This window comes from Rhopalosiphum maidis, chromosome 3 (assembly GCF_003676215.2).
Source record: "Rhopalosiphum maidis isolate BTI-1 chromosome 3, ASM367621v3, whole genome shotgun sequence".
Taxonomy (NCBI): Eukaryota; Metazoa; Arthropoda; class Insecta; order Hemiptera; family Aphididae; genus Rhopalosiphum; species Rhopalosiphum maidis.
Window position 1 is genome coordinate 49,252,821 of NC_040879.1, and position 133,844 is coordinate 49,386,664.

Consider the following 133,844-nt stretch of genomic DNA (forward strand, 5'->3'; position numbering starts at 1 on the left):
TATTTCTCTAGTACCTACGTAATTATTATGATGTTCAAATTCACATGAATAATTTAATAAATTTAAAAAATAAGTATTCAATTTTTAATTTACTTCAAAATTGAAAATAACATTAAATTTGTATGACAGTAAACACAAATAATACAATACTATGTGATAATATGGTACAATCAATGATAAAATTGATAATAAACGACGACATGTTCCATAGACGGTAATATAATATTAAATTGTTTTAGCGATAGAAGCAAAAACTATTACTCTATAGTTGGGTTTATAGTTACGCCTTTGGGTATAGGTAGTAATTACCTATACTTACGTACCTACAGTATAATTAAAAGATTGGATGTGTAATAATTGTAATTTATTATTATTGTACTAAATTCGGCCCACTAAACTTATAGCCTTATAGGTACCACGGTCCGCGGACGTTCATTGAAACTCGTGCCGCTTTTACCGACAACCGATTGGCAACCACAAGACACTAGTCAAGTGATTATTTACGATTAAATACCAATATATGATTCGTAAAGTTGTAAAGAACAACAATTGACAAATGTGAGTCGTGTGGGACTATAATAAGAATGTCAAGAACAGATAATGAGATAGGTAGATCATTTAGGGATTTCAAGTTTTCGATAGGTAATTGACAAAATATTATATTATATTTAGGTACTTGGTATTTTTGCTATAAAATGTTAGTACCTTGTTATGCTGTGTTCTCGACTGTTCTATAATTTTACCAGCATCATTGCATCAATGGAAATAATTAAATCTAACAAAAAAAATGACAAAATTTGTCTTAACGGTCATATGTACACATTATACTACGAAACTAGCGAATCAATCAAATGTCGATGTTCAAAAAGTCTTCATTAAATTGTCCAGCAGTGTTAAGTACAGATAAACAAATTACAGAGTATGAAATTTGGTCATAATCATTTATCGAATTACAAGGAAATCGAGGTAACCAAAGCATTGATGAATATGAAAGAAAAATCATGTAAGTATAGGTATTATTATTCATTATTATTGCCAAATCGCGAACGAAAAGTCCTTTTTAAAAAAAGTTGATCAAAAAGTCCGAAAATACAAAATATTTTATATAATTAATATTTATTTTAAATACATTATAGTTAGGTGTCTATAGTAATGATAAAATTATATATTTTTATTATACATACTATTTTTTTTTGTTTTAGTTAAGTTGATGTGCTTATAAATAAAATAAAATTCATTGCTTGTTTAAATGTAGTTTCAAATAAATTTTGATATTGTTGTTCCTAAGATATCGTGTGATTGTATGTTAATATTTTTAAATACATGTATCTACGTACATATTAAAATTAATTAAAAATAATAATAAATTATTTAATTATAAATGAAAATAAGAAAATAGAAAAAAAATATAATAATATATTAATACAACGTGTAATGTGTATAATATATAAAAACTGAATCCGGATTTTTAGTCCAACTTTTTTTAAAACGGACTTTTTGACTAATTACCATTGTCGCCACACCTAAAAATTAATTTTGGTTATTTGCGTCACAAACTCACGACTTAAAATAAAAAGGAGTGTGTAATCTACGCCACATTTTCAATTTCAATTGTTAAAATATACCTACTACGAACAGTTAAATTTATTTAGTTATTTTGAAGTGGCGTAAATTACAGTTTTTGTAGGTAAAAGATGAATTACCTAAATTAATTTTTAGATATGTTACAAATTACGTATATATACCTAATTTGGGTTGTTTTTGGCGCAAATCACATACGCTCTAAATAATATGTAGATTAAAAAATAAAATATTTTTATATAATTACATATAGCCACAACAACTACAAATCTTGTTGAAATAATTGTCGATGGTTTATCAAAATTAGATATGTTTTTTAATTTGATTACACAATACAAAAAGTTTAATATATTGTATATTATATTTCATGTTATATATACATCGAAAATTATTAAAACCTATATACATTTTTATTTATTATCTATTTACATTATTAGGTACTATTATACTTAATAATTATTGATAACAATTGTATATTATTATATATTTTTTTTTATATAATAATATTTTATTTTAAACATTTTATGCAATTTGTTTACGTATATTATATAAATTGTTGTTTGGGCCGGAAAGGGAAGGGTACAATTTATTTTGGTCCATTATAAGTAGTTTAGATAATTTTTAATGATTTAAATAGTTTTGATAGCCACCTGAACGCTGAATTGTAATGGACATCACTTTTTATTCGTAATGTTTTGAGGAAACAAACAAAAATTAAAGGTTGTTAATACCATTTAACTCAAAACACGCATAGGAAAATCCAGCAGCTTGGTTAGGAAAGTTTTTACCGAAAAAATGAAGAGTTCATGTTATTTTGTGGGAAAATCGATAGTTTGAATTTTTTGTTAATATCTGATGTATTTGAAGGAATGTCTTATTTACGTAAAATCATGCCTGAAGATCACATGACTTGGTCGACTATTTTGATCAGACATACGTAAATGGAACATACAGACGTATAAGCCAAGGAAATAAATTAAATTGGCGAAAGGTACCACATCTTTTTCCACCTGAAACTTGGAATGTATACGAAAGTACATTATTGAACATCGAGCGTACAAAATACAAATAATCAAACTGAAGGTTTCAATAATAGATTTCCAAAGTTGGAAAATGGTAAGCCATAAGCACCCTTCTATTTGGAATCTCATTAAAAAAATGACACTATAAGTTGCAGCTGATGAGACGAAACTTCAACAGCGGTTATTAGGCACTGTTCAACCAAAAAAAAAAAAAAACTTAAAAAGTACAAAAAAATGCAATTTAATTTAAAAGTTTAAAGATAAGCAACGTGATCTACCAAATTTTTTATTAGCTATATATATCTCATACCATAAGGCTTACATTATAAATTTATGTTTTATATTGACGTAATATTGATGCTGAGCAATATGCAATATGCATTTAATATTATAATTCTAAATTATTTGATTTTTGAATTATATTATTTTAAGTTTATAGTTTTACGAAAAAAAATAATTATATTACATATTGATTTTTGCTACACCTACCTATATGTATTTTTTTCCATTTGTTTTTTCCCCCTAGATTCTTCATTGGCCACACCGTAGACTAATAATACATATTATTATTTATTTTGCATTTATGTGTATATAATATATAATAGACATTGATCATCTGTGATAGGTTATAACTAGGGTCTAGAACTAGGATTATGTAGTATTTGTATTTTCTTTCATAGTACTTCAGGACATAACTAATAAACAACAAAATTCGATTCATACATCACAGAGTCCAGTAGTTCAAATATACAATTTTGTTTTTGCTTTTTCTTATGATATTCGTAAATAAATGCTTTTTTGGTACTTTCGTGTCAGTTTATTAGCTTTTTATTTAGTTTTTGTTAATTATATGCATATTCGACATTTTTAGAACATTTACGTACATATTTATCTAAATTATTATTTATTTATTTATTTTAATCTAATTGCTATGTGTATTTCGTGATTTTGTACAGATTTTTTTTTAAAATATTACAAAATATCAAAGAAAATTATATTATCTTACAGGGTCGGACTGGCGTCAAAAGGATCAGTCTGCAATTTAATCAAGGGGCCCTTAGGTTATACTAAAAATTGTTAGCTCCGCTCTTTACTTGTTAATTTTAGTATTTAATTAAGATAAAAATTAAATGTAATGAAAAAAATGTAATACTTTACATAGGTACACCGTGCACTTAAAATAATACATATAGGTTGAATAAAATTATTATTTATAAATAAAACAATTTATAAAAATTTGTTCGACCTTAATAAACATGAAACAATTAAAACAAACGACGTAAATAAATAGCTAATTACAATTTTAAATTATTTTTTTTTTCATTATTCAAATTTAAAACAATTAGCATTAAGATAATTCACTAGAATTCTTTCCAACACAGTATCAATTACATTTTCTTTATCAATTTTAAAATTTCTTTCAATATTCATCAATAAAAATGTTTCTATTGTTTCTTGGAAAATAGCTGATCTTAATTATGTTTTATTATTTTTTAATTTCGAAAATATTCTTTCACAAGTAATTTGGGTACATGGTAATGTTAATACAAATTTATATGCATAATACATATTGTTAAAACAACCCGAATGTTGAACTATTTTATATAATACATTGAAGGCACACCGTAAACATGTAGTTATTACATGTTTTACAATTAATAATTATTGGATGAATCAACAAATGATGCTTGGTCTTGGATTAAATCTAGTTCATCTTCATAAATAGGAGGTTGGGACTCTTCAGTTAAAAATATGAATGTGTCTTTTAAAGTTTTAGTAATAGAATAAAACTGTAAAGCGAATCGTTGTACCTAATTCATATATCATATGCTAGTGTATTTCTATCAATAGTTGTTAAAAGTGTAACTAGTGTAAGTTCTAGTAATGCATTTGTACTTTGCGGGTACTTCATTTTTTATACAACTAAAATTTTTGGATCCAAGCAAATGCAATCACTAATTAACTTTGGATTACTTATAAATCTTTTTTTTTAATCTACTAGGGGATAGTGAAACTCGATTCCGGTGTGTAGAAACCACCTTCAAAGTGGTTGAGTGAATCGGTAGGGAATGGTGATCGGGTGTTTAGAAATTGGTTACTAAAAATGTAATAAAATCGATTACCGTATTTGCGAGCTTACAGTTTTTCTATAACTTATCAGTTATCATTTATCATTCGGTGTAAAAGTTTGAAAATTGTAATTGAATGTCTAGCTATCAGTCATCAATCGGTGTGATACCATACCCAGTTTATTTTTGATATGATTTAATTATTATATAATTTATTATTTGATATGATTTTTACAATTTCAATTAGAGACAATAAAACAATTTGCGACGACGCCGATCATTTACATCGGTCGCGCGCACACTACTGAACTGAACTAACTATATATTAAAAATAATAATAGTGGGGAATGCAGGCTAGCTCTTGCTGGAATATTACTACATTACTAAATCAATGTTACCTAATATATTTAATTTTAAAATATGAACGTGAAGTCTGAGGGCCTAAACTAGCCAGAGGCCTAGTCCGACCCTGTTATCTTATTGTCTAATTGAATATTTATTTAATAAACAGGTACCTAAAATTAATAAAACAGTTTTTAATTTACTTTTTTCATTTTTTATTAAATTGTATTTAGTTGTTCTAAGAATTAATTTGTTTGAACATATAAAAATGTGTTCAAAAAATTATTTTTTGATATTAAAAATGTTTTTCGATTAAACTTTTACTTTGTCAAGTCTTTGTTGGTTGCATTTTCCTGGTTAAAAATGTTAGAATGCATTTTTTTATAGCATTATCGGCAATTTTTTAATGCCTTTATTGTAGGTTTTTAGTGCATTATTTTCCTAGTTATAACTTACCTATAATGTTTTTTTTTGGTAGTTCATGGTATTTGTCTATCGTGTAATATGAGTATGATAAAATAATCTAAGGTACCTTATTTATAAGCTGTCTACAAAATATATCTCGCCTTTATTGGAAATAATTAAATAAATTATATATAAATAATATTTCATTTAAAAAATGCTTGTTAAGAATAATCATTTTAAACATGGGTTTTTTTTGTTAAATATGACGGGGAGAATGGTATATTCAATATTGATATTCACGTAGGTATTGTAAAATCTTATGATATTTTGTTTATCTCACCACTTTAGTTATTGTCATCTACTCCTCTGAATCTGATTTGAACTGTCGATTTTCTTACCAATTACTAGAGATGTTAAAATACAGTATTTATTATTATTGATTTTTTTTTTTGTATAATACCGTATTATATTAATTCTAGTATTATTCCGCATAGTGTATAGAACCTTGCAGTACCTTAAATTATCGTAAATTTAACACAGGTTATGAAACCATAGTTAATTATGAAATATGAATCATTTTAAAATGGATTAATCGAATAAATGGCTAATTCAATATCATTATTTCATTTAGAATTAATATCTACATTTATTTTCGATGAGTAATTTAATGTCTAATTTAGTTACGCTAATACAAATACCCATAAAAATGAACTAATATATAAGTATCAGGTAACTAAGTAATAAAGATTTGACGTGTAGTTAGGTACTAGCTAAATTACCAGATAGACATTTAAGTTGAATTTAAATTTTGTATTAATTCATTTTAAATAACTTCGGGATTTTCAAATAGGCACACCGTATACGAGTATACCATCATGGTTATATTATAATATATCAAAAGTTATTAAAATTAACCCATTTGATAAAATGTTTTATTCTTACTATTTCTATTTACTACAAACAGTAATATTTTGCATGTGTTATATTGAGCATCCAAGAACAAATATGTAAAGTTTAATTATATAAAAAAAAATAAAAATTAATTAATTTACAACAATTTTTATATCAGAAAAATTGCAATTAGGAATATCATGAGTTAAAAAAAGCTTGTGTAATGGAAAAATTATTACAACTAAGTACAAAATAACTAGTTTTAAGGAAAATAAAATAAAATAATGTTTCACAAGATTTAAATAATATAATATGACAAAGATGAAGATATTACCTATATTTTTACTATTTAAAATACATGAGACCTAAAAATAAATTTATAATTTTTTTATTGTATTGGAATTTTTAAACTATATTGTATTATATCATTATTTTTAAGAAATTAATACAAATAATTCAATTTTAACTTAACATAATAGAAATAGTGATAACTGATAACATTGAATATGTATTTATATTATTGTCATTAAATATTAAATTGCTGATTTACTCGTTAAAAATAAATGTTCTTGTTAAAATTGTTAGTGAAATAATGAATTTCAATAAACTTAGAATTAATAACGAATCCCGGAAAAAGGCTAAGGTAAAAAAGAACAGTGGAAAAAAAAGAACAATTTTTATAAATATTAAATATTATAATTATTAATTGATTATGAAAATTAAAAAATGATCACTTACTATACACACATTTATATGATACGTGTACACACACAATTGCCTATATTTAACTCCTTAAAAACGGTTGGTATTTAATGTATAATATTTAATATAATTTTTAAAAATATTTAAATATAAAAATACATTTCTTTTGAAAATGTTGTTTTCTTATTGCATAAAATTATGTGATAAAATATAAAAATAAATCTTTCATTTTTCATCTTTATATAGGCACCTAGTATATTTGTTACTGTGAATGTCCGAAATAGGTGAGTGCTGACAATCACCTAGAGAATGTCGACATACACCTACTAAATTGGTGAATGTTGAAAAATTAAAATAATATAGACATATACTAGTGGATATTGACGTTTGTACTAGGATTTTGGTCAATGTTGACATACACAACACGGTTTTGGTTAATGTTGACATAGGTTACGCATTCGTACATAATATTATAGTATAGAACTATAGACTATGGAGTATATAACTATAGACAATAATATAAAATAGAAATGATATGTTTAGTTATAAATATTAACAATTACTTTTATTAATTATGATTATTATTTTTGAACAATATTATATCTGTATTATTAATTTAAATTATGATTATTTTGCCATACAAAAATTATTATTTTAAAACTGGTGAAAATTGTTCTACTTATTGTAACATGACAAACTGTCATGACATTTTGAACTGCATAAAATGCCAACATTTCTACAACCACACTTTTATGTTTTGCACTTTGTTTTGCAATTACATCTTGTACAGGTAGGTACTAGAATTTTAGATAAGATCAGATTAAATAATATCGGCATAACCAACATTCACCAATATCGTTATATAAATGTTGACATTCGCTAGTAAATATTTACAAATAGTACACATTTAATCAATATTCCAACATTCACCAATGACTTTGGTGTATGACGACATTAACTGGTGACTGTCAGCACTCACCAATTGCGGACATTCGCAGTAACATATTTTTATATGTGTGTAAGTATTTATTTTAGATTCTGAACGGAGTGATAAATTTATTGATTTTACAATGATGTGTGTGTGTATTTTTTTAATTTTTTTTTTTTGTGTCTGCAATCACGTATTGGAGTACCTAGTAATAGTGCTTTAATTTTTGACTTCAGCCCCTTTTTGAAAAGGAAAATGAATCTAGTTGGTACGTTGGGGGGGTCATAAGTAAATAATGTCCAGTAGTTTTCAAAAGCGCCTGGAAAAATCCTAAAAAAGTAACGGAAAAACGAAATTTTTACACATAACTAGTTTTCGACAAAATCGATTTTTTTTTATATCGCGGTAACTCAAAAATGAATCATTGTAAATACTTGACATTTTCACCAAATTATTAGTGTACGTTTATAAACATTATTTATTTACGATTAAATTTTCAAAATATTTTGAATATATTTTTTTGAAAGGCTTATAAAAAAGATTTGATACTTCAAAAACTGTTTAAAATTTAATACAAGGTTCTCCATAACTTTTTCTTCAAATAACTGTAGATAAAAAATTCTAGCGTCAATATAGAAAACATTTTATGAGCGTATGAATTTTAATTTCTTATGAAATCGCGTAAAATAACGATATATTACAATTTAAATATAGGTAAAAACATAATATATCCTATCTACTAAGATAATTATTATCCTAGACCGACAAATCATTTCTGTTCAAAATTGTTTTTCGTATACAATGATACCTGTCATTGCATTCAAATTTACACAACTATTATAATAGTGAGCTACTCTCCATCTCTACTATACAGCATAGTGATACCCACTTGCCCGCCCTTTTTTAAATTTTCATAGTCAAATTTTTCCTTTTTGCTGCTTACCATTATAACAGTAAATAACATTAAAACTTATGTGTTATAATTATCAAACATAATTACCTACATTTTTAATTTTAAATTAAATCTTGTTTTTATAAATATTGATAAAATAAAACTTATAAGTAATAACACTAATAAACTATATTGACATGTTATTAGTTTTTCATTGTTAATTTTTATAAAAAAAAAACAATGTACAAATATGTTGGATCTCTCAAAATATTATAAAATAATAAAAAAGCAAAACTAGTTTAAAAAAATATATATATGGTTACTGTGGTTATAAAATAGTAGTTTATATTTATAAACTAGGTATTATTATTATGTAAAGTTAATGAAATACAATAAACAAATTAAATTAGGTTTACACAATGAGTATATTATTATTATTATTATACATATAATCCTGTGATTTGATTTAAGCTTTCGTGATGGGCGTTAAAGTGAGTGTAATCAAATATATATAAGATTATTACGAAAATAATAACTATGAGTCTATGGATTTATTTGATTATTTCATTTAATTTACTGCGTTATAAAAAATAAAAATCGATAAATTTAATTTCTCGCACAAATAGGATTGACTTAAATTTACAAAATAAATAAACTATTTAATGTTTTACTATTAGGTAGTTTAAATAAATTTAATACAAAATACTTCACAAATAATAATTTATTTGTATTTGTGTTTTAAATTTCTTTGGCAAGACCAAATTGTCGTGTACATTGCCCATAGAATATTAGTTTACCTAAATATATAATAGCATTGATTATATTATATAGTATTATACCAGCAGTTCTTAACCTTAAGTAGAACACCGACCCCGGATGAAATATTTTTAGAAATCACGAACCTCCTACCGATTTTTTGTCAAATACCTTTTTTTTTTTTACAAAACATCTGATGTTATCGTAACCGAAGTTATAATAATTATTTTATATTACAAATTATAGAAGTAAACATAACAATACACATACACATTTATAATTATTTTTATTAAACTTAATTTTTCATAAAACTGTCATATAAATTATTTTATTTTTAATATTCTTAAAGCTGCTGTGGACCCCCAGGGGGCCGCGAACCACTGCAGGTTAAGAACTGTTGGCTTATACTATAATATATAATCAATGATAATATTATAGTTACCTAAAAATGTAATTAAATCATGATAATTTTTGATTTTTTTTAAATTATACAATATTATAAACGTGTTTTTAATCTATATTCGTTGACTCCAAAAACCGGTAGGTTAAAACAGCACACATTTAATAGGTTATAACCGAACAGTTTTAAAAATAGTCGTATCCAATAACCGCACAGTTATGATTTCGACCCCAAAAAGATCGATGAACAAAAAATGCACAATCAATTATTTATTCTCATATTTCATCAAAAAAAATTTAAAACTTTCTAAGTTTGATTTGCTGAAACCGACTGCCGACGTTATTTAAAAACTTTAGACGATATCCGTCACGTAAAAATTCTTCCCAAAATATAATGTGTACAAACATTTTTAAATTTTTAAAATAAATATTAAATATATAAAATGTTTTGTATTTTTGGACTTTTTGTCCGACTATAAAAACTGAATCGGGACTTTTTGTCCCCGAACTTTTCGTCCGGGATTCAAAGTGCGGTTTTAACTCACTCTAAATGTGTGGTTATTTGTTATAAAATGACCGATAAGCTGTGCGATTTTTGTCTATCAACTTTTTAGGGTCAAAATTAAAATTGAGCGGTTTTTGGATGCAACCATCTATATTATCTACAATTTGAATAACAGAATAATTTTTTTTTTCAGAAAGAAACTAAAATCAACATGTCCGAGCAGTTGTATTCGTTTACCGACGAGTTGACGCCGCAGGATCAACAGTTTTTTGAGTTAGTGAAGAGCTGCAACTTACCAGAAATCGAAAAGCATTTAAAAACTAATAGCGTAAATATCAATATGAAGTTTCAGGGAGACACACCGTTGAATCTGGCCATACAGAACCAATGCGAACCACTAGTAGATTTGATTCTTCAACAAAAAGGCAAGTACCTAAACCTACACTAATTAAGTAGGTATGCAACAAGTTGACTTACTAAGACCGTATATCCATAGGCGCAAATAGAGTGGGCTTGGGGGGCTAAGCCCCCCAAATACTAATGACATAATACATTAGAAATCCAGTATAGAACTGAGCTACAGCTCCCTAAAACTCTTCCAAATTTCAAACACTATTTGCGCCTATGCGTATATCTAAAAAAAAGAATTTCTTTGTCTATACGACTATACTAATAGTAAATCGTATACTGATAATTGAAATACGTAAAAGTGTAGTCGCAATAAAATATGATAATATTGTGGACGTGAATAGATATTTGAGACAAGACAGATGTCAACAAATGGATTAAACAATTAGTGTTGAAGTACTACAATCTGGCTGTCATTTTCATAATTATTTATTATTAAATAAATACAATAATCAATTCAATCGTCGTTATCGTATATTCATATATTTTATCGATAATTAAACCACACAAATAAGACCATACGTTACAGAAATCTATAGTTTTATCTTACGACTTCTTATTTAGGTACATAATATAACTAAAAAATCACGGAGAATTTGAAATATCTATTTTTATTTATCGTCTTAATTTGAATAGTGTATTAAGTACTTCAATGTATTTTCATAAAATAACACCATTTAATACTTTAACACTAATATTGAATATATTTATTAGTCTATATATCTATAATAAATAATGTTATAAATCTGAAGAGCTTGTATGTTTTAACGCGTGTATCTCATAAACTAACGAACAGTTTTCCGTATAAAGTATATAAATATACTAATAAATCAATAGATTCCTCGAGACTTAAGAGATTATTTTTAGCTTATTTTCAACCTATATATTATATTGATGTAGGCTGGATTAATTTTGTTTAAAAAAAAAAAAATCGTTGTTCATTTAAATGGTTGTCGCGTTATTTGCATAATATTTAATTTGGTGGGTACCATAATTATAATTAATAAAAATTTGGCATTTACAATTTTTTACAAATATGTTTTTTTAAAAAAAACAAATACTTATGAATACAATTACAATGATTATGTACTCAAATGGATTAAGATTTATCAATTCTGGCCATATTCTTGATGTAAACAACACTAAAAGACAAATACCAATCTGAACGATGTTGGACTTGAATTGGCTTTTATAAGCATTCGTCGAATTTGTCTTCAGTTTTTTTGTGTTTGCATCAAATACAAATATCGATGATATTAAGAAGTGAAAAATCATAAAAGTCATCATTATATAATAATTGTGTTCATAAAGTTTTGGATTGTATACATATTTCTATTAAAGCAAAACGTAAATCGATTGATTAGGAACACAAATTGATTTTAACCCGCGGGGCAAAGTAGGGCACCTAATAAACAGCTAGGTAAAATATTACCAATACATAAATTGTAAACTTTAGACGTGAAAATCGGCGATTCGATGCTGTTGGCGATCACGTACGACAACCTAAAGCTGCTGGACCGTCTGCTGGAATTCCAGGAGGCCAACGGCAGAGGCAAAAGCCGGGGCAATGCGGGCGGCCGGAAAAGAATAGCGTCGGACACCAACGGAAGCGATGCGGCGGACGGCGACGACGACGACAACAGCGATTCGGAAGAATTCCCGCGGTTCATGACGCCACTGCTATTGGCCACGCAATGCGGCTTGTACGAGACGGTCGAGTACTTGCTGAACCGCGGCCACACGCTGGACAAGCCGCACCCGCCGCGATGCACGTGCGACGAGCGGTGCGCGGCTGCGGCCATCCGCGGCGAGGTGGTCACCGACGGCTGCGAGCGGTTGAACGCGTACTGGGCCATCAGCAACCCGACGTTCATATGCACCACGTCCACCAGCGCCGACCCGGTGCTCAGGTGTTTCCAGTTGCACGACGAACTGTTGCAGTGCGGGTCCGAGGAACAGGTGTACAAGGCCGCGTACACGTCCATGGCCGAACAGGTGCGTATCAAACGTCACGCGGGACTTGGGACGGTGAGCCGTCGGCTGATAACCGACAACCGAAGAGCCGACGTCGGGTATTAATACTACGATAAAACAACGGGTACCTACGATATTATATATATATGTATATATATGTGTGTATTGTATTGTATGATATCAAACATTCCGAATAATATCGATATTTATCAAGGCAATTATATTATCTAAAATAAAATATATCGAAATATTATTATAACATATTATGTTGCTTGTAAGAAACGTTTAAATAATATTACATTATTACGAGTAGGTATAAATGAAAATTTAATGCGACCTTTGGATCTAATATAAGAATATAACATAACATTAAAGTAATGTTTGATTAGTTTTAGTTGATACCTACAATATACAATATACATATACATACATATATATACAATATATATATAAATATATCGATTGTTTTTGTATTTATAACATGTTGATAGAATACATTAGATTTATTGTTTAATAAAAATTACGTGTCAGTCTAAAATCCTGTTGCCCGCTGGTTGTCGGATCACCGTCGGCGTCACGGGCATGTTCTAAGGTGTATGAGTTAATACAAATAATTAACTTAAGTTGAGTTATATTAAGTGAACACATCATCGTTAGGTTATAAGTCATACGATTTAACAACCAATATATTTAATTAATTATAATAGGTAGGAAAAGAAATAATTTTTTGGAAAATATTTCAAATGTTTTTCTGATAATTTCTGTATTCCCCCCTATTTCATGCTCTATTTATGTAATGTAGCCAAGTAGATAAACAAGTCTTCCTTAACTATGACAATTTTCATATCTACATACGTATGTATCTTAGAATCTACATAGGTACTTCCAATATACTTGATGTCGCCATAGTTATTTGTCCCTCATTCCATTTCCATATAAATCAGTAACAATTTTTACATGACATTTTTATGTAATACGATTTGTTGTCTTATATTTTTAATTTGTATAAGCCACATTTTTACTAATAATTATAATAGACTTTAAATGTATAATAATATGTAACCAATAGGGTAGCCTTTCGAATATATGCCCATTATTTATAAGTACCCATATCTTATATAACGGAAATGTCAGACGTCAGTATTGGTATAGGTACCTACCTCACTCTGTGGACAAATCCAATCTAAATGGGCAATCCGTTAGCTATGGATTGGCTACAGCGTTTGATTTACATGTACTTATATTTACTTAGGTTTAAACTTATAATTTATTTTTATGGGTTTCGGGAAATGATGCATTTAAAATTAATTAATTATCTTTTAAGTAATACTATAATTACTCATGACTTATTCAGCCAGTCGATAAAACTAGTTTGCTTTTACAATGTAATGTTTGTAAATTAATTGATTAAAATAATTAACTTTAATTTTTTGATTAGAGCATCCATTTTTAATTTTATAAACCAACGTAAAATATTTAAAAAAGTATAAAACTTAAACGATGATAATGATGAAAATATTAAAAGTTTAATTTTTTCAAATATACACATTTATAAAAAATTATCGCAAAAAAAAAATAAATACAATTTCTAAAAAAGATATATTTAAAATGATCCCCTTGCACATTGTTGCATAATTGTTAATAAAATTAATTATTTTGAACTAAAATTCAGTTTTGTTTAAATTGTATATATCGTTAAAAAAATTAAGTGTGAACCCTTAAATACCAATTTCTAGTGCGTTTATGACTATAGAGACTTAATTTTTTTTGTTACCATGTAGTATATACGTAAAGGTATTTGAATAGATGGTGGATGGTGAGAGAACGGAATCCTTTTCCTTTTTAAAAAATATTTATGCGTACCTTATAATTATATCTTAATCAATAAGATATTTAAATACACACATTTTTTTATACTTCTACTTTTTCTAAAAACACTGTATATGCCAGTTACGTATCACAATTAGATAATTAGAATAAATTGTAATTTAATTGTACCGGTTTTTATTTATCAAAAATGTATATCTATCGTTCTATTTTTTTGTTTGTGGCGTAATTACAGTAGACAAAAATAATATTGTTGCTATGTTATAACTTTAGACACATATGTGAATTACATATTTTTATAATTGAAAATAATATTTATATACGAATACCTATAGTTTTTTGGGACAATGGGCGTAAATATAAATATTCTGTATATTTTTAAAATTCTTTACAATGCGAGTCGTTAATAATTATCAGAATTGAGATCAATCGTATAACACAACACTTTATATTTGCTTTTTCTCTATAAGTCAAGTATATTATTCTTAATTAATGTTTTATTATTTTTGTTAATTATTCATTTTTTTTTTATCATATTATATAGTCGTATTATGATCAGAGTGAAATATTTTGTAATGAAAAATGAGCATACCGTATCGTACAATTTATACTTATAGTATGACAACCATAAAAATAAGTATTTAATAATATCTAATACTCTAATGCTTTGTAGCTGCTATTATTAATTGATAATAGTTTAATGTCGTATATTTAGGCCATAAAATGTGAAAAACAAACGCTATAAAATTGTATAATTAAATCTACGTCGACTGTGGTATAAATTGTATACATACTTTTCTACATTTTTGATTGACTACAAATATTAACCATATAAAATTCATTATCGTAATCAAAAAATGTTCGTTTCGATGATCTAAAAAAAAAAATCAACTTCAATTATTACTTCCAGCTAAAACAGTTTGCGGTGGATATATTAGTAAACTGTAGGACATCGGACGAAGTAAAAATCATGTTGCGAAATCGGGATGGATGCAAGTTCAGAGGACAGTTTCCGTACCCGAGACTGATCACAGCCATGGACCACAAACAAAAAAAGTTCGTGGCGCACACCAACATCCAACAGGTGTTGGAGATGGCGTGGCTGGGCGATTGGATCGAGTGGAAGTCGTATTCGGTGGCACGGAAATTGGCATACTTGCTATGGCGGTTCTGCATGCTGCCGGTTATGGTGATTCTGGGAATGTTTGCGCCCGACTCGAAACTAAACCAGGCCAACCGGTTGCCGATCAACCGGATGTTTAATAGTCTGGTCGCATACCTAGTGTTTTTGGTTCTGCTTTTCGTCCACTCGAACGCCGACAAGTTATTGGCGCGGAGGGGTGCGCCTAGGTTCCACACGTGGTTCCCAATCGTCGTATTTGTGCTCGGCCACGTGGTCGAGAAGTTGAAGCTGCGGCTTCAGCAGGGTTCGGAGCGTTTTTTCAGGAACCTGTGGAACGTGTTCGACACGGTCAAGCTTATGCTGTTTACGGTGTCGTTCATGTGCTGGGCGCTGACTGGCGCCCTGGTCGGCCGAGTGTCCGAAAACCTGGACCGCAAGTACTGGCACTGGGCCGACCCACAGCTGGTGGCTGAGGCTTTGTTCGCCGTGGCCACAGTCATGGCGTACATGCGACTATTGTTCTTGTGCCAGCTAAACTATGACATCGGGCCCATGCAGGTGTCCTTGGGCAAAGTGCTGTACGACTTCGCCAAGTTCGCCACGTTCCTGGTCATCATTATGGCGGCGTTCACGTGCGGCCTGGGCACGTACTACGCCTACTACACGGGCATGGTATATAAGAACCCGGAAACGGGTGAGACAGCCCGGCAAGAGGACTCGTTCGTCACCGTCGCTGACACGTTCAAGACGTTGTTCTGGGGCATATTCTGTATGACGTCGCTGGACGCGCCTAACGTGGTGGTCGGAAACACGGTGGCGGCCACCGGCGGCGTCGACGCGGCCACGCAGTCGCACCAATTCACTCAGCTGATGGGTTACGGTTTGTTCGCCGTTTTCGAGGTGCTCATGGTTATCGTCATGATGAACATGCTGATAGCCGCCATGTCGGACACGTTCCAGCGGGTGGCCGACAACGCCGAGTACGAGTGGCTGTTCGGCCGGACCCAGGTGTACGTTAGTTACATGTTGCAGGATGACATGCCGCCACCATTCAACCTGTTGCCCACCGCCGGCTGGCTAATCGGTGCCAAGCGGTTCGTATCCAAGTCCGATGGCTATGCCCACTTGTTGAGCGACGGGTGGAGAGGTGACAGCCGCCAATCAAAACAAGACGCTACCGAGTTTCGGGAACTCATGGCCGAAATCATCAAGCGGTATTTCATGTACAGAACACACGTCAACTGACCGCACACATAGTGCAGCTGTTGCTTCTACCGATGTTTTTGATTTGAAACATCCTCTTTGTTTTCTATTTTTTTTTTCATATTTTTGTGTTTGCCGTACAATATACTAATTGTACACTATATTATTTCTCTTCACTTTCCAAATTAATTTATTATTTAGTTACTATTTTAATTGGTATACAATTTGAAAATGTTAACACAATATTTTAATTTCGAGATTTTAAAAGTCTTTTAAAAAAATGTCATCAATATTATATGTACAGTATACATATTCTAGTATTTAATATGTTTGAGTATGCACACAGGTAATTTTTGTAGTATGATTTAAAACGTTTATTTTGATTGAAAATAAATCGCTCTGAGTGATTTTAGAATAAAAACACCTATTACGAAAATGAAAGAGGAAATTGTTTTAAAAGGAAACCTCAGGGCTTTTTCCAATAAAATAAATTCTTATAAAATTATAGTCATTTGAAAATTTTGAAAATATCAATATATTTGTAAACAATATATGGTAAGTTATATAGGTAGTAACTTTTTGGAGTAATAAAAAAAAACTCCGAGGTGCACTCGAATTATCGTTAATTTAACAAATATTATGCAAATAGTTACTAATTGGTTTTCAGAATTTGCAAATCATTTCCCACTTTTATAAAAAAAATATAAGATGTTGGATCGTGTGAGGGGAATTGGCTCCTAGATTCCTAGACTTTGTTGGATCGTTTAAAAAATATGTTTGGTTTAACTTGTCATTTGTTTTATATTATGAAAATAAAATATTACAATATTACGAAAAATAAAAATAAATGATTACATTAGAAATTACTTAATAAAATCTAAAAATTAATTTGCAATTTATTTTCGAAATATTGCTGTATTTTTCAAATATGTTTGACATTAGAAGGATTTGAAAAAAACTTAAAAAGTTGCCAAAAACATTATAGGTATTGTTATATACTCTTTCGGTTAAGGCCAAAAGGTATATATGTGTTGTAAAAGAGTTCGTTCACTTACGGGTTGTATTCAAAACACCACACAAAATCTGTTTAACTTTAAGAAAATATTTTATTAATTATTTTATTATAAGAATATTTTAACAACACAGTATTATTAGAATCGGTTACTTATTCACGACTAACTGTTGCTTATTCTACGTTCTCGTCTTGGCGACGCAGTCGCAAAAAAAAAAATACACATTTTGCTTACACTACTATATTATTGTATAATATGCTTACTCATCTAAAATGTGTGCAAGGGTTCCTAACACCCCCGGGGTTAAATGAAAGTTCATTGCCTATTGCAAACTATATTATTCTAGGCAATGGATTTTCATTCATTTTGGATTGTCTACGGTTTCATATATTATCTTACCTTCTATTGGGTTTTTTACGGAATTAGATGTTTTACAATGTTTCTTATTGATTATTAAATATAAAATTATTATTATTACTAAACCTATACTGATGATACTTATTGTTATAATTATGTATAATTCATTACCTATTGTGCCCATAACATTACTACTTGTTTTTGTGTATTTTAATTCTTCTAGTGATTTGGAGTATTCTATTAGTTTGAATAATTTTTTTTTACTATAGAATTACCTTTATCTGGAATATTTGAATTTTTTAAAATTGTATTTGTAATGTTTAATTTAGTTTTCCAGTTAATTGAAACGTCTATTTGTGGAATGAAGTCTTTATACATTTTTGTAGTTATTTTTCTTTTAGAGCTATCATTACATAGTCGTTATCGTATATGTTAACAGGTAAAGGTATGTTTTTATATAATATAAATTCATAATTGTTAACTAAAGGTATTTCTATGACGAAAATTAATTCATTTTCTATATATACTATGTTAGTTGTAATTAGTCGTAACAATTCTGATATTCCTGAATTATCTAAATCTATTGGTATGCTTCTCCTATGGGTAATTGTGTTTTAATATCTTTTAACTGGTTTTTAAGGGTATTTATATCTAATATACTGGAGTGATCGAAACCTTGTAGGGCCATATTTATTATATTTAGTAAATTTTTTGTTTCAAATGCGTATTGTGTTAAAATTATATTTAATAATGATATTTTTTCTTCTAGTGCTGTTTTAAAATTTAAGATACCTATTGCAGCTTTCTCTGCTTGCATTTCATGAAGTAGATAACTGTATTTGTCGGCTAAATTAATTTCATTTTTATTTATTTCAAATAGTGATGAGTTTACGTTTGATATAATTGATTGCATAATTTGTATTTGTGCATCAGATAATTTAGAAACGCGCGAATTTGAAATTTCAAGATCTCTTATTTTACTGTAAAAATATTCTGCGTCAGTGTCGTCACATACACCGAATAGGACGTTAGATACTCTCCCAACTAAATTGATTAGACCTCTCTTGGTACGGTAATTGTTTTTTGGTTGATCTATAATTTTCATTACATGTTCTTTATTACTACTAATTTCTGATAAAAAGTTATATGCTTGATAATTATATTGGGAACTAAGTTGTTGTAAAGAATCTATCTCAAGGGATTTATTCATTTCACAGGACTCTTCAAAATCTTTTATCATGTTACCGATTTTATTGTATTTTTCATTATAGTTTGTAATATTAATATAGGTTAAGAAGCGCCAGTGAGAGTTGTATATGCGTAAATTGTTTATTGTGTGAAAATAGATTCCTGATGGGTTGTATATTGGAATTAGATTGAATGAATTTGCCATCGTTTTTCCAAAAACAATTCTGATAATGAGAAGAAAAAAAAATGTAAGAAGATTGGAAAAACAAAATGATATAATACGGCTTTGAATATTTTAATAAACAAATTTATGAGTAATTATTATATTTGCATTGTGTGTTATAAATTATTGAATTTTAATTTGCAAGTTTTATTTTATTTTTGTGTAATTTTATTTCCTTTCTGCCTCGTTGAATTGTTATATTTTCGTTGTTATTTAATTGTATTACATTGTAAGGGCCCACCCATTTTGGTCCTAACTTTCCCTTTTGTTGGTGGTTTTTTACCCATACTTGGTCTCCGACTTTTACATTTACTTGTAGTTCTTTTTGATCGTACTTTTTCTTTGTTTTCTCTTTGTTTTTTAGTATATTATTTCTGGCTGATTTACATGTTTCCTGAAGTTTTTGTTTTAATTAATATGTATAATCATCGTAGTTATATCTTGCTTGCGGTGTTCGACTTAATGTGTGAGGGACTGTAGCAGGAAAACCGTAAACAAGTTCATATGGTTGATGGTTAGTTGTTGTGTGAATTGTTGTATTGTATACAAATATAGCAAAAGCTACATAATCATCCCAATCTGTTTGGTTTTTATTGACATAGTGTCTAAGATATTCTGCCAAAGTTCGGTGAGATCTTTCTAAACCATCATTGGATTGTGGGTGGTATGGTGTAGTATTCATTTTTTCTATTTTAAGTAGCTTGCAGCATTCTTTGAATATTTTACTCATAAATTCAGTGCCGCAATCAGTTACAATCGATTCAGGTATGCCATGTTGACATATAAATTTTTCAACAAATGTTTTTGCTAACGAGTTAGCATCATGAGTTACAAATGAAAATGCCGCTGAAAATTTGGTTAGATTATCTTGAATGGTAAGTATATATGAATGACCTTCATTTGTTGTTGTTAACGGTCCCACAATGTCAAGAAATATTTTTTCGAACGGTTTTTTGGCCGTTGTTGTAATTACCATGGGTTGTTTGATAGTCTTGTTTATGCTTTTGTTTTGCTGACACGATTGACAAGAAGCTATGAATTTTTTAACATAACTTTTAAGTCCTTTCCATTGGTGATGTAATTTGATTCGCTTGATTGTCCTTGACACGTCTTGATGATCGCCAAGTGGAGCATTATGAAATTCTTCAATTATCTTGAGCTTTTCTTCTTCAGAATATTCGATGTCGACATAAATAATGATTTTTATTTTTGAATTTTTGAAAATGTACCTAATAATGGCTCGAAATTTTTCCCAGTTTAGTTTATCAAGTTCATTGTCGACTCTAGATAATCCGATTTTTGTAAAAAGTTCGTAGATTTATGATGCATTTATAAAATGTTTCAAAAGTAGTTGTTTGTTGGCATAATTCTTTGGTGATTATAAATGCTAGAGATTTTTCATTATGTTGAATATGTGCGACTTCTGTGATTTCTTTGTTTTGTTCTTTTAATGTTTCAATTTGACCGAATCTTCTTCTAAATTCTAAGGCTAATCCTTGTGACATCTCAAAATTTTTTGATACACAAACTACAAGAGTTATGTCTTCAGGTGCCTCGAATATATCACCCTGGATTTCGATTACATTTGAATTTGTTATTAATGTTTTTTGTATATCTTCTTCGAATTTTTCGTATGTTTTTGTTCTGTAGTCATCTACATTTGATAACTTGTCGATTTTTGCTATTCGACTTAGAGCATTTGCGTTTGTGTTTTGCGTTCCTGTCTTATATATGATATTATAGTCATACTCTTCTAATTATAGTCGCCACCTGGTCAAACGAGCTCCAGAGTCTTTGACTCCAAATAACCATGATAATGGTTTGTGATCTGTCACAATGTTGAATTTGCACCCGTACACGTAGTGTCTAAATTGTTTAACTGCCCAAAGTATCGCCAGTAATTCTTTTTCTGTCGTATTATAATTGGTTTCCGCCTTATTGAGTGTACGTGACGCGTATGCATTCGGCAGATCCGAGCCAATTTTCCCTTGCGATAAAATAGCTCCGATTGCAATATTACTTGCATCTGTGGTGATATTAAATGGTTGATTGAAATCGGGGTATTGTAAGATTGGTTCATTTATTAAAATGTTTTTAAAGTAATTAAACGATTCTTGACAAAGATCTGACCAGATGAATTGTTGATTTTGTTTTAATAAATTAGTAAGTGGCTTAGCTTTCTTACTAAAATCTTTGATAAATCTTCGATAATATCCGACTAGACCTAGGAAAGATTTTACGTCTTTTACATTCGTTGGTGTGGGGTAGTTTACCATACATTGTATTTTTTTCGGGTCTGGTTTTACGCCTTGCTCTGTGATTATATGTCCAAGGTAGATTACTTCTCGTCGAAGGAATTCACATTTTGTCGGTTGTAATTGTAGTCCATGTTTCTTGAATCTTTCAAATATTTGACGTAAATTTTGTTCATGCTCTTTGATTATTGCTCCTATCACAATCACGTCGTATAAATATACGAATGATTTCACACCATTTAAACCAATTAGGATTCGGTTCATCAACCTTTGGAAAGTTGCTGGTGCATCTTTTAGACCAAAACACATCCTATTGAATTCGAAATGACCTTTTTCCGTGCTGAAAGCGGTTTTGTGCTTATCTTCTGGCTTTAGAGCTATTTGATGATACCCACTTGCCATTTCTAAGCATGAGAAATGCATCTCCCACAGTGATTTCGTTAAGTTTACGAAAATCGATTACTACCCTATATTTTTGGATACCTGATGCGTCTGTTTTCTTTGGTACTACTTATAATGGAGCGTTCCATGGACTGTCACTAGGGCTAATTATTCCATCTTGTTCAAGTTGTTCAATTTGTTTATCTATTTATTTTTTTTGAGAATAAGGGAGACGATATGGTCTCTGAAATATGGGTTGGTTTGTTTCTGACGTTTTGATTTCATGTTGTATTGTTTCTATGCAGGATAATGTATCTCCTTCAAGAAAAAAAAATGTCTGAATATTCACTGCATAATATTTCAATGGATTCTTTTTCTTCATTGTTCATGTGATCGCATCTAAGATTTTCTTTTAATAGTTGAATACGATTATTTGCATTTTTTGGAACTTCTTTACTTTGTGTGAATTTTATAGGTACTATTTCAAAAGTTTCATGAGATAATTCGTTTAGATTTGGAATTTTCACAGTTTGTGGGTTTTCTGTTGGATTTATTACAGCAATGAGTATTTGATTTTGTTTTATTTCGTTTAAGACATTTCCACAAATTATATGTTCATTAATATTTTGGGCATGAATAAGAATATTTTGTGAATCAGTTATAGGTTCGTTTAATATTCGTATAGGAATTATCGCTTCGCTTCTGACTGGTATAGTTGTTGTGGCATTGTCAGGATAAGTTATTTCCTCCTGATCTACGTTGATGATGATTTTGTTTTCCTTTAGAAAAGGTTTACCCAAAATTCCATCCCCATCAATTGGAAATGACGATGGTACCACATGAAATTCGGTTTCAAAAGTTTGGTTCCTATCTGAAATCATAAGTACAACACTACCCATAGTGTTGACTAAGCGGTCGTTTATTCCTTGTAACTGATAAATATTAGTATCCGAAACTAGAACTTCGTCGTGCAATACGTCAAGTCGGATAAGGTTTAGTTTTGCGCCGGTATCTATTAGGAGTTTTGCACTTCCTGACGTACATTGTGAGGCTTGAAATATTGCATGGTCGTTATGTAATTTTATTGTAAATGGTAAGGTTCTTATTGTGTTTGGGCTATTATTTTATAATATAACTTTAAGAAAATATTTTATTAATTATTTTATTATAAGAATATTTTAACAACACAGTATTATTAGAATCGGTTACTTATTCACGACTAACTGTTGCTTATTGTACGTTCTCGTCTTGGCGACGCAGTCACAAAAAAAAAATACACATATTGCTTACACTACTATATTATTGTATAATATGCTTACTCATCTAAAATGTGTGCAAGGGTTCCTAACAGTATATTTTGCAATTTTTGAAGTTACCTAATTTATTTATCAAATATAATATTTCAAACTTTTGAATAACAAAAATTACATCGGCTTGTTAGTTTAATTGTCTAGCTTGTAATAATGTAATACTCTAATGCCTTGAAATTTGTATTACAAATAATTATAAATATAATATAAAATAAAAATTATATTACTAGTAGCTAATGAATTTAAGTATTGCAATTTACAAAGTGTTGTAATCAATTAGTTTATTAATATATACATTACACTTATACTACAAGGCCTACCCAGAATTTTTTTTCGGTGGGTGGGGGTTATACAAATCTTAATAAGTAGTGTAATAAATTATGATGAAATAATTTTTAAGTTTGAGTAATGTGAGAACATTTCAAGCAGAGTTTGACACCCTTAGATGGTCTTTTTTATACATATGTATCAAGTCAAGTATAATTCTTTATGGCATGAAATAAATGCACTAGTATATTAGATACTATATTATTTATATAGTTCAAACACTTGTATCAAGAAATAATACATTTTTTAATTTCTATCAAATTTTTAGACTCAAATGTATACACATTTTATAAATATTTAATTTTGAAAAATTATGCAAATCTATAATATACTTTATTGTCACTCAGAATTCAGATTATGTCTTTTAAAAGTGCAACAATCTACTTTTAAATTTAATCTTCCATTGTTACATCTTAATCTTAATGGCTTGCTCATTATTTTATATTAAAATTTACTAAATGGCAATGACATTATTTCATATTACCCGGTGAAAGATATAAATATAAAGATATTTTATATCACTATATATTTTCCACAATTCATAATCTTCTCATTTATTAAAATAAAAAAAAAATCTAAATTTTTAAAACTGCCTAGTCCTTAAATAATTTATTACTCAAAGTATATTATGTTAATAGTTTACTGATACAATGAATATAAGTAGAATCTACTTATTTGGGACACCACATAAAGGGGACAACCACTTAATAGGGACAGATTGGCATAGTCCTGAACGAATGTATCGATTTATTAGTTATTCAGTTAATCAGAACAGTTGGATAATGGTGACAAATGGGTCACCGCCAAATGGGTCCCGATTAAGTCAATTCTACTGTATTAAATTTTAATAATATTTAATGACGGGGCTTTTGATGTTTTTTTCAACTAAATAACAAAATTGATATTCTAATTTAAGTTACTTCTGTTTTCTTTAAATATATTTTATTTTATTGGTTACATTATGTGACCACTGCATTATTTTAATGAAAAACATATACAACATATGTTACTAATATAATTAGACATTTAGTATATTCATACTATATTAATATTGTGCTTACTTTTAACAGTTATTACTTATTAGCTTGAAGTTATTTTGTTGTAACGCAATGTCTTCTAAAGACTTAAAAACAAAATTGATAATTGTAATTGTATAACTATTGTGCATTTTATACACATACTAGATTTATCATTTGTTTCATGGTTAGTAGGGTTGTAGTCCAAGTTAAATAGCTCAATTTTCATACTATAAAAAGGAAAACATTAGTTGTGTGATATTGTTTTTAAATTTTTGATATTATGAAAAAAGTTCTTATCGTTTCATATTTTTAATTCATTATTTTTGTGTTTTTCTTACTTGAATAATTTTTTTTTGTGGTTTTGATATCAAAGAAAAAAAAACAAATGGAATTTTACGTGAAACAGTTTTACTATGCTGTACCTGTTTATAAGACGGAGACAACACATGTAATGCAGATGAAGCATTCTCTTAAAAATTAATGATTACAATACATGACTTGACACTGGCTTTTTGGATTTTATATTTCAAGAATATTGGTTGTATTAATTATTATTAGTTATAGATATGGTAAAAAAAAAAAATTGCTATTTAATAAATAATAAATATTTATTAATCAATATTCATGCAAATTAATTATACAAAGAAACAATAGATATAATTTATATATAATACTATTTTATGATTGAGAATATACCTTAATTTTTAATAAGCAAAATTATATTAAATAGAAGTAAAAAACAAGCGTTAATATATTAATTATTTCAAGAACCGATTATAAATAAAAAAATTATATTATACAAAATATAAATATAAGTACAGTGGCATTAATTTAAAACCTTAATTATTAATAAGTAAATATTTTATTGAATAGAAGTAAAAAACAAGCGTTAATATATAAACTATTTCAAGAACCGATTATGGATAAAAAATTACATTATACAAAATACAAATATAAATACAGTGGCATTAACTTAAAACCTTAATTTTTAGTAAGCAAATATTTTATTAAATAGAAGTAAAAAACAAGCGTTAATATATCAATTATTTCAAGTACCGATTATAAATAAAAAATTACATTTAACAAAATATAAATGGAAATACAGTGGCATTGACTTAAACACCTTAATTTTTAATAAGCAAATATTTTATTAAATAGAAGTGAAAAAGAATTTTTATTCTATTCTTAATTTCAAGAATTAATAAAAACTTACATTATAAAAAACATGAATGGAAATACAGTGATATTAACGTGCTTTGAACCCATATTTCTTGCGTTCGTAAAATAGATCTGTTTTAGCACTTCCCAAATTTACAATTTTCGGGCATCCGTCTCTCTAAAATAATAGTAACTTCATGAACCTGAATTATTCATAAAAATTATAATACAATTTATATTATGACTTACATCTTTTTCTTGAATTGTGCATTCCTTACAATAATATGCATCTGATATTCCAGGCCCACCACATGTAACACATCGTCCCTGGTATGAGCCATAATTGCACTCATCACAAATGCGTACCAATGTACATGGTCTGACATATGAATCACAGATAACACATTTACCATCACATTTTTCACATAACCGACCTATAGCTATAACAAACGTAATAATATGTGTTAAATTAAATAAAAAGTATATAATAAATAAACATTGTATTAATATAATAGACTATGAATTTAACATGAAAATATTATGAATATTACACATACCGACGCCGGGTTGCTTACGACAAAAAATCAAGTCTGGATGATGTTTAGCCATCTTTTAGGGTTACTGTTTAAATAAGATAGTTAGATAGGTAACTAATAATTAATACTAAATTAAATTATAAAATTTTAACCGGCTAGACTCCAAGTACATCACAAGTGAATTGATTACTTATCATAATATTCATAGTCAACATCGGGTATATTATGAATCATTTAATCAATAATATTTCCAAACATCAGTGTCGCCAAAGTGAAACTAAAACTAAAAGGTGGTCAAGTGGGTGCCGCTCGGCTGTAAAGTAGGTTGTTAGTGGGTTGTAATGAAAGGTATTCAATTTCAAATCAATGATCTGATATCATTGTACAGGAAATACGATTCGGAGTAGACGGTTCGTCAGCCTAGAATATTTTTTTTAAAAGGCCCCCTAGAAAAGCTGTTTTTAATAAAAAAATCAATATTTTTTTTCACAACCAAAATAAAAATTGAATAAAAATAGAACTACAGTTCCTTTAATTTATTAGTTTTTATCTATCTTATATTATATTATTACATAAAACTATATATTTAAAAATATTTTTTCTTGCTTTTAGGAAAGCTAATTTTTTTATAGTCTCATCAAAGTCAATAGATTAAAAATATCTTTTCTGATGATAAAATTATTAAATAGTTTGAATTTTCTTTTGTTGAAGTACTTCAATAGTTGTTTTTATACGCGTCAGTTTAGAATACGCCCTTTCATCAATGAATTGTCATACATAACTTTTAGTACATAAAAAAAGTATAATTCAGGGTCAAAGAATATTTTGTATAAAATAATACGGTTTATTAATATATTGCCATAACTATTAGGGTTTAATTTAAATATTTAATAAAAAAAATAATGTTGTTTCCACTATTAACAAAAAATTAGTTTTATTTTTACTTTTTAAAACATATTATTATTGATTTTTGAATTCATAAATCTGAATTTTAAGTATGTAACTATGTGCTACAATCATAAATGTAAAATATAATATTAAACAATATACACCAGTATAACTAGGTATAGTAAAATAGATTAAAATATATGACTGTTTGAATAGTTTTTTAAAGATTAAGATTGACTAGCTTATAATTTTTTTGACTTGTACTTTTATTTGTTTAATTGGTATTTAATACAATTTTATAAAAAATCATATCTTAACAAAAAAGAATATTTATGCACATGGGCGTAACTAGGATTTCAATCAGGGGGGGCAGTAACGTAGCCAACTTTAAATCATTAAAACCCAATATTTATCTATCAAGTATAAGAAATATAATTTAGTTTGAAATGCAAGGGAAGGGCACTTGCCTTCCCCCTTCCTCCCGCCCCAACCTCGCTATGCCCATGATTATAGTTTATTTAAATAAAAAAAATATTCTGCAATCTAAGGTCATTTTGTAGTAAAATGCATTTTAGCTATTTTTTACAGCATATTTTTATGGTTTAAAGTGCATTTAAATCCAGGCCCTATTTATAAGCAATCTAACCCGACATTCCAGGCAACACTCATCCGAATTGGTTACCGATATATCTAAACATTCTAAACTAATGTAATATGAAGTATTAACTTTTATTATACTATAATTTAGTAGTTTTATTGACATAAATTACATATATTATTAATAATTTTATAATACAATTGTCAATTTGTGAAATAGTTAAAACATTTATATGTGACCATAACGGGCAGCTTTACAAGAATGTTTTGTCGAAAGGGCCCGTATGAAATTTCAGCTCCGGTGCCAAATAGGTCCTTAATCTGGTCTTGAATATAACTATCACGATTATTTCTTGACGTATATCAACTGCAGGTTTCCGTGTTTTAGTGCGTTGCTAGGTAACAAAACAATCAACATAACAGTGTTTTAAATTTTTTAAAAAAACGGACTTCGCATTTCAGTTTTAAGATTTTTTGATATATTTTCGGTAATAATATTCAAGTACGGTGATCCCCAGGTTTTTCGTTTTCGCGCCGCCACCGTCGACGTCTCAATTTATCAGCTGGCAATGACTGTACTACTCTTACCTACTAAATTTCCGTATGGTCAGCATAAACATTACGAATACAAATATAAGGCTGAAGATACCGTTCCTTATCATACCCTATTTCCAGTTTGTCCTTCAAAATCACGGTCAACACGCCACTGATAGAGGGTGAAGATATTTTCATATCTTCCAATCGGAAGATTTGAGAGGTACGAATAGAAATATCACGAAGATTCAATACTGCCATATACAACACAATTTCCAAATGGCAAATTTACACCAATAAAAATAGTTAAAAGTAGACCAGTGACGTGTCAAAGGAAAAAAATTAAAGACTTTGAAGAAAGACTATCAAATATTTTAACAAGCCGCTTGATTAAGCGTAATTAGGTTTATATAAAATATGTCAACATTAAATATACAACTAGGCTAATATTAATTGCCAAAATTTATATTTCCAATATTCGTATTTAATGCTTAGGACATATAACTTTTGGCCTGCTAGACATCGTTGTTGTAGGTAGGACTCGTGAAATAGAGTTCTTGGCGATACCACGTTAAAAAAAACGTGCCGTAGCTTTACTCAATGGTGGCGAGGAAATAAGCTATACAGATGATACGGGAGCGTTCGTGAGTACTTATTCTATCGTGCTGTCGTGTTTTAAAGGGGGGGGAGTATTAAGAACATTCTTATTTTTTGTATATCCGCTTTGAAAATTCACCAAAAATCCAATTTTTCGACCATCGTTATAAAATACATATTGATAGGTTGGTATACATGTTGGCTACTTGGTGTATAAGTTTCAAAAATAAGAACTAAAAATTACGGCGCCCAGTACTTATAACTCAAAATATTATTTGTTAATTAGAAAATGTTATTTGGACTTGTTGTTTCTAAAGACACTATAGAACGATAGTAAATGCTCCGAGGAACTGGTGCACAGCCGATTTGCCGCCAGATTCTCAATGCATTCTAGTTCTAGTGGAATACGACGAGGTGTATTGCAATTCAATGTAATTTTTAGTGACGCAGATTTGTCCATATCATATACAAAGATGCGGTTGGAAGGTCTTGTTGACCGCTGAAATATTTACACCATCAGAAGAGACGCTTGGTGATATAGTCATATAGATAATGTTTTTTTGATATACAATAATCCAATATTCCCCACATCGAATTGTAATACACCTCGTCGTATTCAACTAGAACCAGAATGTATTGAGAATCTGGTGATAAGTCGGCTCTAAAAATCGACCCTTTGACCTAGCGTTTTGGAACTTTCACAACTCGTAGCAAGTACCCTGAGCTATCATCCCTGCGAGTTTGTTGAGCCTACTATAAAAATCCCGGTGTCAGTGACCTCATTGTGCATTTTTGATATACCGCGGGACTCGCCCGGCAAAAGCTAAACTCAATAAATATCAATGTTAAATAATAATGTTTTAATAAATATTTAAAAACCATTCATTACAGCCATTTTATTAGCTTACAAATAAATTACAGGCAAAGTCTATTGACTTATGCTAAGTCCAAAACAATATTCAAGATGTATTAAGTATATTTAATAATAATAAAGAATGATCAGCTTTAAAATAAAAACTAAGAAAAAACCACATTAAAACCGTACGTATTTGTCAAACTCGACACACTCAGTTTTTCGTATTTATATACGTATACCACATCAAAAATCTTCAACCATATATTATGGGTCAGTGTAAGTCCAAAATCTAGTTTTCATATTATCTTCAACTTTAACTCTTCACGTTTTTAAGTCGGCAGCTACTCTTGACTTTTTTAGTTTTAGTCGGTTAGGTTAGTTATTATTATACTATTATTATCCCTTTATTGGGCGTCCTATACATATAATATATATATATATATATATATATATATATATTATCGACAAGAGTGCTGACCAAACTACGTTAGCACCACGTGCCGTTCGAATACTGAAAAAATTTATACGACCTGACCAACAGTGAGTTGTCTCGGTGAACCATGTAATTGAACTTCATAATAATATGAGCAAGGTGTTTAGTAATAAGTTAACACATTAAACTAAATGTTTAAAATTAAAAAAACTTTAATAAAAGTGAAAGTGTGAACATTTCCGATTGACCATCAGAAATTGACTAAACAAAAATTGAAAAATTGCATTTTGTTTATAATATTATTTTAATGATCGACGATGTTTATCGTTTTGTAGTTACACAATTTTGTGGCCACATTAAAAAAAAGAAATATTAAATTTTATAATTAATTGGGTCAAGATTTCTTATATTTTTATTTCAATAAATTAAATTATTGATATCGGCTCCTTACGCAACGGACGTTGACGAAATTAAAATGTTTGATTAAATTGAATGTTTAAATGAAAAACATTGATAGAAACTTTTTAATATATTAATAGATATTTAATAAACAATCATATAAATAGATATGAACACCCCGAGGGGTAAGAGTAAGTTAATAAGTGAAATAACATTATCGGTAAATTAACATTTAAAGAGAATAACAGAGTATTCAAATAAAAATTATACATCAAGTCAGTGGTGGATTTAGCGTCAGGCAAAGTAGTCAGTTGCCTAGGGCGGCAAATTTTTAGGGGCGGCAATTTTAGGCCAATATCTTATTGAGAATACTAGGTTTTTTTTTTGATTTTCTTATGTAAGGTGATTACTCTGAAGGATGGCAAATAAAAATGTTTAATATTTAAATATAACATATTATTCTTGTTAATATAATTAACATTTCTTCTTTATTTTATAATACATAAAAATAAACTATAACCGTCCAAGTAAATTATCGAACGACTGACAGAAAGTATGTATATTATTTAAATACTTACTATAAATAACATATTTCGTTATTTTGTTTTTTTTACTAATTCATAAAAATTATTAATAATCGGTCGTGATTCGTTCGATCGCGTGGCGTACTCACTACATGCACAATACATACATATATGTATATTTTATACGAATACAGGTGAGACGATCGGTTAATCGTATTGGAACTATAATCTAATATTATAAACCAGTCACTGTGGATATTTTTGTATAATATATTCGTACGCACTAAAAGCAAGACGCAAAAAAATTAAATAGTTTATTTTTTCTCATTATTTGTATGTTGTATAATAAAAAGTATGAATTTTTAAGTTTGGTTATTTGCTATTGTTTTTTATAATAATATAATTTAAATTTGATTGAACACGTTAATTTGTTGAAGGAACTTAATTATATCTATATAATAATTATATTTAATTGGTAGAGCAAATTTATTCAAAAACATGTTGATATATTATATTTTAATAAAAGTATTGTATTGATTAGAACAGTTTATTAACACAACCAATAGTTATTGTTTAGTATCAGTATTTATGATTTATTTTTTTAGTAGTTATGTTAAATAAGTACTTAAAAATATGTTTTCTCGTTAATAAGTTTAATGGGGCGGCAAAATAAAATTTGCCTAGGCGTGGTGATTGTGTAAATCCGTCTCTGGTCAAGTATTTAAATTATAAATATAAAATAAGAATAACTGTACAAGTTTTTAGTTTGGAACAGGAATCAAAAAAAAAAAAAAAATCAAAGTTTTGAATTTGTTTGCACATTATTGGCATGCAACACATTGGACTATTAGTAAATATATTAGTTTTTGAATTACTTATGTTATAACGAAATATGTAAATCTACAGGGCCGGCCCTAGTTTTTGTGGGGCCTGGGACAAAATCATTTTCCGTGTATTTTTTTAAAATATATACCTATACTCGATGATATTCTAATATATGCTTTCATTATATATATTATCAGGGGCGTATACAAGGGGGGACGTGGGAGTCAGATCCCCCCCATCAGAATTTTATTATTTTTTTGTTTTTGCTTACATTGTGCAGTATGCACTAAAATGCAATATTTTATGATATTATGATCTATCGAGCTATTGAATTATGAACATTTTCTCAATACTAAATACCATTATAATTTTATTTTATTTTATTTGTAGCAAAGCAATGTTTATTTAGTCGAAATGTTCAATAACGACTATGTTTATACTTTATTATAGCATATCTTATTATTTATAAAGACAATACTTTACATATAATAACATGTATGTATGCTCGACTAAAAGGGCTATGCTTCCACTGTGAGCCTGTGTTTAAAATGTTATCCGAAATTATCGTTGTTATTGCATTATGAGAAATAACTAATAAGATCATTATCGCTATGGGTTTAGTTCACCGCGTATACGTAGTACACTAGTACATAGTACGTACTACGTACCTACCATTTATTTATCTGAAATCTAAAAAAAGGCACTCACGGCATTGTTGAAAATGTGTGAAAATGTATTTGTTATAGGAACGGCTAAATGGCCATAACAATTATGCCAGTTTATAGGAATATTTAATTACAGCAGAAGTTTTAGACTAATTAGCAAAAAAAAAAAAAAAAAATAGAAAACTAGATTTGTTAATTTAATTATTATTTATTTTATTTATACATTTAATGATGTAGCATTTTATAATACAGAAATTTTGACTTTATGGAATATTGGAGTGAATAATCTACTATATTGTGTTTATTGTGAATTTTGAATCAATTCAAATTATATTCATTCAAATTTCATTATTCATCATTTGTTTTTATATTTTATTACCAAAGTAAAAAGTTTTGGGAGGGCGGGGGATTTTTCAATTTCCCCCTCCCATTTAGCTTTTTTTTCGACCCCCCTTTCAGAAATCATGTCTACGCCACTGTGTATTATTATACTACCCCCTTTCCAGTTATTTTAATATGTATCGCAGTCTAATTAATAATTTTTATATATTTTTGAGTCTCCACTCAAGTTTTCTCAGTGAGACCCAGTGATCTCTAGACATAAAAAAAAAATAAATAAATAAACAATATTAGATATATTATTCTATTAGAGGAGTTAAGACATTATAAATAATAATTAAAATGAAAAATACTATAATATAGCTTAGCTTAAAAAGTAATATGTTATTTCAAATAATTGTATTTCAGTTGTTTTCTTCCGACCGGCAATTTCGTTGCCCAAAATGTATGTTTAAGAGGGCGTTAAGACGCATTTTAAAAATCGTTATTTTTGCACATTTTAAACAAATGCTCATAACAGTTAATTCACTTAAAAATGCAATAGACGCAAATGAACAATACTGATCCCGCCTACATGACTGCGACGGTCTGCGATTGTTATAATAAGTTTTTCTATAGATACTATCGATAATAATACAAATAAAAATAACTGTCGCTGTACGTCTGACTCTATACTCGTAGGCAGTCGTCAACTGCGTACATTAAAATTAAATAGTAATAGACATGGTAAGTAATTTTAACTATTGAAAATAGTTAAAATGTTAAAAGTATTTTGACTCATTTTGATAGAAAATATCGAGGGATGTGCACCTTAATATAATAATGTAGTGTTTAGAAATCAATTTGAAGAACAATCAATTTAATAACAATAATAAAATAAATTAAAATATTATTCATACCTTTATAATATAATATTATATATTATATAAACAGTAAAATTAAAAAAAAAAAATGAATTTCCCCGTGAGACTTCTTTCGTTGGCGACGTCTAAATGTGAAATAAAATTATTAAAGTAAAAAGTGAAATGATCGGTATTGTCGATTCGTATTGTTTTCAAATTGTATGTACAACAAATAAAAATAATCCACAGACTAATTGCTAACATATACACCACAGAATAATGCGATAGCCGATAAATCACTTTTAACATCGATTAGCTATTTTTATAACTTACAAGTTACAACTATTATTGAACACGACCACAACGATATTTATAAATATCATTATGCAAATAATAACAATAATAATGTCAATTTTATACAAAATACAATAAATACTATTTCTCTCATCAACATAGTATGCTACTTGAGCTCTACGATATATTTTTTTTTATTTAATTATTTACCTATTTAGTTTTCATGACGTAAGCGCGGGGCCTAGGAAAAGTGTCCCAGTTGACCTATCCTAAGGCCATTTCTGGAAATCTAGTGAACTGCAGTTGAATGAAGGTTTACCTATTAAAGCCAATTTTTTGCAATAATTCATCTTACATAATTTAATTAAAATAAAACTTAGACTTTAGTCATTTGTGTATGATATGATCAAAAATTTATTATAATTAATAAATGTTATAAGATATTATAATTTATAACTAGAGACCGGATTTATATGCACCTAAAATCTTAAAACTAAGATGTTTTTATACTTTCTAATTATTTTATCAAAATAATCTTTTATATGCATAAAGCCTATAATTAATATTTATTATTTTATTATTTTTATAATTATATTTAAAATTTGAAATGATGACGATGCTGACACGAGTGACACGCTTATGTTTTGACCGTTTTGGGGAAATATTGTTCATTCTAAACATAAACAAAATACATATAAAAATGTAAGTAAAATTAAAATTCTAAGTAAGCCTATTGTACTTACTAAATGTTGAGCATTTTTGTACGATTTATTTTTAGATAATATTTCGAATCGGTTAAATACTAATTTTAAATCGTATATTGAACAAATATGCATAAAAAACCAATAAAATGATCCAATAATGATAAAAATGCTCTAAATATTATAAAACGTCAAAATATGCAAAAAATGCAAAATAAAATTTGTAGGTTTGAAACCCTCGTTACATGAAACGAATTATGTACTTAGAAAGCATTGTGTAAGATCAACCAATAAAATATGCACTTTGCATTGAAATCCGGGTCCTACGTCCTACTTATAAGTTATAACTGTAAGGATAGGAATTTGTAGTACTTGCATTTATTTTCATAGTACTTTAGTACATTCAAACCATTTCAGAGTTTAAGTATTAATATTTTTAATATATCTTTTACATGTTCTTAAAAACTAAGTCTTTATAAGATTTATTTATTCCATTTAGTTTCATTCAAACATTATAACAGATTCGTTACATGCCCTGATTTCATGATAGGGTTAAATAAAAATGGTAGATAAAACTTAATTTTCGTTTTGGATCCGACGGTGCTACAGAAAAATTTTTTGCATTACTTCCGTGACGCGAAACTAAGTTAACGCAGTCTAGCATAGGTTAACCTAATTACCCAGTATATTAGTATGTTTACAGCTCATTCGCTTTTTTCACTATATTGAAGTACCCCACAAAACAGTCTTAATTGTACCAAATACACATTACAGAGAGACTACACAGTCTAAGACCGTCAATTTAAAAGTCTTACTTTTAAGTTTTTATACTTATATCAGAATATTAATTTGGTTCCTAGTTTTTTTTTTAGTTTATAAAACAAATTTTCGTGATTACCTATTTCTGTAATTATAGGTAATAAATAATTCATATTTTTTTTAGCTACATCATAATAATATTAAGCAAATAATAATAATAATAATAATAATAATAAAAATTATAAGCTATGTTTGTCACGTTTATGTTTTTTATATATCTTTATATATATATACATATATATATAATTGTATTTAAATATAAAAAAAAAATATTTAAAAAATGTTATACTACGCTTGTAATTGGTAAAATAGAAAAAAAATAATTTTGTATTGACTAATAAGCTTATGGAGACAGTATTCATCTTGCCAAATGTTTCTCATACATATATTTATTCTATATTATAGAAAAAGTACGTTGTAGCATTTTTGTTAAGTTTAGTCAATTCAAATTATTCATCCGTATACAGATTGCAAATGATATACATCAATGAGTTTTAAAAAAATCCAAAACCTAAAAATAAAAAAACACTACGTTACAGTAAAAGTTATCTTCTATATGGTGTGACAATTTGGTAAATTTACTATTAATAATTGTCTACTCATTAATTTATTCCACGCAAAACCATGTTTCTATATTATAATGTCAGTATTATACTATTATGCCAAAACCATTATTGTTGGTATTGCATATTTCAAAATAGTATGAATTAGTATTTAAATGATATGTTAACATTTAACTTTTAATTATCTTAAAAATTGCATCTAAATTGCCTATATTAAACCCCTTAAATAGCCTATATGTAGAGTGCTACCTATATATTTTAGATCTTAAAAATATGTTGCTATTTCAGAAATAAATATCTAATTGATTTGGGGACGTGGAGATAAAAATCTCTAAACGTGCTTCACCAGTACTGTAGAAAATATTTAAAATCGAATAATGTTTTGAAACACGTTCGTTTGATTTAAGAATGGTTGTTTGTCATGATGTCACTGTCGACGGACGACGATGGAAGGTCGTTAAGGTCTTAATGGGTCTAGAAGTAATAAAACAGTTTAATTTTACAGATAGAAATAAAGAAAAAAATCTGATATTTAATAATATAAATTTTAATATTATAAAATAAATAAACGTTTAAGTTTCAATCTATGAAAATTTCATTTTTAACTTATACAAGATGATGATTGTTTTAACATGAACCACTCATTATTTCAAAATCTATTAACATTTTTGAAAACATTTCTTTTATCTAATTTACAGTCGAAATAAAACAATTTTTTTTGAACATAATATACATAAGTACCTTACCTTACCTATATTATCGTTACATTTTTTTAAAAAGATTTTTACTTATTCGAATGACAACATATTTTTTTAATTTTATAGCCCGAAGCAGAATATTTAGATTTATAAAAATCAAAATTCGGATGAATAGTTATGAGTTATAACTTTATAAGTATTAAAAGTTTGGGCGAACGGAATAGTAGACCGGAGTATCCACGTACCATTCCACTTAATTCACTAAAACGTATTTTAATAACACTTAAAACTCTTAAAAAATTAAAGTATTAACTACTCTCGTCCTAATTTCGATTGTATGTATTGAAATATTCCCAAAAATATTTTGCTTCAGAATATTAAATTAAAAATGTGTGTCGTTATTCAAAAGAATAAATAATTTAAATAATTTTAACGATAAAAATATTTTTAAGTGTTGTTTTATTTTGACTAAATTGTGTAAAAAAATACCTCAAAAATGTTAAAGTTTTAAAATAATAAGTGGTTTATGATATAAAAATTATATTGTTTATTTTTTATGATAAACATACGATTATATAATATATAATAATACTGTTTTTCCATTCATATTTTTACTGATTTTATAAACAATTAATATTCATATTACATGTAAATATGAAATAAATAAAGTATTTTCATACAACCTACGCTTATAAGTATTTTTTTTTTTATGTACAAAATTTTATAACAAAAAAAAAATTTGTTTTGCTAGACACTGATGTACAGCAATTAAATAATAATTATCTAACATATTAATACAATATGATATAATTTCATCAGAATGAATTATGTTTTTTATACATATTATATTATTATTATTATATTATATTATAAATATAAATAAAAATATCGTTTACAACGTTACAGATATTACACATGGCTTATGTATTATAAATAAATATAATATATTAATTTATTTATAGTTTATAGGTACGATCGTGGTCTATTGGTGGTTTTCAACAAAAACAAAAACAATGAAATACGATATACCTAATTATTTGGTAGGTATTTTTTTAAATTTTAATATTATTATGTGAATCACGTGCCCATTAACTTTTCGTCCACACGTCACGTTTGAGTTTCAGCATTATGAACGACACTAGTGTGAAGACGAGTATCCAAGAGAAGATCGACATGAATCCAAGATACACGGAAGGATGCTGGAGGCCCAGGCCTTTGGCGGTCAGCGACCGCAGACTTTCGGTGGACATCGTCAGCGGCATGTAGACGCTAACGCTGCGCAACAGGTAGTGGATACCCTCAGTGGGCCACATAAGTCCTAAAACGGATTCCAATAAGGAGGAGCGTTAGTGTGTGACAAAAGTTTGGTGAGTTGAGTTAATCACAAAAAAATTATATAAGTACATGAGTTATTTTAGTCAAATTTACGTTAATAACGTTAAAGAGAGAGCAAAATACAACTAATATTTTTTACCCGCCGTGTTTATGAATAATTTTGAAGGGGAGGTGATGATGCCCTTCTACCCATTAAATGTATACCTTTGCACTGTGCAGTATTATCGTATACTGAATGATACATTTAACGCAAAACATTCATTACTTCAAAAACTATTAAATTTTTTGAACATTTTTTTGTTGTATAATTTTTAGTCTAATTTATGGAATATCGATGTTTGAAAATGTGTATTTGCAATATCTATTCATATTTTATACGTATTTATAAAGTATGTTCCTGAACTTTAAAAATCATCTGTATCAATATCTACCTAGTGATTCCAATACCAAAGAACACTCATTATCATTCATATATTTCTTACATCATTTCAAATTATGACAAAATAACGCGAGAAAAAATAATATTTTTTTTTCGTTATAACTGTTATAAGTTTTTAAGATTTTTACTATTGTTTAATGACAATGTACTTATATAAAGTATTGAAATCGAATTTTGAACAAAGCAATTACAAGTATTTCAGATATTGATAATCAGAGTAGAGTGGAACAAGGGTACCTACCTACATCATAAAATGTTAATCTAGACTACATATTAATATTATTTTAATTGCTCTCCTAAAATTAAATTTTTGGTTATCAATAATCGGAAATATTCTCTATTTTGAATTATCAAATTACAATTAATATGTGTTATTGACACGTAAAAAAGTAAAAAACTTAAGAACCGATAACAATAAAAAATGTTTCAAAAAATATTGTTTTGTAACAACTTATGATTCCGTAAAAATATTTTTAAAAACTTTGCAATGATTAATGTTTTGCGTTAAATTTATCACTTGCTATTTATATTAAAATGTTACCCACTACAGATTAATGCAACAGACAAGCATCGTACAGACGTCATAAACGATGTCTACGTGCATTTTTAATTTCTTGCCAAACCAAAATTTAATGCGAAGCAGAAGTACTATTTTTATTTACTCACGATAAATATGTATTATGCGCACTCGTACAATGCAAAGTAAAATTAAAATATATATGAATGTATGTCTGCGACAAAAAAAAGTCTCTTTTATTGCGTCTCTCAAAAAGTTTTCGTAGATGAAATCGTACGTTTAATCGTAGATGTCGGATCGTTGACAAATCCTATTTTCCCTCTTAATCCCTCATCACCTCCCTTCCCTCCGATATATACTCTTTCTCACCATATACACTATTATAATTAAAACATATTTTATAACACGGTTGTGTGTTGGAGATATTTGCGTTTTTTTTCTTTTTAAATAATAATTACCGCATAAAAATTTCAATAGGAAATTCGTTCCGATTCCTAAAAACGCTGCTTCCGTCGTCGTCCTACAAATAATGGCCGTGAAAAAACCTGTGGACAAAAACATCGTTATATATTAAAATAATATGTGACCAATAAATTTCTCGTTGCGCCGGTGAATCGGGGGCGCGCACATCCCATTATCCACGAATGTGTATAATATGATAATATGTGTACATTGACCTATAACTTGAAAAACCTGTTACACTGTTGGCCATAAGGTAGTTATTTTTCACCACATTAGAAATATCATCATTTTAATTATAATTATTTTGGATGTGAATAATACACGTTATTTTAATTTGACTTAACGAAAACAATATTTACTGGAGAGCATTACAAGCTATTACGTTTTTGAAGAAAATAAAAACAATAATATTCGAATGCTACGTATTATACATTGTTATAATAATGTAGGCGATATTATGTAGATGTTGTACATTGTACAATGCGCATATTATACAATATACAGTAAAAGCGATGCGACTTTGCATGTATAAATACACAGTTTAAAAAGTAATAAACTGATGGTCATCTACTTGCTATTAAAATATAACATATAGGCGTATCTACTCAAATAAGTCGAATGCCATGTTTACGTGTTAAAATGTATCTGATCTGTGTATATAAAGTAACCTATTTGTTATTTAGAGTGAGAAAACACTGGATCAACGAATACAAAATAATTATATAGGTCCGTGAAGTTAGCTGACTAAAACTTCTTAAAAAAACCTCGAGTAAACATTAAAATATATACGAGTTAGTATTATTTATTCGATATACATACGGGACTCTAGTTTTGGCTGGTTCATAATCCATATTTTGATTGTAATTTTTTTTATTGATTAAATGTATTAATTTTAAATATGAAAAAACTACTTTACTATTTAATATTATATTTTACTCCACTGAATATTTCATTATTAACAAACTTTTTGAATTTACATAGATATTTTTATGAATATTGAAATGATGATTTTTACTAAGTTCCACTTAGTATGATTTTGAACTAATAATTCATGCATATCTATATGTAGGTAATATAATAATAACTATACATGACACTTGTGGACTTGTAGTGTATATTCTAAGGCCAAAATGATTATTTTAATTTTATTGTTAATAAGAACATACGTACCGAAACACATTCCACCGCATCCAATCATCGTTAATAGCAAAAATGACGGAAATATGTCGCCGACGAATGGGTTGTCGAATATAACAAACATGACGAGCATCACCAGGGTAGTTTGAATGAAAATAAATACCGTCTGCACCAGTACTTGGGCCAAGGCGATTTCAATGAAGTTCATTCCTACAGAATTATTGTTTGACAATTTATAATATTACAGTAGGTGTAAAAATATCAAAATTGAAAAAAAAAAAATCACAACATTGACTTATTACTTAGAAAGGGGGAATGTCTAATTACACTAATACTACACTAACGCCGCAGTGGACGTGTACTATAATAGCAGTATAGCCTATTATAGGCACTATACGTTATGGTAATAAATAATAATGCAAAACAGTTTCAAACTGTTAAATCTGAAAGCTTAAAATCGATTGCTTATTTGACATTGTATCAATATCGTGATATTATTTGTTCTACATCTGTTATGTAATTTAATCCAAACATAATGTTTACAGAACTATATAATTACCAAAAATACCACGTAGTGTTTTGAATAAATTGTCTATCATTATGTCCTTCGGTTATTTATGAGTATATGCGTAGAAATTAAAAAAAAAACATAATAAACCAATGATCAATATATATAATATATTATAATTTATAACGACACATTGACAACAAGTCTGAGATTCACGTGGAATTAAGAATAAGGCAACTACAATCGGAATACATCAATACATTTATTACATTGACGACTTGAAGATTCGCAATGGAAACAAAGAAAATACTGTGAAGCTGGCCAAGTTAAAAAAAAGTTTAAGTTGAATTGGCTAAAAAGAAGTTTACTATGTTGATACAAATTGTATTAATTTTTATTTATTAATACGGTAAAAACGTAAAATTATATATAAATTAACATGTTTGTTACTTATACAAAACTATTTACTATTGACGTTTTTTATTCTTTTAATATCGTAATACCTATTCATTATCAACCACAATTAGTTATGTAACTAAATATTTTTACCAATTATTAAAAATTATAAGTTTTAATTAAAACATTTACCAAAAGATTAAGATTGTTGTAAAACATTCATTGCAAAGGAACCTATCGTAGTGTAGAAAAATAATTCATTAGGTATATTATAATATTGTAATGTAAATAATTTGAAAAAATAATCAGCCGCCTATCTCAAAAATAACTAACAAAAACATTTTTTTGTGGCGTAACATTATTGCCACGCATAATTTTAGAATTATTCGATTATTTTTGGGAGACTTTTGGGGACTTCAATTTCAAAAAATTGAAATTTTTATTCAATGTGATGAGGTATATGAAATTCGTTTCAGAGACTTGGGTTTACTCCGCCTTCATCAATCAATAGCACTTATTATAAGTTATAATACAAAGTTATAAAATACCTGATAAGACTACTCTTTCGATGACACCTCCTTCTTTTTCAGAAATAATCGTAGATCCTGTGTATATCGCAGGAAGATAAAATGCACATCTTTAAAATAAAAAAAGTATAATTAATAATTATTATATTTCTTAAAACAAATTAAACTCAAGTTAACAAATAATAGGCGTGCACGAGGTTTCTGTTCAGGTGCATCAAATCAAGTGTTTCAATGTTTACAAATTTATATTAAAATCTTTTTAATAATTGCTCAAAGAAAAACAATGTATTATAATTTATAATTTTTGTATTATCAATTATCATGAATTGTCATTATAATATGCGTTTCATAGTTTTCACCTTTTAAAATATATAATGAATGCTACCTTATAATAGTACAATATTTTTATGTTTTAGTTACTACAGTAAAATCCCGTTACAACGAACTCCAGGGGACCGAATATTTTTTTGTTATAACGGAAATTTCGTTGTAACGAATATTCGAATAAGCTCTTTATAAGCCCTGCTTTTTGGCAGGAGAATTCTATGACTTTCGTTATAACGGGATTTTTCGTTGTATTGGTATTCGTTGTAACGGGAATTTACTGTGTATAAATTCAATTTTTATCATTCATTTTATGTACCTAGTATAGGTAATATGTATATTATATATACAGATGTTAATTTAACTATGCATTATTTAAACATCAGTACGACAAAAAAATATTTCATTTTTACTTATAAAAAAAGCCAGAAACACAATAATATAATGTGCTATGCTATAGATAGCCAAAAATATTGTATTTCTATAAAATACTTATTTTTTTTAATACTTTAATTTGAAGTAATCGCTATTAATATCTATTGTATTAGGAATTCCGAATGTTAGTATAATCGATTGGACAGAATAGATTAAACTATTCTACGGCATATAATTGTTATTAGCCTATTAAACCTCATCACTGTAGGCCGTAGGGTAGAGTGGAATTATGCAGTGGTTCGGAACGGGCTTGACAAGCTCATTAAAAATATGGAGCCTGATTGACCTAAGACAGAAAAACACACGCCTGATGCTTTCCCTTGTGTGCACGCCAATGGTTATACTTACAGTGCTATTATTGCAGGCGACGCGTAATGTATGAAACTTGGATTTTTGTTTCCGTAAACAGGGTCGAGGATCTACAAAAAACACATCAATAAAAAATATTATTATATATACCTAGGTAATAGTGTAGTACGCATGATTATGGCTGTTGACGGACCAAAATATAGCTGTATAGTTCATCGAATCCTTCGAAGTAATGACGCGCGTGAAAAAAGAGACATGCTGCAAGTAACCGTTATACCTCGAGGGTGATAATATGTAAGTTAACTTTTAAATCGAAACGAAAAATTGTTGGAGTAGAAAGTCGGTGTTAAATAAAATGCATTTTAAAACTAGCGAAGAATAAGGCAATAGCGGTTCAATAAATTTAAACATTTTATGTTTTTATTGTATTTTTGTTTTTTTATGTAAAAACGAATCAACCTCCTATTGGCAATGTGCCCACATTTCAGGTTGCCGACATAAACGCACAGCGTACTAATCATTTGGTACACCACGAAGATAATAAAAAACAAACTGGTCGAGGACAATATGTAAAATAAAAATATGTATATAAATTATTAGAAACTATATATTATTATCATTATATATTTTGCCCTCGAAAATCATACGACAAATAATAGGTATAATGTATATTAGTATATTATCTACAACACTTAACTACCTACATAACAATATCGTCAACGTTATCGATTATTTTATTTGTCCATCAAATTAATGCAACTATGAAATTAATACCGTCGTCTGTTGATTTGTGTGGAGCATATTTTTAGGGAGTAGTAATTTTTACACATTATTCGTAAACCGTAAGAAATCTTAGGAAAATATCACGAAATCAAAAGTGTTTATTTCTAATCGTCCACTTACCCGGACTGGCGAGTTGCCGATTCTTTCTGATATATTACATTTGCCGAAAAGACCATCAATTACGTCCGTGTAACTGTCGTAAATATCTCTTTTAATCATGTCGTACATATATTTATCTGAAAAATAAAATGTATTATTATTGGTATAGAACATTCTATATTGTACTTAGTGGTTTCGCCGTATAAGTGTTGATACCAAATGGTAAGGATCGAATTTGAAATTTACTCGCGGGTACCATCACTATAAACCTTTATAGTGATGATAAAAAGTAAAATACATACGTCAGATGATTTTATTCGGAACGAAAGTAAAAGTATGACAATATTATTTTTCATCGTTTTTATTATTTTTTCATGTTGCCTTTTGGCCTTATACCTCGTTCAAAAATCTCAGAACGGTTATGGTTTTGAATAAATGGTTAAAATTTGAATAATGTATTATTATGATATGTACTTGATTACAAAAACTCGAATTACCAATTATAAATTATTAATTTTTGTTAATCGTATAATATATATTATTACAGTTTGTCTATTCAATATAGTATTTGTTTACGTTTATATAGTTGTAATATTTAAATTCTCGTTATTTAATTTAAATAATAAATAATTATTTGTTCCGGGTACAATTCCACCGGACATATTAACTAATACCATTTTATTTTTTTAATCATATTGTTGCATTGAATATAGCTATTACAGTGTAGGTAAACAGTAGAATTTTGAAACCATATGCGAAAGCGCCTGACCATGCTAAACCATTTTATCGCTGCGATCGACAATATTTTCTCTTCATTGAATTATGTAATAATAAAATATATAATATAATAATCTATCAATTATTAATTTATTATTTTATATTATAAAATATCGATTAAGGACCAATATAGAGTATAAAATACCTTAAAAAGAAGACCAGATTTTGACAGCTGGTTCTTATGTCAGGTATACATAATACATATAAATAAACAGTCTATATGATGGTATAGGGCAGGGGTCCCCAATTAATATTTTTGAAGGGCCACATTAGGGGTATGAAAATTTTTCACGGGCAATCAAAATTCTAAGTACATATTTACGTTATTTAAAAACCAATAATATTTAACAAAAAAAAAAATAATTTACAATAATAACACATATAATGTTGTCGTAATAATGTGTTATTTATTATTTGTCTGCGGGCCGGATAATAATGTGTTCGGGGGCCTTTGCGGCCCGCGTGCCGGCATTTGGTGACCGTGGTTTAGGACATAAAAACGATAAAACATCATGGACCTATTAACCTATAAAGGTTATATAATATTAGACTAGGGTCCTGGACTTATAGTGATAGTTAAGTACGATTACTATGATATGATTGGTGAAGAGGTGAAATGCCTCTTATTAGATCTAATATTTTCATTTTTTTCACTATCACTAGTATAGCCGTATAGGTGTAGTCATAACGTGTTGATTAAATAAATATATCTACTAGCTAATTTTTCAAAAAATTATTAACAATGGCTCCTTCTTCTTCTTTTTGTGTGGGTATTAACAAAAGCTATCAGAGTATATTGGAAACTTACAAGCTACACAGTCGTTAGCACGAATGAATATATATATATTAAAATAAATCAGTAAATCACTATAATAGCCTGTATAGTACATTGATTGTATAATATACATGTGCTTGTTTGTGACAACTAAAATATCACAGTTTATACTCACTCCCTTTATATCTAAGTATAGAGCATCGCGCAGTTCCATTATTTGGTGCCTAACCCGTTAGCCGGTTACTGCAATAACAATGTATTAATTGCACGCATTCTTACTTGTATTGTCGATCCAAGCTTGGACCGATCCCATGTCGAATATATTGTCGTCGGAGATATCTCCCCCTTCGTTAAAACGGGTTGCTAAATTAGTGCTGAAGTTTTTCGAAAAATGAAGAAATCCCCAGACCTTGTTTTCCGACACTGCATACAGGCCGTCTTCCGCACTGGGATATTCAACCTGCAACACGACAAAATATAATAAATGGGTCATAATTAAAGTGAATTTGACATGCAAATCGCTATAAACTTAATACTATGCTTTTTTTTTTCAAACTAGTAACGATTACTCGTTTAAAACACGAGTTACACGTGTACAAGAAAACAAAAATATTCATATTAAACTCGGCGCAAATTTGACGTAAGACAGTTGTTAATTTGAGAGCAAACGATTCACATGCACATCTGATACGCCATGTGGGGTACATCAGTTCAAAATATTAAAATGTCACGCATTCAAACGTCCCATGAAATGTTGTTGAAAACACCAAACGTATATAGATGGTATAGACCTATTACATTAATAATATATTGCGACGTTGAACTGTGATAATATGCGGTTGTAATTATTTATAGTGTTACTTTGCCGTTTACCGTGTCGATATTATATTTTATCTCGAATATACGTGCACAGAATTTCCGAGACGCGACGTTGACATTTTTATTCGCCAAAATATGACTAATATCTATACGTATTATTTTTTTTTTTATTACGACGTATCGTAGTTCGTCAACAACAAAACATCTCGCATTGCTGCAATTTGATATGTATAATGTTTTAGTAATACCTATACATTTATCCACGCGTTATGGTAATAATAACAATATATTAGTATGCATGTTGCCAGAAAAAAGTTTTAAAAAATACTTTAAATTATTATTACCCTACTTTATACTCATTGGTTATTAGTAATAACTCATTACTTTCCAATCAGATATGTATTTAGTTATGTACCTATTCAGACATACAGTTATTGAATAATAATAACTATCAGAGAGACGACGACATGATAATGATGATCGATATAGATATTGTGAGACAAGATCTATGAACAATTTTCTTTATAGATTTTGTCGATTGCGGCGGCGTCGTTATCGTGATTAATATAATTAAAAAAACGTAGGCAAATAAAAATTATTTATCTGAAATTTATGAAAACCCGTTTAAAATAAAATACCTATTGGTAAAAATTTACTAATCGATGTCGAAAAATGTTCGGAAAAATTGTTATCTGTCAAATAGCTCAGAAAATATCAAGAAAAAATTAAAGAAATAATAAAATACTAAGTTTCAAAATTAATTAAAGTTTTTGGAAAATTAAAAAATATTATTTACGCGTAAAATAATTTAGAAATGAAAAAATCACAACTAAAAAAATAGAAAAAATTAAAATAAAACGTTATTTTAAATCAAAACAATCTTAAGTTATAAACTAAGCTATACAAATAAAATGATCTACCAAGTACGGATTAACTTTTAGCTTCAAAACTAAAGCCCAGCATTTAATTCTGATTGTATTGTCGTTTTTAGTATATTTAAGTATACAAGTTAGAAAACAAATATTGAAAACAAACATGGTGTCAAGAAAAGTTAAGTATAAAACTCATCATTATATAACTTTTAATACTTTTCCTAAATTTTTTAGGGCGGAAAAATGTTAAAATATTTTATACCATGAAAACATTTTTCAGTAAATTCTTTCTTAATCAAGATTTCCCAATTTTCGAACTTTAATGATATTTGTTAATTAATTATTTTTCTTAAAGATGACTTTTTACATATTTGCAATTCAAATAAAGAAATTTTGATATAGATACCAGTCATTTGAACTGCAGACGACTCGCACTCCCTTTAAATCGATGCAAAAAAGAATATAGTAAAAAGCGTTCAAATGAAAAAGACGTGTTAACGCATTAAGAGTAATAAAAAATATGTTTGTAAATATTACCAATTCGAAAGTCTTTTCTTTTAATCTTTCCAGTAATAAACAACTGACCGGCACGCCTCCATCCAAAAAACAATTTTCCGTTTGCATCAACGAACATGTACCAATTTTGTTCACAGACTCTTCATTTAATACACCCAAAGTCAAATGTTTTGGATCATGGCCACATGCAATATTGAATAATACTGTTTGTATCAGCGGTAAGAAGATCACAAATAGAGTAAACCTTTAAAAATAGTATAACAAAAGACAACAGATAAAAAAGTGTACGTCTAATAATAATACATGTAGATACACAGGGTGATTCTCCAAGCAAGCTCATCCCATTTTTTTTTTTTTTATCAATGAAGTTTTTAAAATTCTAATTTTTAAAGTTTTCAAATATTTATTTTAATTTCTTAAAATGTACTGTAGGTACTACTTACTAAGAGGATTTTGTACTCGCGTGTATTGTCTATAACAATGCATAACATACTAAAACGAACGTCTAAAAGTTCCAATTTTATGTTGTTAGCTTAAACGTTAGTGTGATAATATTGACATATTATCAAATTTAAAGGTAAGAATATCATCTGTGTTCTCTCGTCAGTTTTTCACTATATTTTAATTTTTAAACGTATAAACATTTTTAAATATTTATATTTTACATACTCATACTCGCTTAAAAATTAAAATACCACAAAACTTCAACGAGAGAACAGCGATTATTTTCTTACCTATAGATTTGATGATAAGTCATTTCACTAATATTTAAGCTAAATACTTCTGTTTTTTTGTATGAGAATCGACCTTTTATTTTAATAGATAACTTTTCCGTAAATTTTTACATGTTAAAAACAAATTTCGAACGAATAATTTGAATGTTAATAAAGTTAATGCATCTACAATTTCAATAATTAATACTAATCTATCAATATCTGTAATTTGTAAAAATGGTCTAATTAGTATAATAATTAATAATAGATCCAATAATACGTCCATCATATATTTGTAAGAAAGTTGTTAAGGGTTATTATCTTTAATATAAATATTTTAATAACTGAGAAACTACTATTTTAAATTTTAAATTACGTCCATAAAAATTTTCAAAATAATTATTTACTAAATAATTTATAGTAAAAAAAAAAGATTATCATTTTAAAAACAGAAGTTTGTACATCATTACAGAAAATTCAAAGGGTTAGCTATAAATAAATTAATTATTATATGAAAAATTGGGGTTATCATGCTCGATGAATCACTTTACGTCTACATATATTAATAATTTAAAATTATGAATATTATTATATTGTACTCACGGTATGTTTCTTCTCAGCAGGTAAATGTTTTTACACACCTGAGCTTTGAAACGACCAACCGTAAATAATGTGTTGTTTAACAGCGGCGGGGGAGGCAAATCTCGGGCGTAAGAAAACCTTCTCGTAGGCTGTAGGATAAACACGAAATATTAAATCGTCACAATTGTATAGGTACCAATTATTGGTAGTTTATAATTATTATTATTATACCTACGGTGCTGAATATTTAAATATTACATTAAATTAAAATATAATAAGGTGTTTAGGGAAAATTAAGCTTTAAAAACTATAATATTATGTTATAGCATATAATATAATATGCAACAGTAGCTATTAACGTTATATAATAATGACTTATTTAATTATATTTGATATATACTGACAATTACGTATGTAATATCTGTAATACTGCAGCCAGTTGTCATTAAAAGATTAGGAATAATATTTTAAAAAATGCTTTGGTATGTGAAAATAAAACAAACAAATTATGTTGGTATTCAAGTATTAAACGTTAATTATTATTCCCTTATGATGGCCATATTTACTTATCACACAGGGAAAATCGTTATACTTAGTAAATATTAAAAAAAAAAAAAAAAAAAAAAAAAAAAACAATATTCCTCCTTACTTGTTTTACTGGTATTTTGAAACTGTTTGTCTTAGCTACTTGGTTTTGGCAAATCTTTAAAAACGCTTCCTCCAAATATGAACAATTGCACGAAGTCAATAGTTCTGTTGGCGTTGCTTCGGAAAGTAGTGTGCCTTTCCTCATCAGACCAATCTATAAACAAATACTTGTTAGCATATTATATTTCGATAAAGAAAGTCGATGAAAACTTTTCTCACCATTTGTGACTGTTTTGCTTCTTCGATATAGTGCGTGGTGATTATCACTGTTTTACCTCCATTCGATGTCAAATCCAATAGAAGTTCCCAAATGCTAGAAATATAAATTTTAGTTAATGCAAGTGGTACAAACACATCTATTTATTTTCACTTTGGTTTTATAATAAATAACTATAATTTAAACCATATAATTTATAGCTGTATACGCAATACGTCTATATTTAGATTTAAAGTTTATAAAATATCATTATAGATTATTTTAGTTTTCCTTTTTTTTATTTATCATAACAAGATCACTGAATTTGTTTTGGATTATAGTCGACTTTACGCGTTTTTTGATTATCCACATAAATATACATAAATTCGTATACCCATAGTAGAAGTATATTATAAGATACATAAATAATTATTAAATATTTTACACATTGAACCAATGAAAGTTTTTTTTATGAAAAGTTGGGTTTTCACCAGGAGAGTCTAAAAAAAAATTCTAAGCCTCTCCCCCTAGATCACCGGTTTAGTTATGCTGAAGTGTATTACCTATGAATGATTATATAATATAGAATATAGACTATAAATACATTTGCAAAAGAGGATCGACAATTTTGATAATTGTATATTAATTTACCAATGTGATTTTATTAAATGTAGATTTAATTACCTTTGGCTTATCAAAGGATCCAAGCCAACTGTAGGTTCGTCTAAAATCAACAACTTTGGGTCGTGAAGCATTGCTACTGCAAGTGATACTCTTCTTTGTTGACCACCACTTTATGAAATAAAATTTATTATAGCATCGTTATATTATAGGTACTGGAGTTATAATAATTAGTTGGTACAATAATCGTGAACGACATTTTTCGAATTTCTTACTTACCTAATCTCGTTTAGACTTAGACTATACGATGGCAATTTCAAGAGCTCCTTTAATTCTCGGCCTCTTGTTTCGATGACATCATTTGATAAATTAAATATATAACCATAGTACGTAAACGTTTCTTTTATGGACAATTCGTTGTGAAGTGCTAATTCCTTTAGAGGTATAGAAATAGGTATGTAATATTAAAGAAGAATAAAAAAAAATTCAAAAATAGTATGTGATAAGACGATTTGGCGACATTACTTGTGGCATATATCCGATGTCGGAAATGTGTTTGCCTTTGAGTTTTATCTCTCCGGAATCTAAATGCAAACGACCGACGATACAACTCAGTAGAGTTGTTTTTCCACAGCCGCTAGGTCCCAATAGCCCATATCTGAAAATTAACAACAAGTACAAATTATATTTAAATCCGAATGAACGGTGTTTTTTTTCACATGTCACAATAAATTCCTAATTTGATAAAACATTATATAACTATGATATACATGCAATTCATCATTATTTATTTCGTGTAAAACTATAATAGCTTTAATGGTTTCTTTTTTCCTTACACCGCATTAAACTAGAAATTTAATTGGATACGTTTAGTAGTAAAGACATTGTTTAGTGTAACATTTATGTAGAATAAACCTAATGAGATTTAATCCCACATATTTAAATTATCGTGTTATGATCATAGTTTCATATTTTCTTTGATCAAATTTTCAATGATTATTTTTATCTGTATCAAATCATGTTGACAGTAAAACCAGAAAATAGTTAAAAAGAAAAAAAATCGTGGGTAATTTCTTTATATTATTGATTACGATGATCGAAAGACCTCCATCAATAATTATTATAATATGATGTTAAATGTGCAACTAGAAAAATAATTAATTAATTGCTCCAAAATGCATATAGAGTCGTGTAAATATTAATTAATTAATGAATGTGGTTAACAATATAAATGGGTATGTTTCCTATATTATTTATAATATACACAATATGGGATTTTTAAAATTCTACTAAATGATAAAAGAACCACTCGGCATTTGTTCACAAGCTTGAAAAGGTTAATGAAAAATACTAATATAAATGTAAATTGTATATTTACCAAATATTTTGTATTTTTAAAAATATTATGTTTATTAATACGTTTTACATTACATTAATAATAAGTTGGATAATTCTAAACGCTCAACTACGAAGTATTAGTTTGAGTGCAACTAACACGTGAAAAAGTAAAAAGAAATTGAAAAGTTAAATATCAATAATCAGTAGTAATATAGTTGGGCGAGATTTGTTTGTATTACTATAAAACTGTTTTTTCTATTCTATATAATACTAAAGAGGATTCGATCTCGTACATTTTCTACAAACATTTACCTAACTTATAAAAAAAAAACTGTATTAACTATCCTAATTTCAATTTTCTAGTCATCAGAAAATATATGTGAATTTTGTAAAATATTTACTTGAAAACAACTTCCAAGTTTTAGAAATTAAATTCTTAAGCCCTTCAAAATTATATTTTTAAATTTTGAGTTTCACTAATTTTAAAATTTCAATAATATTCAAGTGAAAAAATTAATTAAAAAATGTAAATAAGTCGTTTTCAAGTGACTTTTACGGCGAATTCAATTTTGTTTTCAGATATTTTATTGGATAAATGGAGTATTTATTTATTTATTTTTTTTTTATTTATTTACAAATGGAAAAGATTGATACTTTTGATCAAGAAAAATAAAATAATTAATTGTGTATTGTATTACTAACATGCGTGAGAGTGCTCTAATATTATTTTAAGTTGTACACACAGTTACACACACTATTGGTAATGTGTATAGTCAGTGACACATTACATACACATTTGTGTAATCTACAAGCACCTACTTGGAAAATTGTTTATATGAATTCCTTAAAAATGGTCCGTATTGAATTCCCTTAATAATTCTTATCGAAGATGTTATTCCTACCGTGTAACAATAATAATATCAATTGTATTCCAATTGCAACTTGAATCAAGTTACTTGATAGAGGCATTTTGGTGAATACAAAATAAAATAATATAATAGGTATGTTTTACACGACCCGATATAAAATAAACACTGTTGTATAGGTTTTTTAAAAATATTTTGTACAATGTAATAGATATTATGTTTGTCGATTGTAACACGATGATAACTATAATATTAATATACTTCATTCGCATCCCCTTGGTAGGAGGAAAGGTGAAATGGATTTCAAGACATCTACTTAGATTTTTTACTTACTTCTAAATAATTACCTGTGTATATTGTATATAGTAAAATAGTAATACGAAAGGAGAAAAAGAATAATGATCACTCCTCCATCAAGCATAATTTTATACCTATCCACAACGCTTATATTTTCTGATCGCGTTGCATTACAAATTTACAATTTTTATATATAGTATAATTATTAGTATATTCAATATTAATATATTATATTATGTATTTTTATACACAATGCAAATAATAAATATATTAGGCAATACATATTTTTATCTAATACTTTATTATAACGAATATTGTACTATTGATTGCTTTCAAAGTCCGTACGATGGCAGATGTGGTATATTGGTGCTAGAACACTTTAGCCTGGGCGTACAAGCTTAGCTATATAGCCATAACCTATCGAAAAGACTATTATTGTGCAAGACCACGCGGGGTAGGATCACTGAAATAATAGAACAATAATTGTATTTGTTAGTATTTGGGCTTTTACCTCTTTTCGGAGGTCTCGGATTATTGGGGAGAAGCGGGACTTCGACCCATATTGCCTATAATGCGATCCTCATCGTGTCACGATAACGGTAAAACTTTAAGTAACCTAACTATACTACTAGGGATATATTATATGCTAACTAAAAAGGTAGTGTCTTAAGAATATTATATATGTAAATGTAAATCACGTAATCAAAAAATGTCTTGAGCTTAGACATAATTTATATAGAATATTTGTCTTGCCGAAAATCGAAAGTCATCGATACGATTTTAATAATTTATAATACATCGATATATCATAATATACCTATTTAGTATATAAACGAATAAAACATTTTCAAGCCCGAAAAGCTCATTTCATCTGTACTCGAGGTTGGGAGGTCTGACATAAATCTATACTTATATTCTTGATCACTTATTCTAATACGAATGTCGATAGGTATTATTTCTTAAACTATATGTTCTTACGTTTTTGAATTAGACTTTACAAAAATGTACAAATTAAAACATTTAATAGAAATTATCAAATACTCGTAAATTGGTGTCAACCCGTCTCGACTATGTATTCGCTATGAACTGTTTCATTACTATGTATTGACCAACGTGTATATTACTCGTATACTACTCGTATATCCTAGTTGCAAAAATACTTATTTCTGTATACCCATTTGCTGGAACATACTTATAGTGATTGCGCAACTTTCAACCAACGTCTTATACTATTCGTTCTTAAAACGAGAACAAAAAACAAACGGACTATAGTTTAGACGAAACTTTAAAAATCATACCTTTCTACTAAAGCTTCGACTGTTTAACGCCAAACTGTGATTATAAAATATATACATTACATTACCTATCGACCGCTCCTCTTATGCAAAAGGTACGCTTCCAACGCGTTTCGTGTCGGTGTGTGTGTGTGTGGGGGGGGTCATCCTCTCGCGCCTATCTATAGACATCTAGACACCTGTACGGGTACTTACATTTTCCCGGTCGGTATGGTAAGGTTCAAGTCTTTGAGTATGGCCGTCTGACCGTACTGTTTGTACGCGCTCCTCACGACTACCGCCGACGAGGGACGGGCCACGACCGTCTGCTGGTTTTCGGCCGGCGCTTCGTCGCGCGTCACCACCGACGCGGTCATGTTGGTCGCGATGTCGTACGCGAACACGGTTCAAAAGCCTCACACGCGTATGCCGACGGGGTGGACGACGACGGGGTGTATGACCTCGGGAAAAGGGTTGGTGGGCACCGCGAAACACCTTCGTCTCCGCAAACCGAAGTAGCGTGTGTCGTTATATATAATATATATAATACTATTGCGGCGCGGTGCGGTGTATTATTATTATTAATATTGGCGATGAGCGATGGCGCACAGACGACGATACGACAATAATCGCATCGGCGGGGCCGAAATGTGTTTAAATAGCGACAATGGTATAATTATAGTTATATTATTATTAATATAAGGAATGCGCGGACGCAAAAACAGCAATGACGTGAGTGATCGACTGATGCGCGCAGGACATTGTGCCACTATATAATAGTCGTCGTGTACTGCTCTGTAATTTGCAGCCGTCGTCGGCACTTTGGGCGACGGCCGACCGTGGCGCGCGAAATCGGTTTGCCCCCTCGACGTTAAGTATTTTTTTTTCTCATACGTCACGATTGTCGTACCAATACTACTCCGCAAACACACACGCACACGCACACAATTCGATCATTATATTATTATTATTATTATTATGTGCGAGTGTTGTGTAGTACGATATCCTGCGCCACGTACCGGCCAGGACGTGATCGAAATAGGTATTTATGAATGGTTGTGTGTGTGCACTTATAAATCGCCACACGAAAAACGTCTGTTTGGCGTTTGCGAATTTTTTATTCGTTCCGATCGACGCGATGCGTAACGCGTACCTATATACCACCTATACCTGCTTATCGTGCATAATATTATACGATGTTATGTACAACGTCGCGTAGGCGTATATAGTAACACGGGTGCACGTGTATAGGCAGACTCAGGCCTGGGAAAAATGTCAAATAATTCGATTTTTAAAATCAAAATCAAAAACCCACAAAATCGATGATTTCCAAAAATCAAATGTATCAATAATGTATATTTAAGTTTATGTTTTTTATAAATCAGTCATACATATAACTATTTAAAATGTATATAAATATACAAATTATATTATGTATTTCTTAACATAATATTATAGCAGCAACTCGGTGAAAATTATTTTAAAATTCATGATTTTGATTTTAATAATTGTTTAATTCTATCTTTAACATCTCTGAAGTAAGGTAGTTGAATCTTAAAGTTTGGAGTATTTTTTTTTCTGTTTTACCTAATAAAATTTATCGCGTTCAATTTTAAAACCATATAGAAAAATTATATTTCGTTAGTAGGTACTTATACTTGATTTGGAAGAACTCGACAGACTTTTAGAGGGTCTTAACCTCTCATGTCTGACTATAAATTTTAATCTGCATTTGTTGTTTCTGTTGCACAAACGTTCAATAAACTTACCAAATTCGTATTCCGCAGAAGTAAGTAAGACAGAGGACCAAAATATATTTTGAGATTTTTGGTTAAATTATTACGCGGACAACTATAAACTTACTCTGCTAAATCCCTTTCAAACTTCTTGCCCGCTTCTCCCGACATAATATTATATAGTTTCTTTTTCGGTTCCAACTTCCTTGACAAATTATGATTCAAATTTTAAATGAATCACTATACCATTGTATATATCAGTATTCTAACTATTCATTTTTTATTTGTATAAATACCTATGTATCTACTTTTAAAATGTCACATATAATTGAATATTTGTCATTGTTATTGATTATGGCCTATGGGGATGTTTACACCGATTTTATTTTTTTAAATATTTTATTAGCTACCTATTACGTAAAATTATAACAATATATCAAACGTAGACGATTACGACTGAAGCTATTAAATAATTAAACTTATGTTTAAAATATGGTTATTTCTTATGTTTTGTAAATTATGTAAAATCCGTATTAAAGCTACCATAAAAAAATAATGAAATGCATTTTGTTTGTGTTTAAGTGATTTTATTTTACAGGAAAACAAATCTTATTTATCGTTTAACACATACGTGCAATGGTAAATATACTACGATGAAAACCGACAAAATAATAATCCGATTCATTATTTATTAATTAATTATTTAAAGAAAGATTATTATACTTATCATTTATTTAACCTACTAAGTAAATTGATTAATGCAAACTAGCTATATGGTATACCTAACCGAATTACAAACCGAGTATAGCAATGTAATAATAGTATGGTGTAGTAAACCCAATTAAAGTAATATAATATTAATATGGTTCACGTTCTATACATAATATACGAATATGTAATAATTGTAAATATTAAGTGCACAGAGGTAAAACACACTGTTGACGCGAATGAGTAGATAATAACTTACACTACTAACCTACCTTCATTTATACTGTCTCGACTTCGACGTAACTGATAAACGTGCTACGTCGTCAATATAATGAATTACATTATGCGTAAACGTGCAGCACAACAGCACCTACTATAATAATATATATATAATGTGAATATTATATAACACGTTAATAGATAAATGTGTTACTCAGTGGCGTGGTGAAATAGAAATTTTTCAGTCTTATGTTTCAGATATGATATGGTTCTCGCTTGTATAGTCGTTTAAAAATATCGACTAAATTTACCGGTTTTTTGATTTATATTTATAACATTTTTTTTTTCAAAATCTTTACAATTTTAATGATACAAGATTCCACACATAATAAGCTATTCTCACTGGGAAATAACTTTAAACAAGTTTAGCGTAAATCCACATATTTTTTTTTTAATTTTGACGAAATTGGATATTTAAACTTAAAATAATGAGTTTTTCACAATCGATTTATATAATTTTGTAATTATTCAAAAATCGTTAATTGTAGAAACTTGAAACATTCCACTGTTACTACAATTATTATTTTCTATACAAAATGAAAAGTTAAAAATTGTTAGACCAAATTTAAGCTCTTTATACTATTACTAACATATTCATATGACTGTACCGTGGTAGGTACATCTGTATTGACATAAAGGTTATTGACCTTTTTTTTTGATTTTAATTTTTGTCAAAAATTATTTTATTATATGCCGTATTTATATAAAAATATTGATAAATTATAAAATATCTTTTAAAATAGAAGCTGATATACACCGTATCCACTGAGAATCATATTTCGTTTTTCAAATTCAATGAATAAATAATGCCATTAATAACGAAAAGTGATCTACTCAATGGTGAGTTACAATTTGTAACTTATACAGTAGAACGAATTATAGCTATTTTATATGTGGCCAGTGACCACGTAGGTACTTGGATTATTAGTTTTTACTGATAACAAGAATGAAAATAATTTTGAGTGGGTCACACAATTTATATCAAACAAATTAAAAGAAAACTCTCCGAAATGTTGTTATTTTGCTTAGCTATTGTCATTAAAGGTATTCAATTCATGTTTACATTGCGTTTTATTACGTAAGCTATTTGATGACATTGGTATTTTGATTATATTATTTGCTGCAGTGGTAGCGCACGATAAATATTATTCGGTATTAACTATGGAGACGTATTATTATAACTGCAATATACTTCGATCAATTGATGTATTTATATGTATAACATTTTCCCATAAACAGTTTTAAACTTAAATATAATTTGTTAAGCAAGCGGACTTTATATATTTTTATTTTTGCCATTTCTCTTAGTCTCTTACCGTTTTTCGTTATGTGTTTTATTGTTTATGCTGTACATTCTTACATTACATAAACGCTCTATATAATTTAAAATAATAGACACACATATTTAATCTAATAAGTTAAGTGTTTAATATTAACATTTAAGTTTAAACAGCGGATAGAAAAAGTATACGACGTATCCAATTATTAAAAATAAATGTTAATTATTAGTACGGTTCGGAAGTTATAAGAGTTGCATATTGTTCTGTATGCTCTCGATTTATAGCGGGCCAAGTTAGAAATCCAAGCTGTACAATGTCGAGTTTAAAAATGCATATTTTGCATATTTCGTCGATTTTAAAGTAAAAGGTGCATATTTCTTGACTTCCATATGCATATCATACACATATTTGATATTTTCTAAAAAACTTTAGAAATAATGAAAATATATTTTTCCTTTTTTACTAATTAGTAATTTTATTCAAAAGTCATTCGTATTTAAGTATTCTTGCTTATATCGCTTAGATATATCGTTACACATTGAATTGTAATAAGGTTTAAATAAATGTACTAAAATGTTTTCCAGTTATTTTAATTTTGGCCCAATTAATATTGATATTTAATCAAAGTAATATACTAAAAACAGTACCTAATATTATGTAATATTATTAATTATTATTAATATTATGTATCTTGACTTATAATCAACGTTCAACAATATACGCTTAAAACAAATAAATTTAATGAATCTTTAAAAAGTACGAATTCTTATCCATGAGATTATATTTTGTTTGTTTAAGAAAAACGTCGGTTCGACCTTTGCCACCTTACAATGGAAATAAACATTTAAGATAGTGCGTTTAGCTGTGTGATATAGACATAATTAAAAAAAAAACATATGATTATATATTTTTAATTAATTTTATTAATTAGTACTTATTTTAATTTTAATGAGCTTATCTTAAACGAGTTGTGCGTGAAAACATAATTTTAATTGATTTACACCTAAACAGTATATTAATAATTAATACGTTATTAAACCTTGTACTTATTATTTTTACTATCAATTTGCAGGCAGTTACGAAAATTATTCGTTTTGTATTATTATGAAGTTATTTTTTTTTTTTTTTAGTTAACATAAAACTTTCTATTTGAATACTTAAAACTCGAAAGTTCTTCGCATGTTATTTTAATCAATTTGAAAATATCGAAAATACGTTATACCTATAAACACATTATGAGAATTTGAAGTTCAAATTTCAAGAAAATTGGAAATTTAAGCAAAAAATAACAATTTTTCCTCTTTTAAATTTAAATAATTTTAATGTTATTCAAATTATGTTAATCATATAAAGACCGAAAGTTTTCACAATAACTTGATTATTATTTTTTATGCCCAACTATTTTAAAAAAATATATAAGTAGGTACACTAATTTTATTTATACCACGAATCTATTTACACCGTCTTGCGTTACTCCTTCTGATTTTGAAATACAGAGAATGATATAATAATCGTTGGACTCAAAATCGTCCCTCGTATACTTATCTCAGCAGTGATTAAGTGATTTATTATTATACATTTAAATTGAATACGTTTATTAAAGTGACTTACTCGACGACGAGAGGTACATAAGGCACATTGGATATCTACCAAACAACAGAGATCTCCGGTTTTTTTTTTAAATACTAAACTATTGTAACTTAATTTTACAATACCAAGTGTTTTGTATGTGATAATAATATTATAATAGATATCAAATTAAACACCAGTAAGTAATATAAAATAATATAGAATCTTTGTTATATAAATATGTCATTCTTTCATTCGGTGTCGTCTCTAAACCATGAAAAATAACTATTTATAACTAGGTTTTTTTTAATACTAATTGGTATTTTTTCCCATAACAATATCTAATAAGATTAAATGTTTTCAACTTTATTATATTTTAATATTTTACCGATTATAGTATTTTTTTAAAAGCATATTTTGAAATCTTTTTGTACGTAAAAACTGAAAAAACTAAATTAACTAGACGAACTAACTAATTTGTTAGGTATACATCAAAATCCATCAAACAATATCACAGCGACTTGAAAAATGTAACTACAATATTATGATATCCAATCATTTACATAATCTAGATACCACCATGTATCTTAAATATCTTCTATATTTTGCTATAATATATGGGTAATTGACACGTGATTACGTGGCTGGGAGTACACCGATAAAAAATATACAATTTATGCGAGCGATAAAATTTCCGGATTAGACTATACACAATTATGTTTGTTGACTTGTCACACCCACCAGTGTCGTAATTATGAATTTTCTTTGGGAGGATTAACATTTTTTTTGGTAGCATACTGTTAACTTCATAATTCGCAATATATATACATATATATACGTGTGTGTATAAATATTGAAAAACTTTAATAAAATAAAACTCTGGGAGACCTATTCCTTTAATTACACCTCAAACACACACTGACATGTTACCACCATAGTGACATAAAATTTTAACTAAATATTAAATACTTGGCCTTATTCCTTATTTCATTTATGAGTCTAATATATATATATATATGGCATACCTACCTGTATTATGATTTGTTTAAAGAAAAAAAAAATCTTAGAACTATACTGCAATTAAAGGAGCACCAATTAAACTATAATAATACGTCATCGGGCGATATTGTACTTTAGGTCATATTTATGGTATAGTTTATAGTTAATGATAGATATGGATCGTGTATAGGATCACAGAAATTAGTTTTACTACTGTGTGCGTAGTACCTGTTGTCATCATATCCAATGAGTCCCACATTAATTATAACTGATATAGTGATATAATAACTATGTATATATTTTTGGTGTTGGCAAAGGAAAACAGAAAAAAAATTTAAAAACCAAAATGTTTGATACTTTTGCAGCAACCTTTATAGAAATTAAAATTTTAATACCTATAGTGAGTCCTATACTATAGTTACGTGTACACCTTAGTCATCTTTCGTACATGGAATTCTGATAAAGGATTTTTAATTTTTCCTGAAATTTCTAAAGGAACTACAGCCCCCTTATACCCATTCCACTCCATAGCGACGCCACAAATTACATTACTCGTGAACTACTGTGTAGTAATTTTCATTTATTACACTTTTCTACTGACTAGGATGCCTACGTGACGGTTCTCCTATAAAAGATTATAATAATAAATAATAATGTCTAAAATATGAGCTGCACGCGATTATCGTTTGACCACTTCAGCGACTTATGTTTTGTAACAGACAGATTCGTTAAAATGAAAACGGAATAATAAAAAGGTTTTGAACATTAATCTATTACGTACACACGGGTATCGCTGTACATCGCCTGTAACGATAATATGCGCAATACTTGGAAATAAAATATGCAACAAACGTATACCTATAGGTGTATAGTGTGTACGCTGCCCTGAAAATGGAACGGTACAATAAGATACACGGTCCGTGAATCGTGATATAGACAATATTATGTTATGTGACGGCAAAATCGACGTCGAGTCAGCCCGATGGATGTTTAATTAAAAATTAAATTATTATTTGGCCGCGTGTCGTATGTATAATAATAATACTGATATAAATATATTATTTAATATTACCCATCAGCTTCTTAGCATTTTTTTCCAATTCAATCGTTTAGGAACCGTACATGGTTAATTCAATGAAATATTATACAATACGGCAATTGACAGCTCGGGCGCTGTGAATATCGAATTGTTGTTCTCTGTACAAAAATATGTCATCAATATTGGCCGATAAATGTACAATAGAGTGTAAAAATTCGACAGCGTTCATCCTTGAGGTCACCTTGAACAGGGTCTAGCGCGCTACGCGTATTGTTATACATTATTAGGTAGTAGGTATAGCTACATCATAACCATGGTTCTTACCTATATATATTTCGTTCGAATCAATGTTAATGATAACATGTTCGATAATAATTTTAATTATTCGTAGTTTTTTGAACAACGTAAATATAATAAAAAACCATTTTCGTGTACCTCGTGTATGTTATCGGTTGATATTGTACTTTATATTTAGTAAACACGGCTATATGCATATAATATTATGTGTGCTTACTGATTAATGTGTGCGTATTTGTATAGATTATCATTTTTGTAATTTCCAGATGGTTTTTTTTAAAGTATGTTTATGTTTTACGTTAATACGAGGTGATTGGCCAAGCATTTTCAAATTATACAAATTTTTTATAACATTTTGAGATTTGTCGATAGAATTTTCCTGCAGTTTTCCCCGTGAAATTGGAAACATTAATAAGGACAACTAGCAACTTTTGCTTGAGTAATAGACATATTCGTTCCAGCAAATTTGTTGAAGAAATATGTGTCTCAATCTCAATTATTGCTAATTGTTACCTTGGTGTGTACGATATTTTATAGCTTTTATGTTATAATAATTGATTAAGGATTATATTTGATTAAATGTGAATTATAACATGATAAATATAGAAAAAACTAAATACTTCAATTGTCTACGACAGTAAAAAGCAATACAATTACATAATAGGCTTTATTTCTTTTACATTGCAAATACATATACTTTGCAAATTATACTTTCCTCTTTAAAAAACTATATTATATATATATATATATATATATACGTATTTTGCATCATCTAATTAAATGTAAGTATGTAAAAATTTAATAATTAATCAAATATATGCAAAATATGAAAATAAACGAATCAATAGAAAAAAAATAATAACTGTGTTATTATATTATTGTATTTATAAATTTATGATATATACTGCCTACCATTGAATTACTGTAATTTGATATTTGTAATAAAATCGCACTGCGCTGTATTTACAACTTAAAGCATATTATCAATTGCTGTATCGAAATAAGGTCATCTACACTATATGCATTACTAAACACTTATAAGCTCCACAACGCTATAACGCTTGTTATTATAATTCTCTAGAAAATTATAGTCTTAATTGATAAGTATAAAATCTGTTTTATAAAAATATAACGACTATATTATATTATCTACCCATAATCTAAGTTTACTAAATATTATAAAAAAAAATTTATATTCATCAATAAACCGATTAATTTCTGGAACAAGAATGTATGCTTAGTGCGATATAACAAGCACGCTCATTCCAAAATTTTAACTTTGATACATTTATTCAAACTCTGATTTTTGGAATTTTAAAATGTATTCAAATACCATATTTTTAAATGCTCGGAACGTTAATAAAAATATTATACAATAGGTATATTCATGATTTAAAAAAAAAAAAAAATGATTTTCGCGATATTTTTTTGTGACTTACTGAGCCATATGAATTCCGTCGTTACATATATTTTACTGTCACGACAAAAATAACGACAACAACAACAATAATAATAATATGTATTTAATTTTACGTCGTACACAAACACATACATCAGGTATCGATTACGTGCATTTTATTATCTACTATATCTATATATGTCTGTGTGTTTACCGATCCCGTCGCGAACGTAAATTCGAAGGTTTCTGTCGACGTAGTTTTTCGGTCGTGCACCATCGCGCGTCTTCGCTGCGAATACTAATTCAAATGGTTTTAAAATAATAATAAAACGAAGTAAAATCATTATATTATCCGACGTTCGCGCGCCCCGGCGCTGTGCGACATCGTTCATCACGCCAATCACGTGCTAACCGTCGCCGACAATGTTGGTGTAACGGCGACAGTGACTACGACGACGGCGGCGGCGAGAGTCCTTGGGAGTGGAAGACGGAATCCAATAACAAGAGACGTGTACACGAATGGAAAATTGAAAATTGTTTAATAATAATAATAATAATACGCGCACTGATTAAGGACTTGCGCGGTGCTTATAATTTGAGACTGCGACATATCGTTTGGGACAAATTGGATTTTTCGAAATGACGAAAATTCTAGGGCCTTTTATATGTTCTATGAAATGGCAGTTTAAAGTAAGTGTATCGCAGTGAGATATGTATATTTACCTATTAAACATTTTTAAAAATATAATTCTAATCTTATACTATAGCTACCTACAATATGTGCCGACGAGAGAGATGACCATGATTAATATTATTGTTTTTATATAACACAAAACACACGCATATATATGTATAGTTGTGTGTGTTTTTTATATTTTGCAGCATAAAGACAACGACAGTAGGTATCAACATTTTATATTAAGCTAGTTTATATATGTTTGATGTTAATAATAATTTATTATAATAATACACTGATGCTAACCTCTATTTTTTCATTTAATAATTTATTTATTAAAATTCTTAAGTATACTAAGATCCGTATGTTTAAATACTTAAATACCCTGTGACGAAAAATGCGACTTTCCCTTCCTAACCAAAACTTCAACATATTACTTAATCGATTATAAGGTCATATTGAAATGCAGTAAACTATCGGGTTAGTTAAAACTTTTTTTCTGTGCAATGATATTTTGTATTACCAGCGAATCTTACAACGATCAGTGAGGAGGCTTTCAAGCATTTCGATTAAATCTGTGGTAGGTACCTACGCCTTAAATTATAACAAGTTTTCAAATTTGATGAGTCCAAAGAGTCTTTGTATAATTACGTGTACTTACTTACTTAATACGATTTTTAATAATATTATGTTTACGTATTATTTTATTGTATACATAATAATATAATGTATAGTATAATAACAAAATAACTGTTGGCCAAATAGATTGGATGTCTGTTTTTATTTTTTAAGTAATATTGGCGTCGATCGTTCAGTGCCAAATAATGACTATACGGTCAGACGACTTTCGGATTTCTATTGCGAAACTCACGTGTGTCAATTAATTGCCGGTGAGAGGTGATGACGGTGAAATTGTACAACTCTCTTATATGCACTTGTACTGCAGAGTTGGATTTATTTTATAAATTTTCGGTTTAAAAGTATAAAACAAAAGTTAAACTTTATTCTTTTAATTTTTTTGTCTCGTTGAATTTTTATTTTATACAGCGTGATTATAATTCAAATAATAGGAAACAAAATAAGCCAAACTTTTGAGTGGTTTGGAATTTTGACTAATTTTAAACGTTTTGCTTTTCTAATTTTTCTATTTATTATTATACATTATCCATAACTAATTTTATATTTGTATTATTAAACTAATAAAAAATCAATTTCTGTTTTATTCACAACAAATGAATGAAATCATTAATTGTATATTTTTGCTTAAAAACTACAAAAAAAAAAAAATGTGTTCCAAGATGTGTAGGTATACAACATTATAATGTTTATCACAAGTAAATATAATTCAAGTATTTTAGTATATATAATTTTTGTATTCTGCATTTTTTGCAATTTTCACGTTTTCCCGATTTTGTATATTTAAATAAACAAAATATTTAACTCAGCTAAATTTATGATTTAGATTAATTAACAATGGTAATAAATTTAATATTTAAAATCTACATACATGTATAACTTGTTTTGTTCATTTTAGGAAATAAAGTTTTTCTAAAAGCATCATCGACAATAAATAAATACAGACAAGAAACTAAAAAGTTTAAGAATTAAAAAATGTGATCAAAAGTTTAAAAGACAATACTATCTGTCTGCAGTGTAGAAAAGTTGAAACTGCTTGTATAAAATAATGCAGTCAAATTTGTTTGGCATTCACGAAATTACACTCATCTGAGTTATCCATTGATCTTACAAACTTGGAAGAATCGTGTAGTGAACTACTTAAAAGTATGAATATGTTTAGAAAAATCGAAGATATTTTAAAAAATGTTTCTGGTCCAAATGGAAAAAAAATGATAAATTTAATAATTTATACATATTAAATATTACTTTCATGCACAAAATTCTAATGTTTTCATATCATTAGTTCCTAAGTTTTTAATAAGCAAAAAAGGTTATTATTAGATCTAGTAGTTCGTTTAAATTTTTCAAAATGCGTAAGTGGTACTTGTATATATAAAAAAGATAAAATAAAGTATATTTTATAAATAAATAGAATAATCTTTGTAGAATATTAAGATACAAAAAATATAGATATTATTTCAATTAAATATAAATTTAGTATGCCGTTTGCGGAGACAATGGCAAGGAAAATGAAATGATTAGGTGTGGGTCAGTAACATTGAACTGAGATTAATAACTTATTTTTATAAAATTTAAGACTTGGAATATTTTTTTGGAATTTGTATTTTAAATTTGCATATACTTTGTACAGTATAGTCATTAATCAATGATATTCTACATGAACTTGAATAAAATAGGTGTTATATATACACATAGGTAAGTAATTAGTAACTGCAGTTTTAAATATTGGTTAAATAATAATAAATATAAAAATCAACTTTATTTTTTTAATTCATTTTTTTAGAAAGGTTTTTTTAATTTATACATAATTGATAAAAACGAAACGAATTGTTTTACAAGGTTATTTATAAATAATTAACGTAGTTAATCTTACTCTTGTGTAATAATGAAATAATGATAACATAACTCGAAAAAATAATTCTGATTTAAAACTCATAACTGAAAGTATAAATCTTTTATGTTAATTTGTATGATTAAAAGTTTGGAAAAGTATATTAAAAAATTATATATTTTAAACGTGTTTATATTATAAAACACAGTTTTTTATGATCATAGTTTGTTGATTTCAAGTGACAACAAATAAAATAATAATTAAAATTTGCGTACGCATTATTACATTATCATATTTTAAAATAATGATTACAATGAGCAAATTTTCACAGAGTTAATGAAACAAACAGTTATCTAACTGTTTACTAATTTTTTATTTGCATATGAAATTTGATGTTCGTCAAAAAACGAACCAAAAAGAGATTTGTATTAAAACAAGTATAATTAACGGTATGAGAAACACTAAACGACTAAACCGTTAAAAAATTCGATTAGTTATTGGAGCAAATATTTTAGTAAACATTAAACAATTTTGATATAAAGTTGTTATTTAATCTTTGCTCCATAGACACACAATGTACTACTATTACTACTAATAATAATAATAATGTCTGATTTAATGACATTACCTAATAAATTATTTATTTATTAATATACATATTATATATAATAATATTATATGTTTTTGGAGTTATACGCGCAATAACGTATAATTCAAAAAATAATTTCTCAAAAAATGTTTATCATGTTTAAATAATATCTTTTATATGTTGATTAATATTTTTTAAATATGTATTTGCTGTTGAACTCTATCTGTCTACATGTGTCGTTACTTATTGCATATCTATAGATAATATATATGTAGATAATCATTCAGAAATTTGGAGCCTAATAATTTTAAATCAAAATGTTTTACAGTAGGTATTCACAATGACATGTCTATTATGTGCGGTTTTTTTTTTGCGTGACTTTCGTTACCATTCGAAACAGTAAAAAATGTTCCAATCTTCAACCTTGAGGGTGGTATCAGCTATAGAAAATTGAATATAGTTAGTATTTTGGGATGCCAAAGTCCAAAAGTGGAAATTCTTTTTTTGATAATAAATAAAAAGAAAACAGGCAATAGCGAGAAAACGGGAATATTTATTTAACAATATGAGTTTCCGACTATGTCGTTAGTTATTTTACTTAATGAAAGAAAGGATAACCGAAACACCTGATATTTACCATCAAATATTTATACTACACAAAATGTTCAAAATATTTTTGTCCATTTAAATCTATTTTTAAAAATTGAAAATATTCTAATTTTTGTAAAACAATATCTTTGAAAAATGAAATGCCATTGAATGGCAATTAAAATGTATGCTGTAATTTAAAAAAAAAGTAAAAACTTAAAAATGTTATGTAAATGTTGTGTTTCAATCATCAATTTTAAATTCGAATCATAGAGAAAATATTTAAATTTGATTTTGATTTAAAGGAGGTTTTACGTTAAGCAAAACATCTTAGAGCGGTTATTATAGCATTAACCGACCACACCAAAGTATATTATAAAGTTATTAAGTATTATTGTTATTATTAGTACAACTGTATAGTCTATAGGCGACTATTTATGAATGAAATGTATATAATATATATTAGAAAAATTAAACGATTAAAAAAATATAATTCATCACAGATTATATTTGTAATATATTACACTTATTATACTTATATCGCTGTTTGTACATAGTATATTATTGTTAACATTTATCAGTAACCGGTTTTTAAGAGATGTCCGACGTATAATTGTATGAATATTATAATCGTTAATAAAAATTACTCGCGTATACGAAAAATTAAAAAATATTAAAAAATGGTTTTCTTGGAAAATAAGGTCTGCTCTGTAAAACACCATCACCGTGTTACGGACGTCGCTATTTTATTATCTTTACTCGTATGGTTTGTTTCTATAGCACACTCTAAATAAAGATATAATACATATTATTACACCTCAGAAAACGAGTTCCTGCAAATCGATACTAAATGATTGGAAAGTGTTTTTGGACATGCTTTGTGCAGTTGGCCTCTAGGCTTTATCCATTCCAGGCGAGTGACAACGTTTTGCAACTCCTCCTCTGGCAAATTATTATATATTTGCGGTGTAATGTGAAGACTATGCATCTCTATACTTAAGCATCCCAAATAAATTTTTTTTACTTCTGAATGTTTGATATAACACGATGACCGTGTCCGCAACAACTAGACGACCGCCAGCGCTCAGAACCATGTAACATGATGAATTATTCTTTATTATATCTACTATATACCCATAACAATTAAATATAAATACAAGGTGATCCATTTAAGTGTCTACTCTTGATCTACTGAAGAGTTTCAACTTTTTTGTAAATAAGATTTTTAAGTAGTTTGATGTCTTTGAAAAACAAAATTTTTAAAATGTTGATTGTTTTTCTCTATCGTATTTTTTTACATTTTTGAATAATAGCATACAAAAAAAAAAAATTTACATATCCAGAAAATTATTCTGAAATATGAAATTATAAATAAATGTAGTAATTGAATAAAGTAAATGGATTTAAGATTATATACATAATATATATGTATAGGCAATACATGAGTAATATGACATACCTTTGTAAAATATAATTTTTTTTAATTCAATTTTAATACTCAACCATAGTAGCATAACATCAGTTGTGGACATGAAATATAATGATAAACTTGATTAGAAACACAATTTTACACTTTAGGTGCCCGTCTAACACATTAAGATAACTAACAATTACCAACTAACTGCAAGTACTAACAACAGTGGATTTAAGTATATTATTTTATTTCTATCAAAACATTGTCCCTATACTGATAAAAATACGTCGGCTGTTGTTTTTCTGTTTATTAACACTACAAAGTCAAAACGCCTGGAAATGATAATGCGTTCGCAGTATACCGTCAACATTTTATCAGGATTTAAACCTAGAATTATAATAATGTTGTTTACGTATAGTAATATACTTGTAAATATTCGACGGATAATATTATTATATTCACGTATTATAACCATCTCACCTTGATGATTATATTCGAAATGATTGCATGTCCGCTTTTGGATAATGACAAAAACTTAAATCAGTACCTATATATAAGCACAACGCGCATTTAACTACGTGCAATTATTCTAGATATATATACAGAGGTGTACACGGCGGACGATCGAGAATAATGGCGAAGTGTCTGTATTATATCCGCAAGCGCATTAATTTAACACGAGTAACATAATATATTATTAGTACGTATACGCCGCTCGCGAATGCCGATAATGCACGCACTCCGCAGAAAACTCGTGTAATATTCATGTGACGTATGCGCCTATTTACAGGTGGGTACATTTCATGCACCGAAGTGTTGGGTACGAGTATATTATTATTATATGGTCACTACCGGTAGCGGACAATTTTACATTAAGTATAGATGCGAAGTCAAGAGGACGCTCAGCATAGTGTTGTTATTTCCCGAAATCAAAAAGCTTGATAACGTTAATACGAATCGCCTCCGGACGATGAGTTGCCTTCCGTCTCGGGAGCGACACACGTATATGAGTACTTACTGTGTACTTATTTTCAACTATGCGATTCCGCGATTATTTTTCGTCACATAAAATAATTGTCAAATGTTACCTAAATGTAACACGCTTCCGCGTAAAAATTGCATCGACTGGGCAATGAGTTATACGATAAAAAAAAAAAAAAACACATAATATAATAGTATGACTATTTGTTTTCAAAATTGTATTGCCGGTATTAAAAATGAAAACGTATAAGTTAAAATTTAAAATACAATCAAATCAATAAAATCAACTATTAATAGTAAAGTATATAAATAAAACTATTATGATAGTTTATCTACATTTTTTTCATTAATATCAACAACTAATTTGAGATAATTATCAGCATAAAAAATTGCTGTTTGCTGAAAAATAATAAATCAACATGAATATTTCTTTTATTACACGTGTTGACTTTCAAATATTATGAATAGGTAGATAGATGTTTAGAGAGACAAACGAACGTATTATTATTATTAATTCAAAATCTATTTCGATTTTCGTTCATAAATTATAATAGTTAAATGTCTATTGTCTATAATATGCTTTTAGTTATATTTGCATATTAATATGATGAGATTGTGTGTTTTGTGTGTTCTAAACATTTGTGTTTACAACAGTCTTTTCTATTATAATACACAATCGACAATCATGATGATATAATTGTACGATGTTTTAACATTAAATTTCTATACAGTATACATAGATGGAAAAAATTATTAATTATATACATAATTTTGGCAACTAATCACGTGTTTAAAGGTCAGATGTTTGAATCATAAAATAATAATTTAAGTAAACTAAACATAAATATTTAAAGCTCAAACTAGTTATTTTTCAAATGTAGACTAGTTAATATCGAATTAATTAAATTAAATTAATCAATTTAAATTAATAAATGGAGATAAAAAAAAATTAATTACGTTTAGTTATAAGTCAATAGTGAACAAACAGAATACTTAACTCTAAAAGTATTAAGTTTACATTGAGAAAAATATGTATTTAACTCAGTCAATAAAAGTTAAATAATTGTTTTAATTACCAAGCTAAATTATATATTATAGTAGTATTACATTTTTTAAATATATCATAATAATTATTTACACTGTATAATATACTAGCTATAATGTTATTTTGGAAAATTACTTATTTTCAATGCTATTAATTTAACAAAAAAATAATTATTATTTAAACAGTTTTGACCACTCCAATTATAGGTTAATAATGCGATACTCATACATGGCATATCACATTATTTTTAATTATCGTATTATTTTAAAAATTGATCGAATAAAGCTAAGTACTCTGTAACTAGTTAAGTTATTAAGTTAATTAGACTACAAAGTAACTACTAACTTTATAACTAGTATAATTAATTATCTCCAAATTTGTTAGTTTTTTTATAAAATCGTTTTTTGAAACTTTTAAAATATACTTACGCCTGAACTTAAAATATTTTTGAAATATTTTCGAGTATGTATATTATGTATGTATGATTTTTCGAACATTTTTCATCCAAGAAAATGTGGCCGGCTTTATAATTTTATGTTAATAAAAAATACATATTATAGATTCCCTGATATTTGGGTGTTTATGATTTAGATTATATAATCATATTAAAAAATATGTCTATTATTAAAAATAGATCGTAGATGATTGCAGAAATAATAATTCGGAAAATTAAAATACAAATTCGTATAATATTTAAACAGGTTTTAGTTTTAAGATAATTACCATAATAAGTAAGTGATGTAGATGAAATTATGAAAAAAAAATGTTTAAGGATTTTAATTATGTAGGCTTTGTGTGTATCAAGGATTTAGATTCTAAACCTTAGAAAATGTTTTTTGTACGTCCGTGTTTAGGAATAATTAAGTGAGATAATTGAACTATTCAATATTACATTATATAATAGGTTTGATTAAATTAATTTATAACAAGATATAACATAATTTGGTTGGGCACATTATGATAGTTGTATCGACCCACCACATAGGTGTATAAAATGTCTTACCCCGCCAGCACAAGGTCATCTGTATCTATTTAAATCTAATAATGCAATAGGTATTTTCACAATGCCTGATATCTTCCACGTAAGTCTAGTATTATAGCATGTGAGATGTGAATATATTTATTCTAAACAGATTAAATACATCCTAGTTTCTACAATAATTTAACTTGTATTTTATAATATTATAATCTATAATCATGTTAGTATATTGTCAGTTGGTATGGTATGTATAGTACCATTCAAATAACAAACGTTATTAAATTATTTTTAAATTAATTTTAATGAATTATTTTCCCTCAATATTTAATACTGGCATTCAAATTTTTCGTCGAAAACAAATCATTATCAACTTCATGTGTGAATTTTAGAGATAATTAGGAAATTGTGTTATATTTTTGGTTTAATCCTGTGTAATTATGAGATATTAATTATTATAAGTATATTATTATATTAATTGAAAAATTCACTGAAAAAATTAACTACATATATATTTACAAGTATTAATTTAGAATTTAAAAATAAGTACTCACAAATTAAGATTTTTCATTAGAACAAATTATATTTTAATCGATATTGTTGAATACCACTACTTATTTTAGTATATTAGGTTTATGTCTTCTATTTTAATTCTTTAATGTTTAAAAATATGGTACAATAAATAAAATAAATAAATGTATTACTAAAAGTTATAATTTAAAATAATGTTGTGTTTGTTGAGTTTCTTCGTCTATTCTCAGCGATGATTTTCTTTTATGCTTTTAAATTATTTTAAATGTAAATAAAATTATAGCAATGGGTTGGAATAATTATCTGCACTCCCCTTCCCTATCCCCAGCGTAAAATCCCTTAATATGCCACTGATTTTGAACAACGTATACTTATAGATTGGACTCTACAATATTGTACATGGCTCTGATCGGTTATCCCACGCGATTGTACACACTTTACACCATCCTTTTTTTCGGCATTGGTTTGTTCATACTAAACCTTCTAATAATTTAAAACACAGAATAGGTATAAATAAAGTATTAGCTGTGTGGACTTGCACAAACTCATATTTTTTCTTCGTTTATATTGGCATGTACCGTCTGTTGGTCTAAAACGTGAAAATATTGTTTATCTGTACATAGACACCAACAAATCTAACGAATAATTAATATTAAATACCATAGATAGCCGTGTCGTGCGTATTTTATGGACATAAAATAATAATATAGCTACGATTATAAGTGGACACGTGAGATATGAATACTAATGTATTAATTTGTATACATTTGATTGCTGTAACGTCGTATCTGCCGCACGATCCGTTTCCTAATTTGTAGGTCACGTCCATTATAATATTATACATAACTTAGCAGAAGGCTAAAATCATAAAATTAAACAGGCCTGTATTGTACCCATCACATGACATATAGCACAGTTTTTAAAATTAGTTAGGCAAATTATCTTATAACTCGCAACACGGTGGCACCTTAAGCTCGGTCGACGGGGTTGATTAGATATTTTTTATCAGAAAACGTTTCTGCGGGCATCATTTGAGTTGAACTCGTGTTGGAGCTTAGGAATTCTCTTGTTTACAACATGTTTTTTAATTAATACAAATCATACAAAAATACAAAAAAAAAAAAAATCAAAAATCAAAAGCATAGTTGAGACGGAAAAAAATATACGAACAGTTGAATAAGAATATAGGCAAGCATAATATATTATATAGAGTTTGTTGCATCGTATTCACGAAGAAGCCCATGGAAAATGTATTCTTTGAACGTCTTTACATCGTTAGGGAGATATATTGGCCACTTCGCGTGTGGCATTAAATTCTAATGTCTCGATGAACAAATACACGTATATACTCGTACGTTGGATACAGTCGATACAGGTATCTAACGCATAACGTATTATTTAATCGTTTACTAAAACTAATGCTGGCACTCTATTATGGACAATGTTATAAGCTGTTAATGGAGTATTAATGGTATCGGGATTTAATAATAATAAATATATAATATATGTATTACATATCATATTAGATCTCAATAAATACTGTTTTTATGCTATTCCTCATGTTTAAAAAAAATTGTAATTTTTATTTACAAACATATTAGTATATCAATTGCTTTTTTTTTGTTGTTGTAGAGACTCGATACGAAGAACTTCTTGGGTGTAATAACCACTTTATTCAATTGATGGCTAATAATATCAGTTCATTGATACGCTTTAAAAACATGACGTTAAATTAGAAAACATAATGCGTCACATACTCACATTTATAAATTTACTCCTTAGTCCTTACTATATGAAATTGTTCTGTCAAGAATCGACATAAATAACATTTGGTGACTGTATAATAATATACTATATAATGGTATAGTTTATAATATTGTTTTAAATTGGGAAGTGTGGAATGATTACAATCAAAAGTGTGTGTATCTTTATGGTATCGTTTATGGCATAATTTAAACATTTATGGCTGTTCTGAGAAATGTACAATTTCAGTTTTGCATGCTATATATTCCTAGTTCAGCAATGGATCCAACAAATCGAACATCATTTATCAATAATCACAAAATATAATATATTATTTTCCACATACGCGAAAAATTTAAAACACTCCTGCAATTTCAATAGTCACCGTTATTTGAGTTTATAAAAAAATGGCCATGAGGAATATATAATTTCCATATTCCTTAATCCTTACCATATTATGATAACGGCAATGTTACATTATTATAGATATTTAATTAAGTCAATGGGTGGATTTAACTTAAACATAAATAAAAAGTCGAACAGGGCACTGAGAATTTATAAAAATGACCCAGAATCCCGGATACGATGTAGATAACGAAATAATTGTTATTTTCAAACTAACAATTTTTCAAATGTATTTTTACTTGTCCAAACTTATTTGATACTAACTTTGCAATAGCAAAATATAATATTCTTCATTTTTTTTTAATACACTCGTACAAATATGTATGTAAAATAAATATTTTATTTAATGCGCGGTAAATAATAATAATAATAATAATATAATATAATATAATATATGTATAATCATACATTATGTATGTGCAAAATACACTTTTAAATATATCTTCCTGATTCATATAGTTTAACGAAACACATAATATTTATTTAAATGAAAAATAATAAATAAATGTATATTTTACTAGTGGTCTGGTTAAAATCAATATACTCCGACGAGCGGAAGCATTATTGTGTATAATATGTAATATTATATTTGTGTATTTACTCTGTAGGTACATATTACATAATATATTCTTGTTTCCTAGTTTGAACTTTTCAGAGTGGGAAGCTGTTTGACCTTATAATATTACAAGACCGCGGAGTAAACAAAAATTTTAATGAAATCGAAACATTCATATAGTGCTATGATAATTGACGCTATTTCGATAATTATTTCACTGTAGATCAATGAACGATGTAAATAGACTATACTGATACACGATATAGATATTTACCTACACAAATAACCATAACTAAACACATCTTGATTATAATAGTTTTTACTATTTTATCATAAATAATCGATTTCAGAAACGCTATCAAATCGTTAAACTGAACTTGGCTTATCATTGCCATAATAAATTTATTAATTTTAACAAAACGCAAAGACATAAAAATACGTTTATTTCACAGTTCATAACCACTTACATATTATATAATCTACTCTAGATTTATATTAGTTAAGCTCATTAAATTAATCAAAAGTAGTATTCTAAAAAGTAATTAATTATTCAGTTATTCATATTGTATCATATAAATTATAAACACATATGACGTATTGCTTTAACGGTTTTGGAAATTTGGAATTGACACGATTATGATACAACTGCAAGTTTTTCTGTTACAGTGATTTAAATAATGTTTTATATTTAATAAATAAAAAATAATAGGTATTATGAAAGACGTAAAATGAATGAAAATTAAATCATTCAAAAAATATACACACGAGTTTATAAAAACAAACTGCTAGGTAATCTGCTTGACTAGGTCACTGTATACAATTTTTAAATGTATTAATACGATTTTTAATTTTTAAATGTACTAATATGTTATAAAAAAAAAATTATGCATTATTAATTCTTTAATTCCCTTGAAAAACGAAATTATACGTATCTACGCTACATTATAGAATAATTAACTAACAGAACGGCTCTCAAACTGTGAGGAGCGCTTCCCTTTGTTATGAAAAATAAAAATACTGATTTTAAAAATTGTAGACAAAAACGTATAAAACAAATGTTGAAAACACAGTTTTATGACATTTTTGAATCAAGCCTATTATATTTACTTTACGAAAAATTGACCAATTTCAAATACATAGTTAGAAATGATAATAAATTACTTATAAGTTATAAACAGACTTGAATTCAATTTTCGTGTTTAAAAATTAAATGGATAAATACTATTCCAAAAACTACCAACCTCAATATACCTAAAGTTAGTAGGTTCCTATTATTAATACTAATATGAAGTTTTTGGATCATTCTATGTACCTATATATATAATCAATTTAATAATAGTTCACATATTATACGAGTACAACTAATACATCGTTTGCAATCTCCAAAGCTTTTATTATGCAGTACGCAATTTAACAACATTAAAAATTTAAAAAATGTGAATACGTAATTATATGTTACTGATTATAAGGTACCAAAAATATAGTTAAATAATAACATACAAAAATTATTAGGTATTTGATAGTCATTAAAACGTTCCACTGTTGTAATTTAGTTATTAGGTAATTTATAGTCTTTGCTTGAATCGAACAGGTAATATTAAAATATTGTAAAACCGAATGAATGAAATATTCTGATTCCTCGTTTTACTACTCAATAACCATTAACAATTTATAATAAGTTACAATAAGTTGTAGGTACATACACGATTGCCAATATATTTAAATGTGTACCATACATTTTAGTCAGTAAAATTCAGTCAACAACCGTTCCTAAACTAAAAACAATATCTCAAAATCTCAAACTTATTAGGAATGATATATTTTATACTTAAAAATAACTGTAGAAAAATAATCACAACGATATTAATCATGTTATGTTTGAACTTAAAAATAAAAGCTGTTTGTAATAACTATTGTACATATTACCTATATGTTATGTATAATATAAAACTCTCCGGTTAAATTTGTAAATTTCGATCACTTGGTTGATGTACCATGATCACGTGCGCGTGTATGAAACCGAAAACTCAATACTTATTGAATTCATCATAAAATTAGGTCATGGGCAAGCGTAAGATCGAACAACAATATATTATAACACACACGTTTGAACATCCTATTATACGAGCTCGTATAAAAGACTAATTATTATAAAAAAAAAAAAAATATTTAATAACGTATAATGCGAGGACAATAGAAAAACATTTATAGACTTATAGTAGTTGAAGTGAATTGATAGTTAATATAATAATATTAATATATTATACACTGCGACTTATCTCGATTTATTTGTCTTTGGATATAATAATAATATATATGTACATATACTTAAAAACTACTCAACTATTTAACTTTTAATTTTTTTAAGGTTTTTTTGTTATGCTTAAGCCTAAGGAATGTCCTGTGTCACCTGTGGTGGTATAAACTTTAATTTTCAAATAAACACCTAATTTTTAACTGTAATTATTTAATGGATATTTTTTTTATTTTTTAATAATTTTGAAAATTCAAAAGTGTAGTTTTTCAGTTTTTAAAATGTTTATATTAAGGATAATAGCTAGTCCTTAAAAATAGTTTTACAAAAATTTAAAATTAATGTGATATCGGATCTAGTATTTATTATACTCGATCAATTTTTATACATAATACTTTTTGATAGATTAATATAAAATAGTTTATTAGTACTTCAAATTACCATATTATGCTTAGTGCATAAAATCAAATAACTCAAAACAATTCTTTTGAATTTTGAATTGTTGAATGTTAACATTTTCATAAATATAAAATAATCCACTAAATAATTTATAATAATAACGAGTAGATTGTCATTAGAAAAAAAATGTTTACACACATTTTTGAATCTTTGCAGGATACTTCGTAAGTTGTACAATAAATTTAAAAATTTAAAAAACAGGATCTAAAAGCAACCTTCAAAATTATATGAAACACCTGACTACTAAAATTCAGTGCGGACAGAAAATTGTTATAAATTGATAATTAACTGTTATATTGCTTCTATAATTTAAAATTAACAAAAATAAGTAAAATACGAGTATATAGGTATGCATTTATTGAATTCTTCATTAATACGAAAGAATAAATTATGTCGATGTATTATCATGTTATAATATACTATATAGGTAGGTATTATTATATTATTGTTAAATCGAATAAAATTCGCCTATTAAAATATCAAACACTTATTTACCTATCAAGCTGTTCCACGAATAAAAATGCAATCATCTTTCATGATTTTGTTCAACTTTATTTGTAATAATAATAAAATATATTTTCAATTTTTGTTACCGCTACAGCTATGTACAATTTACCTAGGCAGTTACCTATTGACGAATTCAATGAACGCTTATATATAGTTCATTGAAAGATAATATAATATGCATTTTAAATCATGGATAAACCACCCGTGCGTATTGATACCCCGTGGAACGAGACACGCGATGACCGCGCATAATATTATTATTATTATTATATTTCGCGTACTGCTGCCGAATTCGATACCTATTCATAATTTCATGATATCTTTATATTAAGTGTATACTACCAAGTGTATATTATATTTTTAATTATGTAGCGATGGCACGCAGCACAGCGGTCAACTTTCGTTGTCTCGTTCAATGTCAAATACTACATTATGTTATAATACTAGTTCGATTGTTTTTTTTTTCTATCTCATGACTTTTGTCCCAGGTCCGCGTGTAAATAGGTACAGAACTGCTGGTACAGCTGGTTCATACCTGCCTGTCTATGAGTTTAGTATGTGTCTGCGTAAATCAAACAGCGCGTAACAGTCAGCGGTAGATATTAACACTATTATATCCAGTGATAGGTGGATGTTTTAATATTTCTTTACCTAGGTATATCATAATAATATGTCCTGCGTGGATTTAATTTCCTAAATGAAACATTTTTACTTTGCACGATGCAAACAAGTTTAAAGATCAACAAACTATTAAGGCACGTTACGAGCATAATCCATTGTCTTATAATATCGGTTACAAAGTATCTAATACCAATGTCATTTGAACGAGTTTTCTACGAAGAGGTTATTTAAATATTTATATATATATACATTAATATTATAATAATCAACCGAAATATAATGTGATCGAATCGAAAAAAATCACTCAAGACAACGTACCCGTGTTAACTCCGCCTTATCAAGAGGACGTCATACCCGCATGTGTTTGATGTCTTACGAACGTAGCATAGCAAATTTGCGTTCAGCGGATTCAATTTTATGCTGTTAGCTTTAATATTAGAGTCAATTTACCTATTATCAAACTTAAAGGTAATAATATTGTCTGGGGCATCTCATAGGCTTTTATTGATATATTAATTTTCAAGTAAGTTAGGAGTATGAAATTATTAAATATTTGAAAATGTTCATAATTCACTAAAAAATTAAAATATCGTAAAAAACCGATGAGGGACACAAATAATGTTCTTGCCTAAAAGTTTGATAATAAGGAGTATTCACTCTAATATTATAACTAAAAGCACAAGATTGAAACTGGTGAACGAAAATTTACTTGACAACACATGCGGGTGAACGTCCTCTTAACGTTCAACAAAACAAAATGTACGTTCAGGGCAGGTGAGAACTTTGATGGGCCCCAAGGTTGATCAATTCCGGGCCCTTTTACTTATATATATATGTACTTATTTTATACTTAACTGCCCCCCTAGAGATCCGGGCCCCGGGGCTCTGGCCCCTTCTGTCCCACCCTCTCACCGTCGAACATAAGAGCGAATGAACTTGAACCTATTTAAATTGCATTCATGTTTTGAATAGGTAGTCTACTACAAAGTAGTAGTTGTAAACATAGACAATTGTTTTCATGACGGGCAAATGTAATTTATTAATTATTTACATTTTTCGCCGTACATAGAACTATAGGCAGTAGTCATTGGCTTGATTGCTGTACTATTCACGACACATTTTAAATGTCACTTTGAAAACAGATCATACGTAGTAGGATAATTAAGTTTACGGAATTCGTTAGGACAATTACATTATAATAAACCTATCGTTGGACGCGTATCGACTTGGATTTCCCGCGAGTACCTATTATACGACTATACCTACATGTAAAGTAAGGCAATGCCGCTATGCAGCACACAGCCGTACAGTGACTTTTCCGTATCATTTAATGTACCTATCGGTTAAAACACGTTTCAAACATAGGTACCTACCAGCCCTGGTTTATAATAAAACGCGAAAACGAACGATTTGTACTCTGTGCTGTGTCAAGTTCACTGCCGCATATTTCTTCATTTATGGCATTCCGGCGTCCTAGTTACTTATTTGTTTAGGTACGTATACCCAATAATTGCTAAATATGGTATTTGCGGAAACCAATTAATTATTATATGTCCGAGTGAGAATGACAACGTTGTATATACATATTTTTTTTCAAACAATATAAAATATTGTGTTTCAAAAAAAAATATTCAACGACACTTCGCTGGCTAACTGCTGAGTGCTGACCGATGCACTTATTTTATAATTCATTCATAATAATCGTGTAGTAATGCAGTACAATATATTTTTACTATTTAAATCGAATACAAATATTGTAATACCTATAAAAAATTAAATTATTTGTGAATTTTTCACATTAAAAAATAAAATAATAAATATAATATTACTATTTATACATAATTGGCAATATCTAATTAAACATTTCAATTTACTTTCTATCAAAATATAAATAAATAGAATATTATGTAAATCAGGCAACGTAATATTATCAGGCTTCAATAAGAGTTTACCTACCTAATAATATGACATTTGTTACTTTTAGACGTTACTCATCAGTTGTGCCGATAACTATGTACCTATAACTGTATAAGTATTGCGGATGCTATATCTAATTTAGGTGGGCGGTGCCGGGTAGTCAATAGTAGTCCTTAAGAATATAGGAAATAGGTATACAACACAAGTTATAGATATTTAGATAAAAGTATATGTTATCCGTACTTAAGTAAAACAAATTCATTGCTTACTAGTACTTTCTCTATATCAAATTTTATTTGTACGCATTACCATTTGAAACTGACATCAGCGGCTCAGCGCCACTGTTATTCATATCAGAATACCTATAGTTAAGTTATCCATGTTAAGTATAATAATACATTGTGTCCGTAACCTAACCAATTATTATGCTTAAATATAAAGCTATGACATAATATAATAACTGGCTGATTAACACATGTGTGTGTGATAAATTATGTAAATAACACGTTCTGATTATATTATAATTATTACTTGTTACCTTTTTTACGAAAACCATAATAATAAATTCGTATCGCCCACGCTTTTAGCATTGATCAAAAATTATTTTTGTGTTTGATATTTTAAAAGCTGTTAAAAAAAAGATATTTACTTTGTACTTACTCGATGAGGGAGAACTTGAATTTTTTTTTTTTGGAGGAGGAGGGTGATCTAAACTTCTCAAAGCCACCCTATCATTAATTCAGGCAAATAGTCAACGAGTAATTTGTACAGCCGTTATAGGCACCTATGTACTATAACATATTATATAAATAAATCGATACATTCACGACCGTTGAGTCTATAATATGATTATTATATTTATTATTATTTAATGTATATGATGTAAATACAGTAAAAAAAATTCATACAGTACTTACAATACGTCTTAATTACATTTTACCATTGATTTATCAAAAAACTTGAAAACCTAATTCAAGATACCTCATAAGGTTTTTTTATAGCTATTTAAAAATATTAAAGATACATAGGCACGATTTTATCTACAAGAATTTGAAATTAAATTTGAAACAAATTAGATATTTAAACAAAGAATAATGATTTTAGTTCTTTTATAACAGTTTTAAAATATTATTCATGGATAACTGAAAATTATAATATTAGATTTTATGCACATAACGCCTTTTATAAATACAATATTTTTGACAAAAAATAATTCAATCTACCATATTACTATTACTTTTATACTTCTTTCGTATTTTTAAATTTTTTTTATGCTTATTCAGTTAGTTTTTATAGTGAAATTTTATAGATCCGGATCCCGTGCATAAAATCACATATGAAAAAAAAAAATGTTAAGTTTCTCTAATATGATGGTGGATGATGCAGACATGGTTACATGAATGTATCGTTTAAAATTTCTCAATATATATTTCTTTTACGTGTAACTACTTGCAATTTACTACATAATTATATCTCTACTAACGCTTAACAGTACTGTAATATCCTAATTGCAAATTAATTACGTTATTATTATATATTGCAGCATAAAGATCTGATTTTTTAAATTTTTATTTTACATTAATAAACACCATGCCATATTGTACATTATACGGACCCTTATTATTCTGAGTTTTAATTTAATATTTTCTTAATTGTGTATAATGTATTATTTTTTAAATATAGTATAGGTACATATTATGTAATTAAATGGTTCTAAGTCTCTTTATTAATTATTTTTTTGCACTCTAAATCTTATTAGGTCTTAGCTTCTATAAAGTACGAGTTTATATATTATGTTTCTTATTTATGATTTATTAAGTGCCCCCCATACCCTTCCATTATAAATGTTCTAAATCCATGCCTGCAACGATTTTATATACATTTTCGTCAATATTATAGGTGTATGCTAATTAATATTATGATATCGATGGTTAAGTGGTCCCAATTTTTTTTCATCGAATTGATCTTTATTTTATACTATTTATCGTTTGAAACTTTTTTGAATTCAAGCTATTAAATAAATAAAGTTAAAACGTTTTATAAATATGTCCTAAACTCACAAAACATGTATGTGCTTAACCATTGATATATTATTATGTACCCTATACAAATAGCTACTACCTATATTATTACACTGTGTGTCAAAAATTACAAGATATAGAATTTCTAATTTTTCTTGTAAATACGTATAATATTAATTACTTTTTTAGAACCAAATTATTATACCTATTCCATATGTATTTGTATACAATGTTAAAATATTGATGCGTATAAAATAAATATAATCAAAATTATGTTTAGTTTTTTTTTTTTTATTAAATCTGACAGTTCTTACTCCAGCAACCATATAACTACATGTCAAATTTGTATTAATTATAGTGATATAAATACATAATATTATGTGATCTCTATTTTTTTTCCAAGGCTGTGGAAATTTCATTATTTTTTGTCATCGATCATTATATCAGTCTTGAAATGGGCATTGACGTAATAAAAAAAAGGAAAGTGAGTGTCCCTTTAAATTATCATAGTATACGTTAAAATTTTCAAGTACCCACGAGGCACGAATAATATTTTTGAATTAAATGAAAAATAATTTTTTCCAAATTTGGACTGAAAATGTATTTATAATAAAATCATGTTCATAAATACATGTATACACTTTTTTTTTTGTTACATTATGTATCTCTTATAGGGAATCTTGTATTAATTTTATTTCTTTAAGCTTTTGATCTAACGGCAATTTTTTTATCAATAAAAGGTGTCAAAGTATTTTGAAAATTATATCATGTTTAAAAATACTAATATAAACATTTGGTACACAATTAAAGTATATACTACAGTTATTCAGTTTTTAATCACAACCGAATAAGAAAATTTTGAAAAAAAAATCCAATTTTCCATAACTTTTTTTTATTAATTAATGAAAAAAGTACTGGACATTTATTTTATTTTGACTCTCCGAAGTATCAACTAGTTTTACTTTTCTATTATTAAAGCTATTTTGAATGTTACATACGAAGTACATTAATCGATACAAGTTGGTCCAGTATAACCTAAATCTTATTACCTTAGGTTATAATATAATTTAAACTATATTAATAAATATTAAATACTCAACAATTTTTTATTGTACTGTTATTTTTCTAAAAAAAAAAAATCAAGTAACTACCAAAAAAATGATATGATATATAATTTTAAGATACAAAAATTATACAGTATATATAAAAAAAAATTTACCAATTTAATATAATATTCATAATTTTTCTCAAAATATTTTTTCCCTGAGAATTACATTACATTTAATATTACCTATATAATTATTAAAACAAAATTGTCACGAAATAAAATTAGAACTAATAGCCTTATCAATAATAAAATAACATAATAGGTATATTATCTACTTACATACTGCCACTCGAGACTTTCATATTAAATCCATCTAGTACTATGTAATCTGGAGGATAAATTTTGCAAGCATTTTTTACTTCTACGGCATACTCAGGTCTTTGGTCCATTATGTATCCAAATGTACGAATAACGATAAACGAATCACGACCTATGAGCTACAGATAACTATTTCAAATAACCTTAATGTTACATTGAACAAACTATATAAATGATAGTTTCCATAAAAAAAAATTCAGCTTCAGTCACGGTCGTTCAGTTTTGAGATACATGTGGTAGGAATAATTTTTTTTTCTCTTTTCTATGTAATAATATTAAATAGATAATTATTTAGGTAACTACTTTATATAAGATAATTAGATAAATTAATAGTGTACTAAACCGTTTAATAAATCAATACAGTATTATCGTTTTTTCTATAAATTAATTTACACTGTGCATTGAGTAAAAATTATTAAAATAGAACTAGTTAAAATAAAATATAACCTAATATATTATATCACTTCACATTTGATATACCAACATAAATATTTAATATTCAAATGCTGTTAATAACATATTTAATAAATAATTAATATTTAACTTAATAGTTATAAGTTTCTAAAAATTTACTTGATACTTTAACTATCTGCGTGAATCACATTTCGCAATCAACACATCATCTAGTTAATTGTTGAACTTTAGCTTAATATCTTCACACTTTTAAATGTAAAAACCAACGTTCATTGTAGTGATTGTAAATTTAAATCGGACTAAAGACGTTAAATAGTTGTGTTTAATTATTGATAAATCGCTCAAACAATACAAAAATACAAGTTAACACAGATAATTAAAAAGTTATACATTACAAATTTATAATAATAAAACATATCGTTAATATTTATTTACTCAAAACAGTTTATTTAACTTAATTTTTTCCTATGGAATTTCAATATGGGATATTACTGTAGTAGTACTTATGAAATACATTCAACTCTTCCGATTACTACTTATTTGAATGGTTTAGTGAAGTTAATTTTTGATAGGACAAGGTTACATATACTTATAGGTATCCTTCTATATTCTATTATACAAAGAATTTAATATTGCCCCAGTTATTATTATATATTTTAAAATTACTCTGCAACTTATGAACACATATAAATACCTATCATGTAAACCTGTAGATATCCAGATATATAATACTAAAAACAAACTCTAAGTACCTAACTTAAACACGATATAATATACAATTTATAATAATATTGTTTGCCAACAAAAATCGATTAACAAAAGCATTCAGTTCTTTAAAAATCTTGTAATTAAATAAATTGATATTGGTACCTTTCTTTTTTTAAATTTTATTTTTACATTAAATTTTAACCATCATATTATAGTAATTTAATTTAACTATTTTATTGTTAATCTCATTCCATACGGCATGTCATATATGAAACAGTGTAAATAATTATTAAGACAATTCTATTTTTAATATTTATTTTGTTTAATTTTGATTTTTTTTTTTTTTTTGATAATTATTTAACTCCGTGATGTAGCTATGTTATTGCATTATTCTATTAAAATATGTCATTAGTTTTTTATTCTTAAAAATAGAAAAAAAAATTTATTGGAGTTAATGTATTTTTAAATATTAATTATTAATTAGGTATATTAAATTATGATTCAATAATTATTTTTAAATATACATTATTTTTTTGTTGCAATTAAATAAAAAAGCAGATTGGTTCGGATAATATTAAAGTTTAACTATCTATAAATTTGTTATTTTCAATCATTTAATTAGGTAAAAAAATATTGTCAATACCATTATGACATTTTTTTTTAATTGTGTAGATTACTTACGTAGATATATTGAGAAAATATTTATTTTTATATTAGTGTTATAATATATTTATTTATATGAATATTTGAAAAACAATTAAATTATATTTGTTATAAGAGTAAAATACGCATCACGCGCATATCTAAGTTAATTGTTTTTGTCATTTTTGTTATTTATAAATGTTTGATTTTAATAGACTAAACTGGTACGTACATTGCAGCACCACACATGGCACATAAATAGTATTGTTGTTGTACCTATTTACTATGTATAAGTATAATATAACTACTAATATTATCAATACTCAATTTTGACAATACCAGTCGTATAATTTTTTTGAGGGTGAGGATATCCTCCATGTCTAGACATCATAAAAATAGCCTAATGTATCAGTATTCTACTTATTCCTATTAAAATATTTATATCCAAACGGTAAAAGTGAAATTATTATATTACGAGTATACGCGCCTATGAGCCTATATGGTCTATCTACCAAACATATATTATTTACCTAGAAACCAGTGGAGGACGGATTAGGACTTTTTTCATTAGGTAGACTTTGCCTGGTCAGGCAACTCACATAAGCTATTGATTCATTTACAAATATTAATTAAAAGCATTCTGTTTAAAGGAATATTTGATGTATAGATGTATTAATATTGATACTGAATACGTCAATAAATTGTTAAAAACAAAAGTAATTAATTAGATAAAAAATTTATAAATTATATATATTTTTTTAAAAAAATTGTATATTACAAATTCAGTTTTATTAAATGCAAAATATGAGTAATTTAGTAATTTATTTAGTAATAAATGACTAATTTGAGAGGATTATTTATGTTCTCAAAAAAAAAAAAAATAAATAAATAAATAAACAGATAATAGAAAAGTTAATCGGATTGGCTATACTTTTATATACTTAAACCCATTAGTCAAAAAAACTGCAAGAGTATTTTTGCAATACCATCAAAATTAAATATCCCAATATTTATCAGACATCTCAAAAAAAAAAATAAAAACAATTAATATTTATATTAGTTTTGACATGTTGGCATGTTAACATGACTGTTTAAAAATCAAATTTTGATATGATTGGATATTAATAAAAAAATAACAATTTTAATTTTTTTTGTTGTCGTTCTAAAATTATAAATCACGGAAACTTAAAATACTAAACCATTACTCAAATCATCATTTTCAACACTCTGTGAAAAAAAAAAGTTAAATTAATTATTATAGCTATTTATAGACATTTAACATTTTTTGTGTTTATAAAAATTGAAATGCTTGGTTCAAACACTTGAAAAGATCCTTCGTACGTTGTTTTTATGGAAATTTAAAAATATCGAAAAAAATATTAAACAATTTTTTTTTATTTACATTTTAAGTTGGAATAGGAGCAGCAATAGATATTTAAACGATTTTAGTTTATTTTGTTTTAATTTAAAAAACATTCAAGGAACTAAAACGTTTCTTCATTGTGTATATTATTATTTACATAAAATTATATTTTAAAAATATTTAGTTTATTCTCAAGCTATTTATATTATGAATCTATTGTTCTACAACACTTCGATAATAATTTAAAAACGAATATCATCGATAATATTATTATATGAATGTATAATATTATAAAATATTACAATAAATGCGATATTTTTGGCAAAAATTAGTTCAACCAGTTATTATTCCGTATTACTAATTAGTAATTATAGTAGTATAAATATAAAATAAAACATAATACTATAATATAAATATATAAAAAATTGGTGTTGCTATTCAAAAAAAATGAGTACTGAGTTGTACCATACATGCACGTATCGAAAGGATTAAAAATTTGACATTTATCTAAAAATGTGTATTTAAGTACCTATTACTCCCTTTTATTTGGTAAAAATTCCATTTAAATACAAGATCTTAGATCATCAAACTGCGAAATATTTAGTGGTACCTCTTAGCGTGAACACACATTAATAAATATGTCTACCAGAAAGTTAAAATATTGTAAAGAACAATTGATTATATGAAGTCCAGTTTTTACGACATTGCATATTCACCCGTAATATAATTATTTATCCTTAAACAATTTTTGTTATTTTGTTGTAATTCATAAACGAATAACCATATAGATATAATAAATCTTCTGTAAATATGTTTATATTATCAATTTCTAAACATGAGATATTTTGACACTTTTTAAGCTATTTAAAAATATTTGATATTTTCGATATTTTTTTTTTCTATTTTCTATCGATAAAACAAAGAGTAGTAAGTTGCTCACAAATTATATTAAATTATATTTTACTATAATTATTCTTATAACAATAACTGAAAACAATTTGTCTATAAATAGACGTGTGCTAATTATTTAAAGTTATGTTATATTTATTATTGTTTTTATTTTATGTACTATAAATGACGATCTGAACAGACCCGTATAGCTCACTATAGTAGTCGTAAACTGAATTATAGGAAGCGAATTTTATAATGTTATTTAAAGTCTGCTAAATCAGCCAATAAGTGTCATCAGAATATAAAGTTACGTAACACAATAATTATACTATGAGGTACACTATTATTAAATCTACCTACCTATCATGCTAGTTTTTTATTATTAAATTTAAATCAAAATTATAATTAAAAACTATATCACTTAAATTTACGTTTTACAGAATATTAATTATAGGTTAATAGATAATTAATAATTACTATAATTGGTATACTTTCATTACGTAAGCCCATATATAAATAGGTGTTTTAGACTCAGATTTTCTGCATACGAAATATTATTTCTCATCCATAGAACGTTTAATGTAATAAAGATTTAAGTTGTTTTGTAAGTTTACATAAATTAAAATAATACTTTATAAATAATAAGAAAAAATATATATTATACATATAATAATAGATAAGTTATCCATAACATGTAATTATTACATAATATATTTAATATTTGATTTTTAACTCAAAAAACTTCGCTTGATTGTCTCCGCTCGTAATAGTTTTTTTGTTTTTCGTATACAATGAATTGAAATTAGATTTAACACTTCTATTACAATGAGTTACTCAAGGATTATGATGTACACTTGAGTATTACGAGTACCTAACACCTACAACTATTCAACAGAGCAGGAATGTGTTCATGGAAGTGTGATGACTGATGAAGATGTAATACTAATGTAATCCCCTTTGATTATTTTTCTATTATTCTATTGATTTTTATGATTTATTTTCAAAATAAAAATGCATGTTTTTAATATTTTTTTTACGTGTTTTTTCCTTTAAATTAAGTTGATTGACAACAATAAAATAATATTAATAATAATAATATATAATATGATAAATAAAATAATAAAAGCATAGCATATTTATCGTTATTACGGGGTGATTTACGTCTAGATATTACTAATAACTAGGGCTCGGATTTATATGTAAATACATATTTTTACTGTGATTTGATAAATTAATTTAGGTGAGTGATAAATTCGTTTTGAGGGATTTTCAATGAAATTAACTATATTTTATTTTACATATTTTGCCATAAGTACATGTTTTATATATATTTCTCAAAATAATAATTTATATGAGTTTTTCTACATATTTTGACAATTTGTTCATTAAATGATCTATTTAACGTATTTAGTACGCGTATTTCACCGAATAGCAGAAATCACCCGATCAAAATTTACAAAAATACACGAATTAATATCTACAGTTAAAAAAATATTTTTAAAAGCTCCTAGCCGCATTGAAATATTTAAAAATATGTACCCAGATTTAAGTCTCCTCTACAGCCAATTGTAAACATGGTTAAATACCGCTAATTATTATGTTCTTTTGAATTTGAAAAATTAAAAACGTATGTTATCATAATTTGTAATCAAGATAATTAGTATTTTTATTTTTTTACCTTTTTTTATAATTTTTAATACGTTTTTTTAATAATTTTACCAATCATATTAGTAAAATACATATTTTGAGTTTTGGCACATATTTATGTATATATTTTGGTAACATAAATACATATAAATTTGAGCCCTACAGTAATAACTAATAAATATTACTGTTCTTTTCAAAACAACTGAGTACGTTTTTGCAGCAGAGCGACTTGTCTGGTTTATTTTTACTTCGCATAGTTAAAGCCTACCGTCGACGGATCACTTTATTTAGGGGCCTCGCTACGATTATTATTTAAGGGACATTATTTAGGCAATTTGTAATCTTGTCTTAGCCGCCCGGGATCTACGTGTTAGTTGTGAATGATTATTAGTGTGAGTGAAATTCAATGCGGGTACAGGCTGGAGCCGTCAACGGATTCCACTCTTGTACGCGCATGAAATTGTCAATATTTCGATGACAATAAAAATTCACTATACGAATTTTACGACAACTAACTTCTTGATTTGACAAAATTAAAGTTAGTTGACGTTGTTTGATCTTGATTCTGGAAAATATTTAAATTCAGCAGAAAAATATCTGTAGATCGTACGAAACACTTTCAGTTTTTAATTTTAATCATGATTTGAAAAAAATCATATTTTCAAGTTCTTATTTACACTTCAATACTTCATTGTAATATAAGAATATAAGATTTAATTTTTACAAAGTATTCCGTACGATCTATAAACTCTTAAACTAACTTTAATTTTGTCAAAACTTAGGGTCTTTTGAGCTAAAATTGACGGCAAAATTTAGGTCTCATAATCGTACATTCTTTAGAAAAAATGAATGATAATTAAATATTAGTAATGTTAATTTACCGTAAAATGTGATTCTTATAAAAGATACCTATTGTGCAATAATGCGACATGACGTGTTGCCTATGTGTGTATTTTCGGGGCACTATTTAGCGATGTTAATATATCATAGTCTATCATTTTTGGTAGCATCTCTTGATCATCAGCATCACCGGCATGTATGAGTCAAGAAGACGGCATCGCTACAAAAAAAAATAAAAAAAAAAAGGTGGGAAATAAAAGATGGACAGCTACATCTCAAACGTAATCACAATTACTATTACCAAGTTCAAGGGCAATTGCATATTTCGAGTAAATTATACAACTATTTTTGTACTTGGACGCCTAAATGTTTGTGAATATATTTCATGTATAATCACTATGGTATGTAATATTTAAATAATTAATTAGGCATATTCACATTTATACACAAAGGTTTGATATTTGAAAAATAACGTGATGTCAGTCTATGGGAAAACAAAATGAAAATGAAATGAAAAACATTTTATTTAGAAAACATGTTACCTTAACTACTTGTTGAAGAAATTAAATGATTTCAAAAATAAATACAACAAACTAATACACTTATAAATAGTTATTATTTTTATTTTAAGTAAATTCATTTTTCATGTATAATTAATTTTTTTTATGATGCGGGTACGACGCGACTATAATATTATGAATGAATATATTTTATAGTAGTTACATAAAAAATAATAATATACCTTTTTCTGATAAATTCTCATGCGACATGATTTGTTTTGATTATTGTCGTAAATCCGGAAATTCAAATTTCGACGCGAAAAATGCAATAACGGATTACACACACTAATGTTCATTTACTTCTCACACATTAACACAGCCAAAATGTGCATGTAATTTAAAATGCCTAAACACTACTCCTTAAAACATGGTATGCTGTGGATTATAGATTATTATGTTGTTTGGCAAGCGTGTCCAAATAACTATTTAGAATTTAGAATTAATCGCATCTATTTTGTTTATCTGATTTCCCTTTGAAAATGTAAGGACAGAGGCTCTTTAATCGTAAACACTTGAAATATGCCGCTGTTTACTGTTAGATACTTAAATGATCACTTTCTTTTATACACAATGGCATTTTAAAAATATTAAAATTAATTTAAAAGGTTATTTTAGATTCTGTGTGGAGTAATGAATATATTGAATTTATAATTGTATTTTTAGTGAACACATTTTACAATAATTTTAATTAATATTTCGATCTTCAAGTTTGAAGATATTTTCTAATCGGTACTAAATGGTTTCTAATCAGTAACTGACTTTGAGATATTGAAATTAAAAGTTATAAGAATTTTAAAATAATAACTGGAAAAAATAAAAACATTTTTGTTGTATTTCTTAAATTAATAACCGTTATGACTTGAAATTTTCACCAAATGTATGTATAATTTATACATATAATAAATTAAATTAAATTAAATTAAATTTTTATAATAATTTATAAGCATTATTTACTAGTCATCATATAATTTTCAAAATATTGTGTTTGATCGTCCTAAGTTGATGAAATTATGTATTAAAACAAAAATAACGTAAAATAACAGTATTTGATATTATATTGTTTTAGTTCACAAAATATTTATCTCGGGAACTCGAAACGACCACTATTATTATCGGCATTTAATATTTTCGTATTTATTTTTCTCTAATAATTATTGATAAAAAATTTTATGATTGCCCAAAAAGCTTAATAAAATAGTAAAAAATCCTAGATATTTTATTCTTACAGAAATTTAAAAATATCAAAAATACATGTACACAATTTTTTTTTTGACAAATTTTGACAAAAATACCCTATAATGACTTATGCTGTGAACCTATTTACAATATTCTACAATATCAGTAATATGTTATACTTATAATGATTAAAAATTAGTAATGTTAAATTTCAGGAATTTAATTTTCGAGTATTTTCTTAGTGAAAATGTTGAGAACTTTTTAAAATATATGTAATTTAATTTTTTTAAATACAATCTTATTAGTTTATTGGTATTTATACGTTTGAAATATTTTTAAAGTAAATTTATTAATATATATTTTATTTCATTAGTTTGACATTATTCTTATTCTTAAATAATCCTTATTACTTATAAGCTTAATGTCAATAGTATACTCAAATATAAAATATCTACCTAATATATTTTCATTTTTATAAATCAACTTTATTCTTTAAATAATCTTAAATTAACAAAAAATATGTGAACATAAACAATCATTAATATATTGTTATTAAACAATCTCATCTGATAGAAATTTCCTTTTAACATAATTATTCATTAATGATAATAAAATAAATGTAATATAATACGTTGTTTTCGGCAAAAATTAATTTAACCTATGATATTTTATTTAATAGTTATAAACGAATTACTAAAGTATAGCAACATTAATATATAAGATAATATTATACAAATAATTATAATGCGATAATACTGACTTACTGAGAAAAATAATTAAGTATACGATGCCGTGGCGATAGTAATAATAATAATAATAATAATCAGCGTTAGATTTTCAATTAATATATATATATATATATATATATATATATATATATAAATATAATTTAAATTCTTAAACGAGAGTAAAACGGCGGATGTCTAATCAACGATTACGATTACGTGGAAACGTAGAATGATGTGTAACATGATCAGTAGTCGAAGTTATTAATTAATGACCTTTTTTTATTTGCTCGTCCGGAAAATAATAATTAAATGTTCGGTTATTTAATGTTCGGATAGTCGACAATCGATATTCTGATATATATATCATTAAAATTGTTTTTCGTATACAGTATAATTTAATACAAATTTAATATATATATATATATATATAATAAATAATATTATTATTATGTCGTGGGCCATATTATGGAAAATTTGTTTTTTTGGCTTTTTGCAGTGGGGTAGCTAAGTAGCTTGTTTGTGAACTACTTATTATTTTTTCAAACAGCCTACTGTTTTTCAGGCTTATTGCATATCGACTGACAGATCTTAGGCCATTTAAGAACTACAATCATTATACAATAATAACCAGTTTACTTATTTTATTTTAAGGGTAATTTATAACTTATACAAAAAAAAAGAGTAATATCATTATTATAACATATAAACTTAATCATTATAGTGCTTATTATATATTTAGTATTGTATTTATTTTATAAACTGTATCAATGGCGAGTATCAGTAAAGTTAAACTGACAAAAAAGAAAATAATATGTAAAATATTAAATTGAAATATTACATAAAATATTACATTACAATATTAAATACGTAAAATATGTACTTATTCATTATTGTCACGTGGTTTTTTCATGGAATTTGAGTTTTGCAATACATTATATTTCCGTCAAGCGCATCTATTTGTTTTGCACAATGTTTTGCAAAAACATTTTTGATAACCCTGCCCTCCAAATTGCGAATGTTTTATCGCTGTTTCTCTTAATGTTATTATCGTATTTGGTACTTTAACAAGAAATTCTGCATCGGTTGTTAGTAAAACATTTTTTTTTGGTTTAGTCGATATTTCAAAAGTACCTACCTAGTACCTAATATAAAATAGAACTAGTAATTACTAATATAATAGTCAATAACTTTAAAATAAACTTGACTTCACTGATATTAGCCATTGATACAGTTCATAAAACAATAAAATAAAATATATAATACTAGGTATAATATAATAGGCACGATATTTATTCAGTTTACATATTTTAATAATTCTATTGCTCTTTTTTTGTATAAGTTTTAAATTACCCTTAAAATAAAATAAGTAAACTGGTTATTAATGTGGCCGGAACTACGGCCTGGGCCAACTGGGCCATGGCCCAGGTTAATTGGCTCCGTATTAATGTATACATTTGTATTGTAATAAAAAACATTGGTGTTCCCTATCGCCCTCCACACTTTCCTTTCGATATGATATAGGTGCAAAATGACTCTCGTGAGTGGCCCAGTCAAATGAAAATGTCTAGTTCCGCTTATGGATATTACTATATAATGATTGTAGTTCTTAAATGGCCTAACTAATGTTAGTCTGCATGCAATAAGTCTGAAAAACAATAAGCCGTCTGGAAAAATAAAGAGCTAAAATGACTAATTTTTTTTCTTTTGTAAAAAGACTAATTTTCCATATGGCCTATGACATATATCATGTATTAATATATATATATATATTGAAGTCGCAAAGTATACTCGTCACACCTACTGAACAACAAACTACTTATCCACCTTTTTAATTTTTATGAATGATTGTTGTAGATTCTGAGCGGAATGAAAATTAATAATATTACTTCTGTGTGTGCACGATAAGTAATCGATAAAATGCTTTAATTTTCAAATTTGAAGGTGGTTTTGGACAACAAATTAGATCTAGTTTATGCATAGAATGGATAAAAATAAAAAATTCCTAGTATTTTTCAAAATAATCAGGCAAATCAATAGAATTTTAGTAATTTTACACTCGACCAGATTTTGAAAAAGTCGATTTCTTTATTTTGTAATAATTCAAAAATGAAAAAACAGTAAAAACTTGAACTTTTTTATCAAGTATTTATACAATTCTTTTTTTAAATGATATAAATATTTTTACTATTTTTGAACTATTTATAGATCATTTACATTTTTATAAATGAGTAAAAATGCTTGAAAATATTATACAAGTTTCTTTTAAAAATTATCAAAAAATTATAGTTACAATATTTTTTTTATAAACATTCCAAGTTAGAATTTCGAAAAATTATTTGGAAGACGAAAATTCATATACATTTTTTTGTTTGCACCTAAGATTTTAAAAATTAATATAACATTATTAATAAATTTAAAAATCAATAATATTAATAAAAGAATTTCTACTAAGGTCAAATTAATTTTTTATAACAGTTTAAATTTCAATTTTTTACGATATTGAATATTAATCTATGTATTATTAACTATTTCTCCTTAAAATTTTTTTTGTTTTTTGTTATAAATAATATGATATGTATATTATTGAATTCAAATTTAACACACCAATTACAATGAACCATTCAATGTGTAATAAACAGCAGAGTGCTCACTTACCTACCTTTTTTAAATAAATTATTTAGTAAAGAACTTTTTTATTTAAGTTTAATTGAGCTTAATAGTTTTGTTTGTTTAATTAATCGAGTTTCTATTAAAAAAATGAATTACCCTAGATGAAGTTATATTGCTTATTACGCGGGGTATAAAAAAATAAGTTTTATTAATCGTTAAATCAATAGAAATTTCTATCAGAAATATCAAGAAAGCATTAGAATATCAAATTTGAGATACATACACAAACTTGGTTCAAACGAAAATTCTATCTTATTCAATTATTACCGAGACAAATATATATATTTTTATATTTCTGGTGGAAACGACGCATGCTTGTAATATTTATTATTGTGTCACATGCGCGTTCGTTTTTCGAACGTAATGTCATATTTCATGATCCTTACTCGTAACATTAGAAATCCACTAACTAAATTCTTACTACAGCTTATTTATAGTTAATCTTAAAGCCAATTTATATACTTATTATATAGTATCGAATTTCCAGAGGAAAAAAATACAAACTGTGGTCAAGTGAAGCAAGTTTTTTTTATCATATTTTTATTTTATAATTAATTATACAAATCTTTTATTTACTTTATAACCTATATGTTAAACAATTTTGAATAACGTCAAAATTAATTTTCTTATTTTGTTAAAAACCCAAAAATTGTTTTTGCAAATTTTTTTGTTGTTTTTCTCAGTTATTTATAAAAGTACGAACATTTTTAATTTTTGTCTTCCAATAGACTAACTAGATTCACTTTCCTACCAGAAACAATGTGGAAGTTAAAAATTAAAAATCAAAAGATTTTTATTCTATTACAAATTGTTTATATAAACAGAAAAAGCACACGCATACATCGCTTCGCTCAGAATCTAAAATTTAAATGAAAAGTACAAATTATTGTCAAAATGACGCTTTTTACATAATATACTTTAATGTTTTTTTTAGAAATAATTAACTAAAAAAAAATAATGGATATTTATTATTGAAATACAAATCATCTTAAATAATATAAGATTTAAATCCTCTCGTACAATATTTAAGGGTAGTAAAACTATCAATACAATACAAAGAATTTTGAACCTATGTTTATAATTAGTAGAGACCGGAATTTTATGCATTTGCTTATTCATACTGAGTGTAGTGTATATACACTGTATACATCATACGAGGGTTTGAAAGTTGGGCGATTCAGACCCAACTGATTCCATAGACAAAACTTAATTTTGCATATAATGGCATATTTGGAGGATTAGGACATATTTTTTCATAAGTGCATATAAATAATCAATATATTTCATGTTTTTATTTTGGAAATTGGAATTTTTAAATACTGCCAATTGCCATACTAGTGAAAAAAAATTACTGTCAACACGGTATAAAATTTTATCTTCTCTAGTTTGCTACCGTATTGATTAAAAAAAAAAATCAATATTAATTTATTGGTTACACTGCAATATTGTTATATTTTATTTGTTTAAACTGTTTTAAAAACATATAATGATGTTTTTTATGTATATTTATTTAAATATTTTGTTAATTAACTTAGATGTTAAAAGGTCCAAAACTCCTAATTTTGTTATATTTTATTTGTTTTGTTTGTTTTAATGTTTGTAATTTTTCAAAGTATTATAAATTTATGATGCATATTTAAGCATATTTTTCAATTATTTGTGCACATTAACATATATTTTGACTTTTTTGCTTTGCATATTTGCATCATATTTGCCACATTTTCAGTACATATAATTCCGGTCTCTAATTATAAGTTTATAACTTATTCTTTTTATAAATCAGTAAGGCAGTAAAGTGCCTTTGGTTAGGTATAAATACATAATAAAAACAAATACTTAATTTTAAAATAATTATGTAATTTATTCAACAATTTTAACTACAAAATTGACTCAGTGTTCTTATAGATTGGGTTGAAAAAATGTATAAAAATGTATATGAATATATGATAGTAAAAATAAAATATTAACAATACTATAAAGAATCTCTATAATTCTCTACTTTATAAATTACCATGTTTTTTAGTGGTAATTAAATAGCAGAATGCATATAAAAGAGCCTGTACACCCCAATAGTACTTAAATATAACTGAATAAAGAAACGCAGAAACACCGTAATGTTGATTAAATTATTTATATTTAATTTAGATACCATATAAAATATAAACTGATACATTATTAAATATAATTACACAAAAAACATCAATTAAAATATACGCGTCGATCATAACAAAATACAGGTGCAATATAACGGACTATTATACATATATTGTCGTTAATTTAGTTGACCTTTACAAAATAATCAGGCAACGGTCGCGACAGTTTATCTCTATATAATAAAAATAATTACGATAGGACCGCGACAAATAAACCCACTATATATCTCGATATAATAATTAAGTATTCTAGGAAACTAGATAAATTTATATTGTAAATTATCAAAAAAAAAAAAAAAAAAAATGAAAAATAATAGTGGAAATCAACTCTGCTAGTGCTATTATTTGTAATTTATGCAAAAATAATGAAAACATCATTGAATCGAAACAACATAAATTAAAAGGCTTACAAAAAGCTGCGGAAAAAATGTTAAAGATAAAAACATATTAAATATTTTACTAATTATTATAAAATAATATGAGTTCTATTGTTTACATATAAGTAACCTTAATTTAACTCAATTTAAAATCAAAGATTGTGTTCTAGTTTCAGTTTCTAAGGTGGGTAGAGGTCTATCAGACTCGACGAATATAATTGCCATAGACCGATAGACCATAGCCACAGAACAAAAAAATGAGCTAAATCATCTTGGAACCAAATACGAAATAATTAAGGAATGGTTTAATTCTTTAACTCTTCATTCAACTACATCTAATTTTATTAAAATATCAAAGGTAAATAAAGCAAAAGAGTTAAGTCTGAGGAAAATATTGGTTTTAAAAACAGGATGGCAAAGTTTTCATATCCATTTCACGAAACGGGTCAGAACGCGAAATGGATGCGACAGCGACATTACCTATATTTAAAAATTTGAAAACGGAAGTATGTGATCGCTATACTGAACAATAGGTGTCGATTGTCGAGTAATGGTAACTCGTCATTACATAAGTAACTATAATGTACCTATGTGTTCAATTTGAATTCAATGATGCAGTACCCCAAAATCTTTTATTTTAAATAGTATGCGTATATATATGTTTTTAAATTATTTCCTATTTTCCTATAAAGGTAAGTATGAATGTTTAACCCCTCTCCCCCGAAAACAAATCCTGAGTACGGCACTGTAATGATGAATCATTGCATACGAAATACGATTCTGAGGGAAGACAGTCTGTCAGTCTATAATAATAGTTAGTACTTACATTTTATGAAATATTAATGTTGCTATTAAAGGAATTCATTTTACTATTAGTAGGTTAATTAATTTTTGTCAAAAATACTGCATTGAAAAATACAATTGTGTGTATAAAATATAATACTTGCATACTTTATAATCATTATATTGATAGTGCAATACGTTTTTTTTTTTATCGATATTAATAAAAAAAAAAACTTAAACAAATCTTAAATATTAAATGTCTATAAATAGCTCAAAAGGAGCCAAATATTTTAAAAGTTATACCATGTGTAGAAGATACTAATATGAACATTAAGTGAACGTGAAGTAACGTACCTACAGTTATTTTTTTTAAATATGACAAAATATCAAAAACTGGCTTAGTCTAAATGATTTTCCCCCAATTATTCAAAAAAGAACAATGAAAGTCTTAATTTTATCTACCTAGAATATCAATTAAGACTTATTTTCCTACTAGAAAAGATATTAAAGTTGAAAATTAAAGCTTTTTTAACAATACAAAGAGAAAAATAAACACATAAATTAATATAAAATCAATACAGTTATCGTTCTGCTCAGAATCTAAAATATGAGATATGTGTTTAAAATAATATAATTTAATATAACTGTATTTACCACAAAACACAATAAAAAACAAACTTAAAATAATAAAAATATCTAAGTAGAAAATTTAAAAATCAAATCTAATGAAATTTTCATTGTTATGAACTTTGGCATGGCATGAAATTACAATTAGTGAACAAGCCATTACGAAAGTTCATCGACGACGAAAATCCATGGTCGCGATGGTAAGATATTTTATGTATGTTTGTATGTAATTTTTATATTATAACATTGATATGCGAATTTCTCTAAAATGGATTTTCATATTTTTTAAAGTATACATTTAACAAAAAATCTTGAAAGCCCACATTGGACAAACCACAATTTCATAAAATATTTTTTATTTTAATTTATTTAGTTTTATTAAACTTTACATAATTATATAATATATTCGACAAATTAATTAATAATTTACATTTATAACAAATTGGATGAATTGTATGCGATTTTCTCGCCAAGTAATTCGTTGGTTTTTCAATTTTAATTAAATAACAAAAAACCAAAAAATTATTCTTGGTGAATAAAACACATTTTTTGAATTTTATTATATACTTAGTAATAATTTACAATATGAACATTTCTAACTAAAACATTTTATGTGTACTATACTAAATTGAAACTTATTGTTAATTAGGTATATATAAAAGTTATTATAACTTAATAGTTTTAAAATTTTAATTTAAAGTAATCAGTATGCAAAAACTATGAAAATCTGTTCTCGACAAAAATCCCGCTCTCCGGGGATTTTCCTCAGTTGAAAATTATTGTATATTATCTTTCATGAATGAACGCAGGAGGGGTTAGGGTGGTTAACCGCGCCTCGAAATATTAGGAACAAAAAATAAATTATCTGACCTACAAATGAATAGCATGATATTTATAAACATTTTTCAACCATTCACCCTCGAATTTTTTCCTGCGTTCGCACATGTTATCTTTATATCATGAATTGTATATACATTTATTTAGAATTAAGTAATTCAATAAATTATATACAAGTTTCTCCAAAGTGAATTTTCCAGTTTTTTCGTAATAATTAGTTATTTACAAAACATTCAAAAACTAATTATTAAAAAATTCACATTTTCATGATATCTACATTTTATAAGTACATATGTATTAAGCAATAACAATTTTAAACGTAAATCTAATTTAAATAAATAAATTGAAAGAATTGTTTGTGATTTTCTCACCAAGTAATTCTATTGTTTTTCAATTTAAATAAAGTAACAAAAAACATTAGAACTAACTTGGTGAATAAAACACATTTTTTAACCTTATTATATACCTACTTAATTATAAAATATACAAATAATATAATATACAAATACAATAAAAAAAATAATTTTTTTATATATACACTACCTATTCGGCTATGCTAAATTGTAAATACGTGCTCAGTTATTCATCATTGTATGTACTCGTAATTATTTCATCAAAATTGACTAGTTCCAGTTATATGAAATTTATTTCATAGAGAATGTCTTTTGTAAAAACTATTGATTAAAAATATCGTAAATTCTTTATTGAACAAACCACATTTTCATGAAATATTTTCTATTTTAAACGAATATTTTTATATATTTATACCCAAAGAAAGAAAATATAATATCAATTATAACTGAAAATGTTGAAAATTAATTATTTAAATTTATAATAAATGAGACTAATTGTATATAATTTTTTCATCGGAAAACTTCTGTATTTTACAGTCTTAATCAAGTAATAAAAGCATAGATTATATTAAGGGTGAGAAAATACATTTTTATTTTTTTGAACCTTATATAAAATGCCTAGAAAATTTTAATCTAACGAATATAGATCGCGGCAAAAAAAGTTTGGCCGCCCCTGACCTATACTGTATCATTGAGTAAGTCACTCGGTCACTGTAATAGTTTAATTAATGTTTTAAATTTAAATTTAATTATATATTATAGTAATAGATGCAAAATGATTCTAAATGTGGAATATTTATAAAAAAAATTTATTAATTATTTATTTATTTTTATTTATAAAATAATTCGTGAATTTCAAACAATAAAAAAAATGGTGAGAATGTATTATTGATATTATTTTGTATCGACGCTAGGCAATTTGTAAAAGATTTTATGTTAAATATTTAAGTTTTCTGAAACAGAAACAAACATTTTCTCAACATGGATAAAAAAAATGACGGTCATACATTTTATCGTTCATAAATTTATCAAAAAGAGACAAATATAGTAAAATTCTTATCAGATCTAAATTATAATTATAATTTTTAGTGAACATTAGAAAAAAATGTTAATCTTATATCTAATTTAACTAAATAAACAGGACGATCATTTTGTTATTTTCTCATCAGAAAACTGTTGTGATTTTTAGTTTAAAAGTATAAAAAAGCACAACCATTTTCTTAAGAGATATAACATATTTTTAGAGCTTCATCATATAAATATTAAATATATATAATAATAATAATAATTTATTAATTCTCCAACAGCAAAGTCTACAAGATGTATTACAATTAAGAAACATTTGTTAGATTACCAAAGCCAAAAGCTGTGCTGGAGGTGAGATTTCATTTAAGTATAATAATAAATAAACCTATTAAGAATATAACCTAAAGATAATATAATTATACAATGTTACAATTCATGATCAATTGATTTGGTTTTTATACAACATAGACAAATTAATAATAATAAAAAAAAATATCTTTATATGCTAAATATAATCTTATTGCTAAAGCAGGACTTAATTAATCGACAAAAACATTAAAAATCGAACAAGAATTTAGTCTTGAAAACCCATGGTTTCTTTCGATGAATCTTCAGTTGATAATAATTTTACATAATTAAATTGATAAATTAGGTATATCAACTAATAAATTATAAATTGATAGGTTTGTCTTCAATGAATTTTCAAGTTTTTTTGAAGGAATAATTTAATAAAAAAATTTGAGAACATATTATCGAACAAACTACATTTTTATAAATAATAAACTTAACCTTATTCAGATACATAAAGAGAAAAAATGTAAGTGATTTTCTCACTTCAAAACCTTTGTGATTTTTAGTTATAATAAATTAAAAATAAACAATTATAGGAGAAGAAACATTATATTTATGAAATATTTTCTGTTATTAACAATATAACTTAGTCTATTTTTTAACATATATTTGATTTTTTATAAATTAATTTGATGAATTTTATGCAATTTTCTCGGTGATAAGCCCTGGTACTTTTTAGTTGTAAATATGTTACAAAAAGCATCAGAAGTTACCTACAGAGAAAATTCTTTTTTTTCGTTTCTCAATATACAATTATAACACACAGTACGAAATTTATAATCTTATGAACAATTATTTATATTATATAGCTACTATGCTAAATTGAGTCTATAGTTACCTAACTAAAAGTTGATAGAATCAATTGAAGTTTTCTTCGTGAATGATTTGCATATGATTTCAACTAATCAGTTAACAAAAATATGAAAATTCATTCACGACGAACATTCCATTATTCGCCGATTTAATGCTCATTCGATAATAACTATTGTACACCATTTTTTCATCATAAATTGTGCAATTGTACAATTTATTTGTAATAATAGTGAAGAATTATATGAAAGTTTTTCCAAGACCGGAAATTGCATTTTTTTAAGTATAAAAAAAAAAATATAAAATACGGTATTGGAAAAACCTCATAATTATACAACTTTTCTAAAATAAACTTAAATTTTAGCATTATATAATATAATATTTAAATAAATAATTGGATAAATGGTACTCGATGTTATTAACAATTAACTCTTTAAGAATTTCAGTAAAAATTAACAAGAAGTTACTGTTGAAAAAAAAATATTTTTTTTTATAATCTATAAAGTCATTATATACATAATATATTAATTATTTTTTTGTTATTAAAAAATTAAGTGGTTCGTAGGTATTTGATATTTTCACCAAATAATTATTGTTTTATTGTTTATTTTCTATAATTAATATTATTTTTAAAATATTTTGGCTCTCTAAACTATTTATAAAATTTTGATATTGTCGACTTTTTCAATTTTTCAATTTTTTAATAGTTTTATTTTTTCTTCATCAATAAGTTTGAATCGAATACAAGGTTTCTCATAAGTCGTGTTTGATAAAAAAAAAAATATAGTATTGAACCACATTTATATATTATGAGTGTTTGAAATATTTTTTTAAAATAAACGATGTTCTATGACAGGGACAACAGGAATAATACTTACACGGTTCCTCTTTATATGTATCATTACAAGACGGGGAAAAAGTTCTATTTTGGTAAAAAACACAAACGGGAATGATCAAAATTGTTTTCTTATTTAAATACTTGTAATTTTATAGTAAATAATAATTATAATTAACTAACATAAATTTATCATTTTGTATTTTTAACATGAAAATATTTTTTCAATTTACTTTGAATATTAGGCGTCAACATATATTATTTATACAGTAAATAGCTACGAGTAGCTATGGATAAACCCTAATGTCATGTTTTAAGTGTAAACATAGTCTCATCCATATTAGAGGACTTCGCGTAGACGTAATTATAATATGCAATATAACAGATAAGTCGGGACAGAGTTATTCTGACAGCTCGAAACCACTATTGTTTTTTGTTTACGTCTTCAGCAAAAAAATTATAAATATGCCACTGAAACATTTGGATTTTGTGAATAATGACAAAATTAATCTTAAAGTTAGCTAAAAACAAAATAAACTGTTAAATGGTATGGAATTGTTGTCGTAAATCGCACACAAACCATGGTTTATACTCAGATTATTCAACGTGATCAATTAACAATAAATGTTAAAAGTTCAAACGTGACGAAAAACGGAGGTCTTTGATTGAAGACGATGATTTAATATATATACTTGTAATAACAGTTATTCACTCACCATGAAGCAAGGAACACAAGAAAAACATAATATGAAGACATTATATTTGAAAATCGAAATCCTTTATAAACTATTTAAATAATTTAAAATGTTAACTCGTCACAATTTAGTTTTTAATATTTTTTAGTTGTAAACGATATATTTATATTACATGTACTATACTTAATATTATATTACCTCTTCTCTAAATACAATTTTTCTTCTTTTATTTGAATAAAACGGATAACGCAAATTAAAATTTTTTAAAACCAATTTACCCAACACTGCAGTGACTAGTACCGTACTGCCGGTCTATATGGCTTCTAATCATCCCGATCAACATTGGCTTTCACCCGCTGTGGATGTGGCTGACGATTGCTGTAGTTTTCGGGATTTCGTAAATCATAATCCGAACGGCATTCGATCTCTTTCGACACAATAATAATAAAATACAATCGATAAATCAATGTGCTAAATTTTTAGCCGCCACGAAGTGAGAAGAAAAATACTACATACGTACTTATTTTGGACGATGGTAAAGACATCACTGGCGCTGTGCCTCATAAAATGAACTGTGGACGAGTAGGAAGACATAAACGCGATCCCATGATGTGTTCTTGGATACAAGAGGGCATCGCGTCAGCTGCAACCGTATTTATAATGCACGTACCCACCCCACTCGCTGCCCGGGAACCCATCCATTAACAGATTTGGGCCTTAGGTAGGTCTCGGTTATATAATATTATAAGCGTATTATATTATTATATACCTATTTTAGTACTCGCCATAGCCGCCGTCGCTGCCGCGTCGACGCTCGTACAGAGAATCTAACAACCACGACATCTGTATTCGAATGAATTCATTGTAAATAATCGCTTTAAGATAAGATCATTATAAGTTTGCTGGAAACGCTTATATTTGTTGAACTGTGTAGTTTGAACCTTTTGACCTTATATGTATATAGTAAACGCGATAAAATCATAATCGAGTTGGAATAATAACGCAAAACAAAAATGATTTCGAAAATAATTATTATGAACGGCCAAATTATACTGTTAGGATTGCGATAAACGTGGAAGCCTTAACAAATATATTGTTATATATTGTTCTGATAAATATAATGTAATTAATAATTTGATAAATGTTCCACCAGAAGTTTTTTTCTTCGTTGCGTACCTTACACTTTGTACTGTCTACTATATAAATTCAAAATAAATCTAAATCAATTTTAATCATCTATAGTTTAAAAAATAATGAACTGTGGCCCTTGCGGGTCACCATAAATGAGTATTACAAAATATAGGTACTATTAATATTAATTTCAATATTTGTAATTTTGTATTTACAACGAAAGAATAAATTTTATTCTATTAATCATAAAATATATAGGTGCCTAATCATTAAATATCATTGAAAAGATCTTCTTATATAACAGACATTGGGTACTGGATACTGAGTGGTACAAGTATGAGAAATAAAACATAAATAAATTTTAATAAATTGAGACACAGGTAAAATTATTAAAATAAGTAAGAGTATTTGGAATAAAGTAAAGTTGTATTCGAAGTAATTTATTCTAAATACTACCCATATTCAAAGGTCCATTGACCGTTGGACGTGTAGGGTACGCCCTAATTACTAAAAAAAATAGGTTGCCCTAAACCTAAATTAGGTTTTAACTTTCAATGGTCGCCATTAAATCCTGAGTCAATCAAGCAGTTTTAAGTAATAAATAGGATGACAATTATTTGAAGTCGAGGCTTGAACATTTAATATAATATTTTAAATTTAAAATCACGTATAGAAGTCGTAAATCTGCTGAAATGTTATTTTAAATAACAGTATACAAAAATATTATAGGTACATAAAAGAGTCAACAGTTATATTGTGATGCTGAATTACTATTATCGCCCCCTTCCACCAATACCTTAAATATTTTAAAAAACAGTCTTAGTTATTTTATAATTAATTGATCTGTAACTGAACTGTTAAAAGTTAAAGCTATGGTTATTAATTATTGTATAAGTATATAATTAATGAAGAGGATAGCAAACGTCAGTTATTTCAACCAAAATGTGTCGCAATATTTTGTCAATCATAACAATAAACCTCATAATTCGATTATATTAATAAAAACGGATCCTAATTTATTTAATTTACTATATTTCCAGTTATTACTATTCATAATTATATTCCCTAACTCATATACATGTATTTTGTTTTTAAGTATTTAAAATTTTTAAAAAAAAGTTAATATTTATAATATAAAAATGTTGCACTAAAATCGATCTCTAATAAATATATTAACAAATTAATATATCGAATCAAATTATCTGCCTAGACTATAAATCAATTAATACTACTATTTATTCAATTTAATACGTTAATAATCTTCATGTCTGTGTTTTCTACTCAAATTATTGTATGCTTACTGTATCGACTATCCCGTAGTCATCTAAAAACGACTTCCACTTTATTTTAAATTTAAAAACAATTTAAATTTGTATTTTGTCGAAAATGGTTAAAGTGGTTATAAAATTCTCGGGATTTTCGTACATCAGTTATTAAAAAAAAAGTAAGTTGCCTTAACACAAAAAATATTACTAATTTGATATTAATACATTTGCGATAAGTCTAAAATATACCTTTAAATTATAAGGAAATAAACCATAATGTTATTCATATTACAATATAAAATACGAAAACTCCAGCAATTTCCTACGAAGTAAACAGAATATCACGTAATATAACATATACAGTTAAGTCGCGATAATTCGGAGTTGAAGGTAGATAAAAATTAGCTTCGAGATATGTATTATTCGTGATATCTAACTCAAATTTATATTTCTCGGAGAATTAAAAAAAATTCTAGTTGTCAAGTTTTTTGAGTTTTTGTGACTAGACTGTAATTGTTATAATACAATTGTTAAAAAAAAAAACACTTATATTTAGGTAATAATATTTATCTCAATATTTATATTGACCCGTATGTTTCCATACAAAAAGTTTCATTATAAAGTAGAACTGATAATAAGTAATAAGTAACTGAAATCATGTTTTTCAATAAGTTTTGATTTTATAGTTGGTTATTGTGCTTTACTCAAAAAAGTAACTTAAAAATAATTTAACTAAAATGTTAAAAGGTAATTCGTAGTATAATTTAATTATCAAAAAAATTAACTTCCCAATACTGCCTTAGTTTACAAATTTACTAAGACCAGTGACGTGGTGAACAACCTGTCTAATGCAATTGCTTAGACCTAGAAATGTAAGTTATTAAAATTTGTGTGAATAAGTGTTTATTTAATTATCATAATATTTTTTAGTATTAAATTGTTGATGGCCTATGTCCTATATTAAAAATTCTAAATTACCATATAGTGGGAGGGCCATTGTTTAAATATTTTGCTTAGTGTTTGAAATATGCTTGCCATGCTATTGGCTACAACTGCACTACTTTACTCGGTAATGTTGAATTTATACATTAAAAATTATATCAACATTCAATATTAATATTTAGTGAAACCTCATCATAATTTAAATAATTGTTGTTGAATAAATATTGACAAAAGATATATTCAATTGGTCTCTTTTATACACAAAGTATATTAAAACACTGTTATAGAAATACATTAGTATGTATATACTAGTATATCAGTGATTTAAATTTTTAACAATAAAATGATGTAACAAAAATTGAATTTAATGTAATCCTATCTAATTATTAATTCTATGCTCAACAATAATTTTAATACTTTTTATTTTAAATTCAGTTTTAAAAAACATTTTAATATCAGTAGTAAATTTGTAAACTTAAAAATTACATTTATTTGCTTAATATATATATATATATATATGTATAAGATACGTAGTTACATAAGATATACATGTAGGTAATATATAAATAACAAATATAGCTATAGTTTAAAGTATAAATATTTATATATATACATATTTTTGTTTAGTGTTTGTCAAAAATACAAGTCGAAATGCAATAATAATAAAAAAAAAATTAAGACAAAGTATAACTTTAAGGGTAAAAGGTACTTATAACGAGTAGTCTATGTTAGTAATTGTTAGTCTATTGTATCTTAATGCTTTCTTTTACTAAGTATAACAAAAAAACAAATGAAATTAAACATAAATCATTTAAATATATTCCAAGTGTAAAATAATTATTAGCAATGTAGTATTATTTTCTTATTATTTTAACACCATAAAGGGTAAACTATTAAAAACGTAGATAATAGTATAATATAAAGTTAAACATATGAAATTAAAAACCTAGGTAATAACTTATTAAGTATCAAGGTCACTAAGTAATATATTAGTAGAGTAGTTCAGTTTATCTAACTTAAAATCATACATAATAAACCCTTTTTTGAATGTATTCTATTTTATTGAATTCTCCACTATGAAATGGATGACAAACAATAGATTTATAGATGCATACTTCAAAACTGGTGACTGTAAACTGTGTCCACCATGTAGGTAAATACAAAAGAATACATGTAAATTACACTCGAGTTCCTATTAGGAGTATAAAAGTGATATACAAACTGCACCCAAGTAAAATTTAAAAAAATATTGACTAGACTTTTGCAAAATCAAACAAAATTACAATCTCTAATTTATACTTAATTTGTCACTGCCATATAATATGAATAATTAATAGAATAAAATTAAAAATTAAAAAAATATAATTTTTTAAAAGAGCAATTTTAGGACAAATAATAACATATTGTTGATACATATTCATCAAATGGAGTTTCATCACTATTACCCCTATTTATTTAACTTTATTACATTTTTTGTGGTTTTTTTTTTTATTTTAGAATTTTGATATTTAAAGAGTTCATTTATACTATTTCATTTAATATATGTTTCTATTTAAATTTCCTTCAACTTTTCTATAAAAATATAAACATTTTGATGAGTTGTATAAAAGCTAGAATTTAAATGAGAATAAAATAACTCGGCATACATTAGTTAATAAAGTTGATTTTGCTGATGCGTGAATCCATATTTCAAGTTAACACTGAGTTTTTTCATTTATAAATACATCTACTAAATTAAATCACAAAATATGCCACTCTTTTGTCGTCAAAAAAGGTTGTTTGGACACAGTTTACATTAGTTGCCTTTCAAAATAGAACTAATCAAAAAAAAAAATATATAATAATATACTATTAAAATAACCATAGTTTCAACTATGTATCAATGTAACTAAAATTTTTTATGATAAATTAAAATTCAAAAAATTATGAATATAATTAATAGCATTATTAAATATGCATTTACATTGATTTCCTGTGTAACTAAGGCAGTATTAAGACTAAACATAGTTTTGATAAAATAATTTTTATAATATTTAAATAACACATTATAGTAATTCAGTACAATATTCACTCTTCTACTCTACCTTAGATAAACATTATTTAGTAGAAATGGTCTTAAGTATTTTCAAACATAATCTTCTCGTGGCTTAGACATACACCTACATCAGTCACTATATCTTGATGTCTAAAAAAAAATTAATTCAATTAATTTTTAAATTGTATTATAAAATAACTTAATAATTTAGTTAAAGTCAATGTAAAATAATAACTAATCAACATTATCAATACATAATTTGTGTCAATATAATAAGTCAATGTACTATTGAGTTATAGTTGAGTGCATTACGAATAGTTTATATTTGTATTATTTATTATTCTCTGTATAGAAAACAAAAATAAAAACAGAATAAAAACCAAGCATAAACGTATAAACTTATGAATATTAGGACTTAATAATTCTATTCCATATTACCATTATTAAACCATTAAACAGTCAATAATTACCAAATCTCAGACAACCAATCGACTTGTAAATGTTACTTTGTATGATAAGAAATGGAATAGTATGGTTTTTATGTATTTAAATTTTTTCATATTCAATAAGTAATATGACTCGTACATAATAGTAATTTCAGCGCTGTAAAACTTACTTAATAGGTGTTATGAAGATTTAAATGTGATTGTTGTAGTAGTATAGTAGTACTTCAACTTTATTTATCCAATGGTTTTACTTCTTTCTCGATAAATTATTGTCAATATTGTACCTAAAAATAATTACAGTTCTTTAAATAAAATCCATGTATTAGATATGTTGTAGGAATTAACTATGCGCATGGCTTACATCCTTAAGAAACCCACAGCAGCTATGGCGTACTGTTTCGATCAATAATATGTTGTTATATTATCGATAATGAACTTTTTATGTCAAAAACTTCTTTGACTTCGAGAGGTCTAAAATTCAAAATAAATTAAATCAAATTTAATCATTATTCTGTATTTACTTATAAGTTATAATATTTACGTAAACACTAAACAATAAACACGATTAAAGTACACAACCCCAATAATTATTTGCAGGCAATTGTAAGTGGTATAAGTGGTAATCTCCTTAGACACTGCACCGGTGCACGAGAGTTACACCAATACAGGACGACTGATTGGCCTACCAGTTGTACGGGTCAGTGCGGTGTACACGGTATATTCTATACTTCGTTATCATTTTCACCATACCGTGGTATGCAATGACACGTAATGATAGGTAATAATACGGAAAGATGTTTAATATATTATTATTATTGATTTTGAATTTTCATTATCAGTCGTGGTACCTATACTACTACACTATCAAATAAATCAATAAGATATAATAATATTTAGTTTTGATGTTTTAAACAAACGTAGTCTACGACGATAATAATTTGTGTTTATTATTCACATTATTTATATATTATTAATATATGTATAAGGTAAACCGGAACACAATATTATTAAATAATAATAAACCTAGTATAGTTAGTGTAATTATATGGAAATAATAAATATCCGTTATTTTATTTAAAATTAATAAAACAATACAATTTTTTTTTTACATAAACTACATTTACTACATTTATTTATTTCATTTACATTTATTACTGATATACCTAATGGGCTAATCGTATAGAGATAGAATGACAAATAAATCTGAAACCGTGTGGATAAAATTTAGATAACATAATACGATAATCATATAATGTTGTAATGATATTATGGACAATATTATTCTATGTTTCGTTTTTAAATAATACAATATTAAAGTTATTTTCGCTCGGTTTCCATTAACCGGGACATCGGGACTGTCCACACATTGCACTTGTACGGTTGTAAGTTATTTGTGTTGTTAAAAAATAAACATGTTTTTGCGGAGGTACTGAAATTAAACGATATATTAAAAATTGTTTTAGCAATCATTTTGGGTCCAAACTGTTCAATGTTGGGCCATACTAACCGAATTTTTCGACTTAATTCGTTTAGTGTTATGGTTATACAATTTTTAATATAAATTCCTTTTCAGATGGTTTTGGCGATGGAAAAACATTATTTGCCATATCAGTAAACAGTCAACAAACCGTTTGCTTTCACTGCCTCTGCAAAATCTCACTTAATGGCTATTCATAATTTACAAATTGATATCGATCGTTAGGCCACCAACATTAGATTATTATATGACCTAAATATTGTGTACAATAGTATATGTGTATAGATGTATAATATTATATAAATTATAAATAATAGATTTGTGTTAATACAAAAAATAAAAGTTACATATATTATCTAACACCTACTCTAAATTAATATTTAAGGCACCGAAACGGTGTAATGTGCCTTATAACTATCATTTACTTGTAATCAGTCACTAATATTATTTATTACCATCATAATATTATTTTATTTTATATAATATTGGCATGAATATCTTATTATGTAGTTACACTCTGGAATAGTTATTTATCAAATAATATTGTGGTACCAAAACCATAAGAAAGGTACTATAATATACATTTGAAAATACCTAGGTATTTAATTATTATTTATGACTACCTTGTCAATAGCGTCTGCTCATGCTTATGTTAGTAGTCTACTACCCAGCAAGCAAAGTACCTTCCATTACTTCCTTTAGCTTATTTTAAAACTATAAGTTTTCTAATACATTTTTTTACATCCAGTTTAATTATTTTGTATCATATTTTTAACGACTAAATAAATTAAATTATTAATATAGTATATGTTTATATTGTTTTAGAAATTTAAACTTCACTACTTCAGTATAATCAATAGCACAAAATGTTGAGATAAAAGTGTTGTCAAATTGTTGATTGGGATAATATTAGCGTGTCTAGTGATACCAACAAAGAATTTGAGAATTTAGTAGTAAGCACTTAACAGTATTGAGTCAAACAAAATAACTGCTAATGCTACAACTTTTACATCTGAAAGTTCTAGTAAAATTACACTTGAAAGCCAAAGTAAGTAAATTTTAGACAAATATTAAGATTAATTTAATACTTAATTTTTATTAAAATAATATTTTTTATTTTTAATTTTCAGGGAAAAGAGAAGCTACCCACTATATTCATTTCACTAAAAGTATAACTAGTTTGTGCTCAAAATATATGAAAAATGGGTGAATTTAAGAGAAATGAAAAATCAATAATAATAAAATAATATGTAGAACCAATTTTAAAAGAAGTGTGGAAGATTAACTTATTTTATAATTTACATACATGTAAATAAAAAAGTCTTATTAAATTGTGACTAACCAAAAAAAATAATTTTTGATAATAATGAAATTACAGGTGCCAAAAAAATAGACGATGAATACAAAAATGAACAAAAACAAATTACATATCAAGACATTGTACCAAAATATATGCAAAGAACAATAATAGTTATCATTAATCGAAAGAAAAAATGAAAACTGATAAAATATGCCAATTTATTAAGAAAAACAGGGTTTATAAAAAGTCTTTCAAATAAATTAGTATAATAATACATTTTATATCTAACAGTATGTTTATATTGCTTTAATAATTTTATTTTATTTTTTTATACTGGTATCTGTTGATTGATGATTTTTATTATATCATTTTTTTTTAAATATTTTAAACTGAACATTTTTTATTTTATATAATAAATTAAATGTATTTTTTTTTTTGTATTATTTTATTCATGAATAAATTGTATTAACATAAATTAATAATAATGATAATATTGTTGCTATTTGCTACACATATTTAAGAAAACTTAAAGCTTAAACACAGAAATTTTACCAATTTGATAAATTAACTTCATTATCTATGTACAATTATTATAAATAGAACTGGATATATCCAACGGCATGAAGCATTTAAGACATCTAAACTTAACAAAATAATATTTAATATCTATTTATAAAATATCTGATACATTTTTTAACATAGTATGCTCATTATTTTGAAAACTATTAATATTCTTAACTTAATTTAAGTAGATACCCAGCTAAATGTTGGTCTACTACATTGTTTATTTAAACTTTAAATACTTATAGAAATTAACTAATTTACTAATACTTAATGCTTGTTGGAAATTTGATTTTATATATATTGAATTTCTCTGAAGAATATATTTCTTCTAATATTAAATTAAAAATGTATGTGTCATTGAAAAAAGTAAAATTAGTAAAAAAACTAAAAAGTAAAAGTATAATTTATAGTCATATAAAAAGTAAAAATATATATATTTTTAAGAAAAATGTTACTTTTTTTATAACTTCAAATGGTGTAAGAAATTCACTCTAAAAATGTTGATAACATTTTATATATTGAGTGTCTTAGCTGGTTAAAAAAATAATATTCTGTATAATATTTTTAATGTATTATCATGTACGCCAATTACTCAAACGTACACCATAAATAAGCAACCAAAATATTATAAGTACTTTATTAACACACGGTGTCTAGTGGTGACCAAGTCACACAATCACTATCACTGACCACCATTTGGTCATCTCATTATTCTTGTATATTAATTATATTATATTGTTGATTTTATGTTTAGTCTAGTTATGTTATTGACTATACATAAAACTATACTAATTGTAATATTATTGTTATTTTATCCCTAGTTACAATATACTTAAAAATGATTAAATTGTTAACTATTATATTGTTACACAACTGTTTTCTTAACTTAGTTTTTAAATACTTACATTTCTTATTACTACCTATTTTAGTTTATATTTTTCTTAAATGCTTAATACAACAGTACGTATTATGATTTATTAAATATTAATTAATAATTATGCTACTCTTTTATAATATAAGTTTTTAAAGTTCAAAATGTATGGAAATGTATTATAAATATTTTATTATCATAGGTAAGTCGTTTGTTTAGAAACTATTTACCCACAACTTTATACCTTTATACTTTATTCCCAATGTGTTGGTTGATTTTACAGTAAAAATATTATAACCAATCATGTAATGATTATTTATTTTAAAATAGAAACTATATGATGAACAATGTATATTGGTTGGTTAAAAAATACTGTTTGAAAAACAATAAACAATAATAATCTTCAATTATATTTAATCAATATTATAAATTATTTGTTTGCATTTGAACTATTTTAAGTTAAAATTGTTGGGCAATGTACCTATACATTATAAATAACATCAATATGAATAATGGTTAAAATGCAAAAAAATAATGTAATATAATTAAATCTATAATGCTCAGATATAATTTTTTATTCGATTCTTATGTTGAATTCATAATAATATTATTTTGAATGTATTCAACCCCATTTTATTATAATTAACACTATTCAAACATATGATGATATTGACTGTATGTTTATCGTTAGTTTAAAACAGAAAATATTAGTCCAATTAGCAGTTTGAACACATGTTTTATGTTAAATTAAACCATTTTTAACCAATAATCTTATTTATTCAAACGTTTTGTAAACGTATACTTAAATAATATAAGTGATCACGTACAATTCTGTCACAACAGACCTCCGCCTAGCTATTTACTAGTTTCTCACGGTTTAGTTCGTCAATAGATAGTAATAATATATAAAGAATCAGCAGGGAATTTACCTACCTTCAAGATTTATATTTATTTTTTTTTCTTACAAACATTTGAACGATATCTAGAGTTCGGGATTGTATCTCTGATTGCCTGGTGTAGCCGGACCAACTAAGTTAGACAATAATAAGGTTAAACCGTGTTTTGTATTGTAATATTTTTTTTTTGCGAAAAAATAACCCTACACCTTGATGTCCCAATATGGAACACAATACAAATCAAACAAACACTTATAACAAATACACCTACAGACCTACTCGCACGACAGGTAGCTTACCTTTAGTTACGATAATGAGTTAGCAGCAGTCGATTATATTGATTCTAGGACACTTACTGTGGTTACTTCGAAAAAATTGGCTACACACTAACTGCGTTCGGTCCGTTTGGCTTTATCTAAATATTCTAAACGACTACATGAATTGCGGATGGTTTTAAAATTTTTAAGTGAAGTTGATTAAATATTAGTGGAAAGAACTTTTAAAAGTTACCCACAATTGTCAATATAATTTTTTACAATCCATGGCTTGAAAAATAATAATTATATACCACTGGTATTTTTGTTTTTACTTCCTAGTAAAAATATAGAAACCTATACTAAAGCATTTACATATCTCTAACCTGAATTTCTAAAAAATAATGTCAACTTTTCACTTAAAATTGCCGATTTTGAAAAAGCAATTCACTCATTATTATTAATCATGTGGCCATCGGTTCTAATGAAAAGGCGTGGGTTTTATTTAATTCAAAGTTGGTAAAGGAAAATTTAAACGGTTGGTTTGTGTCAAGAATACAAAAAAGGTTAGGTTTTCCATTCAAATATAACAAATATAACAGTTTATTAATTTTAAACTTGTAACTTTTTTATTTAAATTATTATATTACACTTCTATAATTTAAACCTACACATTTTCATTTTACTTGCTTCTAAGTTCTAATTGCATAACAACGATAAAAATCAATATTTTTAACCTATTGATAGCCTTAATCTTCTATTAATGGTCCTAATAAATCTGTGTAAAATGGAAGGAAAATAATGTTTTTACGCTGAGATGCAATTCGTGTAGTCGTTAAGTATCACCGCGACGCTATTCGTGTGTAACGAAAAAATTAAAACCGCAATAATTTCAGGAAGAAAAAAAGGACACATCGTTGCTCATCTAGAGGTGACCGTTAACGGAAGTTTTATTGTAGTAGCTTAAAATATTATTCATTACAATTATTAAAATGTTACATATCTATTTAATTAAATTTTATTTAATCATGGCAAGTGAGATAAGTGTTGTAAAGACACATAAATAATTAGAGATAACATTTTTCGTAAACGCATACAAAATGTAGAGACGTTTTCAAAATCAATTTCTAAAGTACATGCATATATTAATAATACTAAGCCGATAATAATTAAAGAAGAATATTTTATTATATCAAATGACCCCATTAGATCAGCGGTTCCCAATCGTTTTAGTTGTACGAACAACCAATTTTGTAAAAAAATCTTTGAGGCCCACTAATGACTATAATAGCACACCTATATACGTATATATATAATAATAATATTATTTTAATATATACGTTAATAATGTTAATATTATATGGTCTAAGGTCCGAGGCTCATGAGTTGGAAACCGCTGCATTAGATCATATAATTATATTTTCATATGGTTCAAATTTAAGTTGTACGTATTATAAGGTTCTTAGACTTTATAATATTTCTACGGTACATTTATACAGTATGGAATTTTTATACCACTTATTTAGTATTCACGCATATTGCAATGGAGTATTTGTAGCAGTGCTCTGTTTGATTTCAAAAATAAAGATGCATAATACATTATACAGCTATTTGAGAAATACTTCGTGAAAAACCGTCAATCCCAAAAAAATGTTTGCAGGTAATAACAAAAAAAAAAAAAATTGCGTTTAGAGTTAAAGTGTTATATTTAATATTACAAAATAGTCACGAAATGTGCGTAGTTACGGAGTTCAGAAAAACAATATATACATTTTACAAAATTTATTTTTATAAATTTTATTTAAAATTTAAATAGATAGGTACAGGTTATCCTATAGTTTTAATGTAGATTTCTAACAGAAATAAATAAATAATTATTTATATTATTAAATAATATTATATACAATAAACATATTATAAATACATACTTAAATTATTGGTTTTTAGAATGATGAATTTCTGTGAACAACCATGAGTTATACATAAATTTAAAATTCAAATAATTTTGTAAACAATTTTCATTCATATAATATATATCTATTAATAACTACATTCTTATATCAATATACTTATAAAATGTTAGAATTGAAAAAATTGTTGAACCCCAAAAAATTTTCTGTTAATATGTGCGTTTTATCATTTCCTATGAAAATTCCCAGAAACCTTTCATAAAGACTTCATTATAATAGTTTTTAAAGAATATCATGTTCGAATAAAATCATCAGATATTGACATCCAAATACTCATCATGAAAAGGATAATCAATAATAATGGCATATAATATTATATGGGCTGTCCACGAGCCGGTATAACTGTATTTGACGACTCTACGTTAAGGATTCATTTCTAAGCGCATAATATATTTATATGTATATATAATATACAGTGTTTCTCAAATGGACGAGGACACTAGTCTTGTAAAAGGTAGCACCGGCCCTGTCTGGAAATGCTTTCGCAGTATGCATACGAAATACACAAATATAACCAAATAATACGAATTGGTCTTTTCGATACGCTCATGCTTATAATACCAAATTATTACAGTGAACTCGTTTAAATTAATTTATTTTTTAACAATAAACTTATGTATATATATATATGTAAACAAAATATATTTCAATGATGGGCAAAGTAAAAACACGACTAAACATGTATACCTATATACTATACTATTATCCTACAATACGGGTATTTATCTAAGTAAACTTGTATTTCGTAAACGCAGTTCAACATAGGGTCATAAAAACAATTTGATATAAAAATGTAATCTATAATAGCTTGTTTTTTCGATTTCCACGAAAAATTAATTACTATTTTGGTACTTAATCGTTATTCAGAAAGTATAATTTCCGATAGGTGCTACTGATTCGACCTAACAATTCACACAGATAGTCGTTTTTGTTATGACGTAATCAATAATATTTCGACAATCTTTTCTTACTAAAATATAGTTATTATAAAAATCACTAAATTATAATTAACAATATGGTAAGTATATTATATTATGAAATTAAAAATTGTATTATTTTAAGTTTTAGGTACTGTAATTTGTTGATCTCTAAGAATAATTAATTGCCATTCAACCATTGATTATTATTAATCATTACAAATGTATTATTTTGTCATTCGACTCGTTTTCCGAAACCACGGATACGTGTTCTATATAATTAGTATTTTTTTTTTCAAGGGAAATACTCGTATTATGTTCAATGTGTAATATAAAATGAAATAACTAATAAATAAGATAGAAATAGCCAATAAGTAAACGTTTTTGATATGGCCATGTTTGTTGTACAACATTAATATTATATTAGTTACTGGTTGTTCTCGTTCATTTGTTTTTTTTTCTAATCAGTATATTACATGTTTTTTAATACATATCATGAAAAGTATAACAACATAAACATTATAAACTACATAGGTACTTTGATATTTTTATTATATAAAAATCCCCGTCCTGCCCATGAATGAATTACATTATTAATACAATCACTGAACTCTATATGATAAATAGAATGCTCACCGAACACTGTGGCCCGAGACAGAATTTTGGAAAGAGATCTTATTCTGTAACGCAACATATACACACGCGGCTGGCCGTCGTACCATTATTAGACGTTGGTCCTCATGGGATCCTGGTAGTCGGTGGCGCTTAAATTGACGATCTTCGTTTTTTCCGCTACACCGTCAACACATACACAATCATCAATGAGATAAATGTAAAAAAAAATGTACAAGTACATAGTGCTGGCGGGGTGTGAATGAGAGAGAGGGCGGACGGGTGGGTGGGGGGTCGTGCCAGTTCGAACCACGTATTTTGTAGATTAATAAATAATAGAATAACATATTTACCATAAATATTTTCATTTTATTTGCGTGAAAATATATAATATGTATGTCTTATGTACAAAAAAAGTAGTCGAGCATAACCCCATATAATTTGTAGTAGGGAAAACCGAAGCCTCGCAAATCTTGACGCCGTCGGTACTGCTGGTACTATTTACACCGCTCAACTACCTGGACATCGACGGAATTTACATGCGCACACCACAAGCATGACCCACAACCAGTAGTGACAGTGCGAATAGTCCGATCAGCCTATTTCGTATATCAATCTTAAGAGGACGGTATACCACATAATATTATGTCGTCTCTGTCTTACTGACGTATATCATAGCAAATTTGCGTTCAGAGGAACACATTTAATATTGTGAGTTATATTGGAATCAATTTACCTATAACAACAAACTTAACGGTAAGAATATACCAGGACATGTCATATTATTCTTTTATTGATATTATATTATCATTTTTTAAGTGAGTCATAAACTTTTTAAAGTTGTAATATTTTACATAGCTATACCGCACTTTAAAACAAACGTTGTTTATTGTGTTGTTGATACGAATTCTCTTGAATAGTGAATGTATTATTTTTATTAAAATATAATTAAATTTAAATTTGACTTATGCGTTATGCGTAAATGACCTAGACAAATAAATAAATACTAAAAAAATCATTCTGAATTTCAGACAAATCACATAAGTTAATTTTTTTAAATAATAAAAAAACATAAATACATAATATATAATCTTTGTACAATAAATATATCACCAATTATTTAAATGATTATAGGTGAATTTTACAAAAAGTGCACATCAACTAACAATAATTTTATATATACTGACGGTGTAGCTACTATGTACCTACTACTACGATTCTTTTTTACTATAAGGTACGGTTATTGTATCCTACCTTAAAAAATAATGCATTTAAGGTTTGAGGACCCGGTAAGCTACACGATCCGACACTGATGTTTGCTAACTTCACCAATTGTTCCTTAGGTATTTCATAATTGTAATTTATCTTACAGGTATGATTTTTTTATCAATTTAATTTATTAATTTTACTATAACGACGTGCACATTTTCTTTCCCAATTTTAAGACTAAAATTAATTACATAATACGTTCAATGTCTTGTAGACTGCTATTTGTATTGCTTAAATGTTTTTGATTATTATTCTGTAAATTACGATAATAATACATTTGTAAAGTTTACATTCTGTGACTTTCTATTCTTATATAGCGGTAAAACGTTATACTAGAATTGCTCAATTTTACTGAGTAATGAATTTAATACAATAAAAATAGCTTTTAAAATTTTAATGATAATATTAATCATACTATTAAGGAAAAAATTAAATTACTATTTCTTACGCAACGTTTGCATACGTATATTTAGTATTATTTAGCAATTTCAGTTCTTAGTCTTGAGCTTTGTTCACTTTAATAGGTACAAACAAGTATAACGTAAGTACACTTATGTATATATTTGATCGTTTTAATTTAGATGACAGATGTTTCCGTAAACCGAATACACTTACCCCGGAAACTACATTCATAGATTATTTGAAATTTTTTATTTTTTATTTACTAAAAACACTAAATATGCGTAGGAGCGTTTTTCGAAATTCATTATAGGCCACATGCTTACTTATCTATAGTTTTTACTTGCACACAAACTGAAATGCACTTTGGTAATCCGAAATACATTGGTGCCATACCCAATTGGTATGTTGGCAAGTCGCAAAATCCCCGGGTTCAGTCATAACAAACATTCGAGTTCGGCATTTAAACATTTTTCTATATTAATTAAAAAACAAATTTTCCAGATTACAATATTAAATAGTAAGTTGACACAAGGTAAGCATACTGTGAGAATATAGCAACGATGACGAACGAGCTGACTTATGGGATCCTGGTCGTTCGAATGAAATAAACAACTGTGGTTAGGTTAGGTTCATTGGATTTGGTTCACTTTTGATGAGTTTTAGAAACTGACAATGCATACAACTATTAAATCTAAAAACCGATTTACTAATTCGGTATACAATCTTACACAATATTTTTCTGATATTTGAAAAAAAGTTAAATCAAAGAATCGAAAATTAAATCATTAATTATAATGATAATGTTAATAATACAATATGTTTAATGTATATATAATATTATTAGAGATAATAAGATGTAGGTACACAATGGTGGTGGGGTCCAGCATTAAATAACAGATGTGTTAATCGAACACTTTGGGAGAGGTACCAACGATAATTGATTATAATATATTATGTGTTGATCATATTAACATGTCTATATTACATTTTGAAGTGTTCATTATTTGCTAAAATGGAGCATTATTAATAATTTACTTTGATTATACAGTAAGTACTACCTATATTATAATATTACAACATCAATATATTTTTATAGTAAGAGTTTATTATTAATTATTATTGTAAATGTATATGATTTTATTTCAATATTATGACAATCGGCAATGTATATTACTATACAATATTTTATATAGACTTAATATACAGTATGTAATAGGAGAGTTTGTAATTGTACTTCGAAAATTAATGCAGATATTCTAGTGCAGTTTTTTTCAATCTAATGTATGACTTAAAGTCTGCCTTTTAAAACGATTTAAAATTAAATAGAAGTCAAAAACATCACTTCAATTTTGAAAATTTAAAACCATACATTTTGTAGTTATTTATTTTTAATATGGAGAAAAAATAATTTTGAAATTGGTTGAATTTTGAATAAACAACAGAAACTTTTATTTAAAAAAATACAACAATATATTAAGGTAAAATTGTATGGTTTTCACATTTTAATAACGAATGTGTTAATTAAATAGGTAAATTATAAAGAACACATAACTCGTTGATATTTTATGTAAGATTTTTTCTTTATTTTTTAATAAATAAATACCATTTCTGAATAGAAAATTACATTTTATTAATTTTATAAGGTGAAATAAAATAAAAATTCAGGCTAATGTTAAATTAAGTTATTTACTCACGTGGATTATGCACTGGTATAATTTTAACATACTAGGTAACATTGATGCTACATATAACTATATCAATAACCAGAGTATAATTAATATTATTATCAGTATTATTATTTAAGTACTTTTAGAAGTGTTTAGGTCAATTTAAACGTTTTTTTAGATAAATCTATACTTGATTTAAACCACAATGGAGTCAAAATTAACTTTGATACAAATAACAGTGTATATTGAACATATTGAACAATATTATAAAAAAAAAATATTAAGTATTATTTCAATGAGTAAGTGTACCTATTCTTAATTGTGGTTTGGATTACCTAGCATTATAATTACCAAAACTATAGAATTTTATCATAATATTATACTGTATTTTTTTGAATTAAAAGTTTACTTCGTTCATTCAAAATTCAATTGATTTAAAAATTGTTTTTTCTCCATATCACGAATAAATAACTCTACAAAATGGCTATTTTCAAGTTTCGAAAATGGTTTTTTGGAGAAAAAAATCAAGTGATCTCTTACTTTTTTGGTTTTAGATCATTTTAAAAGGTTGATTATAGCCATATATTACATTGGAAAAATTGCACTAGAATATTTGCATTATTTTTTGAATTACGGCTACTGTCTTTCCAATTAATTTAAATACTGTACATTAATCTACCTGAAAACATAAACATTAAAATATATAAACATTCATATTTATCTACTTAAATGGTATTTTTAATTTTTGAGAGAATAAAAACTTGCTGTATGGTTGTTCACCCAAACGGACTACGCCCACGATGTCAGAATCTATTATGCATCTCCCCGTGAACCCGATACATTTATTGTTGTCGACAACAAAACGAATCATGTCATATTATAATTTATAATTATATTACATGATGCAGTACTAACTACCAAGTTGGTCCATGTCCTTCATATGGTGGGTGTCTGCAGGTAGAACGATTGTTCAAGTCAATTATTTTAAAAAATAATGAAAATACGAAAAACGTGATATTTTTGATATTCCGAGTGTGTGCGTAAAGGGTCTATTATACTATTTACATGTATTATAAACCTATAAGTATTGACTGTGTTGCGTCCCAACATTGAAACAAGCTAAATCTTAAATAAAATAATAAACTATTCATAATCACAATTTACGCCTTATAAATTATAATCATGAATCATGTATATTAGTAATAAATTATTAATTTAATAATCTTATTAGAATACTTAAAGTTGTTTCTTATCATCGAAAATTGAATATTTTGCTTTTGTTATGGGTGATGTAAAATTATGAACGCACTTGGCTATTAAAAATTTAAAAATCTACAAACTTATTTGGGATGTACCCAATTAACACTAGCCACTATATGACAGCCGGCGGTCATACGGCAATGTTAAAATGTTGTACTTTTATGTCCGCCGGCGCCCAAAGTTGATCATTATTACCACGCCACATAACCGCCGGCAACCATAAATGAATTTTGTTTTATGTTATTAACTTATCAATGGCGCTACAATAATGCACTAAAAAAAAAGGCCACGGCGTAACGGAAATTATTACAATTTTTTGGAATATTACACACATTTTTTTTTTTAAATTTTTTTTTAAATATTGAGCTTATCCAAATTTGAAAGACATTAAAAATATGCTTGGTGCATAATTTGTCTATCGTTATTATTTTAGGTAAGTTCCTGTGTATCATGTACGTATCGACAGTTTTCGGTTGTCACAGTAGGTGTATAACATTACCACTATGTCACCATAGTACAAATTATAAAACGAATGACGAAACATTTTATAACAATGTAATATTTTTTTAATATATTTTTTAGTAAACGATGGGGGGCATAATGCAATAACTCCGCCTTATGAACAATAAAACCCGCCCCTGATCTCTATACGATGGCGTTCGACAAGATTTTTTATACCACTGCTGTTTTTTTTGAAGAAAATTATCATAAAAATTGTTGTATTTTTTTTGTTTCGACTTGGTACAAAATTATACGTTTGTGTGCGTATGTCACTTATTCGTCTGTAGTAGTTGTCTGATTTTGTGTCTTGACTCACGTTATCATCATTTATATGTGCATGTATATATCAACCGATAAGATTGAGGTAAAATCACTTATCTCTGTATTAATATTCCTTCATATTTTTTACTATGCCGGTATACTAGTATATGGTGTGATTTATGATATTGGTATTAATACATTTTACCGATCTTATATATAGTACATACGGTATACAATAAAAACTATATAATATAGTGACCAGATGAAAAATTAACAAAATTAATATAAAAATAAATACACATACATTTTAGTTCTTCTGTTATAAAAATATATTATTGATATAATGTACAAATGTAGAATGCACTGTAGAGTGTGGCTAATAGTTGTTCGTTTATACCATGGTGAATAAATATTATGTAAGTACTACTCTACTAATATGTAAAAAAATAACACTATGTATTTATGTTGAAAGATAAAATATAAATGAATAAATAATGAATATCATGGAAAATAATAATATTATGCTGTGATATTTAAAAAAAAAATAAAGAAAAAGTATTGTGTGACTGGTTTTTATGTAATAAATGTAATATTAATACTATATCCTAAAAAATTAATAAATTGTTTAGCAAATAAGGCGATATGAAAGATCGTTTACTTATTTTATTTTATTTATTACGACATTTTAAATTTTGATTTACAGCAGATTTTGAACATATTGATATTTCTGATAAGAATAGCGATTATTATTGTCGATATTCTGTAAGTAGGTAAATATAAAAAACGATGGGCAAGTGGGTACCACTCTGCTATACAATCGATGTTGAATAGGTCACTGTAATGATGACTATTGAAAATTAAATGATGCGCATAATAAATAAAAAACGATTCTCAGCGGAGGCGTATAAAGGCTATAAATATTGCATTTATTATATTATTAGTATTTAATTATTATAATAATATATATTATTTATACCATTACCATATTGTATTTATTGTAAATATGCACGCGCGAAACGCTGTATACTTTTATTTCCTACGTTTTAATATTGGATTGTCACCTCTTATTAATTATATGTTATTTTATCTAATTATAATATTAGGTATTATTTAAAGTAGTTTTGCTGAAAAGTTTAGATTATACAGTGTACTCTCGATTATCCGTTGTCTTCCGCAGAACCATCTACATATCTGTCCTATGTATACAAAAAATATATATATCTTTATACTCATTATCGATTTAATTGGGTCGTGATAGCCACTCGACAACGACGTGAAATACAATACGCTTGTTTAATAGATATTAATACTTTTTAGTTTTTAGTAACTGTTGATACGTTTAATTCGTAATTTCAATTTGGTGGATTATCCGCAGAATTCACTATCTGTTGATGCCCTACCACCCTATTCCGTGGATAATCGAGAGTACACTGTACTTAGATTATTATTTTTAATGACTTCCAAAAGGTAATGTAACTACGAACAAATCCTTCATTTTCCAAACATTGATAGCTCTTACAAAACAAATTAACACAATATCACTACTCAATATCACAATATCCCTCTTCACTCGGCAGTGACTACGCGTGTATAGGCGCACTCGTTGCTACGCTTCTCGGTGCCGTCGCTATGCTCCGCAAATCGAAAATGTCCCTCGACTTGCTATACAAAACCACCTCATGTAGGTCACGGGGTAAAAACTAAAATATGTATCAATAATAATTAATATTAATACGAAAACGTAGGAGAGCAAACTGAGCAAAGTATACAGCGTTTTGCGCGTGTATGCGTAAATGCGTAAAACCGTAAATTGGAAAGATATAACTTCCAAAATAATGATTTGCGAGAATTTTTTAATTAGACTTCTGTATTCAGTGCTTTAAAACACACATTTTTTGGGGGGGGGGGGGTGGGGGGAGGATAAAAAAAAAAGAAAAAATCGAGTAGAAACTAAACTGCATTTATACCAATTATATAATTTCGCGCACTTAATTTTCAAAAGTATTGACTCACAAATTTTTCTTATCGACATCCAACACAGCGTATGAACGTATGATCGAATATTTTTTGTAATTTTTCAATAATTAATTTAAAATATATATACATAATTGTATAGATATTTACCAGTGGTATCACTGGTATCACATTGGTGCGATACAATTTTATTGCACCATGAAATATGTTTCTAATCCTATAATATATAATGGCTATGTTTTATTTTTATTGGGACGTATGAAGTATGAATTTTAAACCAAAATAATATTTAAATTATAACAGTAACTATTTTTTTTTTTACATAATTTTATCGTTGAAGAACAAAATTGTTTTGGACGACATCAAACAGTTGATTTTAATATATTGTGATCAGTGGTCACATTATAGCTTGACCACTGTATGTCTACATATTGTTCAGTTATATTTGTATAAATACTTGTTTTAGAAGTGCGTAAATCGGTTTGTATTTACTGATTTTTTTGAATTTTATCCGCGACCTCCTGCAGGTTTGCAATGTTCATTGTGTATTTTATCAATAAGAGTATACACTATACATATACCCATTATATTATACTAGGTACAGAATGCTTTAAATAGGTATGTCAAATATAAGTCACACCTGCTCGTAGCAGCATTTATATTGGCATTGATTCTTCTTTTCAAAAGTGTTTTTATCCAGATCCGATGAATTTTATAACTTATTGAACTGTGTTCTTTAAGCGATATCAAGGGAGTCAAACGGAACATGCCTGTACACACTAGTGGCAACAACGTTAGTCATTCCAACATAAAAACTAAAATAAATAAAACTTTCAATAAACTTCAATAACTTTCATATTGGCCAACATTCCTCACAAAAAAATATAATTATATCATAACTTTACTCATAATTAACAAACGAAAAACATTTTACTTACATACGGCTACCCTGTAAACCATGAAATAATATCAATTTTCAAAGTTATGTATCATAGCAATTGAAAGAGATTTATCAAACGTTCTTAACAAAGAAGACATTTTAAATAAATTTGCCAATACTGAGCGGAGGCTTAAGCTGTAAATTGTAATAGTTATGTATAAAAATCCTTTAACTACCATAGTTTCACTAATATTTTAAGAAAATTTAACTTCTATCTAAAATAATACATAATAATATGTTAATATTTTAATGTTTAACCTCAATACCAGTTTGTTTATTATTTGTTTTATAATATAAAAGACTGAAGCCCTCCGTAACTTTAAGGTCTTGTTACGCCTATGCCCATCTATTTTCTAAACTTACCTCGATCTCTATTTGACATGATTGGTACTGACGTGTACGATGTATTAATTTAATTTATTTTTTCTAAATATTCATTTCGAATATTCATAGATGCGCTCAACATAATTGTAATGTACTCGTATATTATGGCGCATCACTATCGGGGACATACTAGCGTATAATCAAGGCAAGATTTCAAAATTCGTACACGATATATCCCGTTATCCATATTCAAAAATATTTATTTTATGTTAGTAATTCAAATAGTAAATAACTGACTGTTATCGAAGCGATGTATGACGAGCAAAATAATAGTAATAAATTAAGCTGTTCCGTGTCTCCGTCGAAAGTCTCGTAGTAAGTGACGCGCGTTGTCCATATAGCCTTTTGTAGGTTGATTAAAAATTATTTTTGTGGTTCATCACAACAAGAGTATTATAATTCTCATTAATAATTTAATTACGAAAGAAAAATAATATCATCAATCGATATACTGTTTACACTACCTATGTTATAGGCTATAGCTATATTTCGTACCATCATCGATTGTCGTCGACGATAAACAATTTTCGGTTCGGTTTAATTGACCTCGGCCAAATAAATATTTGAAATGTTTAATCGACGCCCGCCATTTACATCTCTCGTGTTCTAATAATTTGTAATAAAATATAATATGTATTGCAGATAAAAATGGTACGAAAATTACATAACATTAGGCATTTGTGTGACATTAACTTTGTGGCGACCCACAACCACGTTAATAACATTTTATACTGTTTATATTTTTCGCAATCAGCTGTTTCATTTTGTATTGTTTACCTTATCTCTTTAATCGCCCGTGGTCAACCATCACGATGCCGCCTACCGTCAAACTCTTTCCTTTTTTTCGGGCAACCGTCGTCGTCGCGAGTGTACGGTTCCATCCGACGCCTCGTTTCCCGCGGTAAAGCACACCGGTGCGTAACTATTAGTATTATTGTTAATCGCTTTTGTAGATATTACATCAATATTTTTACTTAACATTTTTTTGTACCTCACATGTTGTTATTTTTTACTACTCTAGTGCAATAAATATCTTACGCCCAACGGTGCCGCATATTTTTTATTTTGTTAATTTGCTTTGGGTAAACTTGTTTAAAGACGTGACGACGTGACGACACACACACGCGCATCTCCAAAACTTATTAGAAATTCTAATAATAATGTTTGGTAAAAACGGGTACTGAGTAGTAATAACATTAATGATATTAGATGGGTACAACAGCGGGTACCGTATACAATATTATGGAGCACCTACCTCCCTCTGTTATTCGGTTGTCGTCATTATTGAAATATATATAATATACTGCAAACATCATTCATAACACCGGGACTTGTATCAGTGACAAGGAATGGTTTTAGATGTAAAAAAGAGTCGATGTAATGTCATTTAAGATAATTTCGAACAGAAAAAAGTGTTAAGACCAATAATTGAATAAAACATGCTAAGGTAAAGTTATCAACTTACTATTGTTTACTTATTTCATGGTTGGGCTAAACACGAATTTTGAATGAGCAAATTGACTGCAGTAGATTGAAATAACTTTATTAGAAAAATATGCTTATGGAAACTTTCAAAATTGGGAGGCACTGGTTGCATTGTTGAGATTGATAAGAGTTTATTTGTCAAACGTAAAAATAATGTCACAGCAATGGGTATTCGGTGGTATATGAAGTGAGATTTATTAATACAGTATAATAAATGCTTTAAATAGTTTTTATACCTTTTTTATGCATTTAAAAATACGAGAGATGTAAGTGGTGGGTGTCATTTAAATCTGAGTGAAGGGGGTCAACTAGACCTGTGGTATTAAACCGGTGGGACGAGACCCATTTTTTGGTCGCGATAAGTCTTATTTTTGGAATAAAATTTAAATTTTTAAAATTATATAAAGTAAAAAAATATTTTTTTAATTATTAAACTTATAAAATTAATAAATTGAAATAGGTACCTACTACTAAAATGTAATTTTTATTTATTCAGTTTTAATAGTAATACTGTAAAGCATTAAGCAATTTTAGCTTTTTTACAAAGCTTACGTGGATCACGAAAAATGTAAGCCTAAAAAGTGGGTCGTGATTCAAAAAAGATTGAAGACCACTGAACTAGACCAGTACCCAATTTTCTAAGTACCAGGTGCTAATTAATTTTTTTTATAATTAAAGTTAAGAATATAAAATACGTTTGAGTGTTCGAGAAGTCAATAACAATGTGTATCGCTATAATGTATAATTGGTACCGTCTTGATTTTTGTCAATAACAGTTTCTAAAAACAAACCCTATGGCGACCCAAGATTCGAAATTTGTGTACTACTGGGACAATATTATTATGATTTTTTCTCATAGATAAAGTGGTATTCGTAATGTATTACATAATTTGCGCAATCCAATGTGACCGCGCCGCGCCGCTTGCCAACCCAACACCAAAAACCCGCACTGATTTTAACATTCTTATTTTAAAATGCTTATGTGTACAATTTAATTTCATAATATAACTCATATCTTTCTGTTATAAGTATTGTAACCCAATTAGACATATGCAAGATAACCTTAGAAGTTTTTAAAACAAAAATATTATTTTAACTCCAATATAATAAGTCTTTATGATCGGTTTCTGGGAATTTCAATGTGAAAATATAATATAGTTAGAAAGTGAATACTTCCACAAAGCAGTAGAATGTATGTTATTTTTGCTAAATTTGGAATTTCCTGATAGTACCAGAAATATGCGTCGTATTACGTGGTACCCGTGTGTAATATACATCATTACGATATAATATACAATATACATAAACTTTTATTTTGATGTTTCGCCATAAATTATTTATACCAATAGCTAATAATTAGTCTACTTCGTAAATTAAATTATTAACACAGATATACATTTATACACGTATTACTCAATACTCGACTAAGTACATATTTTTATAACCCATCCAGTTCATCTTGAAATTCGAATGACGTGACAAGTTCATAAAATACATTTAAAAAACAGTATACCTATTTTTTTTAATACTACACAATATATATATATATATATATAAAAATATTACTTATAAGTTATTAATTATTATATTAAGTGAATAATAAATATATTATGTTCTTAAATTTATCTTCATACCCTCCTGACCTAACCTACTCAACACCTAATGTACAACCGCTGCAGAGCAATACCACTCTGTATATAGATACTCACTACAACCTATACTAGTCTTCCTTTTTTTAAATTTAACAGCATTTATTTTATTCACAACGTGTACCTTTTTTTGTTTTATTTTATTTTTTCTTGACAGATTCCATTGATAATAATACTAATATTTACTGATAACAAATATACTTTTAATTAACTTCTATACAGTAAAAAAAATAAAATATAATTAATCATAACTAGGAAACGGATTTCAATTTAAATAAATAGTTTTAATAACATCACAATGTTTTGGACATACGTATACGTTTCAATTAATTTTTAATAAGCTAATCTTAATTTTATTTTAAGTATTTTACAAAAAAATTTACTTATTTTGTACTATTACAAAATTTCCGTTTTTATTTTAGTATTTATTTAGCAATTAAGCAATTATTTCTGTGAATTTTGGATTTTTAGTTTATACTATTTCAATCTCAAATGTTCTTAATCGAGAGTCTAGTAATAACTAATAATTGTTAATGCCATAAAACAAATGAAACGTGTTCTTGGATAAATTGGAGTTTTAACCAATAAGAATTACAAAACAAAAAACCCAGGATTTAACGCGTGTAGATAAAGGATAAATTATTAAACAAAACTCCATAAAACAATTCAGAAATAGAATACAAACCAATATAATTAACATGCATGAAATATGCACTTATCACTTCCGTTGATGCGGAGAGCAGCTATAATGCAATGATAAGGTCCAATCGCCTTTATTTTAAATTTCAAAATTTCAAATTACTTGTCATGTCTTACTGTTTTCCAAATGAAGACTATTTAGATGATTCAAAATAAAAATTTTCATATTGTATTATGTATTATCTATAATAAATTCCATCTTATTTTCAATTTAAATATTTCAATATAATAAATAAATGTTTATTAAGTAATAAACAATTATATATTTCAATATTTTAAACTTTATACTAAATTAATATCCGTTCCCTAGTCATAACATACTACATAGCACGTATAGTCAGTAGTAGTGTCTCTTATTTTCATATTATACTATTGTGTCATTATAATACCTTACGTACAATATCCATTGATTGAAATACATAGTGTATTATATGTACCCAACACTCTCACTTGTTGCACCACTGCGTGTCTTTAATAAGAAGGTAATAATATATAAATGGATAACAAATAGTATATTTAAGTATTAATTTTTATTATTTCAATACCATAAGACATAGTCAATTTATAAGAAAACGCGTAAAAATATTAATTTCTGTGTTTTGCCTTAATTTTTAATTTCACAAAGGCATTCATATTTTATAAATACCTATTTAACGTGTATAAACATGCAATTTTAAATAACAAATAATAAATATAATTATTTACGATATTAAAATGTATAACATTCAATCTTTACAACACGTAAGTAAAGCAGCGGTAACATTTTATT

General features: G+C 26.9%; 3 protein-coding genes, 1 long non-coding RNA gene and 1 pseudogene across 7 annotated transcripts in view; 2 read left to right on the forward strand and 3 right to left on the reverse strand.

Moving 5' to 3' along the window:
• Positions 1 to 84, reverse strand: part of LOC113558488 — a 2,897-nt gene extending 2,813 nt beyond the window's left edge. The window contains exon 1 of one of the 2 annotated variants that reach the window (XR_003405650.1): positions 15 to 84. This is a non-coding gene — a long non-coding RNA (uncharacterized LOC113558488). The remainder of the gene's footprint in view (positions 1 to 14) is intronic. The other variant, XR_003405649.2, reaches the window with a different exon arrangement.
• Positions 85 to 2,264: 2,180 nt separating this feature from the next.
• Positions 2,265 to 2,932, forward strand: LOC113558000 (annotated as a pseudogene).
• A 7,771-nt stretch (positions 2,933 to 10,703) lies between these two features.
• LOC113557999 (short transient receptor potential channel 6-like) lies at positions 10,704 to 17,069 on the forward strand. Its single transcript, XM_026963532.2, has 3 exons — positions 10,704 to 10,917; positions 12,357 to 12,895; positions 15,612 to 17,069. Exons 1-3 carry the CDS (start codon positions 10,704 to 10,706, stop codon positions 17,067 to 17,069), a joined length of 2,211 nt encoding a protein of 736 aa, XP_026819333.2.
• A 9,261-nt stretch (positions 17,070 to 26,330) lies between these two features.
• Positions 26,331 to 26,961, reverse strand: LOC113557252 (PHD finger-like domain-containing protein 5A). 2 transcript variants are annotated; one of them, XM_026962666.1, is made up of 4 exons: positions 26,947 to 26,961; positions 26,816 to 26,879; positions 26,508 to 26,698; positions 26,331 to 26,436 (listed from the first exon to the last, which is right to left on the reverse strand). In XM_026962666.1, exons 2-4 carry the CDS (start codon positions 26,865 to 26,867, stop codon positions 26,347 to 26,349), a joined length of 333 nt encoding a protein of 110 aa, XP_026818467.1. In that variant the 5' UTR covers positions 26,868 to 26,879; positions 26,947 to 26,961; the 3' UTR covers positions 26,331 to 26,346. The 2 variants fall into 2 exon arrangements, with proteins under 2 accessions (XP_026818467.1, XP_026818466.1); XM_026962665.1 differs by having other exon boundaries at positions 26,816 to 26,954.
• Positions 26,962 to 38,269: 11,308 nt separating this feature from the next.
• LOC113556547 (ABC transporter G family member 23-like) lies at positions 38,270 to 85,542 on the reverse strand. 2 transcript variants are annotated; one of them, XM_026961566.1, is made up of 15 exons: positions 85,380 to 85,542; positions 51,684 to 51,816; positions 51,438 to 51,592; positions 51,222 to 51,329; positions 50,561 to 50,654; positions 50,343 to 50,495; positions 49,715 to 49,842; positions 48,420 to 48,642; positions 46,471 to 46,651; positions 44,661 to 44,776; positions 43,797 to 43,867; positions 42,711 to 42,799; positions 41,292 to 41,468; positions 40,118 to 40,204; positions 38,270 to 38,686 (listed from the first exon to the last, which is right to left on the reverse strand). In XM_026961566.1, the coding sequence occupies exons 1-15, from the start codon at positions 85,487 to 85,489 to the stop codon at positions 38,457 to 38,459; spliced, it is 2,055 nt and encodes a 684-aa protein (XP_026817367.1). In that variant the 5' UTR covers positions 85,490 to 85,542; the 3' UTR covers positions 38,270 to 38,456. The 2 variants fall into 2 exon arrangements, with proteins under 2 accessions (XP_026817367.1, XP_026817366.1); XM_026961565.1 differs by lacking the exon at positions 85,380 to 85,542 and adding an exon at positions 55,150 to 55,310.
• Between the last annotated feature and the right edge of the window lie 48,302 nt (positions 85,543 to 133,844).

What these genes read in the sequence shown, in the direction of transcription:
- LOC113557999 (XM_026963532.2), top strand. Translation starts at nt 10,704, where the DNA reads ATGTCCGAGCAGTTGTATTCGTTTACCGACGAGTTGACGCCGCAGGAT. An exon ending in TTTGATTCTTCAACAAAAAG is followed by an intron (nt 10,918 to 12,356) that starts GCAAGTACCTAA and finishes TGTAAACTTTAG; the next exon opens with ACGTGAAAATCGGCGATTCG. An exon ending in ACACGTCCATGGCCGAACAG is followed by an intron (nt 12,896 to 15,611) that starts GTGCGTATCAAA and finishes TATTACTTCCAG; the next exon opens with CTAAAACAGTTTGCGGTGGA.
- LOC113557252 (XM_026962666.1), bottom strand. Translation starts at nt 26,867, where the DNA reads ATGGCTAAACATCATCCAGACTTGATTTTTTGTCGTAAGCAACCCGGC. An exon ending in TCGTAAGCAACCCGGCGTCG is followed by an intron (nt 26,699 to 26,815) that starts GTATGTGTAATA and finishes CGTTTGTTATAG; the next exon opens with CTATAGGTCGGTTATGTGAA. An exon ending in GCACAATTCAAGAAAAAGAT is followed by an intron (nt 26,437 to 26,507) that starts GTAAGTCATAAT and finishes CTATTATTTTAG; the next exon opens with AGAGACGGATGCCCGAAAAT.
- LOC113556547 (XM_026961565.1), bottom strand. Translation starts at nt 55,310, where the DNA reads ATGACCGCGTCGGTGGTGACGCGCGACGAAGCGCCGGCCGAAAACCAG. An exon ending in TCGGCAACTCGCCAGTCCGG is followed by an intron (nt 43,868 to 44,660) that starts GTAAGTGGACGA and finishes TGTTTTTTGTAG; the next exon opens with ATCCTCGACCCTGTTTACGG. An exon ending in TCGCCTGCAATAATAGCACT is followed by an intron (nt 42,800 to 43,796) that starts GTAAGTATAACC and finishes TTTATTTTAAAG; the next exon opens with ATGTGCATTTTATCTTCCTG.